At 40.3% G+C, this 144,179-nt stretch overlaps 1 protein-coding gene across 8 annotated transcripts; it reads left to right on the top strand.

Annotated features, from left to right (window-relative positions):
* Positions 1 to 75,483: 75,483 nt before the first annotated feature.
* SRD5A2 (steroid 5 alpha-reductase 2) lies at positions 75,484 to 123,695 on the top strand. Of its 8 annotated transcripts, none has more exons than XM_043468255.1 (7): positions 75,484 to 75,830; positions 99,334 to 99,360; positions 103,605 to 103,768; positions 112,683 to 112,784; positions 115,442 to 115,480; positions 121,338 to 121,492; positions 122,527 to 123,695. In XM_043468255.1, the coding sequence occupies exons 1-6, from the start codon at positions 75,550 to 75,552 to the stop codon at positions 121,472 to 121,474; spliced, it is 750 nt and encodes a 249-aa protein (XP_043324190.1). In that variant the 5' UTR covers positions 75,484 to 75,549; the 3' UTR covers positions 121,475 to 121,492; positions 122,527 to 123,695. The 8 variants fall into 8 exon arrangements, 6 of the variants coding, with proteins under 6 accessions (XP_043324190.1, XP_043324189.1, XP_043324188.1 ...); XM_043468254.1 differs by having other exon boundaries at positions 122,405 to 123,694; XR_006269384.1 differs by having other exon boundaries at positions 75,488 to 75,830; positions 115,442 to 115,592; positions 122,527 to 123,694.
* The last annotated feature ends 20,484 nt before the right edge of the window (positions 123,696 to 144,179 follow it).

Raw genomic sequence — 144,179 nt, 5'->3', positions numbered from 1 at the left:
TAGGCTTTTTCATGTTCAGAAAATGTTACCATAGGTGGGACTCAGGTGACTGGGGAAGGCTGGAGACACCACCCTCACACCTGTGGAGTAAAGTGAAGGCTTTCCCATTACCTTGGTTAAGTAACTTAATAAGTCTTTCCTTAAAAAGTCAGTGTTGTTGTTGTTGAGTCACTCAGTCATGTTCGACTCTTTGCAACCCCATGGACTGCAGCATGCCAGGTTTCCCTGTCCTTCACCATCTCCCGAAGTTTGCTCAAATTCATGTCCGTTGAGACAGTGATGCCATCCAACCATTTCGTCCTCTGTCGCCCCCTTTTCCTGCCCTCAATCTTTCCCAGTATCACGGTCTTTTCCAATAAGCCAGCTCTTTGCATCAGGTGGCTGAAGTATTGGAGCTTCAGCTTCAGCATTAGTCCTTCCAATGGATATTCAGGATCGTTTTCCTTTAGGATTGACTGGTTTGATTTCCTTGAAGTCCAAGGGACTCTCAACAGTCTCTAACACCACAGTTTGAAAGCATCAAGTCTTCAACAGTTTTTTTCCCCCTCATAAAACAGAGTTCAGTGAGGATTAAACTTCATTTGAAAACTTTCAAGTTCACATATGATCCTTGTTAGTGCACATCCAGACACACTTGTATTGTTGCATAGTTTCATGCCCTGGGCTTTAAGGATCATTCAGACACTGAGCTCTTTATGGCTGCATCTGCCTTGCAGGTGCACCATAAGAAGTAGATCCTAAGTCTTAGGTGGTCACGTCATTTCAGCAGCTGGGATTTTACTGCTTAAATCACCCATAGATAGAAGCATTTAAAGACAGCATTTTCATGCTTGTATATTTGATACAATAGTTCAGAACTAATCTTATTAAGCAACTAAACTTTCTGTTTATTGACATGCCCTCCACAAATGCTTCTAAGCAAACAGAGAAATAAATCTCAGGGTAAGAAAAGAACACAAAGATTTCCTAAGAGGCAGAGGACCTAGGCCATAACTAAGTTTTAAAATAGGATGTAATGACATTTAAAATGAGATCTTGATGGCATTGTTGAAGTACAAAATGCTCACTTTTAACAGAAGATTCATTTTACAGTATTAATGTTACAGATGTAGACAAAATGTTCTAAAGATCTAACCATCAAGAATGGCGAGGTTCTAAATCCTAATGAATTGACCCTAAATTTCAGTTTAAAAAATCAATGGTTGTCATTAACATTGGGAGAACGGGTCCTCAAATGTTTCTCTTCTAGCTCCTGAAATTCTATTGATGTCTCATCCTGACATCAGAATCACCCTTCATACATTTTGTTCCTGTCTTTCCTAGTATACTAAAATTAATTAAAAAAAAGGAAAACTGAAGAAATGACATTGAGTCAATAGGTCTGCTACATCTCATCACTTTGTTAATTGAGAAACCAGCAGCTGGTACCTCTGCCTTCCATGAGACGATTAGGAGGCTCAGGTCCAGATTTAGATTCAAATATAATCTTCTGAAATAAAAGTATGATCATTTTTAACTTAATAAAATGTATATTATCTGAATAAAAGGAATATTGATAGCTAGTGAATACTTCAAATCATGCCAGTACTATGAAAAAGTTGAAGAAAGAATGTGAATTTAAGAAAAGCAAATTTTAACTTATGGTTTATTCCTGGAAGGATGGCAATTGCTGCTGTGTTTCTGAAATAAAGGAAAGAGGAATTCTCTCCCTATTTTTGAAAGATGTGGTGGCTCCATTTTGCAAGTAGTTGCAAGTAGTGTAGACTGTCTGGTGGGTGTCAAGTGTGGTACTGCTTTGTTCCAGATGCTCATAGTGTTGTTCAGACTGTGTCAGAAAGTCAGACCCACGAAATCCTTTTGATCATTGTATTATTTTTGCATGGTCACTGTAAAAATACCACCAACTTGCTTAAAACAATATACATTTATTCTCCTACTTTTCTGGATGCCAGAAGTCTGAAATCATCTTCACTAGCCCCAAACTGAGGTATTGGCAGGGCTGCCAACTCCAGAGGCTGATGGAATCAGTTTCCTTGACTTTTCCAGCTTCAATAGTGGCACAGCTTGTGTTCTTTGGCTCATGGTCCTTTCTTCTATCTTCAAAGCCCACAGAGTACTGTCTTTTTTTTTTTTTTTTTCATTTTTTTTATTAGTTGGAGGCTAATTACTTTACAATATTGAAGTGGGACAGAGTATTGTCTTTAAATCATCTCTTTGTTAAAGTTGTCACATTGCTTCCTCTCACAGTAGAATTTCCTTCTGCCTGTCTCTTGCAAGGATGCACATGATTACATTTAATGCCCACCTGGATAACAAGACAATCTCCCCATCTCAAGGTTCTTAATTATATCTGCAAACTTCTTGTTACCATATAAGGTAACATTCATAGGTTCAAGGGATTAGGACATGGATGTCTTTGGGTGCCTATATTCAGCCGATTATAGTCACAACTCAACATTCAAAAAACTAAGATCATGGCATCAGTCCCATCACTTCATGGCAAATAGATGTGGAAACAATGAAAACAGTGACAGACTTTATTTCCTTGGGCTCCAAAATCACTGCAGATGGTGACTGCAGCCATGAAATTAAAAGACATTGGCTCCTTGGAAGAAAAGCTATGAACAACCTAGACAGCATGTTAAAAAGCAGAGACATTACTTTGTTGACAAAGGTCTGTCTAGTCAAAGCTATGGTTTTTCCAATTCAGTTCAGTTCAGTCACTCAGTCATGTCCAATTCTTTGCCACTTCATGAACCACAGCATGCCAGGCCTCCCTGTCCATCACCAAATCCCGGAGTCCACCCAGACCCATGTCCATCGAGTCGATGATGCCATCCAACTGTCTCATCCTCTGTCGTCCCTTTCTTCTTCTGTCCTCAATCTTTCCCAGCATCTCGGTCTTTTCAAATGAGTCAGCTCTTTGCATCAGGTGGCCAAAGTATTGGAGTTTCAGCTTCAACATCAGTCCTTCCAATGAACACCCAGCACTGATCTCCTTTAGGATGGACTGGTTGGATCTCCTTGCAGTCCAAGGGACTCTCAAGAGTCTTCTCCAACACCACAGTTCAAAAGCATTAATTCTTTGGTGCTCAGCCTTCTTTATAGTCCAACTCTCACATCCATACATGACTACTGGAAAAACCATAGCCTTGACTAGAGGGACCTTTGTTGACAAAGTAATGTCTCTGCTTTTTAATATGCTGCCTAGGTTGGTCATAACTTTTCTTCTAAGGAGTAAGTGTCTTTTAATTTCATGGCTGCAGTCACCATCTGCAGTGATTTTGGAGCCCCCCAAAATAAAGTCAGCCACTGTTTCCCCATCTATTTGCCAGGAAGTGGTGGGACCGGATGCCATGATCTTAGCTTTCTGAATGTTGAGCTTTAATCCAAATTTTTCACTCTCCTCTTTCACTTTCATCAAGAGGCTCTTTGGTTCTTCACTTTCTGTCAAAAGGGTGGTGTCATCTGCATATCTGAGGTTATTGATATTTCTCCTGGCAATCTTGAGTCCAGCTTGTGCTTCCTCCAGCCCAGTGTTTCTCATGATGTACTCTGTATATAAGTTAAATAAGCAGGGTGACAATATACAGCCTTGACGTACTCCTTTTCCTATTTGGAACCAGTCTGTTGTTCCATGTCCAGTTCTAACTGTTGCTTTCTGACCTGCATATAGGTTTCTCAGGAGGCAGGTGAGGTGGTCTGGTATTCCTATCTCTTGAAGAATTTTCCACCGTTTGTTGTGGTCCACACAGTCGAAGGTTTTGGCATAGTCAATAAAGCAGAAATAGATGTTTTTTTTTGGAACTCTCTTGCTTTTTTGATGATCCAGTGGATATTGGCAATTTGATCTCTGGTTCCTCTGCCTTTTCTAAAACCAGCTTGAACATGTGGAAGTTCACGGTTCGCATATTGCTGAAGCCTGGCTTGAAGAATTTTGAGCATTACTTTACTAGCATGTGAGATGAGTGCAATTGTGTGGTAGTTTGAATATTCTTTGGGATTGCCTTTCTTAGGGATTGGAATGAAAACTGGCCTTTTCCAGTCCTGTGGCCACTGCTGAGTTTTCCAAATTTGCTGTTATATTGAGTGCAACACTTTCACAGCATCATCTTTTAGGATTTGAAATAGCTCAACTGGAATTCCATCACCTCCACTAACTTTGTTCATAGTAATGCTTTCTAAGGCCCACTTGACTTAACATTCCAGGATGTCTGGCTCTAGGTAAGTGATCACACCATCGTGATTATCTGGGTCATGAAGATCTTTTTTTGCACAGTTCTTCTGTGTATTCTTGCCACCTCTTCTTAATATCTTCTTCTGTTAGATCCATACCATTTATGTCCTTTACTGAGCCCATCTTTGCATGAAATGTTCCCTTGGTTTCTCTAATTTTCTCGAAGGGATCTCTAGTCTTTCACATTCTATTGTTTTCCTCTATTTCTTTGCATGATCGCTGAGGAAGGCTTTCTATCTCTCCTTGCTATTCTCTGGAACTCCGCGTGCAAATGAGCATATCTTTCCTATTCTCCGTTGTTTTTCGCTTCTCTTCTTTTCACAGCTATTTGTAAAGCCTCCTCAGACAGTCATTTTGCTTTTTTCCATTTCTTTTTCATGGGAATGGTCTTGATCCCTGCTTCTTGTATAGTGTCACAAACCTCTGTCCATAGTTCATCAGGCACTCTATCAGATCTAGTCCCTTAAATCTACTTGTCACTTCCACTGTATAATCATAAGGGATTTGATTTAGGTCATACCAGAATGGTCTAGTGGTTTCCCCCACTTTCTTCTATTTCAGTCTGAATTTGGCAATAAGGAGTTCATGATCTGAGCCACAGTCAGCTCCTGGCCTTACTTTTGCTGACTGTATAGAGCTTCTCCATCTTTGGCTGCAAAGAATATAATCAATATGATTTCTGTGTTGGCCAGCTGGTGATGTCCACGTGTAGAGTCTTCTCTTGTGTTCCTGGAAGAGGGTATTTTCTATGACCAGTATGTTCTATTGGCAAAACTCTATTAGCCTTTGCCCTGCTTCACTGTGTACTCCGAGGCCAAATTTGCTTGTTACTCCAGGTATTTCTTGACTTCCTACTTTTGCATTCCAGTACCCTATAATGAAAAGGACATCTTTTTTGGGTGTTAGTTCTAGAAGGTCTTGTACGTCTTCATAGAACCGTTCAACTTCAGCTTCTTCAGTGTTACTGGTTGGGGCATAGACTTGGATTACCATGATATTGAATGGTTTGCCTTGGAAACAAACAGAGATCATTCTGTTGTTTCAGTGACTGCCTCTAAGTACTGCATTTTGGATTCTTTTGTTGACTATGATGCCTACTCCATTTCTTCTAAGGGATTCCTGCCCACAGTAGTAGATATAATGGTCATCTGAGTTAAGCTCATCCATTCCAGTCCATTTTAGTTTGCTGATTCCTAGAATGTTGACATCCACTCTTTCCATCTCCTGTCTGACCACTTCCAATTTGCCTCGATTCATGGACCTAACATTCCAGGTTCCTATGCAATATTGCTCTTTACAGCATCAGACCTTGCTTCTGTCACCAGTCCCATCCACAACTGGGTGTTGTTTTGCTTTGGCTCCATCCCTTCATTCTTTCTGGAGTTATTTCTCCACTGATCTTGAATAGCATATTGGGCACCTCCCGACCTGGGGAGTTCATCTTTCAGTGTCCTATCTTTTTGCCTTTTCATACTGTTTGTGGGTTTCTCAAGCCAAGAATACTGAAGTGGTTTGCCATTCCCTTCTCCAGTGGACCACATTCTGTCAGACCTCTCCACCATGACCCTGCCATCTTGGGTGGCCCCACATGGCATGGCTTAGTTTCATTGAGTTAGACAAGGCGGTGGTCCTTTTGATCAGACTGGCTAGTTTTCTGTGATTGTGCTTTCAGTCTATCTGCCCTGTGATGCTCTCTCTTAGTGCCTACCATCTTACTTGGGTTTCTCTTACCTTGGACGTGGGGTACCTCCTCTCAGTTGCTGCTCCTGACCTTGGGTGTTGGGTACCTCTTCTTGGCTGCTCCGCTGCACAGCCGCTGCTATGTATAGATGTTAGAGTTGGACTATAAAGAAAGCTGAGCGCTGAAGAATTGATGCTTTTGAGCTGTGATGTTGCAGAAGACTCTTGAGAGTCCTTGTACTGCAAGGAGATCCAACCAGTCCATCCTAGAGGAAATCCGTCCTGAATATTCATTGGAAGGACTGATGCTGAGGCTGAAACTCTAATACTTTGGCCACGTAATATAAAGAACTGACTCCTTGGAAAAAACCCTGCTGCTGGGAAATATTGAAGGCAGGAGGAGAAGGGGATGACAGAGGATGAGATGGTTGGATGGCTTAACTGACTTGATGGACGTGAGTTTGAGCAAGCTCCAAGAGTTGGTGATGGACAGGGAGGCCTTGGTGTGCTGCAGTCCATGAGGTCGCAAAGAGTCAGACATGACTGAGCAACTAAACTGAACGGATAGTCACAAATCCCACTTTGTTCTTCCTTTCTTTGAGTGCTTTTCACATGTCTAATGTTGTGATGGTCCCTAAAGATATGTAGATCAATGAGAGCTTACCTCTCCCCTCAAGAAACTCAGTTTAGGCAGGGAGATGTATATGCATATAATAATGACTGTAATGTATAAACACCCTGAGGGAGGTTGACAAATAGGATTTTCACATTATTCAGGAGAGGTGGTTAATTCTTACTGAGAAACTGAGAAAGCTTAGAGATTTGTCTTATGATAATATTTTAAGTGGAACTTTAGCACTGCTATCAAGAGAAGGGTGATGAAGATGGTAAGGAATCTAGAAACTGCCATATAAGGAACCATTAAATAGCCCAGAGAGAAGAAAACTTCCTAGAGGGTATTTATGGTAAAAGAATGGTTCTTAGTTGCATAGGTGAGAAGAACTAAGATTACGAGGTAGAGATAAGGAAGCAGATTTGCCTCACAACATTTCTTCACAAGATAGTGCATGCCCACCACTGAGTGTGGATAGGCAGGACAGGATGGTTGTCTGCTGGGGCTGGGGCAGAGAGCATTTCTGTGTTTTAAGGGAGTCTGGGATGCATATTTTCCAAAGAGGGACTCCCCTGGTGGCTCAGATGGTAAAGAGTCTGCCTGCAAGGTAGGAGACATGGGTTCGACCCTTGACTTACACAAATCAGGAAGATTTCAAAATAACTTGAAGAAGTGATAGGAACGCTAAATCAGTCATCATATACTGTGCAATGCTTTGATAACAAAATTACCACTAAATAGGTTTATTTCTTGCCTACTTTCCAGACACTAAATATTTGGTTCATTCTTCTTCCCTCCACATAGGATGCCTCCATCCCCTCCATAAGGGAGATGACTCCCAAACCAAGGATCTCTAGGTAAAGACTAGAGTCTTTACATGTAGTCCATATGTGGCTCTTGATTGTGAGATTTATGAGCTCAAAAGACAAACTGTCTCCCACCACTCTTTGGAACTCAGCCTGTGTCAGTGGTGGCACAGGAATAAAATAACCATAACAAACATTTCCATGCTGACAGGGTAAAAATGCAACAGTAGATACTGATCTGTAGCAATTCTGAAATCCACATAAGTAGATATTTTTGAAAGCCCTTTACCCAATGGTGGTCCCTAAAGACATGTAAATGAATGAGTTTCCATCTACCCTCAAGAAGCTCAGTTTAGATGAGGACATCCATGCATATAGATGAGTATAATGCAGGAGAGGTTAAAAAATCGTGTTTTCGCAGCATCCCAGGAGGATGGTTAATTCTTAATGAGAAACTTGGGAAAGCCTTAGAGACCAGTTGTAAGTGGAATATTTTTAGATTAGGCCCCCACTGAACTCTCTGTGATGTGTAATCCAGTCACTGTAGTTCTTTGCCTCACCTTCAGGAAAGGTTCTTCCCTTGACATCAGTCTCATTGGCCACAAATGAAATGACCATGGGAAAAATGTATGAACAGTCTTCTTGGAGTATTTTGAAGGTAAGGCTTTGTGGAATCAAGTGCTGCTTCAATTAAATATTTTAACAGATAAGAGGAGTGTAAGGACTATGGGGTGGGGTAACTTTACAACTGACTTCATTGGAGAAGATTCACAAAGAAAAAAAAAAGACAAATTTTTTGGATCAGGGTATAGTCAGAAAACTAGAGAGCTTTTATGACTGCCTTAAAGAGGACCCTTTTATGCTGTGTGGCCATAGTTGATGCATCAAAAAAATTCAGACCCAAAATTTAATGCTGTGGGTTGCAGAATTTGAGCAAATTTGGATTCACGGCTCACCAGGTCTTTTTGTGAAAGTTGAGACATTAACTGGAAAGAATGGGATGCTAATAACTGGCATGGAGACATCTAGGTTCAGTGTCTGGATTTTTGTAATGACTTGCCTTGCTTGAAGTCTCTGTAATGACCTCAACTAAGGTAATTTCAAAGGGATTACTAAGGGATGCAACTGAACAGCAACAACACGTTATACTACATTGTAATATATACATTATGATATAACATATAATAGAATTATAATTATATTTATAAATAGAATTATACATATATAATTAGGTTTGAGCAAGCACTAAAAGTACAAGTAAATTGTGCAAATAAGTAGCTCAGACTCTTGGGGAGTTCCCTCTGACGAATTAATGATGGAGACAAAAATGGTTTAAAATCCACATGATATGCTGGCACCAGCTACAGCATTATAGACTGACTCACTGGTGGTTCTGAAAGCAGCATGGAAAGAATGGTCTATTGATTACTTACTTAGGTACCCACTGGAAGAAAACCCCTGGTAGGTTGAGATGCAGTCCTATGAGGTGTGGTACATGCTTTGAGCCAGTAGGCTATGTAAGGTGCTCCCTTCCATTTTCTCCCATCATCCTATTCTCCACCAGGGGGAAAAGTGGCCTGGCTTCTCTTTCTGTTGTACCTAGTAACCCACTCATATATGTTTTGTTTCTCATTTCTACAACTTTGAGCTTTGTTGATTTAGAGTTATTAGTTTCCTATGAAGGCTTACTTTCACAGGTGGTCACAAAATGGTTCAACTAACCTGAAAGTTGAAAATGCCACTTGAACCCTTCGGATATCTCATGTAACTGGAAAAACAGCCAAAGAAGAGGCTTACTGTATTGTATGGAGTTACCAATCCTGGTTTTTAGGGGTGTCTCCTCATGTCTCAATGTTGTTGTTGTTGTTCAGTTGCTCAGTTGTGTCTGACTCTTTGCAACCCCATGACCAGTTTTACCACTGGTCATCATGACCCAATGTCTTGATGACCAGTGATAAAACTTACTAGCATACTATAGCAATCCAATACAGGCTATTGATTCAGACTCTTTGGGAATGAAATCTTGAATTACCTGTTAGATCAAGAAATATTTCTGGATGAGGATTGACTGAAGGCAATGGAACACGGAAAGGGTAGCTAAAGAAGGAAGTTATACACACCTATGGTGGACTGGTATTAGAAGCAAGGCTCTAGAAGCTGTGGATATTTTTCTGAAGAACCTTCAAAGTAGTTTCTGTATTAGTTTCATTTTACAGATAAAGAAACTAATGTAAATAGAAGTTAAAGTAACAGTAACTTGCTTAAATCCACACAGCTGTCAAGTGGCAGGGCCAAGTTCCAACTAGTACTGTCAGACTCCAAAGTCCATGTTTCTTTAATTATACTCCAAAGAAGACAAAGCAGGAATGTAATTTAAAATAAGATAGATAAATGATTGGTATGAGGAAATGATGATATAAGAAATTTGTTCAGGTACTTTCAGTTACCTAAAAAAATAAAAAAGAAAACTCGATAGGATAATTTCACCATTATTTAAAACCTGTGGTGGGGACCATGGAAAGGAGACTTTTAGCCAAACAGCCTTCTAGTGTAAAGGCCAAATGTACCCACCCCTACCCCCAGCAAAACATTTCTGTGCTTGTGGATATTAAGGAGATAATGCCAGCATTGAGTCCAGAACTAAATGCACAGAACAATAAAGTCATGTATCTTTCATGCACTTTGCAATTCTCAAGTGCCACGCCATTGCTAAGTGAGCAGGAGGCTAAGTGCTTACTTAGGACATTGTGGGGCAGGACTTCAAGAGAATCTGTTAGGCATAATTCTGAATTCTCTTCAATCTGGGATGGTGCTTGAAAGCATCCAAGACTACAAAGAGCATTTTTGGGTCTCAGCCTGCTATTGTTTGGAATCTGGGGCTGTTCCTGGCATCTTGAAAGAGCTGGAGGGCATATCTGAAGGGTTGCCTAGACTGTTCAAAGAGCCCAAGAAAGCTCTTCCGTTTCATCTCATTGTGGTGCAGAAGAATTTCCCAAGATTGTGTGTGTGTGAATGGAGTGTTAATTCCAACCTTTATCCCTTTAGGACAGCCCTTTAGGACAGCATTTTGAAGCCCTCTTTAAAAGTACAACATTCAGAGTGGAGGAAAAGAAAAGTTTAGAAAAGGGGTGAGGGAAGTCCTCATTCTTTCAGAATGGGAGATGCTGCATATTAATAGTAATGAGAAAGTGAAAGAAAGTGAAAGTTAAGTCGCTCAGTCCTGTCCAACTCTTTGTGACCCCATGGACTGTAGCCCACCAGGCTCCTCCATCCATGGGATTCTCCAGGCAAGAGTACTGGAGTGGGATGACATTTCCTTTTCCAGGGGATCTTCCGGACCCAGGGATCAAACCCAGGTCTCCAGCATTGTAGGCAGACGCTTTACTGTCTGAGCCACCAGGGAAATCCAATAGTAGTGAGATGACCTCATCAAACTCCTGTTGCTCTGTGTCTTAGTAGGTGCTCAGAGAACTGGACAGATGTAAGACAAAGCGTGAAAGGGAAAGCTCTGAGTTGGAAGGGAGCTGTCTCCAGCTCTTCTGGGGGTGTGCCTTATAAATTGCTCCTGGGTTTTCAACTGGGCAAGGGAAATGCCACCTCTACCTATAGCCATCATCAGGGCAGAGTTTCTTCAGGATTTTCTTGGACCAACTGCATCAATGTCACTTGGAGTGCCACTACAAATGATGATTCCTCATTTCTTATGCAGACTTCTCTGACATCTATATCTAGAGACGCTTCCCTTGGTGATTCTTAGAGACTGAAGTTGAGACCCTCTTCAGCAGCAGCTTCCTCTTCTTACCCAGTGGAAACATCTCCTGAATGTTAGCTGTGTACCAGGCATTATTCTAAGAACTTCATCTCTACTGTTTCATTTAATCTTGACACTATTCCCAGAAGTAAGAGCTATTATTATCTCCAGCATTTTTACAGGGTCACAGAGTCGCAGAGTAGAGGTAAGTAGAGTTAAGATTTGAACTCAGCTAGTTGAACTACAGAAAGCATGTTCTTAGTCACTATGTTTTACCCTATGAATTTGTCTTTCTTTTTCTTACTTCAGCCAAGACAAAAGAGTTTTTCCTAAGAGATGAAGGGAAATTGCGTTTTCAGAGAAGAATTTATTTATCCCTACATCACAAGATGTCTGGGCATGGTTGGCATAGCTTACCCTGCACAAAGTCCTTATCCTCGTCCTGTCTCTAACTCGTGAGGAGTCACATTGCCCCAACTCTGCTCCAGTCTGCATTCCAACGCTACCTTCTGTTCCCTGGCAGGAACCCAGCTCCTGGTTGGCAGGTCTCTGTACTTCCCCATACCTCCATTTTGGCCCAGTGTGGATGTTCTGGTTCCCCGCCTGGGGAAGGACAGTTGTATTCTCATACAACCTTAAAGACCGGCCAGCTCAAATCCTCCTGTCTCAGAAGCTACCAGGAACCCACCAAGAAGCTTCTCCTGCAGGGTCTCAGGCTTACTGTTCAGCCCTGGGTCAGCTTTCTTGACTTTTTTCTTCCTGTGCTGTGCAGTGCTAAGCGGCTTCAGTTGTGTCCGACTCTTTGACCCCAGGGTCTGTAGCCCATCAGTCTCCTCTGTCCATGGGATTCTCCAGGCAAGAATACTGGAGTGGGTTCCCATGCCCTCCTGCCGGGGATCTTCCCAATCCCAGGGTTTGAATTTACATCTCTTATGTCTCCTGCATCACCAGGCAAATTCTTTACCCCTAGCACCACTTTGGAAGCCCTTTCTTTCCTATAGCAGGCGGCAGTCCTGAGCTACTTTTCTTACAGCTTCTCTAACTGTTTATGACAGATGGAACCCGAGGCCAGTTTTCTCATTGTTCTGAAGGGAGACACGCAACCCTTTTCTTCTGAAGGGCTTTGATGCCGTTCATTATACAAACATGGCAAATCATGCAATTTAAGGAACTTTACTTCTGTTGTTATCCCTGGTGCGCAGCTTTGAATTCTCTTTCTGAGGTGGCAAGTGGAAGGGACTTTCTGCTCCTGTGTTTCCCTGGAGGAAGATGTTTCATCAGCCCCTCTCCTCCTTTGATCAACACCAGCAAGTAAATCCGCCAGTGTGGTGCTCCATGTCCTGAAAGGGGCTCTTGTGTTTCAACTGCTTAAATCCGGATTTCTGAGCCTGTGTCCTGCTCAGGAAGGATTGTTTGTGATGTTTCCTCTCAAAAGTCTTTCCTGCCTGTTTCTTCCTGGGATGAACTCCTCAACTTTTAGGTCAAAGACCAAACCTACACTTACTTTATAACCACTGTTACTCTAAGGTTAAGTGCTTCACTTTAAAATTATGACACTATAACAAATTAAAATTGTGTAACAGTAAATAAGTAAAAGGGAAATTTAAACAAATTAATTGAAAAGAAATAAAATTAAATTCTGTAAAATTAAAATCCTGACTATTTCCCTGAACAGAAGAGAAGTAGAGGAAAGGTTTAATGAAGCCACATCAGGGCTCATGGTCAAGCCATTGTGTCCTCTTTCTCCACAAGAGATGGACAATAGATATCTCTCAAGGCAGGAAAAGGAGGAAACCTACTACTGTTCTGCTGTGGAGGTTAGTCAGTGATGTGAGGCAGGGAAATCCTGGGGAAGATGGAGAGGGCTGTGGTAGGCACTATGGTATTTGGAATCAAAATGGGCCTGGTTTGAGTCCAGCTGTCCCACTTACCAGCTGTGGAAACTAAGTGTGAGCAAGTTAATGAGCTGCTGTGTGTCAGGGCTCTTTTCTGTCAAAGGATAATAATACCTTCTTTGTAGGGTTGTTGTGAAGACAAAGACAGTGCCTGGAATATAGGAAGTGCAATATATGTTTTAGCTATCTAAAGGCCACATGACCACACACGCATATGTGTGTGCGCACGTGTACAAACACACACACACACACACATACACACACACAGAGTGTGCATTTGACGTTTACCAAAAAGTTTGGGAAACAGCTCTCTCTTAGTGCTTCACTAGTCAGGGGACAGATAAATTATCCATGGATCTTGTTAAAGTGAAGATTCTGAAGGACTGAGGTGGGCCTGAGATTCTGCTTTTCTAATAAGCTTCCAGGTGAAGCTGCTGCACCTCACCAGGGTCTGAGGACCACATTTTGAATAGCAAGATTGAGACAAGACACCAAAGTCCAGGGAAAATGCAGGGAAGTTCTGGAACAGTTGCAAGAGGAGATGAGGAGTGGGAGAGTTTTAAAGCGCTGTATCTGCTGCTTTGCTCTGTCTTACCTGCAGGCAACTTAACTTAATGCAGAATCACCAGAGACACACAGACAGTTATGAAGTTTTGGGTTCCACCCTAGAGTTACTGAATCAGAATCTCCAATGGAGGGTTTTGGGTGTCTGCATTTTTTCAACAAGCACCCTAAGTGCTTGTCTGTTGTCATAAGGCAAGCTTAGGAAACACTGACAAGAGTGTCAAGAACAAAGTCAGTTTAAAACTAAAATCTAAAAGCCAGATGAAGACTTTGATGTGCAATGGAAAACTGAAAGTTACATGTGATATCAGTGAGGTTTTCCCAGTCATCTGTTACTGTTTCATTGATTGCTTGGAGAAATTTTCCATTTTACTGAGTATTTAGTTAAGGGCTTACAAGCTAATTTTACAATATTATGTTTTATGGCTTCAAGTTCAGAAGACAATAGGAAAACTTTGGAGATGAGAGATAGTGGCAACAAAAAACTGGAACCAGATACCTAGAAAAATGTGAGTTCCTGAAAAGTGAGAGTTCCAGAAAGAAGAGTGCCATTAGCAAAGGAAACATTAAATGCCCGCTGCATATATTGTGAAATTACTGAAACCTGGGCAAGCTCTGGGTCTTTGTTGTGGTCTTTGAAAGTCAACGTTAAACTTTCAACACCAAAAATGTCTCCAGACATGCTTTGCAAAGTTAAAAATTGTGATTAATAGGGTAACCAGTTTTATTGGGCCCATTTAGGGCCCACAGAAATGTTTTTCAGTGTGATCCTGAGAACAACAGTAAGGTGAAAAGCGTTTTCTACTTCAGAGCTTGGAGAAGGGAGCTTGGAGCTCTTCTCCAAGCTCAGAATGGAGAGTTGGTCTCATAAGGAAACTCGTCTTTGGATCTTCTGAGGATATTTGGTTTAAGCTCATTAAAGCTCAGCAGGTGGTGTAGATTCAACCTTAAGGTTTCCAAACATAGTTGTCATCTTCTGCTTTTCCCTAATTTTTTTTACTGGGTAAAATACATAGCAAAATTTACAGTCTTAACCATTTTAAAACATGCAGTTTATCAGTATTAAATACATACATATTGTTGTGCAACCATTACCACCATCTGTTACCAGACCTCTTTTCATATTGCAAAACTGAAACTTTGACCCAGTAAACAATATCTTCCCCTTCCCTCCTCCTCCCAGCCCCTGGCAGCCATCTCTGATCTTCTGTCTCTGTGATTTTGACTACTCTTAAGTAACTCATATAAGTGGAATCATACAGTATTTGTCTTTGTGTGCCATCTTCTGCTTTTAAAGCAGGGAAAATTAATCTTGTACTTTGTCTCTATCGAGCTTTGCCCTTTTCTTCTCCCTCTCTTATCTATATCTATATCAATATATAATATATCATGCCCTCCAGAACCCTTTCCCTTGTCACTCTTTTCTCTTTCCCCATATGTAAAACCTTTCAGACTGTTGATGCAAAAGACAGATTAATCATATATTTGCTTTCACAAAACTGTCAGGGACTGCAAACCTTAGTGTATATTTTCTTAGTGGGGTGTTAATATTTTAAGAGAAGCATATTCTTAGCAAAGAGGTAAATCTCAGACATCAGTGAATAAATGAAAGATACTTATGTTGAGTGGATAGGGAGGGGTAGAGGTGAAAATTCCAATGCCCATGTCACAGCCTAGACAAACTAAGTTAGAAATTTAGGGGGTAGGCTTTAGGCATCAGTGTTTTTTATAACTGAATCCAAAGTGTGTCTAGGGTTGAGAGTCACTGTCTGAATTAGGCAATAAGACAGTAACTCTAAGTTATGCCTGCCCATTAGAATCAACTGGGGGAGCTTTAAAAAATGCCAGCGCTGTTTGCAGAAGATATGATCCTCTACATAGAAAACCCTAAAGACTCCACCAGAAAATTACTAGAGCTAATCAATGAATATAGTAAAGTTGCAGGATATAAAATTAACACACAGAAATCCCTTGCATTCCTATGCATTAACAATGAGAAAACAGAAAGAGAAATTAAGGAAACAATACCATTCACCATTGCAATGAAAAGAATAAAATACTTTGGAATAAATCTACCCAAGGAAACAAAAAACCTATATATAGAAAACTATGAAAAACTGATGAAAGAAATCAAAGATGACACAAAGAGATGGAGAAATATACCATGTTCATGGATCAGAAGAATCAATAGAGTGAATGAGTATACTACCCAAAGCAATCTATAGATTCAATGCAATCCCTATCAAGCTACCAATGGTATTTTTCAAGAACTAGAACAAATAATTTCACAATGTGTATGGAAATACAAAAAACCTCGAATAGCCAAAGCAATCTTGAGAAAGAAGAATGGAACTGGAGGAATCAACCTGCCTGACTTCAGACTATACTACAAAGCCACAGTCATGAAGACAGTATGGTACTGGCACAAAGACAGAAATATAGATCAATGGAACAAAATAGAAAGCCCAGAGATAAATCCACGAACCTATGGACACCTTATCTTCGACAAAGGAGGCAAGAATATACAATGGAAAAAAGACAACCCCTTTGACAAGTGGTGCTGGGAAAACTGGCCAACCACTTGTAAAAGAATGAAACTAGAACACTTTCTAACACCATACACAAAAATAAACTCAAAATGGATTAAAGATCTAAATGTAAGACCAGACATAAATCACAGCAGGATCCCCTATGACCCACCTCCCAGAATATTGGAAACAAAAGCAAAAATAAACAAATGGGACCTAATGAAACTTAAAATCTTTTGCACAACAAAGGAAACTAAAAGCAAGGTGAAAAGACAGCCCTCAGATTGGGAGAAAATAATAGCAAATGAAGCAACAGACAAAGGACTAATCTCAAAAATATACAAGCAACTCCTGCAGCTCAATTCCAGAAAAATAAATGACCCAATCAAAAAATGGGCCAAAGAACTAAACAGACATTTCTCCAAAGAAGACATACAGATGGCTAACAAACACATGAAAAGATGCTCAACATCACTCATTATCAGAGAAATGCAAATCAAAACCACAATGAGGTACCATTACACGCCAGTCAGGATGGCTGCTATCCAAAAGTCTACAAGCAATAAATGTTGGAGAGGGTGTGGAGAAAAGGGAACCCTCTTACACTGTTGGTGGGAATGCAAACTAGTACAGCCACTATGGAGAACAGTGTGGAGATTTCTTAAAAAACTGGAATTAGAACTGCCATATGACCCAGCAATCCCACTTCTGGGCATACACACTGAGGAAACCAGATCTGAAAGAGACACATGCACCCCAATGTTCATCATAGCACTATTTATAATAGCTAGGACGTGGAAGCGACATAGATGCCCATCAGCAGACGAATGGATAAGGAAGCTGTGGTACATATACACCATGGAATATTACTCAGCCATTAAAAAGAATTCATTTGAATCAGTTCTAATGAGATGGATGAAACTGGAGCCCATTATACAGAGTGAAGTAAGCCAGAAAGATAAAGATCATTACAGCATACTAACACATATATATGGAATTTAGAAAGATGGTAACGATAACCCTATATGCAAAACAGAAAAAGAGACACAGATGTACAGGACAGACTTTTGGACTCTGTGGGAGAAGGTGAGGGTGGGATGTTTCGAGAGAACAGCATCAAAACATCTATATTATCTAGGGTGAAACAGTTCACCAGCCCAGGCTGGATGCATGAGACAAGTGCTCGGGCCTGGTGCACTGGGAAGACCCAGAAGAATCGGGTGGAGAGGGAGGTGGGAGGGGGGATCGGGATGGGGAATACATGTAAATCCATGGCTCATTCATGTCAATGTATGGCAAAAACCACTACAATATTGTAAAATAATTAGCTTCCAACTAATAAAAATAAATGAAAAAAAAAACTTGTTATAAAATAAATGTCCATGTGATCATCACATGTATCAAGAAACAGAATATTGGAAGAACCTCAGAAGGCTTTCTGGGGCCCTCATTTTTGGTCTCATGTTTGGATATTACATAAAATGTGCTAAGAAGCACATGGGAGACATGGGTAGAAATTTCTTTAGCATATGTGTGAAGCTTGACTAGCTTCATGAACATAGTAAACATAGTCATTTTACAGTCTATGGTGATATTTATTTGGAATTTCTGTTGTCTCTATATTTGGTCCATTATTTCTTATTTCAAAACCAAGTTGGATTTATTCCAGGAAGCAAGTATGGTTTAACATTAGAAAAATCACTTAATCTACTGCATCATCTCAATAGCTGTAGCATAAGCATTTGCTTAAGTTTGACATGCATTCATGATAAAAAAAAAAAAACTTTCATCAAATTAAGAAAAAAAAAGGAACTTTAAAAATCTGATAAATGTTATCTACATAAAACCTTCCTCTAAACTTAAGAAGATGGCATCGATGTTCATGACTTTCCAGCATAGGTGTGGCCTATTATTTCTACTGGTTCCATCTCATAACATCTTTTGACTATCTGATTATCTTTTATTCTGTGACTTATCCTACAATTAAAAAATACTTGTAGAAATAATTTGGGACCCAGGAAGATGCTGTCTTACCCTAAAGAGGATTTTGAAAGACTGATTTAGTTAGATTGTGTTGGTATGGAGGAGAAGTAGCAATTTGGACACACCTTAAACCTATAGGATTCAGAGTTTGAGACTGTATTACCCAGGACATTTAAAGTTGGTTTGCAGTCCATGTAAGGACTTATCTATTTCTAGTTTATTCTTTCTCCTGAGATGAGGACTTCCAAGATTCCATTCCAAGATAGGGGGTTGTTTCCTAAAGTTCCCACTCTTTGCATTCTTGGATTCTGACATCTGTACTTGATTCTTTCTTTTTTTTTTTGGCTGCACCGTGTGGCACGCAGGATCTTAGTTCCCCACCAGGGATGGAAGCCATGCTTCCTACAGTGAAAGTGCAGAATCTAAACCTTTGGACTGTCAGGAAAGTCCCTGTAGTCTGCTCTTTAAAGGCTTCTCCAAACATGACCAGGTCTTTCACTTATCACTTCCAGACTGATAAATGTTCCCAGGACAAAAGCAGCCCCAACTGGAGGCCTCAATTTTCTGGGTTTCTATTTTCTTCCTAGATCTTGGTCCAGTAATTTTTTTGCTATCTTGTTAGCTCTCTAAATGGAGAAAGAAATGGCAGCCCACTCCAGTATTCTTGCCTGGAGAATCCTGTGGATGGAGGAGCCTGGAGGGCTACTGTCCATAGGGTTGCACAGAGTCGGACATGACTGAGGCGACTTAGCATGCACACATGCATTGGAGAAGGAAATGGCAACCCACTCCAGTGTTCTTGCCTGGTGAATCCCAGGGACGGAGGAGCCTGGTGGGCTGCCGTCTATGGGGTCGCACGGAGTCGGACACAACTGAAGCGACTTAGTGGCAGCAGCAGTAGCTCTCTAAAAAAGTTTTAAAAATACTTCACCACTTCTTTTTATCTGTCTTCAGTAGGAGGGATGGTCTGAATAACCCAGTCCATAATTCAAAAGCTGAAGTCCTAGTTTGCCTTTCTTTTTATTGTACCAGACAGGTTTGTATTTCTAAACAATGTAAGTTTCTTTTAAAGTTCCATATAAAAACTTTTCTTGTGGTATATATTATTCTAAAATGTAATTTTACACTCAATGTTTCTTCTTGGTGTCATCCATGTTGATGTGCATAGTTCTAGTTTATTCGTTTCCACCCTGACATAGAATTTTATTGTGTAATATATCATTCTTTATTGGTTCTCCTATCAATGAATACTTGAGGCTTTTACAACTTTTGCTATTATGAACAATGTTGTTATTAAATTTATATTTAATGAAACTATTTAAAAGAATATGTAAGTAAGTTGAGAGATATGGCATGTTCTCCTATGGATAAGGAGACTCTATATTGCAAATGTATCAGTTTTCCCCAAAATGATTTATAGAATCAATTTATTTCTTAAAAAAAACCTCTCTAATGAAGTTATTTTTGCATTAGGTCAAAGATTATTGGGGGATATAAAACCACTAGGTGAAAGTTTGTTGTTTAGTCACTAAGTTGTGTCTGACTCTTTGCAACCCCAGGAATGGCAGCCCTCCATGCTCCTCTGTCCATGGGATTTCCCAGGCAAGAATACTGGAGTGGGTTGCCATTTCTTTCTTCAGAGTATCTTCCTGGCCCAAAGATTGAATTCAAGTCTCCTGCAGTGGCAGGTGAATTCTTTACCACTGAGCCACTAGTGATGCCCAGAAAGTTGTTCAGTAATGGGATATTTACACAGTGTCAAGGTATCATGCCACAGCTTACTTGCTAATTGCAAACAATGGAGAGAACTGGCAGTCACTCTCTTAACCAGGAGAAAACTCATATTCATAACGATGGGATGATTTGTCATGATGTGACTTGTGATGGGATGTAGTGTAAAGTACCCACCATTAACTGCAAAGTGTTTGTGCCAAAATTTTTAACCTAAATTTTAGCCAAATTTTAAACCAAACCAAGTTTTTAACCAAATTTTTGAGCCAAATTTCCTATTTGTAGGAAATACAGGAGACTGAGGAAAATGTGAAGTAACATTCTCCAGAAGTAATCAGATAAATCCCGAATTTGTGGGACAGTCTATTGGACAGCTAACCTGATAGCTATAAGAAGTCAGTGTCATGGAAAAAAAAATTGGTGAGGAATTTGGTGCTCTTCTGGAATATAAAAGACTTAAGAGATCTAACAGTCAAATAGGATGTGTATAGCTTAACTGGACCCTGGTCCAAAAAAATAATAAAGTATAAACACATTTTTGGATAATGGTGGAAATTTAAATGTGGACCAAATATGAGATGACTGCAGGGAATTGTTAATTTTTCTAAATATTTATGGAGGAGGAGGCTCTTGTTTCTAGAAAATTAACACAAATATTTAAAACACATAATGCCTGTTATTTTCAAATGTTTTGAAATGCAAATAATCTCTAAGAATATATCCACGTATATAAGGAAGCAAATATGGCCTATGTTAAAAGTCATTGAAATGAAATTGAATCCCTACATCCTATTACTCGTACAAATCAGTTCCAAATAGATTGAAAGTTTAAATGTGAAGGGCAAACTTATAGCAGGGTACGGGAGGATATATGACTTCAGGATAGGAAAGGTTTTCTTTGAAAAGATACAAAATCATTAACAAACAAAAGACTGAAATAGTATATGTGCTGCCGAAGCAAGTGCCAAAAGACTGAAATAAAACGATGCTATTTAGGAATCCTCGTACATAAAAAATCATTTAAAAATGAAGAGACAAAACATTAACTGGGTAAACTTATTTCCATATATATACCAAAATTAAAGGATAACAAAAACAAAATTTAAAAAATTCTAAAAATCGGTTCAACAATCAACCAAAAAAAGCAGCTGAAAGATGTGACTATTTGATAGATAGAGAGATGGAAAGAAGTTGAATGAACACGTACTTATTCCACAAATTTTTATTGACTGTCTCTGCTCTGAGCCAAGTATGAGGTTATAGTAGTAAATAAAACAGATGAATAGCCTTGCCCTTGAGTGACTAATGTTTTAGTGGGTAGTTCTGTAAAGAGAAATAAGAATTCAAAACTGAAAAAGAAACTATGAGTCAATACAGTTTGGTAGAATGAGTGTGGGCTCTGTAGTCAACCCCCTGAATAGGATACCAGATTTTCCTCCAACCAGCTTTTCCTCTGGCACCTTGGACACGTTCCTTTGATTCTCTAACTTCTGTTACCTCTTCTGGAAAATGGGATAACAATAGTACCCACCCTATCTATTTGGTTGTTGAGAAAACTTAAGGAGATGATGATACACGTAAAGCACTTAGCATGAAGCCTGGTTGTAAAACAACGAGCAACTCAGTTTTTTTCTTTCTAGGACAGGACAAACCCAGCTCTTCCCAACTGTGATTCTCTCCTGTGTGTCTCCTTTATTTTTACATGGAACACTTTATTTCTGGTCACCGAGTGTGTGGAAGTTTGTGGGAGATATGGAAGTTTGTCTCCACATCAAGTAAATCTCTGTGACACCAGCTGGGAGTCCTTCTGCTGCTGCTGCTAAGTCGCTTTGGTCGTGTCCGACTGTGTGCGACCCATAGACAGCAGCCCACCAGGCTCCCCAGTCCCGGGGATTTTCCAGGCAAGAACACTGAAGTGGGTTGCCATTTCCTTCTCCAATGCATGAAAGTGAAAGTGAAAGTGAAGTCGCTCAGTCGTGTCCAACTCTTAGCGACTCCATGGACCGCAGCCTACCAGGCTCCTCCGTCCATGGGATTTTCCAGGCAAGAGTACTGGAGTGGCGTGCCATTGCCTTCTCTGGGAAGTCCTGCAATTTAGCTCAATTCTGACACTATCTACCTGGAGGCAGCCTCAGATCCCACAGGTTAAGGGCTCATTCAAGACTACCCCTCACTGTCCACCACCATTCACCCGGAACCCTTCTTCAGACATCAGTTATCACCTGAGCTGATTTATTACCTATAGAACTTTGCTTGGCTTTGATTAATTTGCTAGAGTGGCTCACAGAACTCAGGGATATGCTTACATTTACCAGTTTATAAAGAATATGATAATCCAGATAAAGAGATACTTAGGGTGAGGTCTGGGAGGGTCCTGAGTGCCGAGTTTCTGTCCTCGAGGAGTTCAGGAGCATCTCCCTCCTGGTGTGGCTGTGTGCCCAGCATGGAAGGTCTCTGATACCCCTACTATTGGGATTTTATAGAGGCTTCCTCAAGTGGACATGATCAATCATTAACTCCCATTTCCAGTCCCTTTGCCATTCTCTGGAGGAGGCAGTGTGGAGTTCAAAATTCCAAGCTTCTAATTGTGGCTTGGTCTCTCTGGTGACCAGCCCACATCCAGGAGCATCCAAGAGCCCACCCAGGTCACTTCATAAGCACCAAAGATGCTCCTACTGCTCTTAACATTTTGGAATTTACAAGGGTTTTGGGAGCCCTGTGTCAGGGATGGGATGAAAGATGGGTATTAGAACTATAGATGTTCCTAGTGTTTTTATCATTTAGGAAATTTCAAAGATTTTTAGGAGCTCTGTGCAGCAATGGGGCTTAAGACCAAGATATATATATATATATATTCGTTGTTGTTGTTGTTTTTCTATTATTTCACACCTGGTATATAATAATCACTCAATACATATTAGATCTTCTCTTAATCTTCTGATATTATTAATAATCCACCTAGAGATTATAACTCAGTGAAGTTCTGAAACCACCCCTTCAGAACACTGGATCACACTTTGTACCACCAATGCTGGCTACTCTGAACCCTGGATCCCACAGTTGCTCTGACTGTCCCTGGAAACTCAACTGGTGCAATGCCAACTTCAGCTACTTGGGAAAAAAACCAAACCTCCACTGATAGGGAAGGACATTGATGAGCTCACTAAGGAGGATATATAGAGTGAGAAGAAAATGTAGAGGAAAAAATATCTCCAAGAATGTCAACCTTTAAAGTGTGAGCATAGGCAGTGAACCTCACAAAAGACAAGAAAAGCAGCAGCAAAGAGCTGGAGAGACGACTCACAGTATACTGATCGGGAACGTGAGAGACGAAAGAGCTTCAAGGAGGGGGCGGGTAACAGTATCTGAGGACACACACATCTTCTGGTGGTTTAGCAAGAAGGAGGTTGTTGGCAATCCTGCTGAAAATAGTTTGCAAGGTCGAGATGTGGAGAAGAAGGGGAAGAAAAGCCAGATGACCATGGGCTGTGGAATCAGTGGGAGGCAGGATGGAGGCAGTGAGTGTAGACAACTCTCTCTACAGTGTTGGCAGGGAGGGGAAGGTGAGAACCAGAAGGACACAAACTCAACATGCCCAGGAAGTTTGTTCTGTTTTGCTTGAAGATGGGAGACACTGGATGATATTTAAATGCAGATGAGAAAGAACCTGAAGTAATGGAAAATACGAGAAATGGGAACAAGAGAGAACTTACTGAGAAAGAGGATGGAATGTTTATGGAGAGTCTTCTGTGCTTTAGACACCTAGCTGCTACTGCTAAGTCACTTCAGTCGTGTCCAACTCTGTGCGACCCCATCCCTGGGATTCTCCACCTAGAGACATGCCTAAAAAGGAAAGATAGTCCCCGATGTCCACAAAACATCGAGTCAAAGCAAGTTATTTTCTCTCTCTCTCCTTTATCATCCACTCTCTCCTCTTTGCCCAAAGTAATAAATTTTTGTAATTGGGAAAAATAGGAACAAATTTAATATTTTCAACTTGAAGCAAGTGTTACATATGAAGTATAATGTATTAAGAATGTTCTTTTGAAAATATTTATTTTAATTAATCTATTTGGTTGCGCTGAGTCTCAGCTGTAGCACTTGGGATCCTTTATCCTCACTGTGGTGTATGCAATCATTTTTTCAGTTTCGGCATGTGAGATCTAGTTCCCTGACCAACGATCGAACCCAGGCTCAGAGCACCAGAAGAGTGATGTCCTAGCCACTGGACCACCTTGTAAGTCCCTAAAGTATTAAGAATGCTTTACATGTTCTAAATCCTGAATACTTTTACTGGGGACAAATTCTGAAAATTACACCCCCAGTGGTAGCAAATAGTTGTGAACAGAATTAGGGAGGGGCATACAGGACTACGTGGTGCAATGGTAAAGAATCAGTCTGCCAATGTAGGAGATACACGAGGCTAGGGTTCAATCCCTGGGTGGGAAAGTTCCTTGAAGGCAGAAATGGTAACCCGCTCCAGTATTCTGGCCTGGAGAATTCCATGGACAGAGGAGCCTGGTGGGTTATATCCAGAGAGTCACAAAGAGTCATGACTGAGCACACAGTCACTCACACAGGCGACTGCCAACGTAGTAAGAATGCTCTTTTTCTGAGTGGGTGGTAGGCACAGAGAAGCTAATTGTATTGTTTTTCATCCTAGTTATTCTACTGTATGTGCTAGTTATTTAAGGAAAGTGGTTTCAAAAACTACTTTACAATAGAGCAGAAGATACATCTAGCAGATTATGCTGCAGTTCTTAGGTTGAATGGCGGGCTCATGACTGTTTGTTTCATATGCATACACATTCTACACATTTTACGTGTATCAAGTCTTACAAAATGCATCATTTAAAAGGTCAAGAACAGAGAGGAGCATGTCTTCTGTAAACCTGGTGAAGATTTTCAATCTGGAAATCCTAATTAGGAAATTCCTGGTCCTGTGTGGGGGTGGGTTTAAAGAGATCAAGAGGAATGAGTGGGAGGTTTTTGCTTGTGAGTCAGAGTTAAGCAGCCTTTGCATTGGCCTTTGTGCTTCACCTTTGGTTGCAGTGTCAGTCCCCAAATATACAGAACTGGCTGAGAAGCAGAAGAATTGATGGAAGAACCGAGCAAATTTCAGGCAGCACACAGGTGCCAGAGGCAGGCAGCACAGCCAGCAGTCACATCAGGGCCAGAATGAAGTAGGTGGTTGGGAATTCAAGAGGAACCGTACCAAGTGCTGTTTCTCACTCTTGCCTGTTTGGGATAACTACTTGCCCAGGGCGTGGGGATGTAGGTGCTAGTTAAATATTCAGATTCCCAGGTCTCCAGACTTTCCACTTCATAATCACCTGATGACTTGGGTGTTTGAATAAGCACGTTTAGGAAACATTGGCAAAGAAGAAAGTACATCCTAAATCAGGGGATTTGGCCTGTTCACCTAATCCTTTACTGACCCTCTGCTGAAATTGTTCAGTTTGATTTGTGTCTGGTGATTTCCATCCATGCTATGATTGCAGACTCTTTGGTAACATGTGGAGACCTTACTTTGGGTGGAAACATAGACTGTTATAACACAAAAGAACCCTTTCAAGAGTCAGGGAACAGGACATCAAGTACCAACTATTTTCTAGATAGTGTGCTGGGCATTTTTACATGTATTATCTGACTGATTTTCTCACAGCAACCTTAGGTAGATACTTTTTATTCCTTTGCTACAGGAGAAAACTAAGCTCACACAGGTTAAGTAATTTATCCCAAATTATGCATTAAAAAGGGACAAAGCTAAGATTAACTTGAACACTCTTGTTGACCTAATCTTTCCTTGGGAAAAGGAAGGTCACATTGCCTTTGAGATCAGCAAAACACTTCATTTTGGGGAGGAGGACAGTGAAACACAGAAGCATGAGATAACTTGCTCAAAGTCACAAGGAGAGTTACGGTAGATCCAGGATGGTATTCCATGACCCCTTGGTCCTGGTCTGGGACCCTTTCTCTGAAGCCAGGCACGTGCCTGACTGTGGTCAGAGACCTGAATCAGGTGAGACCCACTAATGTCTCCAGCACACAGTTCAAACCAGTGGAAGTGGTCCCCACGCCACCCCGTCTCCCCCACCCACAAGGAGGCTTGCACTTTGGACTGTATTATGCACTTCTGGGTCTGGTTCACTGGCCAAACTCAAGCCTGTGTCTCTCTCTGCCAAGATCTCAGACCTTTGTATTATCTCTCTCTCATTTGCTATTTCCCTTTTATGAGAATAACTAAGAAAATGACATCAAAGCACATGTTTGTAAGAGTCAGATCTTTCAGATGAGTTTTTTTAAAAAAGTTTCCCTTGAAATAGAAGGCAGACTTTTTGTTTTAATGGTTGCCTGTGAAAACTTACCTTGTACTCATTACTAAAGCAGAAGAGGGAAGTTGCCAGGTGGGGACAGAGAATGTGGAGCGGTGACCACAGGTGACAAAGGACTCAGTGGGCAGCAGGCTGTGTTCTTTGACCTGCTGAACAAAGGCCACTCCCTCCGGGCCACAGTTGGTGCCCAGCAGCCTCAGGACATGGGCTTGGGGGCTGGGTAGCACGGACCTGTATAATCCCTGCCCCCCTCCTCCTCGCTTCCGTTTCACAACCTCTCAGTGTTCTGGGAATAATGTGCTCTGAGCTTTCTTCTTTCCCCATCTTCTGTCATGAAGTCCCCTCTACCCAGGATGCTCTTGATTTTCTCTCTGATCAATTTCTATCCCTTCTTTAGAGCCAAATTAAAATTCTGTCTCCTTCATGAATAGTTTTGCATTCCTCACATGAAGATAACTGCTCTGCCACTTCAGACCTTCAGTTCTTGCTGTCTCATACTGTTCTCTAAATGTTGCCTGTTTTGCACGACTTCCATTTCTGTCTTAGCTGCAGGATCTGTAAGGACAGGGAATCCTGTCTTTCTCATCTTGTCCTCCTTCAGTGCCTTGCACAGTGCCTTTCTTGGCAACATCAATGATTAAAGAACACTGTACAGAACGTCAAACATGGGGCCAGCATTATAAACACCTGGATGGGCTTCCACTACCTAATTTCTGAGTGCCTTCTATCAGAAGAATCCCACTGTTAATTTTCTCACAGCCCTCAACTTCTTCCCTTCTTTCTGTGCCTCTGCTTGGTGGGGGGTGGGGGGAACCCTTTCAGCTAGTGGTCATTTTAGAGCACATGCTGGGTGTTGGGGCATAGTGAACTTATATTTCTTTCTTGGTAAAGATCCATCTGGAACCCTGGAAGTGTATTTTCTGTCCTCTGCTGATGTCAGGGTTCTTGGACTTGGATTTCAATGGGGTTGAAAGATATCAGAGCAGTTATCTTCATGTGAGGAATGCAAAACTATTTATGTGTATTTCTGTGCCTGAAGTTGGGGAACTGGTGAGTTTGAAGGGGAAGCAAAGGTAGTACAAGGGAGCCCCAGGGAGATGGGGAGGGAGGGACCCTGGGAAGAGGGCTAGGGGCTTCCCCAGCTTTCCTCCCCTGAGAGCATCAGAGCTCTCATGGGGTCTTTGGAGAGATGGTGGCAATGGGCTGTGAAGAATCTGGAAGGACTTTAAGAGACATCTCAGGGCAAGCTAGGATAAAGGGACTGATACTGTAGTGGTTTTCAGAGAAGGGATAGTTCAGAGCAACTGAAACTAGAGGCTTGAAATCAGAGATTTGCTAATTTTTAGAGTGGAAAATGGCTCAACCCCTGAGTTTATCTTCCAAGAGAGTCTCTAGGCCCCAGGCAGAAAAGGCTTGACTTTCCAAGAGACTGAGAGGACTAGTGAGAACATAATGGCTGTAGACGGGAGGCTGACCTGGAAAAGAGAAATGCCATATAATGGTTATAACCCTGAACTCTCAATTTGCCTAATTTAAAGTAGTTTTTGCACCTGATAATCTCTTAACAAAGCCATCAAGTAGCTTGCAGACTGCACAGTTGATTGCTGGAAAGAGCATGGTGAAGGGAGAACTGAGAGAGACAAACTCACTGATGCAGGCAGAATATCACCCACACGGGAAGTGGAGTGACTTCACGATTGTCGGCATCTTGTCTCGGGATAGGCAGCCGTGCTGGAATGAGATGGGCCTTCGAGGACTTGAATGGGAACTGCCACTGACCTTCCCCAACAAGGGTCCTTCTACCCAGTGTCATCAGAGCCAACAGAAGGAGACACATTTGATTTGGAAGCAAAGGAGTTTTATTCTTTGATCAAAGAATTGAGAGGTGCAAGCACATGCTCTAGAGAGGCATGTCTCTAACCTTTCTGTCACTAGGAACTGGCTTTGTGGAAGACAATTTTTCCACGGACCAGGAGTGGGGGTAGAGAGAGTGGTTTTGGGTTGATTCAAGTGCATCACATTTATTGCACACTTTATTTCTAATATTACTACATCAGCTCCGCCTCAGATCATCAGGCATTAGATCCTGGAGTTTGAGCACCCCTGCTCTTTGTGTGGGGAGGGGGCAGAGCTCTCCTGGGGTGGGCGCAGCTGCAGTGCTCAAGGTTCCAAATCCCAGAGCTGATGCAGCATCTCGGCACCTGCCCCCCGCCCCCAACCATCTTGCAGGGAGGTGTAGTTCACGGTGCTTCTGCCCCTTGGAGCTGAGGTTTCAGCACAGCCATTTAGTACTAGCAGTGTTGGTCTGAAGTGTCAGTGCCAGGCCTTTGCACACAGTTCCCTGTAAGCAAATGATGCCAGACTAAGCATGAAGGAAAAAAAAAATAGGTTAGACTTTATTATCCAGATTCTATTTTTACTTCCCATTAGCCATTGAGGTGCTTTGCTGGTGACAGGACTGTTTGTGTTGTGGCCGCCCCATATTCTTTCCCACCTCTGTACCTGCAAATCACCTGAAATTGTCAGTGGAGTGTGCAGATCAGGATTAAGGTCTCTGTTAGAGCTTTTCCCGTGGTTTTCAGTGGTTGGACCTGGCCTATGCTTTCTTTCCCAGCAGTGCCTGACAGAGCTCTGCACTTGTCTTGGACCCCATGGTGCTCGGTGACAGTCCCCTCAGCTCAGATTAATGTCAGATTAGATCGTGGCCTTCCACAGGCTTCTGGAAGGAGGAAAGTGGGAAGCCCAGCTATCCCTGTGAGTGGGGAGTGAAACCTAGAGGTAATGGTGGAGGTGGGGCATCGATGAGATTGTCTTATTAATTTTCTAGATCTGAGACAGGTGTGCTGATGAAAAGTGAGCCCTAAAGCAAACTTTTGGATTTAGAAATATTTTCCTGTTAATTTGAACAATTAAAAGGAAAATGCTTTTTTTTTCCCCAACAGGGAATTCTAATCCTAAAATGGTACAAGTTGCATTTTCTAAAGTGTTAGTCAGGCTTCCCAGGTGGCATTAGTGGTAAAGAACCTGCCTGCCAACGCAGGAGATAGAAGAGTTATGGGTTCAATCCCTGGGTTGGAATATCCCTTGGAGGAGGGAATGGCAAAAATCAGACATAAGGAGGGAAAATATGTCTTGATAAGCTAGCAATGATAACTGGAAGTCACAGCCTGTGCATTTGATGATGAATGGAACAAACGCATAGTGTTAGAAACTGGTGGCCCGACACTGCAGTGCTCCCATGGTGCCTTTCTTGGCCTCCTGGAGAATGCAGTGAAAAGAAGGAATAATTGGACCTGCATACCTAAGGAAAGGCTTCCTTAGTGGCTCAGCAGTAAAGAATCAGCCTGCCAGTGCAGGAGACACGGGTTTGATCCCTGGGTGGGGAAGATCCCTGGAGAAGGAAATGGCAACCCACTCCAGTGTTCTTGTCTGGAAAATTCCACGGGCAGAGGAGCCTTGCAGGCTACAGTCCCTAGCGTAGCAAAAAAGTAGGATATCACTTAGCGACTAAACAACAACCACAAATGTAAGGAAACTAACTGATGCGGTGTGCCAGTATAGCATGGACCCTCCTTGGAGTTTTCTTTCTCCATTTCTATCAGATGTGCAGAATCAGTACAATATTATACAGGCACTCCTCACCGTGCATGGCTCTGGGAGGCACAAATTTCCATGAACGTGATTTAGTTAAAAAACAGCAACTTCCAAACAAGAGTTCCAATTTTAGTACAGTATAGTAACTGAGAGTAATTACATAAAATACAAACTTCTGGGCTAAGTCGACAATCCTGAAATCATTACATAAATAACAAATGCCTGTCAGGAGCATGGACCAGTCACATCACTTTTTAAAAGTCTGTCAATGATTGATCACTGGGCACCTGTCACTCAGGTTGTGCAAAGACAGGGGAGCCTTCTGTAGTTGTTCTCAGTAACAAAGCCCTGCGACATTAAATTTTTTTTTAAATTGAAAAATATTAACAATTGAAATGGACTTGAATGAAAATTGAAAGACACAATTGTCCAACAAAGAGGAATATGCCAAAAAGAAGCAAGAAGCGTTACCACTGGAAGTGAAATTTGCATCGAATATAAACAGAGTTCTGGAAGGAATAGCTGACTGGGGCTGTTGACACTACCACCATTCTTTCTGGATGTGAGTTATGTCTTCACCAAGGCACAGAAAAGAATCTTGCTCTGTGTCAAAGTCATACAACAAGAAGGCAAGCATTATGTGAATTACTCTTGATAACTTATTTTTTAAAACACACCGAACATTTATTTTACTTTTGCAGAACAAGAGTTCTAGTTAGTTACTAGAATGCTTAATTTAGACAAAAATAACCACATGTATTCACATGTGACATGAGGCACATGAGGCATCCACATGTATCCATGCCTAGATGTCCAGACTGAATTGGAAACTATTCTAATTGGCAGGTTTTTTTTTCTTTTTTTTTTGTCCGTTTTCACTTGAGCAAAACGGACATTCATGTGCTATTTCTAGATGTGTGAGTTGAGTCTGAACCTGTGCAGGGGGATGTTGTGTGTACCACATTGCAGAGGACCACAGTGAGGGTGACGTTCTCACACTGATAACCTTTTTTAAACAAAGAGTTTTACCTCTCAAAATTTATAATGTGTTAAAGTGTACTAAATAAATATTAGTGTTACTATATTTCATTTTCTTATACAGTTATAACCAGCAGTAAAGAATTTTTAATATTTTGACATTGTTTAAAGCTTGTGGAACAATTTTAATTTTCCCATTGATTATTAAAATCATGTTGCTTGGTTTCAGCTTGCATAGGAATTTTTAACAGCCTATACTATCGGGCAAAATGAGCATTGTTTATTCTCTCTCTCTCTCTCTCTCTCTCACACACACACACACACACACACACACGGTTGTTTTTGATTTGCTAACATTTTAAAGGGGATTTTTTGCATTTATGTACATGAGAGATTGGCTTATAGGTTTCATTGTTGTTATTGTAGTGACCTTATTAGATTTCATAACTCACAAGTTGGAAAATACCTCCCTCTTTTTTCTGGAACTGATTGTGTCTAAGATTGGTATTATTTCTGAAATATTTGTAAGAATTTACCAGCAAGGCTATCTTGTCCTAGAGATTTCTTTGTGGGGAGGTTTGGAATTAACAGTTAAATTTCTTTAAGAGATACCAGATTTTGTTTTTCTCCCTGTTTCAACTGTAGAAAAAATTTTCAATTGGATTTTCTAGGAGTTTTTCTTTTTTAAATATTTATTTATTTGGCTGTGCCAGATCTTAGTTGTGACATGTGGGATCTAGCTCACTGACCAGGGATCAAACCCAGGACCCTTCCCTTGGGAGCACAAGAAAAACCACCCCCTAGGAGTTTTTCGTGTCATCTAAAAATTTAAACTTATTGATATAAGCTTATTTATAATATCATCTTACTATTATTTTGATATTTGTAGGAACTTCAGTGGTATCTCCTTTTATAGTCATGATATTGGTAATTTGTGTCTTTTTTCCCCAAGTTGCTAGAGGTCTGTAAATTTTATTAAATATCTTCAAAAATGTTTTGGCTTTGTTCTTTTTCCTTTGTAGGATTGTGTTTTATTATTGTCTAGTCTTATTTTTAGAAATTTCTTTTTATTCTTTTGGTTTAAGTTTGCTCTGCTTTAGCTATGTTTGCAAGTTTTGATGGTACTGTGAAACTCAAAATACTTTCTAATTTCATTTGTGGTTTCGCCTTTCACCCATGGATCATTCAAAGTATTGCTGCTTAAATTTCAAGCATTTGGAGATTTTCTAGTTTAATTTTACTTTGATTAGAGTGCCAAGTAATTTCTCCCCTTTCAAATTTGTTAAAGTTTGCTGTTATGCGTTGAATTGTGCAACCCCAAAGATTTTGAAGTCGTAATCCTCAGTACCTATGAATGTGACCTTATTTGGAAATACCATTTTAGCAGATTGCCAAGTTTGTATGAAGTCACTGGGGGGCCCTAATCCAATATGACTGTGTCCTTATAAAAAGGGGAAATTTGGACACAGACACAGAAACGTACCAGCACAATGCCATGTGGAGATGAAGGCAGAGATTGGGGTAATGCGTCTACAAGCCAAGAGACACCAAAGATGGCCAGCAACCACCAAAGCTCGGGGAGGGGGGTGGAACAAATTCTCCCTCACAGACCACATAGGGAATCAGTCCTGCCAACACCTTGTTCTGGCCTCAGACTTCTAGCCTCCACAACTGTGAGATAATAAATTTCCGTTGTTTAAGTCATCCAGTTTGTGATACTTTGTTATAGCAGCCCTAGAAAAATAATATACTTGCTTCACAGTTCAGCAAATGTTCAATTTTGCCAAGTGTTCCATGTATACTTGAAAAAATTGTGTTTAACGCCATTGTTGGGTGTAATGTCCTGTATATTAGTGAGGTTAAATTTGTTAATTATGTTATATGAGTTTTCTATAACCTTACTGATTTCTTGTATGCTTGTTCTGTCAGTTAGCAAGAGAGGTATGTTGAAGTATCTCTTTATGATTTTAAATCTGTGGGCTTCTGTATTTAATTCTGCAAATTTTTGCCTCATATATTTTATGCTATATTATTGCATACATATATATTTAAGATTGTTCTATCTTCTTGGTGAATTGCTCTCCTTTCATTGTTAAGTGTTCCTTTTTCTCTCTACTTATATTTTTTTGCCTTCCAGTATATTGCATCTGATATAAGTATAGTGAGTTCTTGCATATGTATCTTTTTCCAACCTTCCACTTTCAATCTTTCTGTCACCCTATATTTAAGAAATGTCTCCTATAAGTAGCATATAGATTTTTAAAAAATCCAATGTGATCTTTTTTTTGTCTTTTAATTGGAGATTTAGTCAATTTTCAGATAATGGAATTATGGGCAAATTTGGGTTTATGTTTATCATTTCACTATTTGTTTTATATTTGATCTACTTGTTTGTATGTTCTTTATTTCCTTTCTTATCTTCCAGATTAATAAAAAATTATTATTTCACCCCATCATCTTTATTAATTTGTTATGAGTTCTCTTACTATTCTTTTAGTAGTTACCATAGAAATTATAATACACATCTTTGACTTATTGCACTCTAATGTAAGTGATTACTTTTACCACTTCCTCAAAAAAATAGTCTTGGAATACTTACTTTGTTATAACCCCTTCCTGCTTTTGCATTGTTGTTGTCACATGCTTTATTTCTCTCTAAATTTTAAACCCTACAAATTCAAATCTTAATTAGTAAGGAAGTGTTAGTTTTATGAACTGATATGAGTCTTTTCTAAGCTTCACCTAGACTGACCTTAGAAAACTCATTGGTAAGTTGGTTCTTTTCCATTTACACCTGAAAACTTATCCTATCCACATATGTTTTATTTTTTAAATTTTAATTTGAATTTTTAAATATTTATTTATTAATTTGGTTGCCCTGGGTCTTAGTTGTAGCATCTGGGATCTTTAGTTGAAGCATGCAAACTCTTAGATGTGGGTCTAGTTCCCTGACCAGGAGTTGAGCTTGGGCCCCCTGCATTGGGAGCATGAAATCTTGGCCACTGGACCACCAGAGAGTCCTTGGACTTTATTCACTTTAGCTCCAGAAATTCTAATTTGAGAATTAAAAGATATAGCTGCCATTTCCCTCGTTTCATATACCTTCATTGTCCTGAAAACTGGCATATAACTTTAAAACAAAGCTTATCAGAGCTTATCAGAGGCAGGAATTGCTGGCATAGAAATGCAATATAAGCAGTCCAATGCTGTGAGTGCTTCTTTGCACTTCTCCTTACTGGTCTTCACGAAGTTAGAAAGTTGTGAGGCCTGGGCCACTATTTTGTTCTTGGGCCACTTGAACTGCTGGCCTTTCCTAAGAAATGTCCTCTTTTCTGCCTATATCACAGAAGGGCCCATATCATTGAAGGAGTTTACTATTCTGAAATACCAAGAATTTCTCTAATCTTCTAAAATTGGGGAGAATTAGCCAGTTTACACAAGTAAAGATTTTTTTCAAGATCTGTGCATATCCTCTATTACAATATTGTCCATTTAGTATGTTTTACCGAGGATTTAGGTAATTGCCTTTTGTTAGGAAAGAGTTTCTGGCTTGTGTTTTCTGAATGATCCCCAAATTTAAGAAGCTCTTATTTGGGCTTATTCAAGGTCTTCCATGATACAACTCTGTCATCCAGATAAACTAGTACCTTTAGGTAATTTGTGTCTCTGTCATTTCTTTCATTAGCCTCTTGAATGTTATGTGCTCACAAAATGCCTATATACATTTGTTCACATTGGTACAACCACGCTGGACAGATAAAATACATTTTCTGTTTCAGCCAAAGGAATATGATTGTGTGCTCTCTCAAATTCAGAGTTAAAGACACCTGATGCTCCACTAGGCATCCTGTACACAAACATGTAGTGTTGGTTTAATTTAGCCCATCTATTTAGAGTCAAGAATTCCATGAATTTCTATTTTTTAGACTTTCATTATAAAAAAGGGGAATTATGTGGGCTGTGGGATTCAGAGATCATGCCACTGACAACCAGTTATTTGATGAAAGTTGAAAGTGAAAGTCACTCAGTCGTGTCCCACTCTTTGTGACCCCATGGACTATATACAGTCCATGGAATTCTCCAGGCCAGAATACTGGAGTGGGCAGCCATTCACTTCTTCAGGGGATCTTCCCAACCCAGGGATCGAACTCAGGTCTCCCACACTGCAGGTGGATTCTTTACCAGATGAGCCACCAGGGAAACCCATGTTCTTTGATGTCTCCTATTAAATCATTACTCTTGTTCAGGGAAGTCTTAGACTACTTTCTCAGTGGCTTGGGGCCCATGGATGTTTCTGACACTGACCTCCACTCCTGGAGGGTAAAGACTTTACAACTTCAGCTGCCTCTCCAACCTCCTCTCCCACTCTTTTGGAGAATCTCCAAAATGAAACTTTAAAGTTAGATTCTCCCACAGCACTCTCTTATGGAGGGAATGGGGCTCAGGATTTTTCCCCTTTCCTCCGACTCTGTCTTCTTAAGACATTATGATATACATAGAGTTACTGTGTGATCTGTCATCAGAACCAATTTTGAGAGTTATAAAAGTCCTCTCAATCATTATTGCAGGACAATATATGTGACTTGGGGATTTGTTAGCATTTGGCCTCTCTAGGCACAAGGCACATGCTAAGCGCATAGCTTGAGGAACCATCTCAAGCTTCTGGGTCAAAACTTGAAAGGGGCCAGACTTAGTTCTAAAATAACATGAATATTCCTGACATGCCTATTCAATGAAGAAAGGCCCCATGTGGTGCCTGCTTCCTTCCTATATTCCTCAGCAACCACATAGACCCCAAGTCTATCATACCAAACCAAAGTATGGCTAGAGCAAACTTTGTTATCAAAGCCATGGAGATTCAATCCTTTTATCATTCAGGAGATTTATATGAGATTTTAGAAAAATTTGAAAATTATAGTAATTTGATATCTACTGTTCAGAACTATAGAATATGATATTATTTTGATTACACATTTTTATTGAGGCTCTATTTATCACCAGATAAGGAATTTTAAGATGACGTTTAATTCTTTTTTTAAAATTTAAATTGGAGGCTAATTACTTTACAATACTGTGGTAGTTTTTTGCCATACATTCACATGAATCAGCCATGGGTATACATGTGTTCCCAATCCTGAACCTCCCTCCAACTTCTCTCCCCATCCCATCCCTCAGGGTCCTCCCAGTGCACCAGCCCTGAGCACCCTGTCCCATGCATTGAACCTGGACTGGCGATCTATTTCACATATGATAATATACATGTTTCAATGCCATTCTCTCAAATCATCCCACCCTCGCCTTCTCCCACAGAGTCCAAAAGTCTGTTCTTTACATCTGTGTCTCTTTTGCTGTCTCGCATATAGGGTCATTGTTACCATCTTTCTAATTTCCATATGTATGCATTAATATACTGTATTGGTGTTTTTCTTTCAAACTTACTTCACTCTATATAATAGGTTCCAGTTTCATCCACCTCATTAGAACAGATTCAAATGCACTTTTTTAATAGCTGTGTATATGTATTGTGTATATGTACCACAGCTTTCTTATCCATTCATCTGCCAATGGACATCAGGTTGCTTCCATGTCCTGGCTATTGTAAACAGTGCTGCGATAAACATTGGGGTGCACGTGTCTCTTTCAGTTCTGGTTTCCTCAGTGTGTATGCCCAGCAGTGGGATTGCTGGATTGTATGGCAGTTCTATTTCCAGTTTTTTAAGGACTCTCCACACTGTTCTCCATAGTGGTGGTACTAGTTTGCATTCCCACCAACAGTGTAAGAGGGTTCCCTTTTCTCCACACCCTCTCTAGCATTTATTGCTTATAGACTTTTGGATAGCAGCCATTCTGACCAGCATGAGATGGTACCTCATCGTGGTTTTTATTTGCATTTCTCTGATAATGAGTGATGTTAAGCATCTTTTCATGTGTTTGTTAGCCACCTGTATGTCTTCTTTGGAGAAATGTCTGTTTAGTTCTTTGGCCCATTTTTTGATTGGGTCATGTATTTTTCTGGAATTGAGCTGCAGGAGTTGCTTGTATATTTTTGAGATTAATCCTGTGTCTGTTGCTTCATTTGCTATTATTTTCTCCCATTCTGAAGACTGTCTTTTCACCTTGTTTATAATTTCCTTCATTGTGCAAAAGCTTTTAAGTTTAACTAGGTCCCATTTGTTTATTTTTGCTTTTATTTCCATTACTCTGGGAGGTGGGTCATAGAGGATCCTGCTGTGATTTATGTCAGAAAATGTTTTTCCTATGTTTTCCTTTAGGAGTTGTATAGTTTCTGGTCTTACATTTAGATTTTTAATCCATTATGAGTTTATTTTTGTTTATGGTGTTACAAAGTGTTCTAGTTTCATTCTTTTACAAGTGGTTGGCCAGTTTTCCCAGTACCACTTGTTAAAGAGATTGTCTTTTCTCCATCATATATTCTTGCCTCCTTTGTCAAAGATAAGGTGTCCACAGGTGTGTGGATTTATCTCTGGGCTTTCTATTTTGTTCCATTGATCTATATTTCTGTCTTTGTGCCAGTACCATACTGTCTTGATGACTGTGGCTTTGTAGTATAGTCTGAAGTCAGGCAGGTTGATTCCTCCAGTTCCATTCTTCTTTCTCAAGATTGCTTTGGCTATTCAAGGTTTTTTTGTGTTTCCATACAAATTGTGAAATTATTTGTTCTAGTTTTTGAAAAATACCATTGGTAGCTTGATAGGGATTGCATTGAACCTATAGATTACTTTGGATAGTATACTCATATTCACTCTATTGATTCCTCTGATCCATGAACATGGTATATTTCTCCATCTATTTGGGTCATCATTGATTTCTTTCATCAGTGTTTTATAGTTTTTTTTATATATAGGTCTTTTGTTTCTTTAGGTAGATATACTCCTAAGTATTTTATTATTTTCATTGCAATGGTGAATGGAATTCTTTCCTTAATTTCTCTTTCTGTTTTCTCATTGTTAGTGTATAGGAATGCAAGGGATTTCTGTGTGTTAATTTTATATCCTGCAACTTTGCTATATTCATTGATTAGCTCTAGTAATTTTCTGGTGGAGTCTTTAGGGTTTTCTATGTAGAGGATCATGTCATCTGGGTTACACCTACTTCATCTGTCTTCACTAATCAAAGTTGTTTTAAGACTTGCATGTCCTCTAAGTGTGACATAGCCTAAACAATGTTTACCCAAGTTGTTTTTTGGAAACTTGGAGTCAGCTGTGTCTAGTTCAGCTGAGCTGGTTAAGACTGTATGGGACCACCAACTCTTCAACTGGGTGAGTGTGAGTGTCTGATTGATGACCCTTTGAATGTTCAGAGGCCTGCAGCTTAGTTACACCTGCAAAGAATGTTGATTATGTCACCTTTTCCCAATCACCTTTCCCACACTCCCCACACCTCAGACCACCCCACTTATCCTGTTATCCCATAAATACCCCAACTGGTCTGTCTTTAGAAGTGGACTTGAGATTCATTGTCCTGTGTACCCTGTTAGCTACCTTGCAAATAAATCCTTTTTTTTTCTGATGCAAACCTTGCTATATCAGTCTTTTGGCTTGCTGTGCATTGGGCAAAATGAACCTGGTTAGGTAACAAATCTTGGGAGATTGGCTGGTTTCAAGTCTGGGCAACAGAATATGTAAGATGATTCCAGAATAACTTGTTTTGTAGAAAGCAAGTAAGCACCCAAAGAGGAGTGGGATCATGTCTAAAGGACTCATGAACAAGCTTGAAAGGCTTCCACTGGTCAAAGTTGGGATAACCTGAGGATCAAAAAGAATAACTGTAAATGATTAAAACATATAAACATGTAAAAGTCAATTAATCTCTAATCACATTGAGCAAAATCCTAAACAATCCAAACCTTGTTTACTAATTATTGAGGGTCACTGCTACAGCAACTTCTTACTCTCGGTATTAGTAATTACTCTCAATATGAATAATTAAAGGAAAAGAGTCAAGTACACAGGTGGAACTTAACTACATTGTTTTGGTTTTTAAGCAAATGCTCTACTGAATAATGCCAGCTAAAAACAAAAAGAGCTGAAAACTGGATAGTCACGTATATCACTGCCCAGGCCCAGTGTTGGTCCCCAGGGGAAAAATAAGAATTTATAGTGGAGGGATCTGGTAATCACCACCTTACCCCAATAATCGAATCAATATCCCAGTGGTAGGATAACTGGATGTCATGTGCTATCTCTGGATGCAGGGTGACACATAGAGCATCACCTATGAAATATTCTTGCTTAAAATGTTTAATTAGAATCTGATTAAGCCATTTGGTCTAACTAAGAAATACAGAGGACACAGGAAAAAAAATTAAAACAGCAACTAGACATACCCAGAATGCGGCTATTCTCACTTAAACAAGACTTCAGAGACACATTTGCCAAATGCAGGGTAGGAGTCTCAACTGTAGATTGATTTGAATTGACCAACTATAAAAGGTATTTTGGGGGAGGGGGTAACTAGGAAATTCAAATACAGATTAGATATTCAGTCATTCTAGAAATTTATCATGAATTTTGTTAGGTGTGAAAAATACTATTAAGATCACATAGAAGAAACAGGTCCTTACTTTTCAGAAAGTGAAAGTATTAGTCTCTTAGTCATGTCTGACTCTTTGCTACCCCATGGACTGTAGCCCACAGGGTCCTCTGTCAATGGGATTTTCCAGGCAAGAATACTGGAGTGGGTTGCCATTCCCTCCTCCAAGGGATCTTCCCGACCCAGGGATCAAATCCAGGTCTCCTGCACTGCAGGTAGATTCTTTACCATCTGAGCCCCCAGGGAAGCCCTACTTTTCAGAAGTACATCCTAAAACATATAGGGGTGAGATATTATAATGTCTGGTATTTACTTTGGAATACTTTAGCATAAGAAAACTGAAGCAAGTATGGCAAAATATTAGCAATTTAAAAATCTATGTAGTGGATATGAGTGTTCATGATACTATTTTTTTTCTGCTCTTCCATGTGTTTGAAATTTTCAATAATAAAAAACTTTCTAAAGATGTCTGACAAATGAAACATCTGGCTGTCTATGTGTGCTGCTGGTTTGTTTTTGAGATGAGTGGGGAGGAAACTGGAAGTTACTGGCTAGAGTGATGGGATTGTTCCATCAGTGAGGTGTGCTTTGAGGCCCTTAATCACACGGTTGGAAAGTGACCAACAGGACAACTGGCCAGGATGCAGATCACAGGGTGTGACACATAGTCTGAGGACTTCTTCCTCAATTCTATCCTGCCCCGAGGCTTTGAGTTCTGTCTTACGAGGGGTCAGACTGTCCTGGATAGTCCTTTAAGCAGTGGAGCAGTCATTCAGATTGACTTACTATGATCTTGGGGCTCCGCTATGACCCAATAGGGAGGTTTAGTTGGGATCAAGTATTGGTCCACTACCTCTGTCTCTAGAATCATTTATCCTCATGTACTTGTGCCTCTGGCCCACTAGAAACTTGGGGCTAAGGAGAAAGCATGAAGCTCCTTCCAGACCTGAATCATTCTGTCTCTCCTTGAAGACAGCAATTTCAGGGAAATAGAGAAACAGGTATTTAAATAGTTGATATTCTAGTTTTTAACTTCAGTTTTTTAAAATACAGATTCACTATAGAGTCTAGGTCTCATCACTCTGAGCTCATACTCTTCTTTTTTGCTTTTGAATGTATTTTAATTGGATAAATTTGACGTGTTATAGCTTATACATTTAAGATATACAGTGTGCTACTTTGACACATTCAGATATTGTAATATGATTGCCACTGAAGCAGTATTTATCACATCATTATAACACAGTATTACTGTCTATATTCATTATACTGTGCTATGGTTTATTTACTATTTATTACTAGTTTGTACCCTTAAACACCATCAATCTTATCTCCCACGCTTCCATCCCTGGGTAACCACCACTGTCTGTTTTTTAACAGGTTTGATTTTTTTGGAGCCACACATAAGTGATGTCTATAGTACTTGTCTTTTTCTGTCTGACTTATCTCACCTACATAACATGTTCAAGTTCATCTATGTTGCTGCAAATGGCAGGATATTTTCTTTTCCCATGACAGAATAATATTCTATCATGTATGTATGTATCTCTATCACATCGTTTTAATCTATTCATCCATTGATGGACATTCGGGTTGTTTCCATATCATGGTTATTGTGAATAAAGCTACAATGAACATGGATGTACATATATCTTGTTGAAATCCTGTTTTTATTTCCTTAGGGCATATACCCAGAAGTGGAATTTCTATATTGTGAGTTAAACCTATTTTTAATTTTTTGAGGAATCTCTGTATTGTTTTCCATAGTGGTGAACTAATTTATATTCCCATCAACAGTGTATAAAGATTTCCTTTGCACAACATCCTCACCAGCACTTGTTGTCTCTTATCTTCTTGCTGATACCCATGCTAATAGGTGTGAGGTGATACCTCATTGTGGTTTTGACTTGCATTTCCATGATGATTAGAGATGTTGAGAATCTTTTCATGTGTCTCTTGGCACATGATTTTTGCTTTTGTCTGTACCTTTAGTGTCTTGTCCAAAAAATTCTTGCCAAGACCAATATCAATAGGCTTCTTGTCTATGTTTTTTTTCTAGGAATCTTAGGGTATCAAGTCTTTTATTTTTTTAAGGAATTATTTATTTGGCTGCATTGGAACTTAGTTGAGGCATGTTGCTCTGAGGCATGTGGGATCTTAGTTCCCTGACCAGGGATCAAACCTATGCCCCTTGCATTGCAAGGTGGATTCTTAACCACTGGATCACCAGGGAAGTCCGGGTATCAGGTCTTATGTTTAAGTCAGCGATCCATTTTGTAAATTCTTTTTAACTTATCATACATTCTATTCAGTTGCTACAAATTCTTTGCCTCCATCCAGATCCTTCCCTGGTGCTCCAAGAAATTTTTTAGATGTTTTCACACTATGCACTTTGCAACCTGCTTCAAAAAACATTTAAAGGACAAGATTGTGTTTTACTTGGAAAGTGGGGGTTGTTACAGCATTAAACAGTTACATGGGGCAGCATATGCATAGAGCAAATGGTCATGACTGCTGATATGAGAGGATGCTTCTGAGAAAAGCTGAGGCTGGCTGAGCCTTCAGGTAGTTTCTTGGTGGGATCCTCACATTGTAGTCAGTATCCTGGTGCAAGAAACTGGTTTTGTCTGTGTTTCCAGAGAGCACAAGACTTTCCAGGTCCAATTCAGCCAAGTGAAATTTACAAGAGACTTCTGGGAAACCAGGATGCATTTTTTTTTTTTTTTTAACTTTCAGAGGAGGACATGCTTGTCCAGACCCAAATATTTATGTCTGTATTGAGGGACATGCTCTCCCTGAAGGACAGAGAATCAAAGCCATCCCAGCATTTTGTCTGGTGAATTTTGAATCAGAAAAAAGGATGGGCATGGGAGGGAAGATTACCTTAGTGGGACCGAAGCATCCACCCACCCAGCCAGTTCAGTGTCTTCACTTATCTCCTTTGGATCAGGTGCGATTCTCTCTCTCTCTTTAGTTGCTAAGTCGTGACCGACTCTTGCAACCCCATGGACTGTAGCCTGCCAGGCTTCTTGGTCCATGGGATTCTCCAGGCAAGAATACTGGAGTAGGTTACCATTTCCTTCTCCACAAGTGGGATTAACATTTTCCAAAGCTTGTTCTTCAGTTCCTTTTGTTCACATATGTTATTACAATCAATTAGGTAACAGGTTTTCTTTCCCCCTTAAGTTTATTCTTACCTTGATTGGACTTCTAAGTCATTCTTCCTTCTTTGATCAAGTATTCATCATACCCCTGTAGGTAAAGACATCATTCATTTCATGAGACTTTCCCTAGTTCAACTTCTAGATGGTAACTTAGTTCAAAGGCCTTCCACTGGTTACCAGCTGGCAACCAAGCAGATGGAAAGGGCTCTAGGCCAGCGGCTCCTAGACAGGAAACTCAATGGGAGCTTTGAGTGTAAGAAAGTTTTCCCTGTCAGAAGTCACATCTGATGCTCTCCTTAAGGTTATGATGGCTCTGTTAGTCCTTTCCTCATAGCATTGCCAGAGCCTCAGTCTCTGAAAGACCATTTTGAATAGGACTCTCATATCACCCATCATCTTGGCAGAGTTGTCTTCTTTCTAGGCGACTATGTGGAGAAGCATGTGCAAGCATGTCCTCCTCCAGGACATCCTGGAGAACGAAGTCAAGTGGGCCTTAGGAAGCATCACTATGAACAATGGTAGTGAAGATGATGGAATTCTAGCTGAGTTATTTCAAGTCCTAAAAGATGATGCTATGAAAGTGCTGCACTCAATATGCCAGCAAATTTGGAAAACTCAGCAGTGGCCACAGGACTGGAAAAAGTCAGTTTTCATTCCAATCTCAAAGAAAGGCCATGCCAAAGAATGTTCAAACTACCACACAGTTCCACTCATCTCACATGCTAGCAAAGTAATGCTCAAAATTCTCCAAACAAGGCTCCAACAGAACATAAACTGAGAACTTCCTGATGTTCAAGCTGGATTTAGAAAAGGCAGAGGAACCAGAGATCAAATTGCCAACACCCGTTGGATCATCGAAAAAACAAGAGTTCCAGAAAAACATCTACTTCTGCTTCATTGACTATGTCAAAGACTTTGACTGTGTGGATCACAAAAAACTGTGGAAAATTTTGAAAGAGATGGGAATACCAGACCACTTTCCCTGCCTTCTGAGAAACCTGTATGCAGGTCAAGAAGCAACAGTTAGAACTGGGCATGGAACAGTGGACTGGTTCCAAATAGGGAAAGAAGTACATCAAGGCTGTATATTGTCACCCTGCTTATTTAATTTATATGCAGAGTACCTCATGTGAAATGTCAGGCTGGACAAGGCACAAACTGGAATCAAGATTGCCGGGAGAAATATCAATAAACTTAGATATGCAGATGACACAACCCTTATGGCAGAAAGCAAATAGGAACTAAAGAGCCTCTTGATGAAAGTGAAAGAGGAGAGTGAAAAAGCTGACTTAAAACTCAACAATCAAAAAATGAAGGTCATGGCATCTGGTCCCATCATGTCACAGCAAGTAGATGGGGAAACAGTAGAAACAGTGAGAGACTTTATTTTCTTGGGTTCCAAAATCACTGCAGATGGTGACTGAAACCGTGACATTAAAAGATGTTTGCTGCTTGGAAGAAAAGCTACAACCAACCTAGACAGCATATTAAAAAGCAGAGACATTACTTTGCTGACAAAGGTCCATCTATGGACCTTCAAAGCTATGATTTTTCCAGTAATCATGTATGGATGTGAGAGTTGGACCATAAAGAAGGCTGAGCACCAAAGAATTGATGCTTTTGAACTGTGGTGTTGGAGAAGACTCTTGAGAGTCCCTTGGACTGCAAGGAGATCAAACTAGTCAATCCTAAAGGAAATCAACCCTAAATATTCATTGGCAGGACTGATGCTAAAGCTGAAGCTCCAATACTTTGGCCACCTGATGCAAAGAGTCAACTCACTGGAAAAGGCCCTGATGCTGGGAGAGATTGAGGGCAGGAGAAGAAGGGGTGAGAGAAGATGAGATGGTTGGATGGCATCATCAACTCAATGGACATGAGTTTGAGCAAACACTGAAAATTAGTGAAGGACAGGGAAGCCTGGCGTGCTGCAGTCCATGGGGTTGCAAAGAGTCAGACATGACTGAGTGACTGAACTGACTGATGTGGAGTAAGGCTATCCATAGGAAGCACATATAATGGCATATGCCCTTGGAGCAATAGCTGAGCTGCAAGTGGGCTTCAAGGATCATTACTTCTACCTCCCAGACAGTAAACTTGAGGCACATTGATGTGAAGTGTGGTGAGATGGTAGAAGGTGATAATACCCAATATATCATAAATTGGTGGAGGAAATGACACTAGAATTTGGAAATGTATTCTAGCATTGTTTTGGCTCCAAATTACATTCCCAGAAGCTGGAAATAGGTTAGGATTGCTCATGGTTAATTAATAGTCAAAGAAACCAAGATGAGGGCTAAAGGAGACCCATGTAAACTTAACTAAGCATGTGAAGAAAGAGGTAAAACATCTTGACTATGGCTCTACAATGGGTCCCCCCAGCATCCTGGTGCTCAGTACTATGGTCCACCTGGCCTCTCAGGTGTGCTGAAATCTCCATTGGCCTGACTGCCTCTCAATCAGGTACAATGAGATGCCAAAGGGTGTTTGAAACCCAGCATCAGCTTGTGGCCTCCATATATGCTCTTCCTGACTTATCTCTCCCATCAGTCTACTGGCTTTGGTTAGAAATCTTGTTTCCTGAAAGAAAGACCCACATTATGAAACAGTAGTTGCCTTTGTGCTTGGAACATGCATTTTCCCTGGATCCAAGCTAGGCTCTGTCTTTGGAGACAGGAGAAGAGCGTGAGTTACTTTCTAGACAAGAACCATCTGACATCAAGCCCTTCTCTGTCAAGTTCTGCTTGAGGTTTGAACTCAGCATCACAAGTTCTGATCAACATCAAAGGTAGAAAGGAGGTTCAAGGAAAGGTTTATTGGAGAAACAACAAGGCCCACTATCAAGGCCCAAAATAGCCACAGGCTTTTGTTGAAGAATTCATAAAGACCTTTTCTGATGAGAAAGCTTGTCCAGATTTCTGATGTCTGACATGGGCCTGGGGCTATGAGCCCAGAGCTTGAACCTGATTTGGCTCAAGTCACTTACTTCCAGGATTCTGCCAGCCTACAACAACGTTTTCACTGGGGTTCATGAGGTGTCAGTGTCGGGTCATTAACTGTTCTTTGTAGATGGGAAAGACTTGCTTTTATTTTGTAATTATATCTTTCTATTATTTTTATTTCATAATATTTTTCTTGTACAAAAATATTGTAACAGCAAATATTAGTTTAAAAATACTGTATTCATATTTTGATGCTGTTCTCTCAGATCATCCCACTCTCACTTTCTCCCATGGAGTCCAAAAGTCTGTTCTATACATCTGTGTCTCTTTTTCTGTCTTGCATATAGGGTTAACAGATCACCAGTCCAGGTTGGATGCATGAGACAAGTGCTCGGGGCTGGTGCACTGGGATGACCCAGAGGGATGGGATGGGGAGGGAGGTGGGAGGGGGGTTCAGAATGGGGAACACATGTAAATCCATGGTTGATTCATGTCAATGTATGGCAAAAACCACTACAACATTGTAAAGTAATTAGCCTCCAACTAATAAAAATAGTTGGGAAAAAAATAAAAATACTGTATTCAATCAGCAAAGTAAAAAGCAATTCTTGGGTCTTGATTTTCAAAAATTAAGTATAACTAGTGAAATTTCAAAGTGTAGGAATCACTTTTTTTGGTGTTCCAAGGAAAGATAGGTTTCCCAGAAGCATGGGACTGGGAAGAAATGTTATTTAGAAGAGTTGTGTTTAAAGCTCCTTGCTTCTAGATTCATTCATCTCCTACTTCCCACATGTACTTTTTCTCTTTAGACCTCATCTGCCCTTAGATTGACCCAGTTTCCTTCTTGTGTGGACCTACTTCTCCAAGAACACAGTGAACTTGGCTAAGCAGAGCTGTGGTCTGTGTCCACCCTCATAGCTTATGTCCTTTGATGTTTGCACTTTCGCCTGACTAATGGCCTGTCCATTCTCCTTCAAGACACAGAAGGGCTGTCTCCTGTTCTTCCTAATGACATTTCTGGCTGAGTACTAGGGAGAAGGATCACATTAATACTTAAATTGTCCCATGGAACAGATTCTAACTTGGTGATACGATTCAATAGCACTGTGCAATACTCAGATATCTTCCAGAAGGATCTATAACCATCCTCTAAAAATCCTAAGTTATTATTCAAGGGTTTTCCAGAAAAAAAAATTTAGTTGAGGCTTGATATCCCCTGGGAATGGTAGTACATTGGCATAGTTTAACAGAGTCGAATAGCCTCCTATCATAAAAGAATTTATTTGATCATCTTTATTATCTCATCAATCATATTACAAGATCCTGAGGGGATGAGATAGTGGCAGGTGGTTTTTCGTGTAGGAATGAGATACAATTTACATTAGAGTGTTCCCTTCTTGGTAGCTTTGATTTCCATTCTGGGTACAGGAAGCTGCTGAAAAAAATCATGGTGTGTGTGTGTGTGTGTGTCTAAACACAAGGAGGCAATGTAATTTCTGAATCTAAAATAAGATATTACATGTGCCAAAATGTATGTATTAAAGGCATGAGCCACAAAATCTGGCCTTCTTCACATTCTGTCCAGGGCTAGCTCTTATGGTGTGGAGGCTGTGAGGCTGGGTAAGAGTCAAACTGAAGTCCCAATACCATATATCTAATTATTTAAAAGTTATAAATCAAGCCAGTGAACTATTAAATAAGATATATTCTGTCTTTCTAGCTCGACAAATATAGAGTTGATCTTTATTGTTTGTGGATTCTGTGTTTTCAAATTTTGCCTCCTCACTAAAATTTATTTGTAACCCCCAAATCGGTATTTGTAGCACTGTCATGGTCATTCACATATATAGAGTTGTGAAACTTTAAAGTTGCCCAAAGTGCATATTTCCAACTGAGGTTGACTAAGGCAACACTCTGCCTTCTTTTTAAAAAAACTGAGATATAACTGATATGGAACAAATTTGTTTATATGATACAACTTCAGGCATACAACATAAGGATGCAATATATTTGTATGTATTGTGAAATTATCACAATAAGTCAAGTTAATATCCATCTCAAATACAGCTACAATTTTTTTCCTGAGAGGCTGAAAAATCTACTCTCCTAGCAACTTTTGAATATATAATATAGTATTATATAGTATATATATATATTATATATATATATATAGTATTATTAACTATAGTCACTATGCTGAACTCTACGTTCTCAGGAATTATCTATAACTGAAAGTTTGCACCTTTTGACACTTTCACCCATTTTGCCAATCCCACACCCATAGCTTCTGGCACCCACCGATCTATTCCCTGAATCTATGAACTCCTTTTTGGAAAAAAATTCCATATATAAGTAAGATTAAATGTCATTTCTCTTTCTCTGACTTATTTCACTTAGCATTATGCTTTGAAGGTCCATCCATGTTATTGCAAGGTTTCCTTCTTTTTATGGCTGAATAATACTTCATGTATATGTGTACCACATTTTCTTTACCCATCCATCCTTCAGTGGACACTTAGGATATTTCCATATCTTGGCTATTGTAAATAATGCTGAAATGAACATATCTATCTTTTCAAACTGGTGTTTTTGTGTTCTTTAGATAAATAACCACAGATGGAACAACTTGGTTATATAGCAGTTCAATTCTTAATTTTTTGAAGAATTTTCATACTGCTTTCCATAGTGGCTGCATCAGTTTACATTGCTATCAATAGTGTACAAGGATTCCCTTTTCTCAAACATTTGCTATTCTCTCGAACATTTGTTATTTCTTATGTTTTTGATAATAACCATTCAAACAGGTATGAAATGAAATCTCATTGTGGTTTTATCCTGCATTTCCTTGATGGATAATAATGCTGAACTTCCTTTCATGTGCTTGTTGGCCACTTCGTATGTTTTCTTTGAAAAAGTGACCATTCAGATTCTCTGCCCATTTTTTAATTGGCTAATTTTTGTTGTTGTTATTTAGTTGTACAAGGTCTTTATATATTTTGGATTTTAACTGCTATTGGATATACGGTTTGCAAATATCTTCTCCCAGTCAGTAGGTTGCTTTCTTTGTTTTTTGCTTTTTTCCTTAAAAATTTTTTATTGGAGTATATTTGCTTTAAAAGGTTGTGTTAGTTTCGGCTGTACAGCAAAGTGAATCAGTTACACATACATCCATCCTTTCTTAGATTCCTTTTCCATATAGGTCATTACAAAGCATTAAGTAGAGTTCCTGTGCTGGCCAGTAGGTGCTTGCCTACATGCTAAGTCATTTCAGTCATGTCTGACTCTGCAACCCTACGGACTGTAGCCCACCAGGTTCCTCTGTCCCTGTGGATTCTCCAGGCAAGAATACCAGAGTGGGTTGCCTTTTCCTTCTCCAGGGGATCTTCCTGATCCTAGGATCGAACCCATGTCTCCCTCTCTCTTTTTTTAAAAAAATATTTATTTGGCTGCACCAGGTTTTAGTTGCATCATGCAAATTCTTAGTTGGGGCATGTGAGACCTAGCTCCCTGACCAGGGATCAAACCCAAGTTCCCTGTAATGGGAATGAGAAGTTTTAGCTACTGGACCACCAGGAAGTCCCAAATCCATGTCTCTTATGTCACCTGCATTGGCAGGGGGAAGCCTTATTACTTATCTATTTCATATACAGTAATGTGCATATATAAATCCCAATCACTCAATTTATCCCTTCCCCTCTTCCCCTGCTGGTGACTATATGTTTGTTTTCTACATGTATGACTATTTCTATTTTGTAAATAAGTTAATCTGTTTCATTTTTTTTAGGTTCCAAATATAAGCAGTATCATATGATATTTGTCTTTCTCTGTCTGACTTCATTTAGTATGATAATCTCTAGGTCCATCCATGTTGCTACAAATGGCATTATTTTATTCTTTTTTATGGCTGTGTAATATTCCATTGTACATAAGTACCACATCTTTGTTATCCATTCATTTGTCAATGGACATGTTTCCTTTTTCATTTTTATTATTGTCTGCTTTGCTGTGTAGGAACCTTTTACTTTATATGGTTCTAATTTTTTTATTGTTGCTTTTGTTTCCCTTGCCTATAAGTCAGATCTAAACTATATTGCTAAGAATGATGTAATTGAAGTTATCACCGATGTTTTCTTCTAAGAATTTTATGGTTTCAAGTCTTTCATTCTAGCCTTTTATTCATTTTGAGTTTGTTTTTGTTTGGTGTAAGATGTTGGTCTAGTTTCATTCTTTTGCATGCGACTATTCAGTTTTCTAAACTCCATTTTTTTGGGAGAAACTATCCTTTCTCCATTGTATATTTTTTGCTCATTTGTTGCAAATTGTTGTTGTTGTTCAGTTGCTAAGTCATTTCTGACTCTTTGTGACCCTATCAACTGCAGCACACCAAATTTCCTTGTCCTTCACTATCTCCCAGAGTTTTCTAAAACTCATGTCCATTGATTAGATGGTGCCATCCAACCATTTCATCCTTTGTGGCCCTCTTCGCCTCCTGCCTTCACTCTTTCCCAGCGCATCAGGGTCTTTTCCAATGAGTCGGCTCCTTGCATCAGGTAGCCAAAGTATTGGAGCTTCAGCTTCAGCATCAGCCCTTCCAATGAATATTCAGAGTTGATTTCTTTTAGGATTGACTGGTTTGGTTTCCTTGCAGTTCAAGGGACTCTCAAGAGTCTTCTCCCATACCACAGTTCAAAAGCATCAATTCTTTGGTGCTCAGCTTTCTTTATGGTCAAACTCTCACATCCATACATGATTACTGGAAAAACCATGGCCTTGACTATATGGACCTTTGTCAGCAAAGTGACGTCTAATATGCTGTCAAGATTTGTCATACCTTTTCTTCCAAAGAGCAAGCATCTTTTAATTTCATGTCTGTAGTCACTATCTGCAGTGATTTTGGAGCCCAAGAAAATATATTCTGCCACTGTTCCCATTCTTTGTCCATCTATTTGTGATGAAGTGATGAGACTGGATGCCATGATCTTCATTTTTGAATGTTGAGTTTTAAGCCAACTTTTTCACTCTCCTCTTTCACCTTCATCAATAGGCTCTTTAGTTGTAAATTAATTGTCCATATATATTTGGGTTCATTTCTGGATTATAAAATTCTGTTCCATTGATCTGTGGTTTCTTTCTTTCTTTTTTGATATTCCAGTACCATACTGGGCTTCTCTGGTAGCTCAGCTGGTAAAGAATATGCCTGCAATGCAGGAGACCCAGTTCAATCCCTGGGTTGGGAAGATCCCCTAGAGAAGGGATAGGCTACCCACTCCAGTTTTATTGGACTTCCCTGGTGGCTCAATTGGTAGAGAATCCACCTGCAATATGGGAGATCTGGGTTCAGTCCCTGGGTTGGAAAGATCCACTGGAGGTGAGAATAGCTATCCACTCCAGTATTCTTGACTGGAGAATTCCACGGACTGAGAAGTCTGGCAGGCTACACTCCATGGGGTCACAAAGAGTTGGACATGACTGAGTGACTTTCACCTTCATAGTACCATACTGCTTTAATTACTTTAGCTTTGTAGTAAAGTTTGAAATCAGGAAGCATGATACCTCCAGCTTTGTTCCTCTTTCTTAAGATTGTTTTGACTATTCAAAATCTTTTGTGGTTCTGTATAAATTTTAGAATTCTTTGTTGAAATAAATTACTTGTTGGAAATTTGATAGGGACTGCATAGAATGCACAGATTTCTTTGGGTAGTATGGATGTTTTAATAATATGTGAATTCCTCTAATACATGTATATAGCATCTTTCCATTTATTTGAGTCTTATTAAATTTCTTTCATCAGTGTCTTATTGTTTTCAATGTACAGGTCTTTTACCTCCTTGGTTAACTTTATTCCTAGGTATTTTACTTTTTTGATGCCAAAGAATGCTCAAACTACCACACAATTGCACTCATCTCACATGCTAGCAAAGTGATGCTTAAAATTCTCCAAGCCAGGCTTCAGCAATACATGAACTGTGAACTTCCAGATGTTCAAGCTGGTTTTAGAAAAGGCAGAGGAACCAGAGATCAAATTGCTAACATCCACTGGATCATTGAAAAAGCAAGAGAGTTCCAGAAAAACATCTATTTCTACTTTATTGACTATACCTAAGCCATTGACTGTGTGGATCACAATAAACTGTGGAAAATTCTTAAAGAGATGGGAATACCAGACCACCTGACCTGTCTCTTGAGAAATCTGTGTGCAGGTAAAGAAGCAACAGTTAGAACTGGACATGGAACAACAGACTGGTTCCAAATAGGAAAAGGAGTATGTCAAGGCTGTATATTGTCACCCTACTTATTTAACTTATATGCAGAAAGTACATCATGAGAAACACTGGGCTGGAGGAAGCACAAGCTGGAATCAAGATTGCCAGAAGAAATATCAATAACCTCAGATATGCAGATCACACCACCCTTATGGCAGGAAGTGAAGAAGAACTAAAGAGCCTCTTGATGAAAGTAAAAGAGGAGAATGAAAAAGTTGGCTTAAAGCTCAACATTCAGAAAACTAAGATCATGGCATCCAGTCCCATCACTTCATGGGAAATAGATGGGGAAATGGTGGAAACAGTGGCTGACTTTATTTTTCTGGGCTCCAAAATCACTGCAGATGGTGATTGTAGCCATGAAATGAAAAGACGCTTACTCCTTGGAAGGAAAGTTATGACCAACCTAGATAGCATATTAAAAAGCAGAGACATTACTTTGCCAACAAAGGTCCATCTAGTCAAGGCTATGGTTTTTTCAGTGGTCATGTATGGATGTGAGAGTTGGACTGTGAAGAAAGCTGAGTGCTGAAGAATTGATGCTTTTGAACTGTGGTGTTGGAGAAGACTCTTGAGAGTCCCTTGGCCTGCAAGGAGATCCAACCAGTCCATCCTAAAGGAGATCAGTCCTGGATGATCACTGGAAGGTGATCATTGGAAGGACTGATGTTGAAACTGAAACTCCAGTACTTTGGCCACCTGATGGGAAGAGCTGACTCATTTGAAAATACCTTGATGCTGGGAGGGATTGGGGGCAGGAGGAGAAGGGGACGACAGAGGATGAGATGGCTGGTTGGCATCACCAACTCAATGGACATGGGTTTGGGTGGACTCCGGGAGTTGGTGATGGACCGGGAGGCCTGGGGTTCATGGGGTTGCAAAGAGTTGGACATGACTGAGCGACTGAACTGAACTGTCATGGGATTATTTACCTAATTTTTCTTTCTGATAGTTCTTTATAACAGTATAGAAATTGCACAGATTCAGTATATGGATTTTGGATCCTGTGACTTTACTGAATATCTTGACTAGTTATAATAGGTTTTTGAATCTTTGGTGTTTTCTATGTATAGTATTATGTTATGAAGATGGTCATATTTCTCCCAATTTGGTACCTTTTATTTCTTAATCATAATCTTGCTTGATTGCAGTGGCTAGGTCTTCAAATATTATGTTGAGTGAAAGTGGCAAGAGTGGGCTTCCTTATCTTGTTCCTGATTTTGTAGAGGAAATGCTTTTAGGTTTTCACCATTGAGAATAAGCTGTTAGCTGTGTGTTTGTCATGTATGGCCTTTAATATGTTGAGGTATATTTGTCTACATTCGCTTTCTTGACAATTTTTTCATAAATAGATGTTGAATTTTTTCTGCATTTATTAAGATAATAATATGATTTTTATCCTTCATTTTGTTACTGTGATGTGTTGTGTTGATAATATTTCAGATTTTGAACGATTTTTGCATCCCTGGGATAAATCCCACTTGACCATGGTGTATAATCCTTTCAATATGATGTTGGATTTGTCTTGCTAATATTTAATTGAGGATTTTCATGACTTTCTTTTTTGGTGGTGTCCTTGTCTAGTTTTGGTATCAGGGTAATGTTGATTTGTAAAATGTGTTTGGAAGGTTTCCCTCCTCTTCTGTATTTTTGTAAGAGTTTTATAAGGATAGTGTTAAAATTTTGAAGGGCTTACAGAATTTGCTTGTGAAGCTGTCTGGTCCTAGCCTTTGTTTTTCTTCTAATCCAAGCGCATGTGTTTGTGCTCAGTCTGACTCTTTGCGACCCCATGGTCTGTAGCCCACCAGGCTCCTCCATCCATGGGATTTTCCAGGCAAGAATACTGTAATGGGTTGCCACTTCCTCCTTCAGGGGATCTTCCAGGCCCAGGGATCGAACTCATGTCTTCTGCATTGGCAAATGGATTCTTTATCACTGAGCCACCTGGGAATCCAAGAAATTCCATTTCTTTGAAGCATCTTCAGTTTCCTTCACCAATGTTTTATAGTTTTCAGAGTACAGATCTTTTACCTCTGGTTAAATTTATCCCGAGGTATGTTGTTTACTTGTTGATGATTTTAAATGGGATTTTTTTGAACTTTCTTTGATATTTCATTATTAGTGTATAGAAATGCAACAGATTTCTATGTATTATCTTGTATTCTGCAACTTTGTTTAATTCATTTATTAGATATAATAGTTTTTGGGTGGAGATTTTAGGGTATCTATATAAAATATCATGTCATTTGTGTATAGTGATAGTTTTACCTCTTCTCTTCCAACTTGGATACAATTTATTCCTCTTTCTTGTCTGATGGCTGTGGCTATAACTTTATGATGTCAAATAGAAGGGGCAATTAGGACATCCTGTCTATTTTATGTTTTTGATTTGTGATTACCATGGGGTTCATATATGTTGACCTATAATTATATCTACTTTAAACTGATAATCAGTTAACTTCAAACACATTTTATAAGATCTACATTTTTTATTATCTTCCCCCACATTTTGTGTTTTTTATGTTACATTTTACATTTTCATGCTTATCCCTTTATTGTTTATTGTAGTTATAGTTGCTTTTACACATAGATTAATAAATATATTTACCTTTTCTATTGGAATTTTCCCTTTCTTGCAGATTACTTTTTTTTTTCATTTAGAGAAGACCCTTCAACATTTCTTTTAGTTTGGTATTGCTTAATTCTTTCAGTTTTTGCTTGTCTGAAAAATTCTTTATTTCTTCTATTCTGACTGATAATTTTTCTGGGTAGAGTGTTCTACCCCTTCATGGATCCAGCTTTGTCATGGCGAAGGGGCTTGCAGAACTCAGTGAAGCTATGAGCTATACTGTGCAGGGCCACCCGAGATGGACAGGCCATAGATGAGTTTTGACAAAACATGGCATTTGGAAGGAAAGCCATGACAAATGTAGACAGACATCTCTTTGCCAACAAAGGTCCATACACTCAGCTGTTAAAAAGAATTCATTTGAATCCGTTCTAATGAGATGGATGAAACTGGAGCCCATTATACAGAGTGAAGTAAGCCAGAAAGATAAAGAACATTACAGTATACTAACACATATATATGGAATTTAGAAAGATGGTAATGATAACCCTATATGCAAAACAGAAAAAGAGACACAGATGTACAGAACAGACTTTTGAACTCTGTGGGAGAAGGCGAGGGTGGGATGTTTCGAAAGAACAGCATGTATATTATCTAAAGTGAAACAGATCACCAGCCCAGGCGGGATGCATGAGACAAGTGCTCGGGCCTGGTGCACTGGGAAGACCCAGAGGAATCGGGTGGAGAGGGAGGTGGGAGGGGGGATCGGGATGGGGAATACATGTAACTCCATGGCTGATTCATGTCAATGTATGACAAAACCCACTGCAATGTTGTGAAGTAATTAGCCTCCAACTAATAAAAAAAAAAAAAAAAAAAAAAAAAAAAAAAAAAAAAAAAAGTCCATACAGTCAAAGCTATGGTTTTTCCAGTAGTCATGTATGGATATGAGAGGTGGACCATAAAGTAGGCTGAGCACTGAAGAATTGATACTTCCAAATTATGGTTCTGGAAAAGACTTTTGAGAGTCCCTTGGACTGCAAGGATATCAAACCAGTCAATCCTAAAGGAAATCAACCCTGAATATTCTTTGGAAGGACTGGTGCTGAAGCTCCAATACTTTGGCTACCATCTCTTTGGCAAAGAGCTGACTCATTGGAAAAGACCCTGATGCTGGGAAAGGAGAAGAGGGCGGCAGAGGATGAGGTGGTTAGATAGCATCACTGACTCAATAGACATGAATTTGAGCAAGCTCTAGGAGATAGTTTGCTCAAACTCATTTGGAAGCCTGGTGTGTTGCAGTCCATGGGGTCACAAAGAGTTGGACACAACTTAGCAACTGAACAACAGAATTGTCCTAGTTTGCAGGTTTTTCCCTGTCAGGACTTTGAATGTATCATGCTGCTCCTTTCTTGCCTGCAAAGTTTCTGCAAGTAATCAGCTGAAAGCCTTATGGAGGTTCCCTTGTATGTAACTCTTTGTTTTACTCTTGCTGCCTTTAGAATTCTCTTTAACTTTTGCCATTTTAATTATGATATGGCTTGACATGGGTCTGTTTTGGTTCATCTCGCTTGGGACCCTCTGAGCTTCCTGTTTTTGGATATCTGTTTCCTTCTTTAGGTTCCGGACGTTTTCAGCCACAATTTCTTCAAATACATTTCGATATTCTGTTTCTTTTCACCTTCTAGAACCCCAGTACAATGTGTCTTGATGTGTGTCTTTTTGAGTTCAACTTTTTCTGAACTCTCTGGGCTTCCTGGATGTGGATTTTTTGTTTCCTTTCCTAGATTAGGGAGATTTCAGCCACTATTTCTTCAAGAAAATTTTCTGGTTCTCCTTCTTTATCATTTCCTGCTGGGATCCCCATAATGTGAATATTATTCCTCTTGATGATGTCCCCAAAGTCCCTTAAAATATCTCCATAAAAAAATTTTTTTTTTCATGTTTTTGCTCTGTCTGGGTGAGCTCCTTTGTTTTGTTTTGCAGCTCACGGATTCATTCTTCTACCACATCTGGTCTGCTGTTAAACCCTTCTGTAGTATTTTTCAGTTCAGTTGCAACTTCTGTTTAGCCTTTTCTTGTGTTTTGTCTCATTATTGAAATTATCACTATGTTCACTAACTCTTTTTTTGTTGTTGTTCATCAATTCTTTAGAATAAGATGAGTGGTTTATGACACACTCTTTGGCAGGTAGATTTCTTATCTCCATTTTATTTAGCCCTTTTTCTGAGGTTTTGTCTTAATCTTTTGAATTGAACATATGTCTCTGTATTCTCATTTTGCCAGATTCTCTGTTTCGATATATTAGGTATATCAGCTTTTCTCTCAGCCTTGAAGCAGTAGCCTTATTTAGGAGATGTATTGTGGGGGTCAGAGGCGCAATCTTGCCTGGCCACCATAGCCAGGTGCTCAGAGTGTCCCCCACATGTGCTGCATGTGACTTTGTGCTGTTTTGGGGCTGTGGCTGCTGCTGTGGTGCACTGGGGTGTGGGGCTGATCCCGGAATGGCTGTGGGGCCCAGTCACAGCTGTTGGGATGTACTGGTGGGTGGAGCTCTCCCCAGGACCAGTTGCAGGCCTCAATCACAGCTACTGCATTGTGCTGGTGGGTGGGGCTGGCCCCTGAATTGACTGTGGGGCCTGCACTTGACTGCTGTGTATGCTGGTGGGCCTATCAATTGAGCTGCTGTAACATATAACCAAAGATCCATCTGGTCAAGGCTGTGGTTTTTCCAGTGGTCATGTATGGATGTGAGAATTGGACTGTGAAGAAAGCTGAGTGCTGAAGAATTGATGCTTTTGAACTGTGGTGTTGGAGAAGACTCTTGAGAGTCCCTTGGACTGCAAGGAGATCCAACCAGTCCATCCTAAAGGAGATCAGTTCTGGGTGATCATTGGAAGGACTGATGCTGAAGCTGAAACTCCAGTACTTTGGCCACCTCATGCGAAGAGTTGACTCATTGGAAAAGACCCTGATGCTGGGAGGGATTGGGGGCAGGAGGAGAAGGGGACGACAGAAGATGAGATGGCTGGATGGCATCACCGACTTGATGGACATGAGTCTGAGTAAACTCCGGGAGCCAGTGATGGACAGGGAGGCCTGGCGTGCTGCGATTCATCGGGTCGCAAAGAGTCGGACACGACTGAGCAACTGAACTGAACTGAACATATAACCAGGGCCCAGATGTGGGCAGGACTGTCAGTGGGGTACACCCACTCACACTAAGAGATTAAAGGGAGAATTTCAAAATGATATATGATGGTTCTATTTTTAGCAAGGTAGCCTGAGATGGCAAAAATGGTCCTGCCAGTGTCTCAGTCTCCAGGAATCATTTCAACTTGTTTCTACTCTCTCTGGCTGATGTTTCAAGATTACTAAGTGGGTAATCTTTTTTTTTGTTGTTGTTATATAACCAGTAACATTTTTATTTTTAATTAATTAATTAATTTATTTTACTTTACAGCATTGTATTGGTTTTGCCATACATTGACTTGAATCCTCCATGGGTGTACATGTGTTCCCCATCCTGAACCGCTCTCCCACCTCCCTCCCCATCCCATCCCCCTGGGTCATCCCAGTGCACCAGCCCCGAGCATCCTGTATCATGCATCGGACCTGGACTGGTGATTCATTTCACACATTTCACATAATTTACATGTTTCAGTGCCATTCTCCCATATCATCCCGCCCTCACCCTCTCCCAGAGTCCAAACAACTGTTCAATACATTTGTGTCTCTCTTCCTATCTTGCATACAGGGTTATCGTTACCATCTTTCTAAATCCCATATATATGCATTAGTATACTGTATTGGTGTTTTTCTTTCTGGCTTACTTTACTCTGTATAATGGGCTTCAGTTTCATCCATCTCATTAGAACTGATTCAAATGAATTCTTTTTAATGGCTGAGTAATAGTCTATGGTGTATATGTACCACAGCTTCCTTATCCATTCGTCTGCTGATGGACATCTAGGTTGCTTCCATGTCCTGGCTATTATAAACAGTGCTGCGATGAACATTGGGGTACATGTGTCTCTTTCAGATCTGGTTTCCTCAGTGTGTATGACCGGCAGTGGGATTGCTGGGTCATATGGCAGTTCTATTTCCAGTTTTTTAAGGAATCTCCACACTGTTCTCCATAGTGGCTGTACTAGTTTGCACTCCCACCAACAGTGTAAGAGGGTTCCGTTTTCTCCACATTGTCTCCAACATTTATTGCTTGTAGACTTTTGGATAGCAGCCATCCTGACTGGCGTGTAATGGTACCTCATTGTGGTTTTGATTTGCATTTCTCTGATAATGAGTGATGTTGACCATCTTTTCATGTGTTTGTTAGCCATCTGTATGTCTTCTTTGGAGAAATGTCTGTTTAGTTCTTTGGCCCTAAGTGGGTGTCCTTTACCTATGGTCCATGTGCTTTTCAATTTGGTGTTTCTATACTGGTTTTAGGGGTTGGGTGAATTTGCATATGAGGCATTTAAGAGTGGGTTTTTCTAATCCCTGTAATTTCCTAACATTTCTCAGTGTATTCCTCATTGGTTTTCAAAGCCAGTTGTTTTGGAGGCTTATCTCTCCTTTGGTATGATCTAGAGGTTGCGGTGCCTACTATGGAGTTTGAATCCCTCAGTCCTCAGAGAATAGATCTCTGAGGAGTGATTGTTTTTTATTGTGAATCACCACAGTTGGGATAAGCCTTTCCCTTAGCAAGAACATCCCTCTGCCTCTTCAATGTGTCTCAATTCTTTCCTTTTACACTTTCTTGTGGAGGCTCTGTTCATCTAGTTTCCAGGTCTCTTTCCAGGGGAATTATTCCAAATGTAGTTGTAGATTGGTTGGGTCCATGGGAGGAGGTGAGTTCAGGATCTCCCTACATTACCACACAGAGCCCTTCCCTCAATGATTCTTTTCACCATGAAACACATTAAGTAAATGCCATAAAGAAGTAATACTTCATTATGATTTTAGGCAAAGACTCATCAATTTACTTGACAGAACAGTTTGTAATCAGAAAATTGCACATGGAACAGGTTTGCACAACATATTTGGAAGAGCCCCAAACATTTTGCCTTATGTACATATGCTAAGGGCTTCCTCAGTGTCTCAGTGGTAAAAGAATCCATCTGCAATGCAAGAGATGCAGGAAACATGGGTTTGATCCCTGGGTTAGGAAGATCCCCTGAGAGCATGGCAACCTACTCCAGTACTCTTGCGGGGAAATCCCATGAAAAGAGGAGCTTGGCAGGCTATGGTACATGGGGTCACAAAGAGTCAGACATGACTGAAGCAGCTGAGCATGCATGCACATATGCTAAGCAAGAAGGGTGAAGAAGCAGCATGATTCTCTAGTCTGGTGTATATGTGTATGATTCTATATGTTTCAAAATGTTCTTATACTTAGTTTTTATTTTATTTTGTACCAATTATGTTTTTCTTTTCATTGTTGACTGCATTTTGAATCTAAGATATCCACATTCCAGCAAATGCTAAAATATTTATGAACATAATGATGCACAAAGAAATCTCTGCTTTCCAAACTACACCAACTACCACTTATTATCAATTTTTCTTTCTCCTCTTTAGTGAGTACAATAAACCTTCTTTTTTTTATTCTTTTTTTTTCATTTATTTTTATTAGTTGGAGGCTAATTATTTCACAACATTGCAGTGGGTTTTGTCATGCATTGACATGAATCAGCCATGGAGTTACATGTATCCCCCATCCCGATCCTCCCTCCCACCTCCCTCTCCACCCGATTCCTCTGGGTCTTCCCAGTGCACCAGGCCCGAGCACTTGTCTCATGCATCCCACCTGGGCTGGTGATCTGTTTCACTTTAGATAATATACATGCTGTTCTCTTGAAACATCCCACCCTCGCCTTCACCCACAGAGTTCAAAAGTCTGTTCTGTACATCTGTGTCTGTTTTTCTGTTTTGCATATAGGGTTATCATTACCATCTTTCTAAATTCCATATATATGTGTTAGTATACTGTAATGTTCTTTATCTTTCTGGCTTACTTCACTCTGTATAATGGGCTCCAGTTTCATCCATCTCATTAGAACTGATTCAAATGAATTCTTTTTAATGGCTGAGTAATATTCCATGGTGTATATGTACCACAGCTTCCTTATCCATTTGTCTGCTGATGGGCATCTAGGTTGCTTCCATGTCCTGGCTATTATAAACAGTGCTGCAATGAACATTGGGGTACACATGTCTCTTTCAGATCTGGTTTCCTCAGTGTGTATGCCCAGAAGTGGGATTGCTGGGTCATATGGCAGTTCTATTTCCAGTTTTTTAAGAAATCTCCACACTGTTCTCCATAGTGGCTGTACTAGTTTGCATTCCCACCAACAGTGTAAGAGGGTTCCCTTTTCTCCACACCCTCTCCAGCATTTATTGCTTGTAGACTTTTGGATAGCAGCCGTCCTGACTGGAGTGTAATGGTACTTCACTGTGGTTTTGATTTGCAAACCTTCTATAAATTACATTGTAAGTACACATTTTATTTATTCTTTTAAAAATCATTAAATATTGGGAACTCCCTGGTGGTCCAGTGGTTAGGACTTCTTGCTTCCCCTGCAGGAGGCATGGGTTCAATTCCTGATTGGGGAACTAAGATCTTGTAAGCTTCATGGCATGGCCAATTTTTTTTTAAATGCTGTATATTATGTATATAATGTTAATTCAATATGAATTGACACTTTTTTGGTGAAATTATTTCTTTATTTTGGCTTGAAATGTATCTTGATTTTTCTCATTGAAGTTAATGGAATGTTTACCCATTTAACATCTTTTCAGTTAGCAAGCTTTTGATGAATGAGTTAAAGTTGTTAGATGATAGAGTTCACTGCAATGCAGGAGACTCTTGTTTGATTCCTGGGTTGGGAAGATCTCCTGGAGAAGGGATAGGCTACCCACTCCAGTATTCATGGGCTTCCTTGGTGGCTCAAGAGTAAAAAATCCTCCTGTGATGTGGGAGACCTGGATTTGGTCTCTGGGTTGGGAAGATACCCTTGAGAAGGGTGTGGCAACCCACTCCAGTATTCTTGCCTGAAGAATCCCCATGGACAAAGAAGTCTGGCGGGTTAGAGTCCATGAGATCACAAAGAATCAGACACGACTGAGCAACTAAGCACAGGTGAGAGACAGATGTCCTGATATTCTTGTTTATAATGATTTAGCTACTATATAACAATAATCATTGGAACTAAGAAGTGAACTCTTCCCCTGACCTGCAAATACATTAAGTTCAGCTCAGTTCAGTTGCTCACTTTTGTCCAACCCTTTGCAACTCCATGAATCGCAGCACGCCAGGCTTCCCTGCCCATCACCAACTCCCAGAGTTTACCCAAACCCATGTCCATCGAGTCGGTGATGCCATCCAGCCATCTCATCCTCTGTCGTCCCCTTCTCCTCATGCCCGCAATCCCTCCCAGCATCAGGGTCTTTTCCAATGAGTCAGCTCTTCGCATCAGGTGGCCAAAGTATTGGAGTTTCAGCTTCAGCATCAGTCCTTCCAATGATCACCCAGGACTGATCTCCTTTAGGATGGACTGGTTGGATCTCTTGCAGTCCAAGCGACTCTCAAGAGTCTTCTCCAACACCGCAGTTCAAAAGCATCAATTTTTCGGCACTCAGATTTCTTCACAGTCCAACTCTCACATCCATACATGACCACTGGAAAAACCATAGCCTTGATCAGATGGACTTTTGTTGACAAAGTCTCTGCTTTTTAATATGCTATCTAAGTTGGTCATAACTTTCCTTCCAAGGAGCAAGCATCTTTTAATTTCATGGCTGCAGTCACCATCTGCAGTGATTTTGGAGCCCCCCAAAATAAAGTCTGACACTGTTTCCACTGTCTGTCCATCTATTTCCCATGAGTGATGGGACCAGATGCCATGATCTTAGTTTTCTGAGTGTTAAGCTTTAAGCCAACTTTTTCACTCTCCTCTTTCACTTTCATCAAGAGGCTTTTTAGTTCCTCTTCACTCTCTGCCATAAGGGTGGTGTCATCTGCATATCTGAGGTTATTGATATTTCTCCTGGCAACCCGGATTCCAGCTTGTGCTTCCTCCAGCCCAGCGTTTCTCATGATGTACTTTCTGTGTATAAGTTAAATAAGCAGGGTGACAATACACAGCCTTGATGTACTCCTTTTCCTATTTGGAACCAGTCTGTTGTTCCATGTCCAGTTCTAACTGTTGCTTCCTGACCTGCATACAGGTTTCTCAAGAGGCAGGTCAGGTGGTCTGGTATTCCCATCTCTTTCAGAATTTTCCACAGTTTATTGTGATTCACACAGTCAAAGGCTTTGGCATAGTCAATAAAGTAGAAATAGATGTTTTTCTGGAACTCTCTTGCTTTTTCAATGATCCAACAGATGTTGGCAGTTTGATCTCTGGTTCCTCTGCCTTTTCTCAAACCAGCTTGAACATCTGGAAGTTCATGGTTCACGTATTGCTGAAGCACGGCTTGGAGAATTTTGAACATTACTTTAACAGCGTGTGAGATGAGTGCACTTGTGCGGTAGTTTGAGCATTTTTTGGGATTGCCTTTCTTTGGCTTGGAATGAAAACTGACTTTTTCCAGTCCTGTGGCCACTGCTGAGTTTTCCAAATTTGCTGTCATATTGAATGCAGCACTTTCATGGCATCATCTTTCAGGATTTGAAATAGCTGAACTGAAATTCCATCATCTCCACTAGCTTTGTTCGTAGTGATGCTTTCTAAGGCCCACTTGACTTCACATTCCAGGATGTCTGGTTCTAGGTGAGTGATCACACCATTGTGATTATCTGGGTCATGAAGATCTTTTTTTGTACAGTTCTCCTGTGTATTCTTGTCACCTCTTCTTAATATTTTCTGCTTCTGTTAGGTCCATACCATTTCTGTCCTTTATCGAACTCATCTTTGCATGAAGTGTTCCCTTGGTATCTCTAATTTTCTTGAAGAGATCTCTAGTCTTTCCCATTCTATTGTTTTCCTCTATTTCTTTGCATTGATCAGTGAGGAAGGCTTTCTTATCTCTCCTTGCTATTCTTTGGAACTCTGCATTCAAATGGGAATATCTTTCCCTTTCTCCTTTGCTTTTCGCTTTTCTTCTTTTCACAGCTATTTGTAAGGCCTCCTCAGACAACCATTTTGTCTTTTTGCATTTCTTTTTCATGGGGATGGCCTTGACCCCTGTCTCCTGTATAATGTCACGAACCTCCATCCATAGTTCATCAGGCACTCTGTCTATCAGATCTAGTCCCTTAAATCTATTTCTCACTTCCACTGTATAGTCATAAAGGATTTGATTTAGGTCATACCTGAATGGTCTAGTGGTTTTCCCTACTTTCTTCAAGTTAAGTCTGAATTTGGCAATAAGGAGTTCATGATCTGAGCCACAGTCAGCTCCCGGTCTTGTTTTTGCTGACTGTATAGAGCTTCTCCATCTTTGGCTGCAAAGAATATAATCAATCTGATTTCAGTGTTGATCATCTGGTGTTGTCCATGTGTAGAGTCTTCTCTTACGTTGTTGGAAGAGGGTGTTTGTTAAGACCAGTGCGTTCTCTTGGCAAAACTCTATTAGCCTTTGCCCTGCTTCATTCTGTACGCCAAAGCCAAATTTGCCTGTTACTCCAGGTATTTCTTGACTTCCTACTTTTGCATTCCAGTCCCCTATAATGAAAAGGACATCTTTTTTGGGTGTTAGTTCTAAAAAGGTCTTGTAGGTCTTCATAGAACCGTTCAACTTCAGCTTCTTCAGCGTTACTGGTTGGGGCATAGGCTTGGATTACCGTGATATTGAATGGTTTCCCTTGGAAATGAACAGAGATCATTCTGTCATTTTTGAGATTGCATCCAAGTACTGCATTTCAGACTCTTTTGTTGACCATGATGGCTACTCCATTTCTTCTAAGGGATTCCTGCCCACAGTAGTAGATATAATGGTCATTTGAGTTAAATTCATCCATTCCAGTCCATTTTAGTTCGCTGATCCCTAGAGTGTCAACATTCACTCTTGCCATCTCCTGTTTGACCACTTCCAGTTTGCCTTGATTCATGGACCTAACATTCCAGGTTCCTATGCAATATTGCTTTTTACAACATCTGACCTTGCTTCTATCACCAGTCACATCCACAACTGGGTATTGTTTTTGCTTTGGGTCCATCCCTTCACTTTTTCTGGAGTTATTTCTCCATTGATCTCCAGTAGCATATTGGGCACCTACTGACGTGGGGAGTTCCTCTTTCAATATCCTGTCATTTTGCCTTTTCATAGTGCTCATGGGGCTCTCAAGGCAAGAATACTGAAGTGGTTTGCTATTCCCTTCTCCAGTGGACCACATTCTGTCATCACAACTGATTTGCTTTGTTGTACAGCAGAAAGCAACACAACATTGTAAAGCAATTATCCTCCCATTAAAAAGAAAAAATCAATGGACATGAGTAAAAAAAAAACCTGAAAAAAAAGAGGTTAGTTATACACAGAAAAAATTGTGAGTTATAATTTATATATATATTAGTTGGTCAAGTGTAAAATTGCAAAGTATATATTAAACAGAAATTTAAAACCAGTTATCTGATCTATTAGTTTTGGTTGCCAGTGTTCAGTATTGTTTGTTGGTGGTCAACATCCAAATCCCTCCCTTCTCTGATCTCCTTTCCAGGACTGGCCTGAAGAATATTCCCTTGCAGCAAGTTAGGGTTCTGGACATGATTTAGGTTCTGCCAGTGAGAGACACTCCCCTGAGGCTTAGAATACAAAAGGGACATGGTCAGCCTACTTGTCCTGGTGGTGGCCATGTGAGGGCTCTGCAGAAGCAAGCCTTAGTAGCTGCCAGAACCTACTTTCCACTGTGTGTGTTCACCAGCTTCATGGGACTTGTTAAAAGGCTGACGGCAGTTTCTAGTCCTCTGCAACTCAGTTGCAGTGGTGTGACTATGAAGTCAATACTGAGGTGATTGAAACCCAGTAGCAGTGTCTTGAATTTACTCCAGCCCCTTGCAAACAATATTTTAATTCCCTGCATGACAAATCTTCCTGCTAGAAATAATTCAAGTAGTTTCTATTTTTTGCACTAAACTGTGACTAACTTCCATCCCAGCATGTGCATGCACATACACATACCCCATGTAAATTTTAGTTCTTGTGGGATTATCAATGAAAGCTTCCTGGCCACAGCATGGTCACATGATGTACTCCGTGAAGGGTACATGAGGTACCTTTGGAGAGTGTTTCTTCTAGGAACATGACTTAATCAGTGGTTGAATTCTTTTAGGAGAATGATCTCTTCATAGAGGAATCTACTTCTTACATTGCAAGAACTAAGGTATGGCTAAATCTGGAGCTGCTGGAATATGCTGCCTAAGAATGAAGCAGAAGAAAGCAGAGCTACTAGATGATGAGTAGGTGAGTGTAGTGATGACGTTTGGAACCCTGGATCCGGGGCTGAGGCTACCTTTGCTTGAAGCTATCTTTTGGACTTCCCAATAAGAATATAAATATTATATATATATATATCTTGCTTAAGCTAGTTTGAGATTGGTTTCTATCACTTATATCTTAAAAACTACTGCCAATTATAGTATTATCATACCTATTTTACTAATATAGAAAATCAGTCTCAGAAAGGTTATCAGATGCTCAAGGTAATACAACTCAATATTATGGTAGGGGAAAGAACTCATGTTTAGTTGCAAGTCTATTATCTTATCAGCTATGCTATACTGCTTTTAAGGAGCTCACATTATAACAGAAGACATGGCCATGTGAACAGAAACTTGTGAGAACTGTGACAAGTGATTTAGTACAGATGCAGAAAGTACTGTGAACACATGGAAGAGAGAGTAATTAATTCTTTCCGGGAAAGATAGGAAAGGTCAGTGTGAGCTAGGTTTGGAAGAATGCTTAGGAGTTTTCCAAGCAGATAAGATGAATTTTGGTGTTACATAAATGAGAATTCCTGAATCTAAAAATTTAGATATTTTTGCCATTCATTTATTTGTATAATCTGCCTTTTAAAAATCTATTTCTCATAAAGCTCTATAATAACAACAAAAAATCAAAATATTAGTTTCATTGGTAAAGTTTCCTTGGAGAACACAACCTTGACCTGTAACCCTATAAGACTAATACTTTTCTCTTGGATTGAACTGGCTTACCCAGAATAAGGTGGGGGAGCAAAATTACTTCAAGTCTTCCCTCTTTCAATTACCATGCCAGAGCTTGTTTCTATAAGCAACACTTAGAAGAGAGAAGATTGCTAGTATTACAGTGAGGGCTGCTATGAAGACAAGAGACAGGACCCCAGACTACATATGCATTTATCCTTCTCTAAATCTCCCACTCCTCCCTACCAGATACCTGATACCTAACATTTTGTGTGACTTTTTGGCTAATGTTTTTGAGATTCACCCATGTTATTGTATATATGTTTCCTTTGCATTGATGAATAGTGGCCCAAAGTATAGCTATACCACAATTTTTTTTTAGTTCATTCATCTATTGGTGAACATTTGAGTGGCTTCCAGTTTTGGACTATAATGAACAATGTTGCTTTAAACATTCAATTACATGTTTTGTGTGGACACGTGTTTCCTTTCTTCTTGGGTAAATACTTAAATGAGAGGAATTACTGGATCACATGATAAATGTGTGTTTAACTTTCTAAGGTACTATATACCATTTTCCCAAGTGGTTGTACTATTTTACACCTCAATGTATGAGATTTCAAGTTGTTACACATCCTTGTCAACACTTAGAATTTCACTCTTTTAACTTTTAACCACTCTTGTGGGAATGTAGTAGTATCACATTGTGTTTTAGCTCACATCTTTCTGATGACTAATAATGTTGAGCATATTTTCATGTGTTTATTGAATATTTGTAGATCTTCTTTGTGAACTATCTATTAAAATATTTTGCCCATTTTAATTGTGCTTTATGTCATCTAATGATTGAATTGTAAAAGTTATTTACATACTCTGGATACAATTCCTTTGTTGAATATACATGTGGTAAAAATGTTTTCCAAGTGTATGGCTTGCCATTTAGTCTTCTTAACTGAATCTTTGGAAAAAGGAAAAAGTTTTTAATCTTGATGAAGTTGATATTTATAATTTTTCTTTTATACTTCATTCTTTAGAGTGTCTCATTTAAGAAATCTTTATCTAACTCAATGTCACAAAGATGTTATGCTGTATTCTCTTCTAGAATTTTATTAGCTCTAACTCAAACATTTAGATCTATAATCTATTTTAAAAGTTGATTTTCTATATAATATAAGGGAAGAGTTGAGGTTTATTTTTTTCATAGAAAGATCCAACTTTCCAGCACCATTTTCTCTATTGAATAGCTTTGGTAACTTTTGTTGAAAATCAAACTATAATACAAATATACAGTACTTCAAACAGTATGTATGGATATTAAAATAGACAAATAGATCAATAGAGTGCAACAGCAGGCCCAGAAATAATCCTCTGCATATACAATCAACTGATATTTAACAAGGGAGACAGCACTCAATTGGGAAGGGACAGTCTCTTTAATAAGTGGTGCTGGGAAAGCTGGAAATGCAAAAAAATTTAAATTGGACACCTTTCTTATACTACTCAAAAATTAACTTGCAGTGGGTTAAGGACTTTAACATAAGATCTGATGCCATAATTCCTAAAAGAAAACAAAGAAGCTCCTTGACATGAATCTTGGCAATTATTTTTTTTTGATATGACATCCAAAGCACAAGCAACAAAGAAAAAATTTAACAACTGGGACTACATCAAACAAAAAGTCTTCTGCACAGCTAAAGGACCAGTCAACAAAATGAAGGCAACATATGGGATGGAGAAAATATATGCAACTCATATATTGGACAAGAGGTTAATATCCAAAATATATAAAGAACTCGCACATCTTAATGATGATGACAACAGCAACAGACAACTCAATTAAAGAATGGACAGAGGAACCAAATAGAAATTTTTGCAAAAAGAAATACAAATGGCTAATAGACAAATGAGAATTTGCTCAACATCACTAACCATTAAGGAAAGAAAAATCAAAACCATGATGAGATATAACCTCACACCTGCTAGAATAGTTATCATCAAGAAGAAAAGAGATAATAAGTGTTGGCAAAGATGAGGAGAAAAGGGAATCCTTGTACAGTTACTGGAAATGTAAATTAGTTCAGCTACTATGGAAAACTGTATGGAGGTTCTTCAAAAATTAAAAATAGAACTGCCATAAGATCTAGCACTTCCACTTCGGGGTATATATACTAAAAGTATGAAAGCTGGATATCAAAAAGATATCTGCACGCCTATGATTTTTACAGCATTATTTCTCTTTTATAAAATTTGGAAATATATCAGCCATTATTTCTTTGCCTACTTTTAATATCCCCATCTGTGTCTCTTGTCCTTGTCTGTTACATTGTAGAGATTATGGGTTATATTATTTTTCTCTTATGAATATCTTTCCCTTTGTTTCCCAAGGAAATGATGGTAATTTCCTTGGCTGGGCTTGAACTTCAAACTTCGTTTATTCTGTCTCCATTCAGAACTTTTGTCTTAAGCTGAATTGCTTTGAGTCTGTTCTTCATGTGTGCAGATGTGGTAGACAGAATTTGTGAATTCCCTCTCTGGCTGTTTGCTTCCCAGGAATATGGTAGGTTTTTCCCCATGTGTCCTCGTTGCTTCTGTGTAGACTAGTCAAATTGCACTTAGTCCAGGCTAAGAGTCTCACAGAAGAGGAACTTATGCCTATAGCTGTCCACATCCCCCTTCCATGTGAACACAAATGCCCCATCAGTATCTGTCTGCTGCTGTTGATTCTCCAGTACCCTCAGGTAGTTTTTCCTCTTAGGTTTTTATCATTGCTTTCTGCTGTGTGTGTGTGTGTGTGTGTGTGTGTGTGTGTGTGTGTGTGTGTGTGTGTGTGAATATTAGTCCATCATGATGTCTGGCAGCAAATCTCCTTATCTTCATTTTTGAAGGGTATTTTCACTGGATATGAAATTCTTGATTAAAAAAATTTCTTTCAGCACTTTAAATATTTCATTGTCTTCTGGCTTGAGTATTTTCTGAGAAATCTGTTGTACTTATTGCCTTTGTTCCTATATGTCCTTTCTTCTGGCTACTTTTGAGATTTTCCCCTATGTGACTGGTCCTCAGAAATTTGGTTATGATATACCTTGGTGTGATTTGAGTGCGTATGTTCATCTTGGTTGAGGTTTATCAGGGTTCTTGAATCTGTAAGATGGGGTTCTAATCAAATCTGGAAAGTCTTCAAATATTGTTTCTTCAATTTTTTTTTCTGTTTCTCTTCTTTTTATGGGATTCTATTACATATATGTTAGACTTTTTTATATCATCCCACAGGCCACTGAATCTCCATTTATTTTCTCCTCCCCCTACAACCCCAATATAGTTTTCTCTGTGTGCTTTCTTTTAGATAGTTTATTACAAAGTCTTCAAATTCATTAATCTTTTGTTGTGAAGTGTCCAACCTATGATTAATCACACCCAGGGAATTTTTCACTTCAAACTTTTTTCATTGTTCTTAATATAAATTCCATTCTTATATCTTCCATTTATCTCATTATACTCATTTACGAAATCCTTAAGCATACTGAGTATACTTAAAATAGGTATTTTAGAGTATTTGTCTGTTAATCCAATATCTCTCATTGGTAGGTCTGTTTCTATTGACTGGTTTTCTTCTTGGTTATGTGACACACTTTTTTTGCTTCTTGACATATGTATGGTGAAGAATTAAATTTATCCAAAGAGTGATCGAGTCTTTATGCTAGCCACTTGTGGATAACCTCTAAAACCTTGGGATGAAGAATTTGGTTGGTCTTTCCCTGTTTTAGAAAGTGGCCTTTAAATCCTCGGAATTTCCTGAGTAATAGGAGTATCTCTGCTATTAATGGAGGCCCTAATAGTTTATTCTAGGTAGATGAGTCAGAAGGACATCTGGCCATGCCAGAATGACCAACGGTGTGATTAGAAGGTTAGCATTTTGAGCCACATAATATCAGCCTGACCTCTGAGGAGCGAAGGGGGCTGGAAATTGAGTTCAGTCACCTGGCCAATGATTCAACTGATTGTGAATGAAACCTTAATGAAAAATATGGACACCAAAGCTTGGATGAGCTTTCTTGGTAGGCAAGACACTGCATAGGTTACACACTGGTATACTGAGAAGGCAGTAGATCCTGGCTCCATGGGGAGAGGACAGGAAAACTTCGTGTTGAGACCCCCCCCTCAACACAATCTCTCCTTTTAACTGGTTCTGATTTATGTCTTCTTGCTATAGTAAAGCTGTAATCATCAATATAGTGCTTTCCTGAGTTCTGTGAGTTACTCTAGTGAATTACTGAATCTGAAGGATTAGTGGGAACCCCCACATTTGTGGTGAGTTGTTCACAAGTATTGTGGCCTGGACACCCCTGAACTTACTGTGTCTGAAGTGAGGGCAGTCTTGTGGAGGACTGTGTCCTAAACCTGTGAAGTTTGGCTTAAGTTGAGTAGGTAGAGTTGGAAGTCAACACAACATGTCTAGCAACTTGGGGGATGCTGAATATTGTGAAGGCTACATTGTTACTTGTCTGTTTTAACTATTTTCCTTTAAAGAGGGTTGGACCTTATTAAATTACTTGTGACTCATCTTGATCTTTTTGGGGGAATTGATATAACATTTTTTTAGGAATGTGGGGAGTTCACCTTTCAGTGTCCTATCTTTTTGCCATTTCATACTATTCATGGGGTTCTCAAGGCAAGAATACTGAAGTGGTTTGCCATTCCCTTCTCCAGTGGACCACATTCTGTCAGATGAACTTCCAGATGTTCAAGCTGGTTTTAGAAATAGCAGAGGAACCAGAGATCAAATTGCCAACATCTGCTGGATCATTGAAAAAGCAAGAGAGTTCCAGAAAAACATCTATTTCTACTTTATTGACTATGCCAAAGCCTTTGACTGTGTGGATCACAATAAACTGTGGAAAATTCTGAAAGAGATGGGCATACCAGACCACCTGACCTGCCTCTTGAGAAACCTGTGTGCAGGTCAGGAAGCAACAGTTAGAACTGGACATGGAACAACAGACTGGTTCCAAATAGGAAAAGGAGTACATCAAGGCTGTGTATTGTCACCCTGCTTATTTAACTTATATACAGAGTACATCATGAGAAATGCTGGGCTGGAGGAAGCACAAGCTGGAATCCAGGTTGCCAGGAGAAATATCAATAACCTCAGATATACAGATGACACCACCCTTATGGCAGGAAGTGAAGAAGAACTAAAGAGCCTCTTGATGAAAGTTAAAGAGAAGAATGAAAAAGTTGGCTTAAAGCTCAACATTCAGAAAACTAAGATCATGGCATCCGGTCCCATCACTTCATGGAAAATAGATGGGGGAACAGTGGAAACAGTGGCTGACTTTATTTTTCTGGGCTCCAAAATCACTGCAGATGGTGATTGCAGCCATGAAATGAAAAGACTTGGAAGGAAGTCTTGGAAAACTTAGAAGGAAAGTTATGACCAACCTAGATAGCATATTAAAAAGCAGAGACATTACTTTGTCAACAAAGGTCTGTCTAGTCAAGGCTATGGTTTTTCCAGTGGTCATGTATGGATGTGAGAGTTGGACTATAAAGAAAGCTGAGCACCGAAGAATTGATGCTTTTGAACTGTGGTGTTGTAGAAGATCCTTGAGAGTCCCTTGGACTGCAAGGAGATCCAACCAGTCCACCCTAAAGGAGATCAGTCCTGGGTGATCATTGGAAGGGCTGATGTTGAAACTGAAACTCCAATACTTTGGCCACCTGATGCGAAGAGCTGACTCATTCGAAAAGACCCTGATGCTGGGAGGGATTGGGGGCAGGAGGAGAAGGGGATGACAGAGGATGAGATGGTTGGATGGCATCACCAACTCAATGGACATGGGTTTGGGTGGACTCTGGGAGTTGGTGATGGACCGGGAGGCCTGGGATGCTGTGATTCATGGGGTTGCAAAGAGTCAGACATGACTGAGTGACTGAATTGAACTTAACTAGGAATGTGGTCTTCACTTTAAAAATAAATTAATCCTATCACTAAAGCATGACCTTCTGGGATCACTGCTGAATTTTCCAGGTGATTTCTCTTTCTCTCTCTGACACACACACCAGCCATACCCCAATCGCCTCTTACATCAAGCTTTCATACTTTGGACCATTATTCCCCTGCCCTAATCACCCCAGTGCCAGGTACCAGACAACTAGAATTAGCCCCTACAATCAAGAGCACATGGAAAATATTCAAACTAGCCAATCCTAAACCTGCTTACCTAACCCTGTCCTTTCCTTCCTGCAGAAACCACAATAAAAGGTCTTGTCCACATTTTCCTCTCACTCCCTCTGCCTCCTGACTGATCCTGATTCTTCCCTATGTGGTGTTGTATGGCTTGCTGTGTCTCCCATTTCTAGGGATCTGTGAGTATAAACTTCCTTCATGATGGTCATTTCCGTGTCTGCCAGATTAAAACAAATCTTCAGTATCACTAACACACACAAGGTAAATGCTGTATGATTATATTTATGTAAGTTTCAAAAGCTGGCCTAAACATTTATGGTGTTACAAGTCAGGGTGGTGGTTATTCTGAGAGGGGACGTGAGGAGGCCTGAGGGGAGCTTCTGCTATGCTAGTAATCAATTTCCTGATTTAGGTGCTGGTTGTAAGAATGTATTTAGGTTGTGCAAATCGATCAAGTTGTATATTTCTAATTTGGGCACTTTCTTTATGCATGTAATATGGAGCAGTTACATTATTGGTTCCACTATGCCTCTCCCCGTATCCCTGTCCTTTGCAGTGTAACTGCAATACTCTCCTACTCTGACCTTGGAATCCATAATGTGACTTGATCTGGACAATAGAACAAATAGAAAGTAAAGGTGTACTAGCTTTTGGCCTGAGCCTCAAGAGGTCTTGTGTGTTTCTTGTCCTTTTATGCTTCTGTTATTGAGATTGTATAGATGTGATGGGGCTAGCTCACTCATGCTAGGATGAGAGCCATGTGGAACAGAGCTGTCTCAGCTAAGGTTCTCCATCCAAACCCAGCCTGGAGCAGGCCTCTCTCAGTTGCAACACAGATGAATAAATGAGCATAGTTAAGGTCAGTTGAGCCTAGCCTTGAACACCTGACCTCTATCTGACTCACAGATGTGTGATCTGAAGTTAACTGACTTCTACAACAGTTTGTTATGCAGCAAAAGCTGACTGATACAGTAGTGGAAAAAGATGATGAGGACCAAAATTAGGCAAAGTTGTAAGAAGGGAGAATTGAAACAGGAGAAATTTAATTTTTAAAAAAGTATTCCATCAAACTGGGCTTGAAATGTCACATTACCTATTATCCTGATATGGTATGGTACCAAGAAATCTAGTTTCCCAGTCTGCAAGCCAGCCTCCCAGGGAGGCTGTGGCTGTATTGAACGGAGAAGAGGAAACTGGGAACACATAGGGAGGATCTGGGTGTGGATGGAGGAGAGTGGAGGGGAAGATAAACGAGTTTATTTTTGGGTATGGTGGAATTTGAGGTCTCTGAAGGAAATCCGAGTGGAGTTGTCCAGCAAGGAGGAAATGCAGATGAGAAGCTCCAGTCTTTGCTGGAGATCTAGATTTGAGTGTTCTCAACTAGAAGGTAGTAAATGAGGAATCTGGAACTGGATCTGGAAAGCCAATGCAGACACAACTCTAGGTAGCTGTGAGAGCTGATGTCTGGTCACTCCATGGAGAGTGCTTCAGGTAGTATGGGTGGGTCCTACATGGTGATCAACTGAAACTGCAGCGTATTTACAATTTAATTTTTAACCTATCAGGAAAGTGATAAATACCTCTTCAGCAAGCAGAGGGCTCCCTGTCACATTAAAGCATTACCATACACCAGGAATCAGGAAACAGCCTCAAACTGAGCAGTTGAAACGCTGTGTACCTTTCGTTGGAATACCTGGTAGGAAATGTCAGGAGTGGATGGAGAAATATGAATGGGGCTCCTGAGAGGCAGTTAGTGGGAGCAAAAGGAGAAGGATGAAGGAAGCACCCAGGAAAATGGATAGAGGGAAAGGGAAAGATTGGGGTGGAGCCTGAAGTAGGGACAAGAGGAGAAAATTAATAGGGATGAAGCAATCAAGGCAGATGGGACAAGAAGACAAGAAGATAAACAGTAGGTGGGAAGAAAAGGCCACCCTGGGCGGAGGAAACTGGGTTGAAGAAAGAAGAGGAAAAAGGGGCACAGAGCATATGAAGAATGCAGCCAAGGAAGCCTGGGTATGGAATCAGAGATGGGAAAAAGATATATTTTTATTTTTTGACCATGCCCAGTGGCATGCTGGATCTTAGTTTCCCAACTAGGGATCAAACCCCTGCCTCCTGCAATGCAAGTGCACAGTCCTAACCACTGGACCACCAGGAAATTCTCAGAGAAGGGAAGACGAAGCAGATAATGAAGGAAATGGTGAAGGATGAGAGACGCGCTGCAAACAGCAGGGAGAGAGAGAAAGAAATGCGTCTTAAGAGTTCAGAGCGCAGCTGCAGTTCGAATGGCAACATGTGGAAGTCGATTCATCCACCCTAGATGAGGGACTAGCCTCTTTAATGCAGAAAGACCGCGGAGGCAGTAGGGATGGGGAGAGGATGGTAACTATCTGGGGGCGAGGCGGTGCGAAGGGTCACTAACCGAGGAACGCGGCTTCGGGACACAGAAAGCCTGGGGAATGTAGGATGTACCCGGATGCTGGGCCCCGGGTTGGAGGAAGGACGCAGGGCTGAGTGGAAGCAGGAGGAGAGCGAAGGAGCACACGGAACCGGAGGGGTTGGGGAGACCCTGGTGCTGATTGTCAGTGGGTGGGGGTTGCGTGGCGGCCACACACTGTGTGTTACGGCCGCAGAATCACCCTGGCTAAGTCGTACCTGTGCTTTTCTCTTATTTCCTAGTCTCAGAAGTTGCAGCATCAGAGGCTGATGGGTGAAGAGCAAATCTTCGAAGGGCACTTAGAAGCTGAGAAGGTTGGCAGGCGATGGAGAGGGCGCGCGCGCGAGCGAAGGCGCTAACATGGGCTAATGGAAGGGCCCGGGACACGACGTTGGCTCCACGAAAGCCTTCGTCCATTCTCCGCCTGGCTGCTTCCCAAAGTGCCAGCCTTGTGAAAGGGGCATCGCTGCGAGCCTAGCCAGGGCTGACCGCACCGGGATGGGAGGTAGGATGCAGGGGCGGGAGCCAAGGCCGAAGGGGCGGACGCGGGGTGGCGTCTAGCTCTCCATAAAGGGACCGCGGGGGCCTCGCTCTCTTCTGTGCTGGTAGCGGCCACCGGCAGGGAACACGGCGCGATGTCTGCTCGCTGCCAGCAGAGTCCGGTGCTGGCAGGCAGTGCCACTTTGACCGCCCTGGGGGCACTGGTCCTGTACCTCGCGAAGCCTTCCGGCTACGGGAAGTACTCGGAGAACCTGATGCCCGCGGCTGTCCGTCTGCCCGCCCGCGCCGCCTGGTTCCTGCAGGAGCTGCCCTCCTTCGCGGTGCCCGCGGGGATACTCGCCTGGCAGCCCAGCTCTCTCTTGGGTCCGCCTGCGACTGTGCTTCTGGGCCTCTTCTGCGCACATTACTTCCACAGGTAGCGTTTTCCTTTGAGGGCGCGGAGTGGAGCGCACCGCCAGGCTCCCGGCGTCCAGGAGCGCAGCGCGCGGGGCGCATGGAGGATCGCAGAGAGGCAGTGCGGGCGGCTGCAAGGAGCGTGGAGTGCGGGGCCGGGGGAGCATCCGGCAGCGCGGGGCTGCGGGCCGGACGCGGGCTCGTGGAGAAGCGATCGCGGGCAGACGCCGCCTCCGCTCTCCGCGGCTCCGAGCGCTTCTCAGGTGTGCTGCGAATCCTTTGACTGCGCTGCGGGAAGAGCGGGGCGGGAGGCGCCCTGGAAGGCTCAAGCTGGGCAGAGCTCTTGGCCCAGCGGTAACCTCTCCGATTCCGCGCGATCGCGTGTCGCCTGTGGCGTCTTGCCCATCTCCCCTTCTCGTTCGTTCTTCACCTTTCCTTGACAGGGTGCGGGCGGGCTGGTTTTGAGGTCTTGAGGGAGCCCAAGTATTGGCATTTTCCGAAGGAAATGTAGCTCAGAGGCTCTGGATCAACTTATCTCGTTAGGGAGATGGGCAGAGCCAGACTTAAATGGTGGGAAAGAGAATGCAATGGGAACCCACGGGCCTGAGGGAGAGTCCCACTTCTCCGGGCCCACGGAAAAGGGACCGCGCTCACCACCAACCCGTTTCATGTTCCCCTGGTACATAAGTGTGAATGAGTTGAAGTTAACTTAGAGCCCAACTGTTCTTCTGAATGAAAACAGTCCCAAGTTCAGGAGAAATTTACCTTCTGGTCTGAAGACGGAAAGGAAAGAAACCAAGGGATTTCAGGATTTGGAGAATGACTGCTCAAAAGAGACTCATAGGGGAAGGAACAAGCGCTTGATTCAGTTGCCCACCATGCCGAGTCATTTGCCTCCTGCAGTCCCATGTAGCCCCGTTGTAACCTTGTGAGATCTGCATTTACTGTGCCCATTTTATAGACAAAGAAACTGAGGCTGTTTAAGGTTAAGTGGCTGAATGAAAATGATACAGTTAGTGCCCAGCCAAATTAAAATCTAAGCCTGTGAAACTCTGTGGCTCAAGACCTTCCCACCATGCTACATGGGTAGATATTCTGTAAGGAGAAAACAGAATTCATAGACAGAGAAAAGTTGCCAAACCAAACCAAGAACTGGAACAGAAGCACAGCCTTTTTTGAATAGAGAATTTATGGGATCAAAAAATCAAGGAAATCTAGGTTAGGCATTAGGGTAAACAATTTGTCTCAAAGCTGAAAGGCATGATCCTCTCTCATAATGGATCATGAAGGAAAAGCGATGCCTCATTTTGGGAAAAAGAAGTGTAGAAGAACAAGTTTTAAACTGTCTTTTCTTATAACCTCTTCTTATCCTCTGGATCTTTTTTATTGGGTAAGTTTAATATTTAAGCAATTTAACTGAATTCTCACTCTTTTAATAATTATTGCCAAGCAACCATTTTATAAATGGTTGTCCTTTCTGGATTTTATTTTACCCAGCTTTAAGTGGTTTAATTTGCACAGAAAGAAAGACTTTAGATGCAGAAGGCTAGAGACCAGCTTTTGACTTCACTTGTTTTCTGAAAGCATATTTAACAGAAAAAATGTGATTTTTATCAGAATGTTACTTTTAGAACCATAAACAATATTTTTATGAGTTCATTTCATCTTACAGTAAAGTTTAGTGTTTTCTTACAATCCTTTTAAAAAAGAATTTTAGACTTGTTTTTAAAGCCAAAAGGTACTTTTCCTTAATAAGTTATGACAAGTACATTAAAAGAACCAAGGAGGTAATTACTTATAAAATGAATATCGACATACTGTTCATCTTATTCAGGGGAAATTTAAAATATAAGTAAAGGATTTGGGGACTAAGTCTGCCTGCAGGAAAATTCCCACTGAAAATGCAACTCTGTGTGAATGAGTTGTCCCTAAGGAATGAAAATGTGATGTTTTGTACATCATTCCCCTTGTGTGAACTCTTTGAGTCCACTGGACTATTGAATCTGTTATCATTTTGAGTGCTTACAAGGGGTTACTCCAAGCACTATTTGAGTTATTTATAATCCTCATACCATCCCATTAAGGAAGTTCTATTATCACTTCCATTTTGCAGGTGGGAAACTGGGGCCAAAAAATGATTAAATAACTTGCCCAAGGTCACACAGTAAGCAGGGAGCTAGGATTTAGGTCCATGGAGTTTGAATCCAGATCTCAGGCTCCTAGCTACCATGATAAACTGTTTTATATTTGTTCTTGCTATCTTGTTCTTGCCCTTTAAAAAACTATATTTAGGTTTAAAGTTATTTTTTAAGTTATAAAAATAATGAATGTTTACTATAGAAATTATGGAAAGTACAAAAGTAGAAAATTTTCAATAATTTCAGCACCTGAGTACATTAATTGTTAATGTTTTGGGACATTTCCATCAAGGCTTTAATTTTTCTTGGTAGATTTTTATACATGCTTGCTATATGGAATATATATAGATTTTAGTTCTACCTGAGTACTGTCCATAATAAAAATTTCCCACATTATCATAGAATCTTTGTAAATATCATCTTAGTGGTTGCTTGTTATTTCATTTATCCTAAAAACAATAATTTATTTATCCATTAATTTATAGTTTTTGAAATAATTTAAATACTTTTTACATAGAAGTTTTATTAAATGGGACAATTTGTCTTTTTGTTTAGGCTAGGTTAAATAAGGCTAATGATGTACATTTTTGCATCCAATATTTTTTCAGAAGTCAGGACCATTCTCTTAGCCAGGATTCCCAGAAGTGGTTCAAAGATATGAGCATTTTGGCTTTAGGTTTTAGAAGTCATTTGGGTTGATAGTGAGGACACATTAAAAGAAAAAGCTCCAGACTGTCTTGGTTTTATCCTGTCCTGTGCATAGCTATGACACAGAGAATATGATGAAGGGAAAAGTGTTCACAAGAAGGCTGGTTTATCTGTGGCTTAGACTCTTTTGCAAAATGTCCTTTGGGGACTATTCAGAAAGCAATATGTCCCATAGGATAAAAGGTGAAACTCTTTGTACTTTTCTCCATAGAAGGATGACATAGTAGAATGTGAATTTCACAAGGGCAAAGATGTTTGTCTCATTTGTTCATGGCTGTGTCTTGGTGTAGAAAGTGACGGTACGTAGCTGGTACTCACTAAAATTTGTTGAATGCATGAATGAACTCTTCTTCTGACATCAGTAAAGGCAGTCAGAAACGTGGGAGAGCTAGCGATGACTTAGGAATCATTGCTGAGATTGCATGACTCGGTCAACTCAGATCATTCTCTTCCCTTCGGAATCTATTGTTGTGGATATTTGGATGGTTTAGCTACGTGAAAAGGACTGCTGTGTAAGCATGTTGCCTAATCCCATGTCTAAAGTTGTTTAAAGTCCCAATTTTCTCACCTCTTGTTGACTTTGATTATAGCCTGGAATGACACTTTGCCCCTACTCCCTGATCGATCATTTTCTCCACTTGCTGTGGTGTTTCAGGCAATAGTCATCACACCACCTAAGCCTGGGGGAAGTTGAAGTTTTTTCAAGACTTGGGTGTGACCTTGGTGCTTAGATGAAAAAGAAAAATCTCTTTAAAAAAAAAAAAGATTTTATTTTGTAAAAGGTTGATGGCAATTTGACCTTCCATGAGGCATGCCCAGAAGCAGAGTGTGATGCACACATTAGAATCTATTTGACTTTGGAGAGAACTTTTCTGTAGTTTAGATGCTGAAACTAATGATGTTTTCTATTCAGCCAAGTACAGCGATGGCTTCAGTAAGAGGTCTTTTTGCTTGATTGCTTAGTTCATCCTCCAGAGCATGAATCCTCCATCCTTCAAGACTCAGATTATCACTTCCTCCAAGAAGCCTTCTCTGAGTCCTTTCTCCTTTTGTAAATCAAGATGTGGTACCATCCCTTGGGCTTTCATAGCAGCCAGGGTGGCCTTCCATGAGGCACTTCATACACTTGATCATAATTCTCTGTTTTAAAGAAATGTCACACCTGTCCAGGCTCCTCATTCTGTAGAAGCAGAGCACCACAGAATTCAGTCAGTTAGGGGCAGAGAAGGGACTGGAACTTGAGTCTCCTGTCATGCCTTCCCAATCTCATGACCTTCACACGTCTCCAATATCCAGAAGTAATCAAACCTTGTGAAGGAAATTAGTGATTGGCTAAAAATCAGAATGATGATTAATGTAGCCATTGGAAACCATCTTAACAAATCTCTCCTCTTACACACTGAGAAGAAATGCCCACACAGAATAAACTGAATTCTCGTGGTCACTTAATCATGTGTTAAGGACATTCATGAGGCATAATTTGGATCAATTAAGATTAACTGAGAGATTCTTTAAAATGGGGGTCAGCAAGCTTTTTCTGCAGAAAAGCTAGATAGTAGCTATTTTAAGCTTTGCAGTCATACAGTCTCTGCTACAGGTACTTAACTCTGCTCTTGTAGCATGAAAACACAGACAGTATGTAGAGAAATGAGTGTGGTGATGTTCCAGTAAAATTTTATTTACAAAAACAGGTAGTGGGCTGTATTTGGCCTGTGGGTCATATTTTGCCAGTTCTTCCTTAAGAAAACCATGAGTAGCATAGCTTTACATTTAGTTCTCTGTTAATTCTATCATAAAATTGTGTTAAATCCTGTATAAAAGCAGTGGACATAGTCTAGGAAAATTCTGCCACCTTTTAATAGGAATTTGGTAGTAAATCTCATTTTCTGAGGATTCCTGGGTTCTGAGTCCTTTATTTGAACCTTTGTGGGAAATAGTAGGAGTCTTGGAGTTTACATTCTAAATGGGGTGACATCATAAGCACATCTGAAACATATACAGCTATGTTTGCCAGAGATGTAAACAAGTTTTAGAGATCTTGACCACTTTCACCACACTGAAGAAGGGACCAACTTCTTACTCATTTTAAGTCTAATTTAATGTCACTTAAAAAGAACAATCATGATAAGGAAACAACGATCCAAGTTGGTGAAGTGATGTGTATGAAGTTACATGGTGAGGAAGGGGCGGAGTGGGGCTTGAACTTGGGTCTCCCAGTTCTTTATCAGAGTTCCATGAGCCCAGAACTGTACTGGGCCCTAGGGGAACACACAAAAGAAGTACAATAGCTGGTCCTTGCCCTCCGGGAGGAAGGCAGCAAAACACATCACGGTGTGTCTGACACTCCATCTGGTGTGAAAGCGTGGTGGTGGCAATGTCAGTGTGAGAGGCCCAGGACAGGTGGGAAAATGCAAACTGAGGGACGTGTGGACCACAGTCACGCTACTGAACGTGCTGAGGTCTCTGGTGCCTGTCTGAGTGTGCAGATGGGTGGGTGGGTTTTGAGGAAGCCCAATAAAAGACACCCCTCTTCCCCTCCCAAGTTCATATCAACTAAGAGACCCAGGAATTGGGCAACTAGAAACAAATTACCACCCTTATTAGTGGTAAAGCTTATTTGGGGCAACATAGTTTCCATTTTGAATCCTAACATTGCCCCTCAGAAATACTCAGCAACAATGATGACTGAATACCACAGGCCTTACGCAGTGGTGCCTGTTCTGGAAAGACAGCAGAGTGAGAGAAGGCCTGAGCTGCAAACATTCCTTGAGAAGTCCTGCTTTCAGATTTACCATTTATTCCTCCTTTCCTGAGGGGAAATAAGTGAGGGAGAGTGGAAAGGCCAGGAGAGACACTCAACTGAAGGGCCCTCAGTAAGCACGAGGGGCAAGATAAATATTTTCTGTTACCACATAGACCATGAAAATTGTCTACCTATTGATTTTTGCCAGAGCCTGGCAACTTGGTTCTGGAACCCGGGACATGTCCCATTTTGCTTTTTGACTCCTTGCCACATATGGCAATGGGGATGGCAAAGGCTGGATGCAAGATGTTTAAAAAGTTGCTGCGCTCAACCCAGCAGCCTTTGAGGAGACTCAGCTTAGCATGGGAGCTCTAAATTTTAAAACCCTCTGAACTGGGGCCAGCAGTGCAATTTGTCTTCCATTTGGTTATGGAAGGGGGATAAAGGAAGGAGAAACCAACATTTATTGAGCTCCGGGTGTTCCTGGAATTATGTTACGTGTTTTATATCAGTTATCTCATTTTGTCCTTGAGACAATTGCTGTTATTAATGTGATTTCACAAATAACTGCACTCTGCCTGATTGTGGTGATTGGTGGGAGTGAAGGGGAGTGATGAGCAAGCCTTTAGCTGATCCTCAAAGGATGGTCTATTCCCAGGTTTGTGAGTGGGAATGAGATGTTCAGTCAGGAAAGGGGGTTATTTGGTAACCTATGACTTAAAATTGCCCTATGCACCATATGTGCTCCATCTTAGAATACCTCTCCTCTTTTTAATATCAAATTTCTTTTTTATCATGCCATAATATCTGATCCTACTATCCAAGCCTTAAATCAGTTCTGGGCCATTTTCAAGATTCTCCCATTATACTTACTTCATGTTGTCAAGGCTGATCCTAAAAGTTACTGTGAAGAAAGTAAGGCCATTTGCTTTTGACAGTTTTCCTATTTGAAAGTGAAAAATCCCAAATCCTTTTCTGCATGCATTCTTTATGTCTCGCTCCTGCCTCTATCTGTCCTCTTTCAACAGCAGTGCTTGGTCTCACTTCAGTCTCCCAGTGAATGTAATTTACTTACTAAAAGTTATCTATCTGATAAACAAATCTAAATGCTAGTGTGTTGGGTCCTTTGTTTTCTTGTTATTGAATTTTGAAAATTCTTACATATTCTAGATACAAGTTCTTTACCAAATATGTGCTTTGCAATTAGTTTCTCCTGGTCTGCATGACTTATCTTTTTTCATTCTCTTAACTGTATCTTTTGAAAAACAGAGTTTTTTAATTTTGATGAAGTCCAGTTTTTCTATTTGTTTTCATGCAATCTAAGAAATCTTTACCTAGTCTAAGGTCACATGGATTTTTCTCTTATTTTCTTATAACAGATTTATTGTTTTAAGTTTTACATTTTTGTCTATGACTTATTTTGAGGTAATTTTTATATAGGGTTAGAAATATGAATCAAAGTTCTTTCTTTTGCATATGGATAACCCATTGTTCCAGTACCAGTTGTTAAAAATACTTTTCTTTCTCTAATGAAATTGCTCCTGCACCTCATGATATGAACAGATACTTTGCTAAAGAAAACATATGAATGGCAAATAAAAACAGGGAAAGATGCTCAACATCATTAGTCATTCAGTTCAAGTCAGTTTCGTCACTCAGTTGTGTCTGATTCTTTGCAACCCCATGGACTGCAGCACACCAGGCCTCCCTGTCCATTGCTAGCTCCTGCAGTTTACTCAAACTCATGTCCTTTGAGTTGGTGATGCCATCCAACCACCTTGTCCTCTGTTGTCCCCTTTTCCTCCTGCCTTCAATCTTTCCCAGCATCAGGGTCTTTTCCAGTGATTCAGTTCTTTGCATCAGGTGGCCAAAATATTGGAGTTTCAGCTCCAGCATCAGTCCTTCCAATGAATATTCGGGACTGATTTCCTTTAGGATGAACTGGTTGGATCTCCTTGCAGTGTAAGGGACTTTCAAGAGTCTTCTCCGACACCACAGTTCAAAAGCATCAATTCTTCGGTGCTCAGCTTTCTTTATAGTCCAACTCTCACATCCATACACATACACATACACATACAATCTCACATCACATAGTGTGATCTCACATCAAATTAGTCATTAGGGAAATGCTAATCAAACTACATGGGATATCAGTATGTTTCCATTAGAATGGCTACAGTAAAAAGACGAAATGTACCAAGTGCTACTGAGGATGTGGAAGACTAGAACACTTACACATTGTTGATGGGAATGTAAAATGGCAATATCTTTGGAAAACACTTTGAAGTCTCTTAAAAAGTTAAACATAAACATAACATGTGACCTGCCATTGCTAGGTCTTTTTCCAAGCAACGTAAAAGCATATGTTGACACAAAGACATATACAAATGTTTCTAGCAGCTTTATTTGTAGTAGCCCAAAACTGGAAATCACCCAAATGTCCATCAAAAAATAAATGAGTAAACAAACTGGTATAGCCAAATAATCAAATACTACTCCACCATAAAAATGAATGAACTATTGATGTGAGCTACAAGGATGAAGCTCAGAATAATTATTCTGGGCAAAGAAGCCAAGCAAAAAGAGAGTGTATGCTTTATGACTCCATTTGTATACAACTCTGCGAAATTCAAACTCATCTATGGAACATGAAGTACATCATTGGTTTCCTGGGGACAAAGGGAGAGACAGGAGGATGAGATTATGAGGAGTATGAACAAAACTTTGGTGGAGATGGATGTGTTCATTATTTTGATGTCATGATGGTTTTAAAATTTATCAGACTGCATGCTTTAAATATGTGCAGTTAATTGTTAATCATATCTCGATGAAGATTAAAAAAACTATACATAGACCTATGAAAAAACTGTGTATGTGTGGCTTTGTGTCACTGAGAATTGTTCAAACTTTCTGTGAGGCAATGCTTAACCATAGCTGAATAGCTGTTCACTTTCTTCCCCCCAGGAATTTCACTTGGGGAGAATACTCAAGGGAAATAGTCCAAAAGAAAGAAACAATTTACATAAAATTATGGTGTTACGGTTCACAACTGTAGAATACTGGAAGTTACTTAGATGCTCTACTATTAAGGGCTGATTATAACTAATATGATTGAATATTATGTATACTTCAAAAATATTAGCTTCTTTGTTCTGTGTCTGTGATGAAAATAAGTTTAACGTATAAGGTGATTTGTGAAGAAATAGTGCAAAATGAATATGCTCTGAGAAATCTCCATCAACACTTATGAATGAATATATTAATTAAAGTGGTGTGAATAGCTGATAATTTTGGTTTATGGGATTTGTATGTAATATTTTCAAAGTGTTTAATTGTATAACTCTCACTATACCTAATAGAAGGAATAATACTGACATTATGAGCTTTTAAGTTACCTTGCTAACTACGTAATTAAATGCCAATAGAGATCAAGACATTTCTACAAGAATGGATAAACACAAGGTCCTACTGTATAGCACAAGGAACTATTGATATATGCAATATCTTATGATAAACCATAATGGAAAAGAATATAAAAAAGAATGTATATATGTGTATAACTGAGTCATTTTGTGGTACAGCAGAAATTAACACAACAGTGTAAATCGACTATACTTCAATAAAATGATAAAAGGAAAGATATTTCTACAAATAAGCATTGCTTTGAGGGGAAAGTCACCACTACATTATCTCCCCCACTAAGCCACTATGACATCACTAACTTCTGAAATTGTCATTTTTCTTTTTTTTTTTAATTGTAGTGGTTTTTGCCATACATTGACGTGAATCAGCCATGGATTTACATGTGTTCCCCATCCTGAACCCTCTCCCACCTCCCTCTCCACCCGATTCCTCTGGGTCTTCCCAGTGCACCAGGCCCGAGCACTTGTCTCATGCATCCAACCTGGACTGGCGATCTGTTTCACACTTGATAATATACATGTTTCGATGCTGTTCTCTCAGATCATCCCACCCTCGCCTTCTCCCACAGAGTCCAAAAGTCTGTTCTGTACATCTGTATCTCTTTTTCTGTATTGCATATAGGGTTATTGTTATCATCTTTCTAAATTCCATATATATGCGTTAGTATACTGTATTGGTGTTTTTCTTTCTGGCTTACTTCACTCTGTATAATGGGCTCCAGTTTCATCCATCTCATTAGAACTGATTCAAATGAATTCTTTTTAACGGCTGAGTAATATTCCATTGTGTATATGTACCACAGCTTCCTTATCCATTCATCTGCTGATGGGCATCTAGGTTGCTTCCATGTCCTGGCAATTATAAACAGTGCTTCGATGAACATTGGGGTACACGTGTCTCTTTCAGATCTAGTTTCCTCAGTGTGTATGCCCAGCAGCAGGATTGCTGGGTCATATGGCAGTTCTATTTCCAGTTTTTTAAGGAATCTCCACACTGTTCTCCATAGTGGCTGTACTAGTTTGCATTCCTACCAACAGTGTAAGAGGGTTCCCTTTTCTTCACACCCTCTCCAGCATTTATTGTTTGTAGACTTTTGGATAGCAGCCATTCTGACTGGCATGTAATGGTACCTCACTGAGGTTTTGATTTGCATGATTTGCATAAATATAAATCTTTCATATTTACCCTTTGAGTTAGGGTGTTGAAGATTCCTTAAAAGGCAGTTGTGTTTAAAGTTGTTCTCTATCGCTCAGCTGCTCAGTCGTGTCTGACTCTTTGCGACCCCATGGACTGCAGCACCCCAGGCTTCCCTGTCCTTCACCATCTCCCGGAGCTTGCTCAAACTCATACCCATTGAGTTGGTGATGCCATCCAAACATCTTGTCCTCTGTCATCCCCTTCTCCTCCTGCCTTCAGTCTTTCCCAGCATCAGGTCTTTTCTAATGAGTCAGCTCTTCACATCAGGTGGCCAAAGTATTGAAGCGTCAACTTCAGCATCAGTCCTTCCAATTAAAAGCAGAGATTTTTGTAGTTTGGTTGAAATCTATCATATTGCTATTTGTTTCTATTTGTCTGTCTGTTGTTTGTTCCTATTTTCCCTTTATCTTCCATCTTTTGAATTGAGTGTTATTTTATTCCATTTTATATCACCATTTACTTTCTAGTGATATTATACCACTTCATGTATAGGAATATGAAATAATATACTTCCATTTCTCCCCTGTTGACCTTTATGCTATTGTATTTGTTTTACTCCTACACATGCCATAAGAAGCTTCAACATATTGCTCTTATTTTTGCTTAAAAAGTCAATTATCTTTTAAAGGGATTTAAATGATAAAATCATGTATTTCCCATTTCTGATGTTCTTTACTTTTGAACGTTGATCTATATTTCTATCTTATATTATTTTTTCTTTTGCCTGAAGAATTTAACTTTTTAGGACAGTTTTTTTTCCATATTTTGAATATCTGAAAATGTCTTTATAGCTCCTTTGTTTCTGGAGGTATGTAATTCTAGATATAACATTCTAGATTGCAGCTATTTAGTTTCAGTACTTTAAATATGTTGCTCCAAATAAATAAATAAATAAATAAATATGTTGCTCCACTGTTATCTTGCTTACATCATTTCCGAAAAGAAACCTGTCTTCTTCCTTATCTTTTTCCTCTTTTATGAAACTGTCTTACAGATCACTGATGCTTTTATCATTTTTTTAAGATTTTTTTTCAGTGTGTTTCTTTTGGATAGTTTCTGTTGCTATGTCTTCAAGTTTACAGTCTTTTATTCTGTGATATTCTTATGTGTTGTTAATCCTGTCTCCATTTCAGACATAGTAGTTTCCATGTCTAGAAATTCGATTTTGGCTTTTTTTTTTTCTCTTTTCTATGTCTCTACTTAATTTTACGTGCACATGAAATACAATTATGATAGCTATTTTAATGTCATTGCCTGGTAATTCTAACATCTGTGTTTTCCTGCTTCTTTGCATGCCTGGTCATCTGGACAGAGGAACTTGGTGCACGTGGTCAGAAAGAGTCAAACATGACTGAGCAACTAAGTATAGCACAGCACACTGTACCTTGCTGGCTCTTGCATATTTTTGTGTTCCTATAAATATTCTTGAGCTTTGTTCTGGGGTGCAGTTAAGTTACTTGGAAGTAACCTGGCCCTTTCAGATCTTGATCTGATTTTCTAGGTACTTCTAGAAGAGTGCTAGTACAAGGGCTACTTAATTCTCTCCTCTGATCCAAGGCCTTTTTGAGTACTCTACCCAGTGTCCCATGTATTACAAGTTTTTCATTCTGGCTGGTGGTAATGGGCTCTATTCCTGGACCATTCCAAATGACATCAGAATCCCTATAAAACTGGGCTACAGTAAAAAGTCAAACAGCTAGAACTGAAAACCACAGTTTTGTTTTTGCAAACAATGAGAAATAAAGGATACAAAATTGTAGCTTAGAGAAATGATGTATTTGTGTCCAACAGTGAACATGTCTTGTCCTTAGCTCAACTTAGTAAGCTTGCTGAAATTTGTGCTTCAAGATGAAAACCACCCAATGTCACAATTTACAATTTGTTATTTTGCTCATGGTCATTTATCATGAGTGGCTGAGCAGGTGTGTTTACACAATGCCAAAACACACACCAAACCTATCAACTTGAAGAGATAAGCTGGTTATTCAAATTAATTGATTAGTTACTCAGGTCAAGAGATCCATCTGGGTCTATTAGTACACTAAGATATTGATCTTAGGAACAAACGAACAAATAAATGAATAGGGTCAGTGGTCTGTAGCCTTTCTCTTGTAGGAGGTTGTACCTCAATGATGATTACTCTTCCCATCACTCAGAAGAATCCTCAGTTTCTTAAAACTTTGGTAATTAATTGGATATTCAGACTGAACTTCCATTTTGATGTAGAGGCAGAAAGAAAGAGGAAAATTGAATGAATGTGCAATTCCAAGTTCTCTCAATACTACCAGGACAAAAATATTAAGAGATAATATAAACAGGAAACTTAAAAATGGTGTACTATGTTTTAGGTCTTCATGAGCTGGTCATCTCAATGTTTTTCATAATTTTAATATATCTATTGGATCATGACCACCAGATAATTCACACCAGAGGACATTTGCAAGGGGTTGACAATGGGACCTCTCTGTCCTGGCATTTTTCCCATGGTACAACCCTTATGGAAAATGATCAACCATTCTACTGCAGGGGAAAAAACATAGTTTTATTGAATTGAGCCCCTTAAAAAATACTAGATTTTGCAGTCTAATTTCTCTGTGTGTACATTTGGAGAAACCAAAACATCTGGTCACTGCCAATTTGAAAAAGTTTGCTAAATTTGCCAATGGAGGTTATGAAGTCAGTGGTTTTTAATCCTGGCCACACATTGGAGTCATCTGGGGCGACTCTTGAGTGCTGCCAATGCTCCCAATCCTATGCCCGTGATTCTGAGTTATTTATCTTCAGCGTGCCTCTTCACCTTTAGCATTGGGTGATTTGAATATGCAACCAGAGGTGAGAGCCTCCAATGTAGACAAATCCCCGTGAAACTGGCATTTTTTTTTTCGTACAGTGAATGCAATAGAGCAAAGTACTCAAGAACATAAACTCTGGAAATATTTCCATCTGGACTTGGATCTCAACTATGATATTTCATAGCTGTACCAATTTGGGCTAATGTAATCTCACCGTGCCTTAGTTTCCTCATCTGCACAATGGGGATAATTACAATATTACCTATTTCCTAGGGTTGCTGTAAAGATTAAATGAGTTAATATGTGCAAAGTACTTAGAACAGTACCTGGAGCATAGTAAGCACTGTATAAATATTAGTTGTATGTGGTTCTTTGCTGGCAGTTCCCTTACAGGATGTCTGAACCAAAGTTAATTTCAGTGACCTAATACTACTCTAACGAGGTGACTAGTTCCCTGTAGTTGCTATAATAAATTACCACAAACTGGCTGGCTTAAAACAACAGGAAGTTTTTCTGTCATCACTCTGGAGGCCAGAAGTCAGAAATTTTTTTCTCCTGTCCTTTTGGAGGCCAGAAGGCGTCAGATGGGTTCCCTGTGGAATCTCTAAAGGGAGATCCTTCTTTGCCTTGTTCAGCTTCAGCAGCTGCCTGCATTTCTTGGCTTTATCTATGTTCCATCTTCACATTGCCTTTTTCTCTGTGTATCTTTCTTCTCTTCTTCTGCTCCTTTCTTGTGTAAGGATACATATGATGGCCTTTAGCGTCTATTCAGATTATCCAGGATAGCTTCATCTTCTCAAGATCCTTAATTTAATATCATCGTTTGCCATGTAAGAATGTTCACTCTTTTGCTATAATGAAGTAATAGTCACAAGTTCTGGGGATTAGGGCATAAACATATTTTGGGGGCTAGCATTCAAGCCATAATACAAGGTCCATAATTAAACATAAGCTTGGATGGCATGCACCACTGACTCATTCTGTATTTAGTCATTTTTGCATTTGACCTGTACTTCCCACTCTCTAGGATGTCCAAAACCATCACTTACATTGACAGGTATCATCTGAGTCTGTAGACAAGTGACTGTTCATCATTTCTTGGGAAGCACTTGGGGAAGTAGGCCAAGGGCTCAGAGGACTGGTTGGCCTTATGCTCTTTGGCATTCAGAAAGGCTCCGACAAGGGAAGACCTCTTGGTGAGTTCTGTTCCAAGAGAATAATTTTGGGGAAACTCTATTTTATGATCAAATGCAACTCAAAACCTTCACCAATCCTGGCTTTAAATCTGGAAAAGGTCGATGCTCATTTTACAAGAGAACAGTGTGATGTTGCATTAATCAGGACTCTTTCAGTTTCAAGTGACAGAATATTCAAGTAGGTTTAAGTAAAATCTGAATTTATTACCTTTCATGACTGGAAAATTCTAACTTCAGGTCCAGATTGATTTAGTGGTTCCAAAGATACCATCAAGATCTGGTTTCTCTCTGCAGCTGTTGGCTCTACTTCTTTTACTAACTCTGTTTTCAGAAAGGCTGTCATTTGGTGGTAGCAAGACAACTGTAGCATCTAAGAGTGTATATCCTCCATGGGGTCGCAAAGAGTTGCACCTGACTGAGCGACTAAGCACATCCTCTCAGATCCAGGGCATGTGGAAAAGAAGAGTTTTAGAAAACATAAGCAAAACCTTGTTGAGTTTATATGCCCATCTCTGAAAGAGCCAGTGTAATAGGGTTGTCCCTGTTCTGATTGGCTGAGGATGAACCTTTTCACAGACTAAGATGGGAAGGAAGTGGGTCCCTGATGGAGAACCAGGGTAGTTACCTAAGGAGAAAGAATGAATGTTGGGTAGCAGATGCAACAAATGACTACCAGAGATGCAACAAGATCCTTGGACTAAAATGACTGAAAAACCAAAGATAGATTCTTTTGAAGAGCTTGTGGAATTTTTTTCCAGTTGGATATTTTGATCTCAATTTTCCTTTCCAATTGGAAATGAGTGAGTTGTTTTGAAGCAGAGGACCCTCTTTTAAATCTCATCTCTGCTGTCCCTTTGTAACTGTGTGGCCTTAGGAAAATTACCACACCTCTGTGAACTTCATATTCTTCACTGGGCTAGCAGTAGTAACACACACACACACACACACACACACACACACACACACACACACACATTCTCTTTCTCAGGATAAATGCCTTCATATCAGGACAGCAGGGTGCATTAACAGAATAAGCCTACCTGAACACAATCTGATTGGTATCAAAAAACCATCTGCCCCAATAACTCTTTTTGTGGCCATGAAATATGTCTGATATCCCTACCATTCAAGTATTTTCTTTGGTTTAAAGCAACATATCTCCAGATAGCCAGGTAAAAAATTCCAAGGAATTTTCAAAAATTCCAAGGAAAGGTAACAGGAAATCTTGCATCATTGACTACTCTTTATCTGCCATCTTAGAGGGGATGAACCAGAGAAAGTCACCTGTGAGATGATTTTTGTTACCACTTGCAAGGCAATCATTAAGACCTTGAGAAAAATACTTTCTCTGTCCTTCCACATCTATTTTAGGATTCTTGTCTCACTATTTCTCCTTTCACTCAGGCAGGGCCTTCATGTTCTCTAGGGATCAGTTCAGTTCAGTTCAGTTGCTCAGTCGTGTCTGACTCTTTGTGACCCCGTGAACTGCAGCATGCCAGGCTTCCCTGTCCATCACCAACTGCCAGAGTCTACCCAAACCCATGTCCATTGAGTCGGTGATGCCATCCAACCATTACATCCTCTGTTGTCCCCTTCTCCTCCTGCCCTCAATCTTTCTCAGCATCAGAGTCTTCTCAGATGAGTCAGCTCTTTGCATCAGGTGGCCAAAGTATTGGAGTTTCAGCTTCAACATCAGTCCTTCCAATGAAAATCCAGGACTGATCTTTAGGATGGACTGGTTGGATCTCCTTGCAGTCCAAGGGACTCTCAAGAGTCTTCTCCAACACTGCAGTTCAAAAGCATCAATTCTTTGGCGCTCAGCTTTCTTTATAGTCCAGCTCTCACATCCATACATGACTGCTGCCAATGCCATAGGGAACCTCCACATTGAAAAGCTCTGTCTAGAGTTCTCCTTTCCCCAAGTGTCTCAGGTTGTGAAATGACCTCTCTTCTCCATAATTACAATTCTCGTTTTCACACTGGAGCTGATGTTAGGTAGGGTGAGTGGCATCTGACTACTATTTGTTAAAGTATTTATGCAAAGCATGAATGAGGGACAGGCTCAACTTTCTTTCAGGGGATAATATTGATATTTCATCTTCTATTGTGGTATAAGAGTTTTTGAGAAGGATACTTGGGTCTCTTTCCTAGTCACCTAGAATCAGTTGCAAATGTACTTATAACAGGTGCTAACTCACACTTCTGAGAGATTATTGCCCATAGGCTTTAGGTGTCACTTAGAAGATAATAGGAAGTAGAGCACCCTGAGAGATTGGGACAAAGGAATGGGAGGTTTCAATAAAAGAACTGGAAAGAAAAGATTTGAAGACTGGGGAATTTTCAGGAAAAATAAACCTTTTGGGATATGGCCATGTACGTCTGTGTCATGCATGTCTGGGATCCTGAGAATGGAGGAGAAAGAGGGAAGCAGCAGGAGAGGAACCCACAGGGGATATGCTATGAGCAAATTCAAAGACTAGGGCTCAAAGATCATTTTCACATTGGTCTTAGGCTGGCCCTTGGCTTTATACAGAGAAACTCTAATGATATATTTCCTTGGTTTGGAAAGAAACACTTAGCCATTAAGTTCTAATATGTGCCAGTTACATTAATCATACTGTTTAATTCTTTCAACAACCTTCTGAGGTTGGTTGTTATTATCCTTTTATAAATAGGAAACTGAGGTTCTGAGGAGTTAAGTTGCCAAGATCATTGTGATAGTTAAAAAAATATATCTCTAAATTTTTTTGATGTGACTTCCTTGAAAAAATGGTACCAAAGAGATAGTTAAGAGAGAGTTCTTTATGTATTCTAAATTCTAGTTCTTTGTAAGTTATGTGGTTTGCAGATATTTCCCCCAATTGTATAATTTGTCTTTCATTCTCTTAACAGGGTCTTATGAAAAGCAAAACTTTAAAAATTTTTGGTTAAGTCCAATTTATGAATTTTTACCTTTATGGATAATTCCTTGGGATTTTCTATAGAGACAGTCATGTCATTTTCAAACAAAAACAATTTTATTTCTTCCCTTCTGATCTGTATGCTTTTAATTTTTTTCTTGCCTTATTGCTCTGACTAGAATTTGCAGCACTTTGTTAAATGGGAGTAGAGAGATAAGACATCTTGTCTTCTTTATGATCTCAGAGGGAAAACATTCAGTCATTGATCATTAAGTATAATGTTAGCTGTAGATGGACTTTATCAAGTTCAGAAAGTTTCCCTTTATTCCTATTTTCTCAGTGTTTTTATCATTAATGAGAGTTGAATTTCATCACTTTTTTTACAATGATTGATATGATCATAATATTCCTTTTATTTTTCTGTTAAAAAGTTGGATTGCATTGATTAATTTTGAATATTGAACCAGTCTTGCATCCCTGGAATAAATCTCACTTGCTTGATCACTTTGTATAATTATTTTTATATATTGTTGAATTCTATTTCTTAATAGTTTGTTAAAATTTTTCGTGTCTGTAATCATGGGTTTTAGTAGCTCATAATACTTCTTTCTTTGTATTGTGTTTGTCTGGTTTTTGTGTTAGAGTAACATTAGCCTTATAAAGTGAGAAGGTTGAGCAGAATGTTTAAATAAACATTAAATTATTTTTAAATGCTTGGTAGAATTCTCTAGTGAAACCATCTGGACCTGGAGGGTTTTTTTTTTTTTGAGGAGTTTTAAAGTTATGAATTAAATTTCCTTAATAGCTATAGGGCTAGTCAAATGGTCTATTTCATTAGGGCAAGTTATGATAGCTTGTGTCTTTCAAGGATTTAATCCATTTCATCTAAACTGTCAAGTTTATACAGGTATCATTTCCCTGATAGCTCAGTTGGTAAAGAATCTGCCTGCAATGCAGGAGACCCTGGTTTGATTCCTGGGTCAGGAAGATCTGCTGGAGAAGGAATAGGCTACCCTCTCCAGTATTCTTGGGCTTCCCTGTGCTCAGCTGGTGACGAATCCGCCTGTAATGCGGAAGACCTGGGTTCAATCCCTGGGTTGGGAAGATCCCCTGGAGAAGGAAAAGGCTGCCCGCTCCAGTATTCTGGCCTGGAGAATTCCATGGACTGAATAGTCCATGGGGTTGCAAAGAGTCAGACAAGACTGAGGAACTTTCACTTTCACATAGTTATTCATAGTATTTCATTAATATCCTTTTGATGTTTGCAGGTTCTGTTTCTTTCCTGATTATGTTTTCTCTTTTTTCTTTATTAGTCTCATTAAAGGTAAATTTTATTCATCTTTTCAAAGAATTAATTTTATTGCTGTTTTAATATTTTGAATTTTATTGATTTTTTGCTCTTATCTTTATTATTACCTTCCTTTGGATTTATTATGCTCTTTTTTCCTAGGATTTTAAAGTAGGGGTTTTGAGACCTTTCCTATTTTCCATTGTATGTATTTAGTACTACAAAATTTTCTGGGAGCACTGGTGAGATGTGGCCAGATTCTGGAAATATTTTGAGGTAGAGCTAGTAGGATTTGCTAACAGATTCTATGTATATTATGAGAGAGAAAAGTGAGAGAGAAGAGGAAGAAGTCAATGATGATTCAACGTCTTCAATCCAAGCAAGTGGAAGAATGAACTGAGATGGGGCAGGTTCAGGGGTGTGCAGGTTTTGGGATGAGTGGGGAATTAGGGGTTTGGGTGTATTAAATTTGTGAAATCTTTTCAACTAAATGTCTAATAGGGAGTTGTCTATATGAGTCTGAGTTCAAGGACTGCAGATATCCTGTCTGGAGGCATAAATTTGGGAATTGTCATGTTTTAGATGATAATATTAATAAAAGGTATGAGTCTAGATGTGATCACATCTACAGTGGCTATAAATAAAGACAGAAAGAGTCCTTAGCCTTGGGGCACTTCAGTACTTAAAAGTTAAGGGAGTGAAGAGAAACCAGCAAAAGAAAATGAAGAGAAATCAGTGAGGTAGGAGAAGAATCAAGAGAAAGTGGTGTGCTGGAAGCTGAATGAAGACAGTGTTTCCAGAAGGATGGAGTGATCAACTTGTCAAATAAGAGAGCTGAAAATTGGCTGTTGGAATTGAAAATATGTAGGTCTCTGGAGGTCTCACCAAGATCAGTTTCTGTTGGGGAGAGGAAGGACAAAAGGAGGAACAGACATAGAGATGGCAAGTATAGACAACTCTTTTGAAGAATTTTGCTGTAAAAGAAAGCAGGAAAATGGGGTAGTGGATAAAGGGGGAGATGGAGTTGAGGATGGAGTTATTACTATACATAACAAGTAAATATATATATGGAAACCTAGTATTTTATATATAGAATTTGAATTCATTTTGATTGACAATGAAATCTAAAATTTCATATAGTGAAAAGTCTTCAATAGGCTTGATAATCTCAGCAATAGCATCTATGTTTGAAGAAGACTTAGTTAAATATGAGATGGTCTATGCAAGATGTATAATTTTAAAGTTTTTTCTTTAGTTTAATTTGGATGTGCAATTTCAGTTAACCCTTTCCAATAAGCATCCCCCCAAATGAATATTTACTTAGCAGTGATAGAAAACTTTATATTTACATAGTGCTTATCAGACTTTGGTTCAGAACAAACACAGAGGAATGAAAATTTACAATAAAAAGTGTAGGAGGGAATTAAAGTGAAGTGGTTCCAAACCCCAGGGAAACTGAGTCTCAGGTCAAATTGGGCTCGGAAAGTAAAACTCACCTGCAACCCTCCACAGCACTAATGGTTAGCCTCTTGGGTGTTCTCTCCTCCCCTCTTCATTGTTCTTACCACTTTCTGCACTGAAACTCTCATTTTAGACTGCTCTCAGCTTTCCAAGAGCAAAGTTTTTCCAATCAGAATGATTTTATTTTTTCTCCAGGACTCCTGGCTTTTTGCAGAGCTTTTTGCCTGTGTGGCTAGGTTGCATGTACCAGTCACTGTTGCAGTTGGGTGGTGCCAAAGGAATGAAAGTGGGAGTAATATATGCTACTTCTAATCTGCAGCCTGCCCTTAAGAAAACCTTTACACAATCCTCCATGCTGTTTTTGTCTGCTGGCCAGAGGAAGAAGATGCCTTGAAAGAGCCTGGATCCTCAGTGATTATGGAGCAGAGCATCACTCCTGAAGAGCTTTGTGCTATGACACAAGCAAAGAATGAGCTTTTAATACATGGAACCTCTTGGGAGTTGTTTATTATAGTAGTGAGCCTGTCCTGAGTAATACGTACTCCTTTGGGTGAAATGTGATTGAGGATTGACTGTTCGTTCAGATTCTTAGAAAGTTCAGAAGGGGGCATACGTGGTTTAAAGAGTGAATACATGGTTTACCTTGGAAAATGGCTGCATGCACTATGTCCTGGGTTTTCAAAAGGCAAGGACTTTGCCTTTGGGCCTGTTTCGGGGGTATTGATGGCACTTACAGTCCCACATTGGGAGGCCAACAATGAGCATTGTTGAACACTGGGAGGCTATTTTTTTAAATAGCCTTTCTTTAGCCTTTAGAACCACTATACATACATATATATCATTATGGTTTTGATGAAGTCCAGTATATCTATTTTTTCCTTCTTGGCTTTTGAAGGATCATTTTCCCAGGTAAAAAATTGTTTGACAGGTTTTTTGTTTTTTTTTTTTTTGTCAGACTACTGAATATGTCATTCCACTGCCTGCTTGCCTTCATGATTATTCTATTGAATGTGATGAGTTCCTTCTCTATTGCTGTTTTCAAGATTCTCTCTTTATCTTTGGCTTTCATCAGTTTAATCATGATAGACCTAAATTTTGATATCTGTAAGTCTATCCATGTGGCATTCACTGGACTTCTTGGATGTGTTGATTAGTGTTTGTCATCAAATTCAAAATTTTTTGGACATTACTTTTTCAAATATTCTTTCTGCCCCTTTGTCATTATTCTCTCTGTGTCCTACAGATTTCTGAACCTCTGTTTATTTTCCTCTATTCCTCAAACTGGAATAATTCAGTTAAACTGTCTTCAACTTCATTGATTCTTTCTTCTGCCTGCTCAAGTCTACTGCTAACCCCTTTAGTGAATTTTTCATTTCAGTTGTTATACTTTTCAACTTCAGATTTTTATTTGGCTCCATTTTATAATTTCTATCTCTGCTGATATTCTCTATTTGATAGTCTCTCATTCTTATAAATTCATTTAAGTCTTTAGACATGGTTTCTTTTAACTCTTTGAAATATTTAAAATAATTCATTAAAAATTTTTGCCTAGTAAATCCAGTGTCTGGTCTTCTCAGAGACAATGTTAATTGGCTGCATTTTCCCCTATGAATGGCTCATAGTTTCTTGTTTCTTTGAATGTTCCATGGTTTACTGTTGAAAACTATAATACTATGTAACTGCTCTGGAAATCAGATTCTCTCTGCCTCCTAGATTTTTTTGTTTTTACTGTTTGCCTAGTAGCTTTTCGGAACTTATTCTATGAAGCCTTTGTCTTCACTGATGTGACTGAAGTCACTACTTGGTTTCCTTAGTGACTAGTTAATGACCACAGGTTCCCTAAAACGCCTGAAACCAGTATGTCTCCCAGTCTTCACCAAGGTCCTCTGTGTGCATCTTAGAGAAGTCCTTTAACAACCACCCATGTTGTTTACAATTCTGCTTTGGCTTCACTTACCACTTGCTCAGACCTCAAAGTCTATCAGAAGTGAGAGCTTAGGAAATTTTCAGGTCTTTTAAAAAGGATTTATTTATTTACCTATGGCTGTGCTGGGTCTTCGCTGCTGCACGTGGGCCCTCTCGAGTTGCAGTGAACAAGGGTTACTTTCAGTGGCTTCTCTTGTTGCAGAGCATGGGCTCAGTAGTTGTGGGCTTCATTGCCATGTGGCATGTAGAATCTTCCCTAATCAGGGACCAAACCAGTTTCCTCTGCATTGGCAGTTGGATTCTCAACCACTGAACCATCAGGGAAACCCCAAGTCTTCTTTTAAGCATATGCATGGCTCTACGCATGTGCATGACTGTCTAGATTCCCAGAAATATGTATGAGGTTATCAAAGCTCCTATGGGCATCTCATTTCTCAGCCTTTCCTTTTAAGCTTTTTGATTAGTCTAATATTGTCCCACCTATTATCCCCTGCCTCAGGCCACTGTGGTGCTAAAATATTTTAAAAAACACCCCCCAAACCCAGAAACTTTTGGCACTGGGTAAGTCTGAGTGAGGGGGACTAAAGATAAGTCTTTTGAGTGGAGTCATCACCAGGGAACCACCAAACAAGTAAGATAATTACTTCTCTATGGAAATGAGGCTTTGAAAGACCTCAAGTCATGTTTTGCTGCCTTCAAACCTGGGAATGGATGCTGTTACTTTTCAAGGCTGTGCAGAGCTGGAAAGGGGAAGATGGGATTAAGATCGGTTAAAAATACCACAAAACTTGTTGTCCTTCCTGAGATTCAATCTTTTTCTTACTTAAATGCTCCCTGTGTTGCTGCAAGCCTTGGTTGGTACCCAGAGCTCTTGAACAATGTGGCTGTTAGGGGCACTGATCCTCCAAGCAATTGAAAATCCATGCATAACTCACAGGCAGTCCTCTATGTCCATGGTTCCCCAGTATATGCTGTTCCTCCTTATCTGAGGTACTGCACCCATGAATTCAACCAACCTTTCATAGTGTACTACTGTAGTATTTACTAGTGAAAAAAATTTGTAGGTGAGTTGACCCAGGCGGTTCCCACCCCCATTGTTCAAAGGTCAACGGTATTTCTAACATTTGGGAGTGTGTATTTAACAAGTTGGTTTAAAGTTCACATGAAGAATAAACAATGAAGGGCATCTTGAAAGTCCTTAGGAAGAGTAATGATATAAGAATAGCCCCACCTAGTATTAAAACATATTTTATTTTTAAAAAAGATTTATTTATTTATTTTTGGCTGCATTGGGTCCTTGTTGCTGCATATGGCCTTTCTCTAGTTGCGGCCAGCAGGGGCTACTCTTCATTGCAGTGTGTGGCCTTCTCATGTGGTGGCTTCTCTTGTCATGGAGCATGGGCCCCAGGTGCGTGGGCTTCAGTAATTGTGGCACACAGGCTTAGTTGCTCTTTGGCATGTGTGGAATCTTCTCAGACCAAGGATTGAACCTGTGTCCCCTGCATTGGTGGGCTTTCCTGGTGCCTCAGATGGTAAAGAATGTGCCTGCAATGCAGAAGGCCCAGGTTCCATCACTGGGTTGGGAAGATCTGCTGAAGAAGGGAATGGCTACCCACTCCAGTATTCTTGCCTGGAGAATTCCATGGAGAGAGGAGCCTGGTAGGCTACTGTACATACTGTCCATGGGATCACAAAGAGTTGGACTTGACTGAGTAACTAACACTTTGACTTTCACTTTCCTCTGCATTGGCAGGTGGATTCTTAACCACAAAACCACCAGGTAAGTCCAAGACAAATTTTAAAAGTACAAGTATTAAAAGTGCAGTACTGGTTATAGATAAACCAATGGAACAGAAATAAGAGTCTAGAAGAAGGACCAATATGTATGATAAATTCATGTATAGTACCAGTGGCAGTGTGTGTCCGTGAGAAAGAGATATTTAGTATATTTACTAGCATTAGGAAAAAAATTAGCATTGTACAGGAGGTGGTGACCAAAGAAAAAGAAATGCAAGAAGGCAAAATTTTAGTCTGATGAGGCCTTACAAATACCTGAGAAAAGAAGACAAGTGAAAGGCAAAGGAGAAAGGGAAAGATATACCCAATTGGATGCAGTGTTCCAGAAAAGAGCAAGGAGAGATTAAAAAAAAAAGCCTTCTTAAGTGAACAAAGCAAATAAATAGAGGAAAACAATGGAATGGGAAAGACTAAAGATCCCTTCAAGGAAATTAAAGACACCAAGGGAACATTTCATGCAAAGATGGGCTCAATACAGGACAGAAATGGCATGGACCTAACAAAAGCAGAAAATATTAAGAAGAGGTGGCAAGAATACACAGAACTGTACAAAAAAGATCTTCACGACCCAGATAATCAGGATGGTGTGATCACTCACCTAGAGCCAGACATCCTGGAATGTGAAGTCAAGTGGGCCTTAGGAAGCATCACTACAAAGCTAGTGGAGGTGATGGAATTCCAGCTAAGCTATTTCAAAGCCTAAAAGATGATGCTCTTAAAGTGCTGCACTCAATATGCCAACAAATTGGAAAACTCAGCAGTGGACACAGGACTGGAAAAGGTCAGTTATTCATTCCAATCTCAAAGAAAGGCAATGCCAAAGAATGTTCAAACTACCACACAATTGCACTCATTTCACATGCTAGCAAAGTAATGCTCAAAATTCTTCAAGCCAGGCTTCAACAATATGTGAACTGTGAACTTCCAGATGTTCAACCTGGATTTAGGAAAGGCAGAGGAACCAGAGATCAAATTGCCAACATCTGTGGGTTCATAGAAAAATCAAGAGAATTCCAGAAAACATCTATTTCTGTTTCATTGACTACACTAAAGCCTTTGACTCCGTGGATCACAAAAAACTGGAAAATTCCTCAAGAGATGGGAATACCAGACCTGAGTTCTGGTACCAGGTCAGAGAATACCTGACCTGCCTCCTGAGAAATCTGTATACAGGTGAAGAAGCAACAGTTAGAACTGGGCATGGAACAATGGACTGGTTCTGAACTGGGAAAGGAGTATGTCAAGTCTGTATATTGTCACCCTGTTTATTAAACTTCTGTGTAGAGTACATCATGTGAAATGCCAGGCTAGATGAATCACAAGTTGGAATCAAGATTACCAGGAGAAATATCAGTAACCTCAGATATGCAGATGATATTACCCTAATGGCAGAAAGCAAAGAGGAACTAAAGAGCCTCTTGATGAAGGTAGAAGAGGAGAGTGAAAAAGCTGACTTAAAACTCAGCATTCAGAAAACTGAGATCATGGTATCCAGTCCCATCAGTTCAGTTCAGTTCATTTTAGTCACTCAGTCATGTCCAACTCTTTGTGACCCCATGGACCACAGCACGCCAGGCCACCCTATCCATCACCAACTCCCAGAGTTTACTCAATCTCATGTCCATTGAGTCGGTGATGCCATCCAGCCATCTCATCCTTTGTCGGTCCCTTCTCCTCCTGCCTTCAATCTTTCCAGCATCAGGGTCTTTTCCAAGGAGTCAGCTCTTCGCATCAGGTGGCCAAAGTACTGGAGTTTCAGCTTCCATATCAGTCTTTCCAATGAAGACTCAGGACTGATTTCCTCTAGGATGGACTGGCTGGATCTCCTTGCAGTCCAAGGGACTCTCAAGAGTCTTCTCCAACACCACAGTTCAAAAGCATCAATTCTTTGGCACTCAGCTTTCTTTATAGTGCAACTCTCACATCCATACATGACTACTGGAAAAACCATAGCTTTGACTAGCTTTGTTGGCAAAGTAATGTCTCTGCTTTTTAATATGCTATCTAGGTTGGTCATAACTTTCCTTCCAAGGAGTAAGCATCTTTTAATTTCATGGCTGCAGTCACCATCTACAATGATTTTGGAGCCCCCCAAAATAAAGTCAGCCACTGTTTCCCCAGTGATGGGACATCACTTCATGGCAGATAGATGGGGAAAAATGGAAACAGTGGCAGAATATATTTTCTTAGGCTCCAAAATAACTGCAAACAGTGACTGCAACCATGAAATTAAAAGATGTTCACTCCTTGGAAGAAAAGCTATGACAAAACTTGACTGCATAATAAAAAGAAGAGATATCACCTTGCTGGTAAAAGTCCATAATAGTCAAAGCTATGGTTTTTCCAGTAGTCATGTTTGGATGTGCATGTTGGATCATAAAGAAAGCTTTTGAACTGTTGTGCTGGAGAAAACTCCTGAAAGTCCCTAGGACAAGAAGGAGATCAAACCAGTCAATCCTAAAGAAAATCAACCCTGAATATTTATTGGAAGGACTAATGCTAAAGCTGAAGCTCCAGTACTTTGGCCACCTGATGCGAAGAATTGACTCATTGGAAAAGACCTTGATGCTAGGAAAGATGGAGGGCGTGAGGAGACTGGGGCGACAGAGGATGAGATGGTTGGATGGTATCATCGACAGAATGGACATGAGTTTTGCAAACTCTGGGAGATAGTGAAGGCAAGCCTGGTGTGCTGCAGTCTATAGCATCACAAAGAGTCAGACACAATTTAGCGACTGAACAACAATAACAGCCAATGGCAACGTGTGTCAGTGAGAAAGAGATATTTAGTATATTTACTAGCATTTGAGGAGAAAAAATGCATTTGATTCCTATCTAACTTCTTGCAACAAAATAAATTCCAAAGGTTTAAACATAAAATGAAAAATCATTAAAATAATGAGAAAATAATCTTTGAATTCATAAAACACTAGGCAAGCAACCCACTTATTCATCAAAGTAAAATAAAGCACATGTGATATATTCACACATGACAATAACATACAACAATGAAAATTGATGAACTATAGTTACACACAATGACATGCTTGAGTCTTAGAAACGTAATGATGTGTTTCCTTTCATATGGAATGAATTGTGAGCAAACTACATTTTTAGGGGTGCATGCAAATGAGGCAAAATTGTAAAGAAGCAAAAGGACATGATTATTACAGGAATCAGGGTGGTGGTTACCTCTTGTGTGATCGTGGTACTGTTAACAGCAAGGACCTATAGGAGGCTTCTGGGTGATGGCCATGTTCCATTTCTTGACTTGGTTAATGACTTTATGGGTGTATATTTGATAGTAATTCATTAATCTACTAATACAGGTTTATAAACTTTCTTGTATGATGGTTATATTGCACCATCAAAAGAGAAAAATAAAAAGCATGATGTAGTTTGATGTTTGGTATTTAGCATTATACCTTGGGCAAGTTTTTATTTTGAAGTTATTTTTATTTTTTACTGTCCTCCTGGATTCCCCTATTTTCACAGTTCCTAGCATTTAGAGGAATCTCTTATTTATTTTTCTCAAGGGGCTTTGCAGCCCACTTTCTAGGGGATGCTATAATACCAGGAATTAAATCATACCAGAGAGGCATATGGAAAGCCATATGATTGTAAGGCTGCTATCAAAATTCCATTGCACTGCTGCATGGTGTAAGCCTGGCTCTATCTTCCTCCAGTACAATCTGGATTTCACTTCTAGATCTATACAAAGATGATTTCCAGTCCTGGGTTTACAGGATTGAATTTATTAATTTATAAGGATGAAATTTGCCTTTCAAAGCTGTTGTAATGATGGCTACTATGAATTTTAATGAAACAAAACAGATCATAGCATAGATGATTGCTGTAGAACCAGCTATTACAAGTCCTGGTGGCTTATATGGTAAAGAATCTGCCTGCAATGTGGAAGACCTGGGTTCCATCCCTGGTTGGGAAGATCCCTTGGAGAAGGGAATGGCAACCAGTCCAGTATTCTTGCCTGGAGAATTCCATGGACAGAGGAGCCTTGCGGGCTACAATCTATGGGATCACAAAAAGTTGGACACGTCTGAGCTACTAACACACACGGAATGAGAAATTAATAATAATGTCTCTCATTGCATACATTTAAGGGAAATGGTTTTTAAAATGGGCTTAATGTGATTGCCTGTTGTTTCATCTCATTGCTTGATATTTTTTTAACAATGGATCCTGACCTTTCTCCCCCATATGCCCCAGGACATTTGTTTATTCCGTGCTCACTAGAGGGAGGCCGTTTCCAGTTGTATTCCTTTTCAGAGGCTTTGTCTTCTGCCTGGGAAATGGATTCCTCCAAGGCTACTATCTGGCTTACTGTGCTGAATACCCGGCTGAGTGGTACACAGACATACGGTTTAGCCTGGGTAAGTAAACCTGACTGCTTCTAACCCACATCCTAGTTAACACCACTTTCTAAGGCTATATCACCATCACCTCTCCCCATCCTATTATAATAAACACTCAAGGATTCCATTCCCCCTCCCCTACCACGACTATCTCCACCCTGGTCTTTCCTCTGTACAGCAGCCAGAGAGATCTTTTAAGAACATTATGGCATTCCCCATCTCAAAATCCTCCAATGCATTTCTGTTACTCTCAGGGTAAAATACAAATTCCTTACCACTGCCTGTGAAACCCAAATGTTCTTGATCCTGTCCTGACTTCACCTCCTATCTCCATCCATCTTATTTACTGTGCTGTAGCCTCAGTGACCTTCCTGCTGGACCTGAAATGGTCAAGTTTGTCCTGGCCCAGAGCTGCCGTACAGACTACACCCTCTGTCTGGAATGCTCAACCCCTATATACTCAGGGAGCTGGTCCCTCCTTTTATTTAGGTCTCTGTCAGTTCACATCTCCTCACTGAGACGTTCTTGACCACCTATATAAAATAGTAGAAAACAATGATCCTTGAATATTTTTCATTATCTGTAAGAGGAACTAAAGTTTTTTGTTTTTTGTTTTTAATAAAATAAAGGTTCAACTGTTTGTGCATTATTCTTGCTCAAAGGAAGAAAGGCAGAGATTATCCTTAATCCTTCTCTTTACATCACACGTGTTCTCTCCATCAGCTTAGAACAGCTCCATCTAGTTCTAAAACATGTGCCATTTGAGCTCAGTTCTCCATGACCACGCTAACTTCATCCTGGTCTGAGCCAGGATGACCTCTTGCCTGGACTGCGACAGTGACCTTTAAGTTAACCTTCCTACTTCAAGTCCTGGCCTTCAGTAGCCGCTTCTCCACACAGCAGAGTGAACATTTGAACACACGAATGGCCAGAGGATTTGTTGTATGAATGCCAGAACATGCACACAATGGAATATTCTGAAGCCTCAGAAAAACAACCAAAGCAAAACAAAAGCAAAGAATGTCTCTTTTTCATGTGGAGACTTCTCTAGAACACATGGTTTTGTAAAAAAAAAAAAAAAGTGTGCATAGTGTGTACACTATGCTGTTTTTTGTGTAGAAATAGGACAATGTTTGTGCGTGTTTAAAAGTGGAAGAGCAAATATTGGATTGATAAAAAAAGAAACTATTTTTTAAAAAGAGTATCTCTAGGGTTTAGGGTAAAGAGGATGGGATGGTGTGCAGAAATATTCTTTTAAGATAGCTTTGTCCTTTGAATCATGAAACTTCAAAACATAATTAAAAATCCATTAATTAAATTTAATTAAAAACTTAATTAAAAGTTCCTCAACATTGAGAACAAATAAATAAATGTACCTAACTGTATAGTTATTAAACTGGTACCATAACCATACAGGGAAATGATTTATGCCAATTTATAGGAAATATAGAGAATAAAGAAATAAGTTAAATGCCACCATGAGGAAGTAAGCCAGTCTTATCTAGAAAGGGGGGCATTTGAGAGACCGCTGTCCAGTCTTTGAGGAGTTTACCCAAGATGGCGGAGTAGAAGGACATGCGCTCATCTTCTCCTGTGAGAACTCCAAAACTAAAACTTGTGGCTGAACAACCATGGATGGGAGAATGTTGGATCCCACCAAAAAAAGATACCTCACATCCAAGGGCAAAGGAGAAGCCCCAGCAAGATGGTAGGAGGGGTGAAATCACGCTTAGAATCAAACCCCATACCCACCAGAGGCACTTGGAGGGCTCAAACAAAACCTTGTGCGCACCAGGACACCCCACAGAGACTGAGCCAGACCTGCCTTTGAGTGTTTTGAGTGTCTCCTGTGTTGGTACAGGTCAGCAGTGGCCTGCCACAGGGACAGGGGCTCTGGGTGCAGCAGACCTGGGTGTGGCATAAGCCCTCTTGGAGGAGGTCACCATTAACCCCCCCATAGAGCCTCCAGAACTTACACAGGACTGGGGAAACAGAATCTTGGAGGGCACAAAGAGAAACTTGTGCACACCAGGACCCAGGAGAAAGGAGCAGTGAACCCACAAGAGACTGACCCAGACTTGCCCGTGAGTGTCCAGGAGTCTCCGGCAGAGGTATGGGCCAGAGGTGGCCTGCTGCAGCATCAGGGGCACTGAATGTGGCAGTGCATGCATGGGGCCTTTTGAAGGAGGTCTCCATTGTCTTCATTACCTCTACCGTAGTTTGGTCTCAGGTCAAACAACAGGGAGGGAACAGAGCCCCACCCCTCAACTGAAAATTGGATGAAAGATTTATGAGCATGGCCCTGCGCATCAGAACAAGACCCAGTTTTCCCCTCAGTCAGTCTCTCCAATCAGGAAGCTTCCGTAAGTCTCTTATCCTTATCAATTAGAGGGCAGTCAGAATGAAGACCACAATCACAGAAAACTAATCAAACTGATCACATGGATGACAGCTCTGTCTAACTCAATGAAACTATGAGCCATGCCCTATAGGGCCACCCAAAACAGATGGGTCATTGTGGACAGTTCTGACAAAACGTGGTCAACCGGAGAAGGGAATGGGAAACCACCTCAGTATTTTTTCCTTGAGAACCCCATGAACAGCATGAAAAGGCAAAAAGATAGGACACTGAAAGATGAACTCCCAAGGTCAGTAGGTGCCCAATATGCTACTGGAGAAGAGTGGAAAAATAACTCCAGAAAGAATGAAGAGGCGGAGCCAAAGGAAAAACAAAGCCCATTTGTGGATGTGACGTGATGGGAAATAAAGTCCAATGCTGTAAAGAACAATATTGTATAGGAACCTGGAATGTTAGGTCCATGAATCAAGGTAAATTGGAAGTGGTCAAACAGGAGATGGCAAGAGTGAACATTAACATTTTAGGAATCAGTGAACTAAAATGGATTGGAATGGGTGAATTTAACTCACATGACCATTATATCTGCTATTGTGAAGAATTCCTTAGACGAAATGGAATAGCCATCATAGTCAACAAAAGAGCCCCAAATGCAGTTCTTGGATACAGTCTCAAAAATGACAGAATGTCTCTCTTTGTTTCCAAGGCAAACTATCCAATATCACAGTAATCCAAGTCTATGCCCCAACAAGCAATGCTGAAGAAGTTGAACTTGAATGGTCCTATGAAGACCTACAAGACCTTCTAGAACTAACACCTAAAAAAAGATGTCCTTTTCATCAGAGGGGACTGGAATGCAAAACTAGGAAGTCAAAAAATACCTGAAGTAACAGGCAAATTTGACCTTGGACTACAAAATGAAGCAGGGCAAAGGCTAACAGAGTTTTGCCAAGTGAACGCACTGCTCATAGCAAACACCCTCTTCCAACACCACAAGAGAAAACTCTACACGTGGACATCACCAGATGATCAATGCCAAAATCAGATTGATTGTACTTTGCAGCCAAAGATGGAGAAGCTCCAAACAGTCAGCAAAAACAAGACCTGGAGCTGACTGTGGCTCAGATCATGAACCCCTTACTGAAAAATTCAGACTTAAATTGAAGAAAGTAGGGAAAACCACTAGACCATTCAGGTATGACCTCAATCAAATCCCTTATGATTATACAGTGGAAGTGACAAATAGATTAAAAGGATTAGATCTTATAGACAGAGTGCCTGAATAACTATGGATGGAGGTTTGTGACATTGTACAAGAGGTAGGGGTCAAGACCATCCCCAAGAAAAAGAAATGCAAATAGGCAAAACAGTTGTCTGAGGAGGCCTTATGAATAGCTGAGAAAAGAAGAGAAGCTAAAGGCAAAAGAGAAAAGGAAAGATATACCCATCTGAATGCAGTGTTCCAAAGAATAACAAGGAGAGATAAGACAGCCTTCCTCAGTGATCAATGCAAAGAAATAGAGGAAAACAACAGAATGGGAATGACCAGAGATCTCTTCAAGAAAATTAGAGATACCAAGGGAACTTTTCATGCAAAGATGGGCACAATAAAGGACAGAAACAATATGGACCTCACAGAAGCAGAAAAAGAGGTAGCCAAGAACACACAGAAGAACTATACAAAAAAGATCTTCATGACCCAGATAACCACAATGGTGTGATCACTCACCTAGAGCCAGACGTCCTGGAATGCAAAGTCAAGTGGGCCTTAGGAAGCATCACTATGAACAAAGTTAGTGGAAGTGATGGAATACCAGTTGAGGTATTTCAAATCCCGAAAGATGATGCTTTGAAAGTGCTGCACTTAATATGCCAGCAAATGTGGAAAACTCAGCAGTGGCCACAGGACTGGAAAAGGTCAGTTTTCATTCCAATCCCAAAGAAAGGCAATGCCGAAGAATGTTCAAACTATCGCACAATTGCACTCATCTCACACACTAGCAAAATAATGCTCAAAATTCTCCAAGACAGGCTTCAACAGTATGTGAACCATGAACTTCCAGATGTTCAAACTAGATTTAGAAATGGCAGAGGAACCAGAGATCAAATTGCCAACATCTGTTGGATCATCAAAAAAGCAAGAGAGTTCCAGAAAAACATCTACTTCTGCTTTATTGACTATGCCAAAGACTTTGACTGTGTGGATCACAACAAACTGTGGAAAATTCTTCAAGAGATGGGAATATCAGACCACCTGACCTGCCTCCTGAGAAATCTGTATGCAGGTCAAGAAGCAACAGTTAGAACTGGACATGGAATAACTAACAGACTGGTTCCAAATCGGGAAAGAAGTACATATATTGTCACCCTGCTTATTTAACTTATATGCAGAGTACACTACGTGAAATGTCAGGCTGGACAAGGCACAAGTTGGAATCAATATTGCCAGGAGAAATATCAATAACCTCAGATACACAGATGACACTACCCTTATGGCAGAAAGAGAAGAAGAACTAAAGAGGATGAAAGTGAAAGAGTAGAGTGAAAAAGTTGGCTTAAAACTCAACATTCAGAAAACTAAGATCATGGCATATGGTCCCATTACTTCATGGCAAATAGATGGGGAAACAATGGAAACAGTGAGAGACTTTATTTTCTTGGGCTCCAAAATCACTGCAGATGGTGACTGCAGTCATGAAATTAAAAGATGTTTGCTCCTTGGAAGAAAAGCTATGGCCAACCTAGACAGCATACTAAAAAGTAGAGACATTACTTTGTCAACAAAGGTTCATCTAGTCAAAGCTATGGTTTTTCCAGTAGTTATGTATGGATGTGAGAGTTGGACTATAAAGAAAACTGAGCACCAAAGAACTGATGCTTTTGAACTGTGGTGTTGGAGAAGACTCTTGAGAGTCCCTTGGACTACAAGAAGATCCAACCAGTCAGTCCTAAAATCCTGAATGTTCTTTGGAAGGACTGATGCTGAAGCTGAAACTCCAATACTTTCGCCACCTGATGCGAAGAGCTGACTCATTGGAAAAGACCCTAACACTGGAAAAGATTGAAGGCAGGAGGAGAAGGGGATGACAGAGGATGAGATGGTTGGATGGCATCACCGTCTTGATGGACATGAGTTTGAGTAACCTCTGGGAGTTTTTGATGTACAGGGAAGCCTGGCATGCTGCAGTCCATGGGGTTCCAAAAAATCGGAAGGACTGAGCGACTGAACTGACCTGAACTGTCCAGTCTGAACTTGTGATGAGAGGGCTTCCCTAGTGGCTCAGATGGTAAGGAATCTGCCTGCAACACAGGAGACCCGGGTTCAATCTCTGGGTCAGGAAGAGCCCCTGGAGAAGGGCATGGCAACCCACTCCAGCATCCTTGCTTGGAGAATCCCATGGGCAGAGGAGCCTGGCCGACTACAGTCCAAAGGGTCACAGAGAGTTGGACACGACTGAGTGACTAACACTAATACACTTGTGATGAGTGATGCTTTGGGGAAAAGAGATGCTCAGATCAGGTTTCCCATACGCCTCTCTATGTGCTGTAAAAAAAAAGTGGGATCTGGGCTAGATAAAAATGTTCTTGAAGGATGTAATGACCAGATGTTAGATGAGGGCCCATTTTGGACTTTGGTTTACAAGAACCAGTTAGAAGCAGAGTTCTGGGAGTATTGAGGAAACTGGAATATGTTGAGGTATTACATAAGATGAAGATCTATAAAGATACGTACCAAGGTGTTTAATAGTGGTAGGGACAAAGTGTTTTGTTTTTCTTATTTTTGCTAATAAGCATTTCATCTTCCACAAAACATATGTACTTCTTTTTTTTGTATTTTTTTAATCTTTTATATGTACTTCTTTGGCAATAAACTATCATCAGATCCTATTCTCCCCTGCTTAAAACCTGCCAGTGTCTTCCTGTTGCTCTTAAAAATCCGAACTTCTCACCATGGCCCATAGAGCCTAACAACATTTTGAAATTATCACCCTATTCTCATCTCCTCCTCCCCCACCTCCCGCCATCTATCTTAAAGCATTAACTGCAGCACCTTCCTTCTGTTTCTTAGACATACTAAACCTATACTATCTTCAGGACCTTTGCATCTGTTAGTTCCTCTACCAGAAAGCTCTTCCCGCAAATACAGATCTTTGTATATTCATTATTCAAATCATAGGGCAGATACCAAATCTTCAGAAAAGCTTTCCCTGTTGACCTCATCTAAAGTAGAGACACCTCCTCCCCACCCCAATTCACTCTCTGTTTCATCATCCTCCTTTGATTTTCTGCTTTGTAGTGGTATGTGATTTAAATTTTTTCATTATTTTAATTCACTTCTGTGTTTCCCCACCGAAATGTAATTTCTGTGAGAACAGACACCTTGACTGCTTTTCTCACTATTACATCCCTGGTGTTTAAGGCAGCGCTTGGTACATAGTAAGATCTCATCAAATGTTATTTGAATGAATGAATGAACGAGTAAACATGTGAATGAATCTCATATTATCCTTGTAAGATTTGCTATTAGAATCTACATTTTACAAATAAGAAAACCGAGGCTCAGAGAAGTTAAGTGACTTGTCCAGGGACACACAGACATCAAATCTAATGTGCCTGCTTTTTCATTGCTGTGTGTGCTATTTTCCACCCCCCTCCCATCCCCTGGTGCTCCCTCCACTGGTGCCCCTTCCCTCTAGGATAATAACCTTTTGACTAGACAAGATTAAAAATGATTGTTTCATATCAAAGAAAATGAGGTGAGAGTAGGTGTGACTGCTTTTAATTCAATTGTTCTTGCTTTTTGCCTGTTGTAATTTGATCAGCACACATACACTTGGCTGAGAGCTGGGCTTGGGCAACTATGGCATAAGACCTAGCACGCACAGTCCTGGCGCTCCTCATCTCAGACCTTTCTGTGCCTGTGAATGGGGAAGGGGAGTGTGCAGTGGTGAAAAGCAGTTTGCTAGGTGCCAAGCTCTCTAACTACTTCCACAAGAGTAGATACATCAGTCAGTAGTGCTCTGAGCAATAAGTCACAGAAAACCAGCTCTTCAGTTCAGTTCATTTCAGTCGCTCAGTTGTGTTTGACTCTTTGTGACCCCATGAATGGCAGCACGCCAGGCCTCCCTGTCCATCACCAACTCCCGGAGTCCACCCAGACTCATGTCTATTGAGTCAGTGATGCCATCCAACCATTTCATCCTCTGTCGTCCCCTTCTCCTCCTGCCCTCAATCTTTCCCAGCAGCAGGGTCTTTTCAAATGAGTCAGCTCTTCGTATCAGGTGGCCAAAGTATTGCAGTTTCAGCTTCAACATCAGTTCTTCCAATAAACACCCAGGACTGATCTCCTTTAGGATGGACTGGTTGGATCTCCTTACAGTCCAAGGGACTCTCAAGAGTCTTCTCCAACACCACAGTTCAAAAGCATCAATTCTTCAGTGCTCAGCTTTCTTTATAGTCCAACTCTCATATCCATACATGACCACTGGAAAAACCATAGCCTTGACTAGCTGGACCTTTGTTGACAAAGTAATGTCTCTGCTTTTTAATATGCTGTCTATGTTGGTCATAACTTTCCTTCCAAGGAGTAGGCGTCTTTTAATGTCATGGCTGCAATCACCATCTGCAATGATTTTGGAGCCCCCCAAAATAAAGTCAGCCACTGTTTCCTCTGTTTTCCCATTTTTTGCCATGAAGTGATGGGACTGGATGCCATGATCTTAGTTTTCTGAATGTTGAGCTTTAAACCAACTCTTAGTAACTTAAATAATTAAGAATTTCTATTTCTCACATAACAAGATTGTCCAAAGGTAGGTGGTTTCTGTATTCCTTCAGTTGCTTCCTGGTGTCACTAAGATCCCAAGCACTTTCTGCTCCACTGTTCTGAACATATTTATCTCATGTCCTCATGACAGTCACCACATGGTTGCAAGACATTTCTTGTAGCTCCAGGCATCACACCTAGCAATGAAGGAAGAGGGAGGCAGTAGAGGCACTGGTCCCACCTGCCCACTTTATCAGAAAAGCAAGAGTTCCAAGGAAACCTCCAGAAGTCTTTTCTTTACACTGTCTCAGCAGAACTAGGTCACAAGACCTCTTCTCAGCCTTCCAGCCTCTAGAGTGGGGGTGGCCAAGGAGGAGGGATTTGAATTGGTGGTTAAGTTTGCTGACCATAGTTTGATTGTCTTTGAATGAGCTGAAGGCTTGCTATTTATTCATTCACTTACTTGCTTCTGTCCTTATTTATTTAAATGTCAGATGATGGTGGGGGCTCCCTCTCCTCTCTCACTCATCTCTATCCCCTGACACTGTGCATTTTCAGTCTTTGGCCTATGAAAGCATAGCTCTTTCATTCAAATTTGGGACCAGGGTACATTGCTCCCCCACCTTGCCTTAGTATCATTCTTAGAATTCGAGGTCAAATGCTGTTCCCTTCATTTTTTAGAAAACAACCAAACCAAACCAAAAAAAAAAAAAAAGAAGAAAAAGAAGAACCAAAACAACAAACCACTCTGATTGTGAGAAAACACCCAAAACAGCACACATTGTTAACTTCTCCCTCTCTTCTTTGCCAAGGTGTCTTCTTATTCATTTTGGGAATGGGAATCAACATTCACAGTGACTATATATTGCGCCAGCTCAGGAAGCCTGGAGAAATCATCTATAGGATTCCACAAGGTAACATCTCCCCTGCCCTCCAGATTCTCACTCTTCCTTGAGAGCCTGTCCCAGGAATTTCACTATGAGTAACAAAAGAGAGGGCACAGATGATGCAATCTATTCCAGTAGGTCCCTGACTTCTCCTCCATGTCCCATCCTGCCCCACAGTACATTTGCGTTCCTGGTCTGAACCTGAAAGAGCAAGAGAAGAGCCCCCAGGAAGGTTCACGATCACGAAACCCTCGGTGTGGGGAGTGTGGGTTTTGGGGTCAGGTGGAGGCAGGCTGTCACTCAGGTTTATCATGTGCTGTATTAGCGTTCTCCAGAGAAGTAGAACCAACTGAATATAGGCTTCCCCGGTGGCCCAATGACAAAGAATCCACCTGCCAATGCAGGAGACACAGGAGGACAGGGGTTTAATCCCTGAGCCTGGAAGGAGGAAATGGCCACCTTCTTGACGAAGAAATGGCAACCTACTCCGGGATTCTTGCCTGGAAAAATCTCACGGACAGAGGACGCTGGTGGGCTATAGTCATGGGGTTGCAAAAGAGTTGGACACGGCTGAACACACACACACAACTGATAAATAAAGAGATTTATTATGAGGAATTGGGTCACATGACTGTGGAGGTTGAGAAATCCCAGAATCTGCCGTCTACAAGGTGGAGTCCCCAGAGAAGAGGTGGTGTAATTTCCAGTTCTCAAGGCCTGAGAACTAGGAGAGCTTCCATGTAAGTTCCAGTCTGAGTGTAGGAAACCAATGTTCAGCTCAAAACCAGAGAATGAATTCTCCCTCAGTCGATTTTTGTTCTGTTCAAGCCTCCAGAGGATTGATGCCTCTCAATCTGGGGTTTGGGCGTGGGGTGGGGAGACAATCTGCTTTACTCAGTCTGTTGACTCAAATGTTAATTTGATCCTGACACTGTCACGGACATACCCAGAAATAATGATCAATGAAGTATCTGGGTACCACATGGCCCGGTCAAGTTGACACAAGAAATTAACAATCATCTGTATGTAGAGTGCTGATCCTTCCTAGGTGAGCAAATAAAGCCAAATCATGCATGACCAACACATTTGTCCTCTTCAAGAAGTCTCACTAGACTTAACTAGTGAGCAGTAAGGGGGTAGCATTTGTTTATTCCCCGCCACTTGAGTGTTCTTAACATGTAGAGGACCATGTTTACTTCATCAAAACTTAGGATGGGAAGCCTTACAAGTACAAGTGCATTTTCAGAGGTAAAGGTGCAGAATATTTGAAGTTCTATTGTTCCCAAGTAATCAGGGTGTGAGGTTCACACATAAGCAGGTGGGAGTGAATTCACCCAAATCATTCTCCAGCTTTTTGGGTGAATATTTGTGTAGGTCAGTGGCTCCTACCCTTTTTGATGTAAACACAACCCTTTATTTACATTTAAAAATTACTGAATTATAATGTTAGCACATACTAATATCCACTGATTAGTCTATGATTAAAAAATAATGACAAAGCTAACTTTGAATTCAGCAATACGTAAATGAATTTGAATGTGGCTAACATCCTTTCAGTATCTACATCCAACCAAAACATACTGTAGGTTGAAGTATACCATTTACTATATTCACAGACTGTTCATAGACTCTTTGCAATCAGCCAGTAGTTCCTCCTGAGGCCTGGGGAGTTATAGGCCAGGAGCCGCTGATGCAGTCTCATCCTTAAGGAAGATAACTTTAAGGGTCTTTTATTTTTTAAGTCTTCAGAGAAGAGCAGAGAAAATTCTTGAAAGCTAGATTGTCAAGGTTGGTTTCCAACTATTGGATTGGCCAAAAAGTTCATTTGAATTTTTCTGTAGCATCTTACAAAACACCTGAATGAACTTTTTGGCCAACCCAATATTAAGTTATTTTAGATAATGGTTTAAAAACAAAATATTCTTTGTATAAGTATGGAAAGAAAAATTGTTTTGGGTGAAGCTTTCCCAGGTTAGTGTGGGGCAGAAATATTGAATGTAAATATATTTCCTATCATTAGAAACATGTTGATTTATAGATACAGTTTTGAGATCAGAAATAGTGGTTGGATAGAAAAGGAAGCCTTTAAAATCAGTAGAAACAGACTTCACCAGTCTCCAGGAGGGAAAAACCCTGCAGCTCCCACTCTGAACTTAAACTTGAATGGAGTGTACTGCTTTGCAGAAGTGGGAGGGCAAACACCAAAGCAGAATCGGACTGCTGCTCACATCAATTCAGGCTTTTATTATTTTCACAGTAGTATGTTGTTTCACTTTGATGGTGGATGTGCTGTGGGCTGAGGCACTGTGGGTGCCCAGGGAAGGACTGAGGTCAGAGGTGGTTGGAGATGTTACTTAACGGAATGAAACAAGCGCCGACCTCCTGCACCTCATCCTTGTCCTGCCCCAAGCCAGGGGTTCAGCAGTTGCTGGAGATCCGGATGGAGCCCGTCCAGCGATTTGGGCCACTCCTCATCCTTCCAGGATGTTCTGAGGGCTACAGGACGCCGACACTGTTTTCCCTTCTCCCCAAGAGGATTCCACCAAACTCCCCTGATTCTGAAGGCGGTCTCCAGCCCCTCATTTACCTAGGTGCCCTTGTGTGTTTTGGAACAAAGCAAAGGGGTTCTAACATGGCAATAATGGAGCGCAGGTGACTGACTTGTTGATTCTTCCTGCACACAGGTGGCTTGTTCACGTATGTTTCTGGAGCCAATTTCCTTGGTGAGATCATTGAATGGATCGGCTATGCCCTGGCCTCTTGGTCCCTCCCAGCACTTGCATTTGCATTTTTCTCACTTTGTTTCCTTGGGCTGCGAGCTTTTCATCATCATAGGTAAACTTTTCAATTAAGGTGGCCGCATCCACATAGCTTTCTTCTCCAAACAGGCTTTTCTTAAAACACGGAGTCTTTTAGGTCTTTTAGAAACCTAAAAGATTTATTTTTAACAAGTTAAGGTTGACACAGTAACCCAGATGGGTCAATTCTGATGTCTCGGATTTTCACTGAAGTTGGAATTTAGCTGGGTGACAGCAGCAGTGACACTTTTTTCCTTCCTATGAACAAAAACAATCCCACATAGACAGTGGCACTGAGGCGACTTGCAAAGCCACATGCTTGTGGAAGAAGGCTTCCCAGAGAGAAGCACTCAGTGTCCACGTGAGGTAGTTGACCAGGCTCTGTGCCCTCCTATGAGGCTTATCTGGCGATGGCTGCTGTTTGGCTGTGGGCTACAGGTTAACAGTCAGGAGATACAAGGTGTGCTTCAGTTCACTTCGGCCACACTCCCCAAGTGTGCTCCATGGGTGGGACCCCGGGTTGCACTTTCCAGAGCTTCCCAGGCAGTTCTGAGGCACAGTTCAGATGGAGAGTCAGTGGGGAAAAGCACTAGCTCTGAACCTAGTGTGGCTGCTATTTTTAATTCTAGGTTTTGTGCTAACAGTTCAGGTAATCACAGAGCCCTGGAAACCCCAGAATTCTTTTCTTGGAATATATATAATACCAGGGTTTATTCTGGTACTCTCCTCCTTCCCCTGCCCCCACCTTCTGTGGATCATGCCCAGGTCATTGCTGGCTTCCTGGGAAGATCAGTTCAGTTCAGTTCGGTTGCTCAGTCGTGTCTGACTCTTTGTGACCTCATGAACTGCAGCACACCAGGCTTCCCTATCACCAGCTCCTGGAGCTTGCTCAAACTCACATCCATCGAGTCGCTGATGCCATCTAACGATCTCATCCTCTGCCATCCCCTTCTCCTGCCTTCAATCTTTCCCAGCATCAGGGTCTCTTCCAATGAGTCAACTCTTCGCATCAGGCCAAAGTATTGGAGTTTCAGCTTCAACATCAGCCCTTCCAATGAATATTCAGGATTTTAGGATTGACTAGTTGGATCTCCTTGTATTCCAAAGGACTCTCAAGGGTCTTCTCCAACACCACAGTTCAAAAGCATCAGTTCTTTGGTGCTCAGTTTTCTTTATAGTCCAACTCTCACATCCATACATGACTGCTGGAAAAACCATAGCTTTGACTAGACGAACCTTTGTTGACAAAGCAATGTCTCTGCTTTTAAATATGTTGTCTAGGTTGGTCATAGCTTTTCTCCCAAGGAGCAAGCATCTTTTAATTTCATGACTGCAGTCACCATCTGCAGTGATTTTGGAGCCCAAGAAAATAAAGTCTCTCACTGTTTTCCATTGTTTCCCCATCTATTTGCAATGAAGTGATGGGACCGGATGCCATGATCTTAGTTTTCTGAATGTTGAGTTTTAAGCCAACTTTTTCACTGTCCTCTTTCACTTTCATCAAGAGGCTCTTTAGTTCTCTTTCTACCATAAAGGAGGTATCATCTGCGTATCTGAGGTTATTGCTATTTCTCCTGGCAGTCTTGATTCCAGCTTGTGCCTTGTCCAGCCTGATATTTCAAATGGTGTACTCTGCATATCAGTTAAATAAGCAGGATGACAATATATGTACTTCTTTCCCGATTTGGAACCAGTCTGTTGTTCCATGTTCAGTTCTAACTGTTGCTTCTTGACCTGCATACAGGTTTCTCAGGAGGCAGGTCAGGTGGTATGGTATTTCCATCTCTTGAAGAATTTCCCACAGTTTGTTGTGATCCACACAGTCAAAGTCTTTGGCATAGTCAATAAAGCAGAAGTAGATATTTTTCTGGAACTCTCTTGCTTTTTTGATGATCCAACAGATGTTGGCAATTTGACCTCTGGTTCCTCTGCCATTTCTAAATCCAGCTTGAACATCTGGAAGTTCAAATTTCACATACTGTTGAAGTCTGTCTTGGAGAATTTTGAGCATTATTTTGCTAGTGTGTGAGATGAGTGCAATTGTGCAGTAGTTTGAACATTCTTTGGCATTGCCTTTCTTTGGGAGTGGAATGAAAACTGACCTTTTCCAGTCCTGTGGCCACTGCTGAGTTTTCCAAATTTGCTGGCATATTGAGTGCAGCACTTTCACAGCATCATCTTTCAGGATTTTAAATAGCTCAACTGGTATTCCATCACATTCACTAACTTTGTTCGTAGTGATGCTTCCTAAGGCCCACTTGACTTTGTATTCCAGGATGTCTGACTCTAGGTGAGTGATCACACCACTGTGGTTATCTGGGTCATGAAGATCTTTTTTGTATAGTTCTTCTGTGTGTTCTTGCCACCTCTTCTTAATATCTTCTGCTTCTGTGAGGTCCATACCATTTCTGTCCTTTATTGTGCCCATCTTTGCATGAAAAGTTCCCTTGGTATCTCTAATTTTCTTGAAGAGATCTCTGGTCATTCCCATTCTGTTGTTTTCCTCTATTTCTTTGCATTGATCAGTGAGGAGGGCTTTCTCCTTGTTATTCTTTGGAACACTGCATTCAGATGGGTATATCTTTCCTTTTCTCTTTTGCCTTTAGCTTCTCTTCTTTTCTCAGCTATTCATAAGGCCTCCTCAGACAACCGTTTTGCCTATTTGCATTTCTTTTTCTTGGGGATGGTCTTGACCCCTACCTCTTGTACAATGTCACAAACCTCCATCCATAGTTATTCAGGCACTCTGTCTATAAGATCTAATCCTTTTAATCTATTTGTCACTTCCACTGTATAATCATAAGGGATTTGATTGAGGTCATACCTGAATGGTCTAGTGGTTTTCCCTACTTTCTTCAATTTAAGTCTGAATTTTTCAGTAAGGGGTTCATGATCTGAGTCACAGTCAGCTCCAGGTCTTGTTTTTGCTGACTGTTTGGAGCTTCTCCATCTTTGGCTGCAAAGTACAATCAATCTGATTTTGGCATTGATCATCTGGTGATGTCCACGTGTAGAGTTTTCTCTTGTGGTGTTGGAAGAGGGTGTTTGCTATGAGCAGTGCGTTCACTTGGCAAAACTCTGTTAGCCTTTGCCCTGCTTCATTTTGTAGTCCAAGGTCAAATTTGCCTGTTACTTCAGGTATTTTTTGACTTCCTAGTTTTGCATTCCAGTCCCCTCTGATGAAAAGGACATCTTTTTTTAGGTGTTAGTTCTAGAAGGTCTTGTAGGTCTTCATAGAACCATTCAAGTTCAACCTCTTTGGCATTGCTTGTTGGGGCACAGACTTGGATTAATGTGATATTGGATGGTTTGCCTTGGATATTAACAGAGATCATTCTGTCATTTTTGAGATTGTACCCAAGAACTGCATTTTGGGCTCTTTTGTTGTCTGTGAGGGCTACTCCGTTTCTTCTAAGGGATACTTGCCCACAGTAGTAGATATGATGGTCATCTGAATTAAATTCACCTATTCCAATCCATTTTGGTTCACTGATTCCTAAAATGTTAATGTTTACTCTTGCCATCTCCTGTTTGACCACTTCCAATTTACCTTGATTCATGGACGTAACATTTCAGGTTCCTATGCAATGTTGCTTTTTACAGCATCGGACTTTACTTCCATCACCAGTCACATCCACAGCTGGGTGGTGTTTTTGCTTTGGCTCTGTCTCTTCATTCTTTCTGTGTTTATTTCTCCTGGGAAGATAGGCCAGCCATTCTGTGTGATACCTGTGTGTGGGACACTTTCAGGGCTGTGCCACCTCCTGGGGAATTCTGGGAACTGCAGGAGATAGACCCTTCTCCCGTGGACAGAGGAGCCTGGCAGGCTATAGTTCATAGGGTCACAAAGAATTGGACATGACTGAAGAGACTTAGCATTCACCTACTATTGTCTAGCTTGAAGTTTTATCAGCTTCCACCTCCCTCCTAATCCCTACACCCGCGATAGGGTGGGGACAAAAATTTAAGTATCTCTGAAAGGGAAAGAAATACACACTAAATTGCTATTAGGCCTTAAAGACAAGTTTCAGATCCCTTTTCTGAAGTGGGACTAGAGGAAAGAGAAAGCCTGTTGTTCCTGGACACAGAGTGGGGCAGGGAGGTGGGGAGGATGCCCAAAGGGAGAACGGGCTTGGAATCAGGACACTGAAGGAAACTCTTAGGCTCCTGCATAAACATTTTAGTCCAACTAATGATCAATTTCATAGCCTTGAAGTCTTAACTAAGAGTGGGCTCTTTTCCTTGGAATGGGATTTATGCAGAGACCTTCTAGAAATGAATGAAACAGCAGCTCTGCTCATAACTCATTCCTACCCTCTCCTGGGCTTGGTAGAGAAGGGCCCCGGTGGGGTCCCCAGCCTGGAAGGGGGTGAGTGAAATAATTCTCCCCCATTCAGGTAGGCCTGTTGCCCACCAGAGTCAGAGAAGTGGGGTAGGGACAGGGCAGCAGTCAGTAGAAGACTGCTGAGTGTGGACTGTGCTGGGCCTGGTCAGGGAGGCAGCAGTTCTACCAGAGGGCTCTAGCTGGGGCGACAGCAAAATCCCAACTGAGGCCCTGTCCTGCTGTGTTGACTGCTTCAGAGGGAAGGCTGGAGGGCGTCACTTTTACAAGGCTCATTGGGGTTTGTGAAAGGCAGCTCAGCAGACCCCACATCACTGCATGGAAAACCAGCCACCTCCCTTGACATATTAACACTGTGTGCCCGCCCTTTCAAACTATGATACTTGAACAGAGTGTATCCACTTAACGATAACTTAAGATACCAGCTTCACCTAGTTAAGAGAACAGCCTGGTCACTTAAAGAGAAAGCCATTTTTACAAGACGTATTAGTTTCCCTTGACTGCCCAGAGAGGAACTGAGTGGCTTAAAGAACCGAAATGTATTCTCTCACAGTTCTGGAGGCAGAAGTCTGAAATCAAGGTGTGGGAGGAGTACACTCTCTGAAGGCTGAAGGGAAGAATCCTTCCTCGTCTCTTCCTAGCTTCTGGCAGTGGCCGGCATTCCTTGGTGTTCGTGGCTTGTAGCTGCATCCCTGTCATCCCTGCCTCTGTCTTCACAAGGCTTTCCCCCACTGTGTGTCTGTCTCTGTCTCTTCTTTCCCTTCTCATGAGAACAACAGTCAGATTGGATTAAGGGCCCACCCTGCTCCAGGATGACCTTATCTTAATAAGTTATATCTGCAATGACCCTATTTTCAAAATAAGGTCACCTTCTCAGGTACTGGAAGTTAGAAGCTCAGCCTATGTTTTGGAGGACACACAATTCAATAGACAATACAAGGTAACTTTTTTTTTTTTTTTTCTTTTGGCATTCCCCCAGGCCTTGTGAAGGGATATTTTACCTGGGAACCTAACCAGTTCTCTAGAGTTAGCCTTGACCATGCTCTTTGGGATCTCTGGTTCCTGTATGCCTCAGTTGAATCCACTGAGTACTTCTTTCTGGCTATTATATATTCTTTACTGGGTAAAATATACATAACAAAATTTCCCATTTTAACCATATTAAACATATAACTCAGTGGCATCAGGTACGCTTATCATGTGGTACAGCCACTACTGCCGGTCTCTGGCTATTGTTTTTTCTTTCCCAACATGAGAAGCTTCAACATTTGCAAGAGATAGGATGCTGGAGCGAGGAAGAAGATAGACAGATGGCCACCTGGAAAAGTCAAGTCCCAAATAACTCCAGGCTGATTTGTAACAGGGACTTCAAACAGATCAAACCTCAACTACTGACCACTGCTTGATTGTATTTATAATTATTCCTCTTTTGTCTTTTAGATTCTACCTCAAGATGTTTGATGACTACCCCAAGTCTCGGAGAGCCCTCATTCCATTCATCTTTTAAAGAAACCAAAGAACAAGGGAACAAAGCTCCCATGATCCTGTTGAAAACCATCAAGCTGCTGAACCTGTAACTTTTAAAGTCCCACTGTGTATGTGTAATAATAGTGTGGTGTCCTGGCAGCTGGCCTGAGGAGTCTGCATGGGCCCCCCTAGTGTCTCCTCCCACCCCCCTGGGGGTCTCTGTGCTGCTCTCCTGTTGAAGAATAAGGCCCCACCTTTTAATGCAGAGATACCTGCTTCTTAGCTATTCCTCCTATAAAGTGCAAACTTCCCTATGTGTTTTTTCTTTTGAATGGCCCAAGTACATGTGGCTTTATACCTACTCTGTATCAGTGTTAAGACTTCTGCAGTTGAGAAAGCTTTGAGTTGAGGGCATTGCTTATAGAATTTATTAAAGTACACGTTTGACTCCTATACAAATTAGCAGCAATTTAAATTCCGAAGCTGCACAGACCCAGAGCAATTCTCCTCCCAAATGAAAACCTACTCACCTCTTCCTTTTCCTTAGTTAATTATGAAAGATGTGACATGATTAAGTAGACTTTGAGCAGAGGAGCCCTCTCTTCATTCTGCTGAAGATGCAACAATACATTGACCCCATTTCAAATTTGTGCATTGTCTTAGTGGCTCTGTGTTCCTGAAGATTTCACAGTCCCCATTAGAGACACCATACACAGGCTAACACAGATAACTGGTGTGGATTTTACCAAAGGTCAGGTTTTAATGACCACAAAGAAGAAGAGATGACTCTGGTTGACCACAGAGGGAGAGAGAAAGTATTTTACATATAGACTGCAAACTCTCATGGTTTTGGAAACTGGTGTGTGTATGTGCTTAGTTGCTCAGTCGTGTCTGTCTCTTTGTGACCCCATGGACTATAGCCCACCAGACTCCTCTGTCCATGGGGATTCTTCAGGCAAGAATACTGGAGTGGGTTGCCATGCCCTTCTCCAGGGGATCTTCCCAACCCAGGAATTGAACCCAGGTCTCCTGCATTGCAGGCGGATTCTTTACCATCTGAGCCACAAGAGAAGCCCTGGAAACTGGTGGAAATAGCCAAATAACGAGAGTGTCAGACAATGGAAAGTACCGAGTTAGAGTGTATGCTGTTTCCCTTGACCAGATGTGTACAGTGATGGTGAAGCATCTCAGAAGCACCCAGCATCTCTTCCCTTCTGGAGTTTCTGCACCACAGTCCTCAGGATCTGTTCAAGAAGGAATCCCCTAGAGGTGCCTTGAACCTCAGTCCTTAGAAGTCCTGGGAGCCGAGGCTGGAATTCACAACCAGGACACTTCTAGGCAGACAACCTGCTTTGTTTGGCCCCAACAGTGTTTTACACATAGTTTGGTTTTCTTTTTCTTTTTACATTAAAAGTTTCCAAAATTTAAAAATTAGGAGGTTTCTTCATTTTCCAGTTTCTTTTAGAACATTGGAGAATCTGGGCCTGTGGAGCCTGCCAAGAACTGGGACTGGTCAGCTGGTAGACATCAGAATTTGCAACCTCAGTGGAGAGGGGTGTCACTCTCAAGTGGATGCTGAAACTTTGGGCTCTCTAAGGAAGGGACTGAACCCTCCTAATCAGAATACATGATGATATTTGTCTCTGCAGGTCTAGGTTTGTGTCCAGCATTGGTAATCTTTAGCAAATCTCTTTGAGAAGTGAGCACCAGTTTCATCCTATGTAGTGCTAAGTGCAGAAATTCACTAGCTAAAATACACAGGACACTCAAAAGATCTGAAGATGTATATGACTGAAAAATACAAATTGTAATCATTTATACACATGTTTTGCTGTTTAAATAACTCTCAAATTATGGATAAGTAAGTTTTTTTTAATTAAAAGATCCCCAAACTTATAAATATTTTTATAAGGTGTTGAGCTGTGTTTGTTCCCTTTTATTCTGTGTTTTTTTGTTTGTTTGTTTTGTTTTGTTTTCCCTCAGTGCTGCTTCCTTTCTTCCTTCTCTATTTTGCCAACTTGAAATTCAGGGCCCTGAGCTGAAAATAAAAGAGAAATATGACTTATAGAGCTTGTCAACCACAGCTTAGAACTCCAAGCAGGTGCAATAAAGGCGCAGGAGAATGTACTAAGGCTGGATGCCCCTCCAAGTGTTCAGGAATTCACCGGGGAGTGGGGAAACCACGCTCAGTGAAATCAATCTTAAGGTGTAGGTTGGCCTCTGTGAAATGACTTCCAGTTCTCTCTGCAACACTTAAAACTGCCTTTATGAAATCCTTTATCTTATTACTATATATAATACCCAGACCAGTCCGTGATTTGTAATAAATGCTCAATAAATGGTAGCTATTATTTGCTCAGTGTGTGCAATCTCAGAAGGAAAACTGCTGTTCAGCAATTTCATGTTCTTGCCACTAGAGGGTGCTCTTTAGAATTTTGTTTAGGACAACTGATTTATTATGCTTAGGTCTAACTCGCATGTTTGAAATTTAAGAAACTCATAATTACAATTTATCATGATCAAGGACTTTCTTAATTTAAATATAGGGTAGAATAAACTTCATATAATTTTATTTGTTTTTAGATTTTTTTTTTTGATGTGGACCATTTTTAAAGTCTTTATTGAATTTATTACAATATTGCTTCTAGTTTATGCTCTGATTTTGTTATTGCTATTGTTGTTACAGTTTCTTATGCTTTGGGTTTTTTGGCTGCAAGGCATGTCGGCTCTTAGCTCCCTGACCAGGAATTGAACTAGCACTGCCTGCATTGGGAGGTGAAGTCTTAACCACTGGACCCCCAGGGAAGTCCCAACTTCGTGTAATTTTAAATATTCCGTTGATAACTGAAGTATTCTCAGGGCTCTAGGGCTACTGTTTTTAACTCGATTTCTCTGTTTAGGTCTAGGATATGCATGCAGAAGGAATACAATAAAAGTCTGAAGGTATGCTCATCCCTAAACATATTTCCCCTTTCTCCTAACACTGAAGCGCAACAAAAATACGGTTATTTTAGGTGGAGTGTTTTTTCTTTTCAAATCGGGGCTAAAATATGACTGGCTTAGTTAACCAGCTACTCTGTCTTGCTCTTGTTGAAACGTTCACGGAGGGAATGTTTTCCTATTGACCTGTAGGAGGTGTTGTAATGTTTTGTTTGCTTTCTGAATTAAAGAGATAAAGCACATTTAGGACATCAGCTAGTTCCACCCCTTCGTGTTATAGATGGAGACACTAAAACCCAGTGTTAAATGCCTTCCAAGGTGTTGCACAGCTGGTCTTATCTTGTCCCTTTAAGGGTCAGAAGTCTTCTTTTCTTCGTTAAGCACAGCAGGCTTTTATAAGAGAGGCCCAGCAGAGCCCTCCTAGATAGGTGTGGATTTGAGGCCTGAACACACTCAGCAATCGCTTCTTGATACTTATGATATGAAAGTGGTGAGGGGTGGGGACATAGTGTTGAATTAGACATGATTCTTGCCTTTTACGGGCTGCCATTTGGATTTCTGAAGAGTATTGCAGGAGAAAAATAGCCAGAGCTTAATTGCGGTGCCCCAGTTCAGATGCACAGATTGTTGTGGGCTTTGGGGGGAAACTGTTCCCCTCACTCTGTGGGGAGGATCCCGCTGATGCCCTCATCTTGAACCTATTTGATAAAATGAAGGTGCAGGAGAGAGGACACGTGTGTTCAGCAAATGTCACAACTCTCCCCGCTCCCTAACACTTACCTTCACAAGGAGCAGCATCGGTTCTGCCTTGTTCAGAAGGAGAAAAGACTGCTAATGAAAAGTTCGTGAATAAATAGTGATTTAGGTGGCTTAAACTCTTTCAAAAACCAGTTAATATATCTGTGATTTTACTGTCCCGCAGTTTTGCAATCGCTGTCTTGACTTTTCATGGTAACCTCATGACAACTCGCCAAGAAGCAAGGACGAAAACTCTTGGCTTGTGAAGGGATGGATTTGTGAGGAGTCATTTCCTTTCTTGCCCAGCTTTTTGATTATCTACTAGGCTGTGGGCTGAGGTCCAGGCATGGCAAATACGCAGGGTAACAATACATGTAAAGCAAAACCTTCTAGAGAAGGCTGCTGATCGTTTTATAGCATCTGTACTCTCCCATGATAAAACAGGCATGGTGCCAGACAGTCATGTAGGTGCTTGGATGATTTAATAGCCATTGAGTGGATTTAATTTCTAAACAAGAGATTCGCTCTCTTTCTCTATAAGTCCACGGAGCTGTGATCTTAAAGGGTTCTGTCATTTGTATCATGTCCTGTTTCTTCCCACCAACCACACCTTAGGGCCTGGATGAGTGAAATACTCTTTGGGAAAAGGTCAGAGCATGTACTATACCGTGTTAATGCCTTTTGTCCTAACTTTCGTGGGTACAGGGCTTGGCTTTGCTCAGTGTGGTCAGAGTCCAGGTGAAGGACTTCCATTATCCTCTCCACCTGGCTGGCTGGCTGGGAGGAGGGGAGAACAGAGGAGAAAGCGGGGGAAGGCAGGGTTTCCGTGGGAGGAGTGGGGTGGAGTGGGGACTGGTTGGCCATGAAGTGAGGCAAATGGCCTTGGGAGCGGGGCCTTCTCCTGACAGAATGGTTTCTTCCTTTCCCTGGTGTCCAGGTCTGCATCAGCCAGATCCTTGCCTTATCTTCCCAGGGGAAAAAAAATTCCCTCTGAGAGAGAAAGTAAGCCCTTCTCAGAGCTCTTTTTTTTTTTTTTAAGAGCTCCTTTTTTTTTTTATAAGGGAAGAAGCTGAGTTTCTTAAAACATAAGCCATATGGCTGTGCCTCGAGATAAATAGTTTAATTGTATTTCTGTCCGCTCACCTCATAAAGATGGTTTTAAGGCCGTGAAGCAGTGTCACTTGTCAGAAAGAGGTGAAGGAACTGTTCCGAGAAGCGCGTGGCCGCATCCAAGTTCTGGGAGGCCAGTGTGGGGAGAGGAGAGCAGCCAGAGGAACAAGAGTGGGCAGGTTTTCCTTCTGCACCGGCTTTGTTTTCCTTTACGTCAGAGGCCCCGGGGAAGATGATCCTTTTGTGGCGCACTTTTCAGCACGGACTAGAAAGCAAGTACCATAAAAACGAATTAAATTTTATTAATTCATCAATCCATTAATTCATTTTGTTAATTAATTCTTTAATGTAAGATTCTACACTCTAGAGGAATAGACATAAATGGAAACTGTGTTAAGTTAAAGATACATATTGTACAAACTCTAGGGCAACAATTTAGCAAAGAGATATAAATAATAAACTAATAGAAAAAATGAAAAGCAGTCACAAAAAAAGTTAATCCTTAATCCCCAAATAATGCAGGAAAAGGAGAAGAAATGAAAACAAAGGAAAAAAGCAGAAGGGAAAAATAGCAGACAGTGAGATGGTATTTGCGGGGAGCCTGAGAAGGGTTCGGAGGGGCTGTCACATCAACTGAGCCCTCACTATGTCCATTATGAAACGAGAGACGAACTTTAAATGTGGGCAAAACTCTCAACATATTTTATTGAAAATTTGAGATAGAAAAATGTAAAAGAAGAAAACAAGTCTTGTAGCCTTCTATACAGTAGTCATTTGGACTCTAGGGGCTCTATCTAGTCCCTATCTGGTCTTCTCAAATGCAATTGAAGTCTACTCTTTCCTGACATAGGATGCTTTCCTATTCTGAAATTTGTAGGTGCTAGGAATGCTCTAACTCTCCATCCCCCAACTTGGCAACTAGCAGGATTACCAGCAAAGCCTAATGTAGCTGAAACACCACCACATTTTGTCAACTGTTATAATGCACTCTCCTCCATCCTAAAAGCCATAGAAACACGTTAGGTAAAAGCAGATTTGTTCTGCCCTCTAACAAATCTGCCTTGATAGATTCATTATCTTGCTTTAGCCTGTAAGAACTGTAAGGAAAACCCACATGCCTGGTGATTGCTGAAGACACATCATAGCAAATTTTTCATGCATTAAGCAAATTTATACTGAGAAAACTGGATATCTACATGTAGGAGAAGGGATCTGAATCCTTACCTTGTACAACAAACAAAAATTAACTCAAAGTGAATCATAAAGCTAAATGTAAGAGATTAAATTATAAAACCCATAGAAGCAAACACAGGAATAAATCTTTATGATGTTGGATTAGGCAGTGATTTCTTAGATATGATACCAAAAGCACAAGGAATAATAGAGAAGATTGGCACCTGAACTTTATCAGAATCAAAATCTTTTGTACCTCAAAGCTCAATTCAGTCGTTCAGTTGTGTCTGACTCTTTGGGACCCCATAGACTGCAGCACGCTCGGCCTCCCTGTCCATCACCAGCTCCCGGAGCTTACCCAAGCTTATGTCCATAGAGTCAGTGATGCCATCCAACCACTTCATCCTCCGTCGTCCCCTTCTCCTCCTGCCCTCAATCTTTCCCAGCATCAGGGTCTTTTCCAGTGAGTCAGCTCTTTGCATCAGGTGGCCAAAGTATTGGAGTTTCAGCTTCAGCATCAGTCCTTCCAATGACTATTCAGGACTGATCTCCTTTAGGATGGACAGGTTGGATCTCCTTGCTGCCTAAGGGACTCTCAAGAGTCTTCTCCAGCACCACAGTTCAAAAGCATCAATTCTTCAGTGCTCAGCTTTTCTTTCAAAGAACACCACCAAAAAGTAAAAAGGCAACCCACAGACTGGGGACAAATATCTGTCAGTCATGTATCTGATAAGGGGCTTATATCCAGAATATAAAAACTTCTTACAACTCAATAATAAAAGAGCAGATAACCCCATTAAAAGTGGGCAAAGGATTTTAAATGACATTTCTTTAGAAAAGATATGCGAATGCCCAATAAGGACATAATGAGAGGCTCAACATTATTAGTCATTCGAGAAGTGCAATCACAATCACAATTAGATGCTGTTTCACACCCACTAGAACGACGCTAATAAAAAAGTAATGACGAGGGTTGATGAGGATGTGAAGAAATCAGAGCCCTTAAACATTTGCTGGTGGGAAGATAAAATGGTGCAGCGTCTTTGGAAACCAGTTTGGTGGTTCCTGAAATGTTCTTGAAAATGTTAAACATAGGTTACCCAATAACTCAGCAATTCTACTCTTAGGTATTTACCTTCTTTTAGTTGGGTGAAAGCAGCAAGTAACCCGCAAAGATAACTGATTAAATACCTCTTGGCAGGGATTAGCTTGACTGAACCCTTTTCACAGGGTTGGCCTGTGGGGAGGCGGAGAAACAGCTGTAGAGGAGGAGCCCAAAGAGAGGAAAGACGGACAGTGCTTGGAGCGCCCTCTGGTGGGGACTGCTTAGAAGTGCAGTAGGTGCTGTGGGCACCTGGGGACTGGGGTAAGAATTAGCGCCACAAATTCTGGCGGAGAGAGGCCAGAAAAGAAGCAACGGGTAAATCTTAAGGGAGAGAGACTTGACTAGCTATAGGAAGACAAAGAACCTGGCTGTGAGTTCCCCATCGCTGGAGTGTTCAAGAAGAGAATGGAAGATAATTTGGGGAAGGTCAGGTTGAATAGAAGCTAGGGTTTCGACTAATGTTCTCCAAGCCCTCTTCAAAGTTTACGACTCTAAGTGCTAGGCATCGAAGAAAAAATTCCTGGTTGACAAATTTTCCTGGGCCAACCTGGCCTACGGTCCCAACTGGTACTGTAGGAAATCAATCTAGCCCCACCTAGTAGCTCTCAAGGCATCAATAATTCAGTTGCATTGGGCTTTGAGTCTAACACCTGGATGTGAGTGGATGGAAGAATGCAGGGCTCAAGGAGTTTACCTCAGTTCCAGGGAGAGCCTTATCTGCTGGAGCACCAGATTCTGGGCAATAGCTACAGAAGTTCTGCCTACAGAAGAGGGGTTAGTGCTCCCAAACACTTGCACTACTTGCATTTAAAGGAAATAGTGGAGAAAAGAAGATGGAGAAACTGTGATAGAGGAGAAACAACTCTAAGAAAGATATGGGTGACTTGATTATGTTGATAACTTTATTAGACAAATTTTTCTTTTTCATAGATTTTTAGGAGAAAGAAGAACATAAGAAAGCAAAATGGTAGTCAGTTCAGTTCAGTCGCTCAGTCGTGTCCGACTCTTTGTGACCCCACGAACTGCAGCACGCCCGGCCTCCCTGTCCATCACCAACTCCCAGAGTTCACCCAAACCCATGTCCATCGAGTCAGTGATGCAATCCAACCATCTCATCCTCAGTCGTCCCCTTCTCCTCCTGCCCTCTATCTTTCCCAGCATCAGGGTCTTTTCAAATGAGTCAGCCTTTTGCATCAGGTGGCCAAAGTATTGGAGTTTCAGCTTCAACATCAGTCCCTCCAATGAACACCCAGGACTGATTTCCTTTAGGATTGACTGGTTGGCTCTCCTTGTAGTCCAAGGGACTCTGAAGAGTCTTCTCCAGCACCACAGTTCAAAAGCATCAATTCTTCAGTGCTCAGCTTTCTTTATAGTCCAACTCTCACATCCATACATGGTATGAGATGTCTTTTCCTTATCAACTTGATAAGAAATTATTTATTTACAAAAAACTGCCCCTGTTCTGAGTATATGTATGATGAGTTTGCTATGCATCAGTGAAATTACAATTTCAATCAAGATATGGCATATTTCTTCATCCTAAAGATTCCTTACCACTTTGTAGTCCGCTCTTCCCTCCAACCCTAGTCACAGTCAAGCACTGAAGTGATTTTCTTCACCACAGTTTTGTTCTTTAGTCGCTAAGTCGTGTCCAACTCTGTGTAGCCCCACAGACTGTAGCTCCCCAGGCTCCCCATGGGATTCTCCAGGCAAAAATATTGGAGTGGGTTGCCAGTTCTTTCTCCAGGGGATCTTTCCGACCTAGGGATCAAACCCGGGTCTCCTGCATTGCAGGCAGCTAGATTCTTAACTATCGGAGTCACCAGGTGGGTTGGGTGATGGCAAGTAAGCCCATCCTTCTGAGACTGTCTGCGTGTGTGCTCAGTCGTGTCCAGCTCTTTGTTATTTGCATTTTATCTCAGTGGAATCATACAGTATGTCCTCTATTATGTGTTGGTTTCTTCTCTGGGCATAACAAGGCAGTCATGAGACTCATCCATGTGATTGTGTGGATCAGTAGAAATGAGTGCCATTCCACTATTTGGAAGCATCTTTATTTCATCTTCATTCTTGAAAAGCATTTTTGTGGTATATAGAACTCTTAGTAAACAGTTTTTTTTTTTAAACTGTCAGTGCTGTAAAGATGTTTTTCACTGTATATTGACCTTTCCTGATGAGAAGTTGTGATCATTCAAATAATTGTTGAATGCTATGTTTATGTGCCATTTTTTTTTCAGAGATCACACTTCCTGATTTTCTCTTTATCTTTGGTTTTCAACTGTTTGAAAAATGATGTATCTAGATGTGGTTCACTTCAACTTTATCCTGTTTGGGGTTCATGAAACCACAGAGTTTTTAAATTTAAATTATTAACTAAATTTTGGAAGTTTGGGCTGTTACTTCTTCAAATACTTTTTTCTGCTCCCTTTTCTCTCCCTTCTTTGTCTTTAACTACATTTACACATATATCAACCTTTTCAAATTGTTCCATATATCCAAGAGGCTGTGTTGATTTTTTCTTGTTGTTTAGATTGTATACCTTCTATTGATCCATCTTTAAATTATGGCCTTCAGAAGAAAGTCACAAAAAAGGGGATGTTATTGTTTTCCACTGTGTTCCTTGCAGCAGATTTCAACTCTCTTCCAAAAATTGCCTGCTTTTGTTATATCTCTAGAGTCTCAGGTAGTTGTTTTTATGTTTTTTCCAGACTTTACAACTCTTATTTGCAGCAAGTTCAGGTTTTTAGGTCTTCATTTCCCAATACAGTAAGCAGAAACTAAAGGTAGTATTTTACCTTGAAGTTAGCATGGGTTTAACCCAACCACTCACAGTTTATACAATCATTTTCACAGATGGCTCTCAATGAACTAATAATAATAATAATAGTGACCTAAGGTCTGTAAAAACAGTTAAAGATTAAAAACTATTCCTTATATCACACTTGTTTATGAAGAAAAGAATTCATACATTTTCAAGAACTCAAATCATTTTCACTGATTTTACTCCTACTTAACTAGGCAGGTCTTGCTGACTCTCAATGCCTTGGCTTCATTATCACTTTTTAAAAAAGTTAAACTATACTGGTCTGCCCTGAAAAATATTCTACAGAGAAAAGAGATGTTCCTTGCAAAAAGGTTGTGTGGTTAAATATATGTGGAATCTGTAGGATTAAACAAAGTTGAATAGGGTTCTTTCCTGCAGTATTTTTCAAAGCCTTTAATATGTTAATACATATTCTGTGTTTTCAAAAAGAGGAAAAGATATTCCCTATTTTTGCTTTTGTCTCAAGCTTCAATATGGCTTATTGTGCTACTATCACTGATTCTACCTTTGTTTAAAACCTTGATATTTTGTTCACAATAGACTTTTTGCATGTTGCTTTGTTCTTTAAATGCTGCATTAGAATATTATTTATATTGATTACTGAGTTTTTTCGTGCCCTCTTAAATTTTGCAATAGAAAAGCAAGTGCCTGTTTCACCTCATTTGCCTCACTCTAGTCCCAGTGCCAATAGCAGCTGAATTGATAGATTTCTATTTACTATTTACTAACAAGGCTTTGTATCTTCCCAAATGTGGAATCAAACAGACTTCTCATTTATAGGATTTTCTAATGGCTTATCTTATGAGCCCCTTGTCCTCTCTTTCTATACTTTACCTCCTCTTGTCACTTGAACATTCAGCACTCAAATACCTCTTTGAGTTTTTGTTCCTTTTCCTTTCTTTCCCTTCCAAACTAAGAATATCTCCCCCACTGCACTTACACTCCTCAGCTAATCCAACTCTGCTTCCAAATCCCACTCTTGTCTCACTCCCTTCTTTCAAGTTCCCCAGACTCACTCCCTTTGCTGCCTTTTGTTCATGCATTCCCCAGTGGTCCCACACAACTTGGTCACGACTTATGTCCTGTCTAGGATGGTTTCTTGACCATTTTATGGATGCAAATCTCGTCCCCTCTGAGGTCCAGAGCCTGTGCCTCCCACTTCAGGACCCTTTTAGCACCAGGCGCTATGGGAAGCTGTCCAGGTCTCAGTAACTGCTGTGGTGATAGACTGCTTCAGAAGTCCCTCAATGCACTCTTCTTCTCTTAACTCTCTGACCTTTTTCTTTTTCTGAGTCTCAGGTATAGAGGATTATAATTTGACATCTGGGTGTGGTACAAAGTGGTCACCACCACAAACCTCGTTACCATATGTCACCGTACAGTTGACCCCCTTCACTCATTTTGCCCACCCTCAAACCCCCCTTGTCTCCTAGTAACCACGAATCTGTTCACTTTATCTTAGTTTTTATTTAGTTTATTTGTTTGTTTGTTTTAGATTTCATATTTGAGTGAAGTCATAGAGTATGTGTCTTTCTCTGTTTGACTTATTTCTCTTAATGTTATATCTTCAAGGGCCCATTCATGTTGTTGCAAATGGTAGAATTTCATTCTTCTTTTATGGCTGAGTAGTAGTCCACTGTATATGCATACCACATTTTCTTTATCTGTTCATCCATTGATGGACACTTATGTTGTTTTTATATCTTGGCTATTGTAAATGATGTGGCAGTGAATATAGAGCTGCATGTGTCTCTTTGAATTACTGTTTTCATGTTCTTCAGATAAATACATATTTGTTTCTGTTCTTCAGAAATGGAATAGCTGGTAGCTCTCTTGATTTTTTGAGGAACCTCCACACTGTTTTCCATAGTGGCTACATCAATTTACAGTACAAACAGTTGATGAGGGTTCTCTTTTCTCCATATCCTATCCAACATTTGTTATTGCTTGTTTTGTTGATAATACTAATAGCTACTCTGACAGGTGGGAAGCCACATATCATTGTGGTTTTGATTTGTATTTTTCTAATAATTAGTGATGTTGAACATCTTTTCATATACCTGTTGGCCATATGTATGTCTTCTTTGGAGAAGTGTCTATTTAGATCCTCTGCTCATTTTATAATCCGGTTGTTTGTTTTTGTGTTGAGTTATATGAGTGGGTTCTTTATATATTTTGATATTAACTCCTTATTGGATATATGATTTGCAAATATTTTCTCCCATTCAGTAAGTTAACTTTTCTATTTTTGACAATGGTTTCCTTCTCTGTGCAGAAATTTTTAGTTTGATATAGTTCCATTTGTTTACTTGTGCCTTTGTTTTTCTTGCCTTTGGAGTCAAAAATATCATAGAGATGGATGTCTATGCTATGTTTTCTTTTAAGAATTTTGTAGCTTCAGATCTTAGGTTAATTATTCATTTTGAATTAATTTTTGTGTACGGTATAATATAGTTGCCTTCTTTCATTCTTTTGCATGTGGCTGTCCGGTTTTCTCAACACCATTTATTGAAGAGACTATCCTTTCCTTACTAAATGTTCTTCACTCTTTGTCATATAGTAATTGTGTATACTTACTCTTGCCTGGAAAATCCCATGGGCAGAGGAGCCTGGTAGGCTACAGTCCATGGGGTCGCGAAGAGTCAGACACGACTGAGCGACTTCACTTTCACTTTTCACTTTCATGCATTGGGGAAGGAAATGGCAACCCACTCCAGTGTTCTTGTCTGGAGAATCCCAGGGACGGGGGAGCCTGGTGGGATGCCGTCTATGGGGTCGCACAGAGTCAGACACGACTGAAGCGACTTAGCAGCAGCATGGGCTTATTTACAGGTTCTCAATTCTGTTCTACTGATCTGTGTGTCTGTTTTTTGTACGAGTGCTATCAGTTCAGTTCACTTAGTCGTGTGCGACTCTTTGAAACCCCGTGGACTGCAGCACGCCAGGCCTCCTTGTCCATCACCAACTCCTGGAGCTTGCTCAAACTCATGTTCATTAAGTCGGTGATGCCATCCAGCCATCTCATCTTCTGTTGTCCCCTTCTCCTCCTGCCTTCAATCTTTCCCAGCATCAGGGTCTTTTCCAATGAGTCAGTTCTTCCCACCAGGTGGCCAAAGTATTGTAGCTTCAGCTTCAGCATCAATCTTTCCAATGAATATTCAGAACTGATTTCCTTTAGGATTGACAAGGTTGGTCTTGCAGTCTAAGGGACTCTCAAGAGTCTTCTCCAATACCACAGTTCAAAAGCATCCATTCTTCGGTGCTCAGATTTCTTTATGGTCTGACTCTTATATCCATACATGACTACTGGAAAAACCGTAGCTTTGACTAGACGAACCTATGTTGGCAAAGTAATGTCTCTGTTTTTCAATATGCTGTCTAGGTTGGTCATAGCTTCTCTTCCAAGGAGGAAGCGTCTTTTAATTTCATGGCTGCAGTTACCATCTGCACTGATTTTGGAGCCCAAGAAAATAGTCTGTCACTGTTTCCATTGTTTCCCCATCTATTTGCCATGAAGTGATGGGACTGGATGCTATGATCTTAGTTTTTTGAATGTTGAGTTTTAAACCAACTTTTTCACTCTCCTCTTTCACTTTCATCAAGAGGCTCCTCAGTTCCTCTTTGCTTTCTGCCATTAGGGTAGTGTCATCTGCATATCTGAGGTTATTTCTCCCTGCAATCTTGATTCTGGCTTGTGCTTCATCCAGCCCGGTATTTTGCAAGATGTACTCTGTATATAAATTAAATAACCAGGGTGACAATATATAGCCTTGACATACTCCTTTCCCAATTTGGAACCAGTCCATTGTTCCATGTCTGGTTTTAACTGTTGCTTCTTGACCTGCATACAGATTTCTCAGGAGGTAGGTTAAGTGGTCTGGTATTCCCATCTCTTGAGGAATTTTTCACAGTTTGTTGTGATCCACACAGCCAAAGGCTTTGGCATAATCAATAAAGCAGAAGTAGATGTTTTTCTGGAACTCTCTTGCTTTTTCTATGATCCAAGGGATGTTGGCAATTTGATCTCTGGCTCCCCTGCCTTTTTCAAATCCAGCTTGAACATCTGGAAGTTCTTGGTTCACCTATTGTTGAAGCCTACTGTTCACATACTATTGAAGTCTTCTATAAGCTTGTTAATATAGTTTGATATAAGGGAATGATACCTTCAGATTTTTTCTTCTTTCTCAAGGTTGTTTTGGCTCTTTGTGGTCTTTTGTAATTCCATTAATTTTTAGAATTATTTGTTCTAGTTATGTGAAATCTGCCTTCGGAATTTTGTTAGGGTTTCCACTGAATCTGTAGGTTGTTTTGGATAATACAAATATGTGGCAGGGATGTGGGTTTTCCCTTGGCAAGACCATATCTCTACATCTCCTACCAATTTCAAAAATGTCTTTTCATCCTTTCTTGTGAGGATCTGTTCATCCAGTTTTCAGGTATAATCCTGGGAGGATTATTCCACATGTAGTTGTAGATTTGCTGTGTTCTTGGAAATTTGGTGGAGTTCCCTCTGAGGATTTTCAAGTTCAAACACTTTCCTGCAAACAATCCTCAGGGTTATCTGTCTTAGACCAGGTCACAATCTGCCTCCCACCAGCATAAATAGCAGATCTTTTCCTTCTTTAGAAATGTAGATATCTGACCAAGGAGATAGCTGATAGAGTAGTGGGTAAGGTGGTGTGTATTCTCTTAACACGCTGTCTCTATTCTATAAACTACCAGTTGTTTCATCTCCTTCAAGAAGAACCTAAAATTTTTCTGGACCTCCTGCCCCTCAAGTTTATCTCTGTACCAAGTAACTTACCTGCTTTGTCTGCTTAGAACATTGTAACCAGGAGGAAACTGATGTTTAAAGGACTCTTTGTGACTCACTGATGGTTTTCTCCAGTAAACAGGTTTTCTTCAAACATCTGAAGCTTAGATAGAAAGCAAAGCTCTCTGAAACCAAGAGATCTAATAAAGGGAAATCTGATGTAATCCATCTCAACCTTCTTTCTATTAAGTTAGTCTTCATTATTACAAACAGAGGCTACAATTTGTGCAAAAAAAAAAACAATACAACAGCTAATTTATTCTCTGGGTCTTTTCTTTTATTCTATCCATTTTATTGATGGATATTAAGTGCAACTCTATTTTTTAATGAGTGTCTTACACTGGAATAAAGTGCAGTGCAGCAGGAATAAAAGAGAATAGTTTAATGCTGGTTTGCTAACTGATCCTCTTCTAAAGGGTCAATTCAGGGCCTTCTGAATGGCAAAAGGGTGCCTGAGCTGATGTCTCCTGGGATGGCCAAAAGAGAGGAAAGTGCTTTGGGAAAAAAGATTGAATTGTACTCAGATGTTTGACATGCTTTCTTTGTCCTCATTTGGGGAACGAGAATTAGTTCCTATGCAGCTGTTTGTTCAGCTGTGCTGCTCTTCTCCCCGCTCCCAGGATCCCTCAAGATTAGCTATGATCAGGCTCTCCAGGGAGCCATGCAGAGAAAAAAACTGTAGGATTGCAGTTTTCCCTCAAACACTTGGTTGATGGTGACATCAAAAGCAGGTAAGGGGGTGTTTTGACCCCTCATCCTGGGCCACTCCCCATTCTCAGTTTCCCAAGTGAGGAGAGGTTAAGAGAAGTAATGTCAAGCAAAAGTCCACTAAAGATTAAAGGAGGAAGGGGATTTCCTGCTAAGGCCTGTTTCAGAGGTCACCTAAGGCAGTTACTTTGTGCCTTTTTACTTGGTGTCCAAACTTCTCAGCAGGTCAGAGGATAGAATAAGGAGTTTCTAAACCAGGTGAAACAGCAGAGTGATCTTACAAGCCAGGCAAAATCACTCACAAGATAATGACTACTAAAGCCCAGGAGAGATGGGTAAGAAGAGGGCTATCCAAGGCTGCCAAACATCTTACTGACCATTTGCACCCTGCTGACCCAGATTCACAGGGGATACAAGTACATATAGAGGTTTACCTACACTCTTGTGTGTATCAGTAATTATTTTTAAAATGGCTAGTATTTGATCGTATGAATATATTGCAGTTTATCTATCTTGTTTCACTTATTGATGGACATGGGGGTTATTCTCATTTTTTGACTATTGTGACAAAAGCTGCTATTGGGAAAAGACCTTTTGTGGACATGTTTGCATTTCTGTTAGTTCTATACATAAAAGTAGAATGTCTGGATAAGGTGAGTGTATGTTTATCTTTATCAGAGACTACCAGAGAGTTTTCCAAAGTGAGTGGACCATTTTATACTCACCAACAATGAGTTTTAATTTTTCATTAATTTAATAAGAGTTGTAATTGCCCCACATCCTCACAACATTTCTGTTGCAAATCTTTTTAATATTAACCATTCCAGTGGGTTAGAAGTGGTATCTCTTAGTATTAAAAAAAAAAAACTTAGGATATTTACAATATACTATATAATAAAATAGTTTTAAGTATATAGCCTGTGAATTTTGAAAAATTGTGCACCTATATAACTATCACCACAACCAAGATATATATATATGTGTGTGTGTGTGTGTGTATGTGTGTATAAAATAGTATGTTCCCATTACTCTTATACCCCTTTCCAGTCAATAATGATTCGCTGTTATCTCAACTTCAGATGACCACTGAAGTGTTTTTGTCACTATTGTTTAGTCTTTTCTAAGATTTCATATGAATATAATTATAAAGTATTTACTCTTTTTTCAGTGAGCATGATGTTCTTGAGTTATAGCCATGCTGCTGTGAGTACCAAGAATTTTTTCTTAACTGAGTAATATTTTATTGAATGAATGCACTTCCCTTGTTGATGGGCATTTGGATTGTTTCCAGATTTTGGCTACTACATATAAAGCTGATGCTATTATTTTTGTACAAGTCCTTCTGTGGACATAGATGCAAGGAAATAAAGATAAAAAATAATGAATTCTGAAAGCAAAATTTAGATAGGTTCAAGATGCTAAAATCAGTTATTTGAAGAGAAAAACTAGACAAATTTTAAGCAAGACTGATTGTGGGGAAGAAAAGAAGGCATATTCAATTGAATTCATATTCAGCTCAGGAAAGGCCTAACTACAGATAGAAAATCAATAAAAGAAATGATAATAAATCTATATGGAAAAGTATGATAATTTACTTTTTCTAAAAACTTTATAAACTTGAATTGTCTCAAGAAGAAGGAAGATTGAATAAATGAATAATAAACTTCAGGAGTAGGTACAGATGATCAAACTGAAACTCAGTGATTAAGAAGGTATATTGCTTGAAATAGCCAGGGTCTACACACTAGCAGTGACCATTATTAAAATGAATTGTTAGTTGAACATTGCCATACTCAAAATGTACCCAGAGAGATTAACAGGCAGGTTTTTGGACTTTGAAGGGACAGATGAATCCTTTTTTTCTCTTTCTTTTAAAAATTAAAAAAATTGCAGATTATTTCTGTCTCATAAAATTGTATCAAATGGAAAGCTATATATCTCATTTTATGAGGCTAAAGTAACCTTGCTATCAAAATTATAAATTGTATTTTAAAGTACAAATACAAAAATCTCAAATAAAATGTTTGCATATCATATATTTATTTATGTCATACATCACAAGAGGGATTATTCCACAAATACAAGGATGGTTCCACATCCAAAATCTACTAACATAAGTCTTCACATTAACAGATGAAGGGAAATGCTTTACAAAGATATAAATAAGTGCATGAAAGACATTTGAGAAGTCAATATTCATCCATGATTAAAAATAAACTCTTAACAAAAGGAAACTCTCTCTTAATTTGACAAACGAGCTTGAGTGTGTGCTAAGTAAGTTCAGTCATATTCAACTCTTTGTGACCCTATGGACTGTAGCCCACCAGGCTCCTCTGTCCATGAGATTCTCAAGGCAAGAATACTGGAATGGGTTGTCATGTCCTCCTCCAGGGGATCATCCTGACCCAGGCATCGAACCTCTTAAGTCTCCTGCGTTGGCAGGTGGGTTCTTTACTACTAGCTCCACCTGTGAAGGCCCAATTTGACAAATAATACCTTTTGAATACTACAGAAAACATCACACTTAAGAGCTAAGACTCAGGAAGAAGAGAAGTGTGCTTACTTTTACAGTTCAATGTAGTATTAGAGGTTATAGCCAATAATGTAAAAGAGGAAAAAACATAAGATGTAAGAACTGAAATGAAAAGAACAAAGCCATCTTTATTTACAGATATATTATTGTTCATGTAGAATTCAAAAGAATTTAAATACAATGAGTAGAAATAAAAAAGAGGATTAAGCAAATTTGTTGGCTAAAAGATTTACATACAGAAATTAATAGCCTTAATTTACCCTAGGCATAATCAATATTTAACAGAAGAAAAATGCATTTATAGTAATAACAAAACTCAAAAGGCATTTAGAGATAACACTCATTAAAAATGAAAGATATATGAGCCCTTTATAGAGAATATTAAATACAAATTGAAGGCCAGATTACACCTGAATAGACACAGAGATATACTGTGTTCCTAGATAAGAAGACTAAAAAGCATGAACATGTCAAGTGTCTACATATCACTTCATAAATTCAGGGCATTTTTGGTAAAAATGCCAACGGGTTTTTAGAATGATTTTTCATGAAGGTTTATGGAATGATTCTAAAATTCATAGGAAACAAACAAGAAAAGACCAATGTGAGGAAAGACAATTTTGAAGAACAAGTTTAGGAGACTTTCCTAAGCAGAAATAAAACTTATTTTGAAGGTACATCTATTAAGGCAAGCATGCACTGAGTTGGGGCAAAACAACTAGGTTACTGATATAGGATGTGGACCCTGAAACATAAATTCATGATGATGATGGTGGTGGTGGTGATGATGCCATAAATATATAATATATTTATATATATATATATAAAATCAGAAATGGCAGCTGTTATAAATGGGGGAAAGATGAGCTATTTAATATACTTTTCTAGGACAATCGTGTAATTGCCCATTTGGGGAAAAAAATGGATTCTTAATTCACTTCATACAAAAAAATTATGCATGGATTTAAAGCCCAAATGTGTGAGAGGTAATTATAGAGTAATAATTTCCATGGTACTTCATGGAGCTTTATGGAATGATTCTAAAATTCATAGGAAACAAACAAGAAAAGGCCAATATGAGGAAAGACAATTAAAAAATAATTTATTTACTGTAATCAGAGGCCAATTATGTTACAATATCGTGATGGCTTTTGCCATACATTGACGTGAATCAGCCACGGGGGTACATGTGTCCCCCATCCCAAACCCCTCTCCCACCTCTCTCCCCATCCCATCCCTCTGGGTTGTCCCAGCGCACCGGCTTTGAGTGCCCTGTTTCATGCATTGAACTTGGACCCAGCAATCCCGCTGCTGGGCATACACACCGAGGAAACCAGAATTGAAGGAAAGACAGTTTTGAAGAACATGTTTAGGAGCCTATCCTAAGCAGAAATAAAAGTTATTTTGAAGGTAGTGATGCTAAGGTAAGCATCCAGCAGTCATGTATGGATGTGAGAGTTGAACTATAAAGAAAGCTGAGCATCAAAGGATTGATGCTTTTGAACTGTGGTGCTGGAGAAGACTTTGAGAGTCCCTTGGACTGCAAGGAGGTCAAACCAGTCAATCCTAAAGGAAATCAGTTCTGAATATTCACTGGAAGGACTGCTGCTGAAGCTCAAACTCCAATACTTTGCAAACCACCTGATGGAAAGAACTGACTCATTGGAAAAGACCCTGATGCTGGGAAAGATTGAAGGCAGGAGGAGAAGGGGAAGACAGAGGATGAGATGGTTGGATGGCATCACCGCCTCGATGGACATGAGTTTGAGCAAACTGTGGGAGATAGTGAAGGATAGGGAAACCTGGTGTGCTGCAGTCCATGGTGTTGCAAAGAGTTGGACATGACTGAATGAATGAACAACAATAGAATAAAGTATTTATGAATTTGAGGTAGAAAGAAATTTCTTTTAAAAATCCCTCAAAAAAGTATAAGAAATAAAACAATTGATAACTTCTTAGCTTTTTAAAAAAACCTGACAACTTCTTCAAAATAAAGATAGCATAGAGAAAGTAAAAAGATAAGCCATAGCTTGGAAGAACATATTTGCAATGAATGTATCTGATCAGGAACAGTCATTAAGAATGTATACACCACTTTCACAAATCAGTAATCCCCAGTGGCAAAGAACTTGAATAGACAATTCGTGAAAGAAGAAACCTGAATGTTTGACTTCATTACTAATCAGGGAAAAACAAACAAAAATGAGATACTTTGCAAATATCAAATTTTCAAAAACTAAAACAAATTCAAAACTGAATTGTTGGCAAGGATGTGGAAAAATGGAAACTTTCATACATTCTTGTTAGGAGTGAAGTTGGGACAATCACTTCAAAGGGCAATATTGCAGTACTTGGTAAGGTTACTTTGCTTATATTATAATTCACCAATTCTACTTTTAGGCATGGTGACTGTAGTTTCACTCTCTGTTACAGTAATCTCTAGCCACATGTAGCTATTTGAGCACTTGAAAAATTGAGATGTAATGTAAGTACAAAATGGGGTTCCTAGTGGCTTAGCAGTAAAAAAAAAAATCTGCTTGCAATGCAGGAGACTTGGGGCTCAATTCCTGGGTTGGGAAGATCCCCTGGAGAAGGAAGTGGCAACCCACTCCAGTATTCTTGCCTGGAAAATCCCGTGGAAGAAGGAGCCTGGCGGGCTATAGTCCATGGGGTTGAAAAGGAGTTGGACAATACTTAGTGACTAAACTACAACAACAAAAATAAGTGTAAAATAAACAACATATTGAAAAGACAGTATAAAAGAAGCATGTACAGTATCTAATTCATAATTTTATTTATGATGATTACTTATTGGAATGATAATACTTTGGATATATTGGTTAAGTAAAATATATTATTTGAATTAAAATTTAACCTGTTACTTTTAATTTTTAAAATGTGGCTACTTCTACTAGACGGTGCTGGTCTAGGAAAATTCTCACACATCTACCTGAGAAGACACGTGCGAGAATGCTTGTAGTAGCATGGCTTGCAAAGACAAATTTAGAAATAACCTCTATGTTAATTAATAGGACAGTGGCTAATTTGTCTCCATGAAATGAAATGAAATCCTATACAGTACAGAGTTAAATAAATTAGAGCTGAAAATACAAGCAAAGAGAAATCTCAAAAACATAGTTATGGAATGGTATGCAGAGTATGTTAAACAAAAAATACATTCTCTTCCTTTTTGTTTGAGACCTTCCATGCACCTCCAGCTTTCCCCTCTCACTTTAAAGCCAGGAGAAGTGGAACTCTACTCAAATAAGAATAACACCACTAACACATGTGACTGTGTCCCTAAGAAAAGTGAAAGGCTACTAGCATAATGAATACACCTATTTTGGCAGAGTGGAATTTAATCACAGCTTTATTGTGTAGTGGGGTTAACACTTGCCTAACTGATTTCACACAGTAGCTATGAAAACAAATCGTGATGAGAAGGAAAGCCTTCTCTGAATGTTGATAGATTCTGGCCTCTTCAGCAGCAGTTGATTCATGGGACTTGTTCTCATTTTGGCAGGTTTGAGTGGAAAACACACAGCCATGGGGGCCTCTGAAACCAAGAACTGGAACTGCGGAAACATTAGATGTTTGTATCAGGATGACCTTCAACCAGTACCCAACGAGTGACAGCTAGCCATCAGACCTGAAAATGACCTTTAATGTGCTTGTCTTACATGCTTCCCGGAGAAGGCAATGGTGTCCCACTCCAGTACTCTTGCCTGGAAAATCCCATGGATGGAGGAGCCTGGTAGGCTGCAGTCCATGGGGTCACTAACAGTCGGACATGACTGAGTGACTTCACTTTCACTTTTCACTTTCATGCATTGGAGAAGGAAATGGCAACCCATTCCAGTGTTCTTGCCAGGAGAATCCCAGGGACGGGGGAGCCTGGTGGGCTGCCGTCTATGGGGTCACACAGAGTCGGACACGACTGAAGCGACTTAGCAGCAGCAGCAGCGCATGTTCCCCACAGATACACAGAAGCGAAGTAAGATAATCCTAAGGGATATAGCATTCTACTTACGAGGTGCTCCAAGGACAGACAAAATTGCCAGAGCTGTTTTCTTTGTCAGTCAGTCCACACATCCATTTATTCACCCAGACATTCATCTTTCCTCTGACACACAGACCACCCTGGCACAATGTGAGAGGGATCACACTGGGTGTGAACACCAGCGGGTGTGGTCAGTGGGTCCATCTTTTCGTCTGTTCACCACACTCCCTAAGAGCACTACCAAGGACCTCGTACTGGCCAGATACAGCAAGCATTTAACTGTCCTTTCCAAGTACTGTGGACTGCATATTTGTGTCCCTCCAAAATTCATGTGTTGAAGCCCTAGTCTCCATTGTGATGGTATTAGGAAGTGGGGCCTTTGGGAGGTGATTATGTCATGAGGATGGAGCCCTCATGATGAAATTAGTTCCCTTATAAGAAGAGAAACAAGGGAGCTTGCTTCCTTTCTCACTCTTCCATCTGAGGACACAACCAGGAAGACTGTTCTCACCAGGAACTGAATAGGTTGGCCCTTTAACCTTGGACTTCCCAGTCTCCACAACCGTGAGAAAGAGGTTACTGTTGTTTAAGCCACCAGGACTATGGCATTTTTGTTGCAGCAGCCCGAACTGACTAACACACCAAACAAAGGATTTTACCCTGTGCAGGGTTTCTCTCAAGTGACCACTCCCTCCTTATGTTTGCGATTGTCCCCTGCATTGGTCTCCCTCTCACTTCTTGGGTAGTTAATTCTCAGACCCCACTCCTCCTTCTCATGCTTCCTGAGTTTTGGTGGGCTCCCAGGAAAATGCCCGCAAGTCTCTGGTTTCCTCTCCCAAACTTGGTGGCCCCAGGTTGAACTCATGATCTT

The sequence above is a fragment of the Cervus canadensis genome, chromosome 5 (genome assembly GCF_019320065.1).
Source record: "Cervus canadensis isolate Bull #8, Minnesota chromosome 5, ASM1932006v1, whole genome shotgun sequence".
Classification (NCBI taxonomy): Eukaryota; Metazoa; Chordata; class Mammalia; order Artiodactyla; family Cervidae; genus Cervus; species Cervus canadensis.
The sequence above is the reverse complement of the archived record's forward strand: the minus strand, read 5'-3'. Positions and strand labels throughout refer to the sequence as shown.

What these genes read in the sequence shown, in the direction of transcription:
- SRD5A2 (XM_043468250.1), top strand. Translation starts at nt 75,550, where the DNA reads ATGTCTGCTCGCTGCCAGCAGAGTCCGGTGCTGGCAGGCAGTGCCACT. An exon ending in TGCGCACATTACTTCCACAG is followed by an intron (nt 75,831 to 99,333) that starts GTAGCGTTTTCC and finishes CTGCATTGGCAG; the next exon opens with GTGGATTCTTAACCACAAAA. An exon ending in CGAGCTTTTCATCATCATAG is followed by an intron (nt 115,593 to 121,337) that starts GTAAACTTTTCA and finishes TTTGTCTTTTAG; the next exon opens with ATTCTACCTCAAGATGTTTG.